The sequence below is a fragment of the Colius striatus genome, chromosome 16 (assembly GCF_028858725.1).
Source record: "Colius striatus isolate bColStr4 chromosome 16, bColStr4.1.hap1, whole genome shotgun sequence".
Classification (NCBI taxonomy): Eukaryota; Metazoa; Chordata; class Aves; order Coliiformes; family Coliidae; genus Colius; species Colius striatus.
In genome coordinates, this window is record NC_084774.1 from 5715248 (window position 1) to 5856899 (window position 141652).

Here is a 141652-nt window from a genome sequence, read left to right on the forward strand (position 1 = left end):
CAGGGGTGCCTTATGTGTTCCTATAACTGTTTACACACAGGGTTTGTTCTGTGTATGTTTTCGTGCTTTGTTAGGTTGTCCTGATATGTCATTAAACCAGATCTCAATAGCCTTGGGGGGAAAAAACCCCAAATCCTGGTGTTACTTTCAGTGTTGTATGAATTGTGTAATGCTGAATACATAATTAAGGCTAGAACACTTAACCTTGAGTCTGTTTATAATGTCAAGTAACTTTGACAACGGACTGAGCTCCTGGTGTCTCCTGATAGGTCTGTTGGTGTTGCTTAGTTCTTACTGTTCTTAATTGCTGATTATTTAAATGTTCATTTATGAATTTAAAGAGTAAAGGCAATGTATTCTCATTTGGAAACACTGGAGGGGGTGTGACAGGCTGGACTCTGTTACCTCTGAGAGCATAACCCTGGTTACCTGAGTGCTGCTGCACCAGTCTCTTGTATCCATGCGGTCACATCCCTATTAGAGCACCTGACCCATAAAGCCTCTCTTCCTATGGAGGGGAAACTCCTAAACGTGGAATACCTGTGTTTAAATCCCTAAGACCCAGTTGCTGATTCTCACAGCTGTATGTCTGAGGTGTAGCTTTCCTTGTATGTATCTGATTAGGTCCTGAGTCCAGTCCTGCTAAAATGGAGACTTTCATTAACCATAGAAACTAGATCTGGTGCTGAAAGATGGACAAAGGCTTCCAACACTCCAGCTCCTGCTGAGGCTTTTATGCCTTCAGCTATCAAATGTGTACTCTGCTGAGCAGCATCATTAAACATGCATGAACTGTCAGGATCTCTGTTTCCCAATGGGGTAGGCACGTGTGCTGCACAGGGCTCTGCGTCGTAGCTCCAGCAGTAAAAGTCTCCTTGAGCTCTTTTGCTTCACAGATGGTCCAGACCCGATGAACTCAAAGCATCTCTGAAGTCAAACCAGCCAGGTACAGTTATCTAGTACAGAGATATAAGGACTTTGCACCTTGAGAAAAATCTTTCCAATTAACCTTCCCAACCTGCTGTGAAGGAGGTAAGTAACAGGCACTAACTGCCATCCAAGGATTGCAGCAAAGAAACCCGATGCAGAGCTGAAGGTGAAGGATGAGGAGCTCACAGTTAATAATGGGACTACAGTTCACACTTGGTGCTGGGCAGGCAGCCAGCTCCTAACCACTGGGATTTTAACTTGTAATCTTGCAAGCCATGGATCTTGGCCCACCAGTTCCTTCCTGTCATGGCATGAAATCTTCCATAGGTCAGCTTGGTCCTGGCTCTTTATGTGTTTGGAGAGGTTTAGTCTCCAAGCCTGCTCCTGGCTTTTGTGTCTGCAAATGGCCCTTCTGGGAATGTCCTGGATCCTAACACTGCAGCATTGCTTTGGGTCAGTGCTGCTGCTGGAGCTGGTACTGAATGCTTTACTTGTAGAGAGCTGTGTCTACAGAAAACAGGAGGAATGAACACCAGCCTTTGACAAAGATGAGTTGTTCAAATATTGGGGGTTGACCATGTTTTTTCTTCTTTTGGTACATTTACAAGGTAAAAACTGCCATTGGTGCCATCTCAAGTCCTATTTTTTCTGTAGTGGTGAGGGTACCCTTGGACAACTTGTACTGTTGGGAAGTTATTGTGCCACTTTAGTGGTTCCTGCTCAGCTTGGTGTAAGCTTTCCTAGTGCAGATGGAGTAATGCTCCTCAACATCAGGGCCTCTCCTGTGAGCCTTTACAAAGCCATTTTTTTACTGATTTGATGCTCAAGAATGAAAGATGAATTACTTTTCACTTCTCTTGCTGCAGCACTTTTTTGTTCTGCTGTACCAGAAAAAACCCTCCTGGTTTGTTCTTCACCTAACCTTTGATTTCCTCTCATGGCCTTCTGCTGAAATCAGCATGAATATTCCTCTACCTCTTGTAGTCCAACATTTTGCTGCCACTTTCAGCTTTCCCTTGGTGTCCTCCTGTGCCTTCTCTTCTCTTAGCAATTTCCTTCCTTTCTTTTCCAGTCAGTCCCTGGTTATTCCATGTGCCATTCTATAAGACATTTGAGAGCCTTCCCATGACTTCAGCACTTTGAACTGTTGTTTGTTTGCTGCTTGTTTGCTTTCTACAGGGAATAACTAATGCCAGTGTTCTTCCTCATCTGTCTTTTTCTGTGATAGTATTTAATCACTGGTAACCCCTAGTTTGAGCATCATTTCCTTTTCTTGTCCCATGTTGCTTCCTTCTAGACAAAACTCACACCACACAGCTGAATCACTTCTCCTCTGCCACTACACCATGATTCCTCCTTTGCTGCACCACTCATTTCCTCCCCCTGTCTGTTTGAAACCTCTTGCCCTCAACGTGAAGACTGCAAGACTATGCAAGACTGTATTTCCTACTTTTTCCCCATCTCCATCATTCCCACCCTCATCTCCCTCACCTTCCCAATGCTCTCCATTCCTCCTCTGCACAGCTGGCTTTACCTCTTGCACTGAGCAAGCCTCAGTGCCCCAAGCAGCCCATGTTCACCAACCATGACCAACTTCTGCCTTTACTTCTTGTCTCACAGTTTGTTTCTTCCCCCCAACCTTTTCTGTGCTGCCAGGTGTCACCCAGGAGCGTTGCCCAGCAGTGCTGAGACATGGGAGCATAGGCTGCTGCTCTGCTTTGCTCATTCACACTAGGTTTAAGTATGGCCATTGTCTACTTGCTTACCATCAGCCTTGCTTCATAGTGACAGCAACTCTTGGCTGGAACAAAATACACTGGGAGACCTTAAAAGATCACAAGAAGAAAGCTTTGCCAGGGAATTAAAACTGTAGAGATAGAAGCATAAATTGGAAAGGGGAAAATGGGGCAGCACTTTCAGCTCGTGCACAGGGCTGCTGGCACAGCTGCTCCTCCAGCGCTCGGCCCCCGCTGCCGCCCGCCTGCGCTCAGCCGTTTTGACAAGTGTCACCATGCAGCAATCACAGGCACATGAGCTCTGTACGCCTGCAGAACAAGGATGGGAGTTTTACTGTCCCCTCCATTCTACGTTGTCAAACTCCCAGCACAGCCCAGGACTGGCAGCTCCTTCTGTGCATCCACATTACAGGGTCTGCTCACTGCCCTTCCATCACTGCAGCTTTTTACCTATTTAGTTCTAATCCAGTTTTAATTGGATGCCAGCATCTAGTCTGACTATACTTATGTATTGTAAAAGCACAAGAGAAAAATCCTGTTCATAGACCTGGGTGAAATCTTTCCAGCAAGTAGTAAATTTAATAAAGAAAGGAGTTTGAGGGGCCAAAACTACCTGTGAAATTGGACTGAATGCTGGGTGAGGAAGAAGATGCTAGGAACTGGGTCTATTTGAAAACAGTGGAGGTTTTAGTGGTGCTTTTTATGAAACTTTACTTTCAAAGTATGTTTTCCTTAACCTAGTCTCTGTAATCTTTTTGATTTGTACCCACCAAAAAAGAGAAAACTTGATGCAGTGAATTTTGACTCTATTAGAAAACAAACAAACTGTATTTCTGTTCTAGCTCCAAACTTTTGTATTGGCAACCGAAGCAAGAGCTTTGATTCACCAGCAAAAACGAGGATGATGCGGATGCCTGCAGGCTCTCTCTGATGTGCTCATCCTCATCTCACCCTCTGCCTTGAAGGTCTCCACCTTCTCCATTCCTGGGCACCACAAGAGCCTGCTGACCTAGTAGCTGTCCTTATCTTCACAATCACGGTGCTCATACCCAGATTTGAATTGAAGATGAGTTTTTTTTGCTTGTTTGAGGTTTTTTTGATCCTCTAACTGTTAAGATGCACTTCAGCTCTTTGCGCTGACTCACTGGCCTGGCACAGGGCCAGTTTATTTATGTGACTCCCCCATCATTACCATACGTGCCTCAGAAAGCAGCTGTGCTTACAACACATTTTCAATTAGCAGACGACTGAATTATGGACTTCAGAGACTGGTCCAAAGCTGTTGGCCCCTCCAGCACACCGGGATAAGGCTCCAGCTGCCAGACTCATGCTTTGGAAAGTTTCCTCCAGCCCTACACAGCCCAGGGCTACTAAGGTCTCCGGCTGGTGAGGATCCAAGTCTAGTCCTAGACCTGTCACTAACCTTCCACTTGGCTAAAAATCTTGCACTTACACCTCTGTGGATCCAGTGAGAAGGAGGACATGGATGTACTTTCTTCCCATCAGTTTTGTTTTCCAGATTTTTGCATATGCAAATGCAGCAATAAGAAAATTTGAACAATTAAGGCACATCTCCATGTGTCACTTGGTGACTCCTCAAAGACGGTCCTGCCATGCTCCAGACAGGGCTCCCAGACACTCCTAAGGGGAAACTCCCACCTGAATCAGACTTCAACACTCAGGATGCTCTCTCACACTCTGGTATGATTGCAAAGATCCAGGTTTATTAACCACAAATTGTCCTGCTCAAAGGAGGGAGTCACATTCCAAACCAAACAGCGTTTGTCGAGCCTGCATGTTCTAATGAACACCACCATGCTCTAATGAAACCCCCCAGCTCAATGGTCAGAGCTGTCTCCCCATTGACCTGTTAGGCCTGGAGAAATAAGTTGATGATGACTTATCCTCCAAGCCTTCTGAAACCTATTTCATCCCAGAAAAGGCACCCAGTCCCAGACACATCTGTCGGCAGCACAAGGAATCCTCTCTGCTCTGCTCCCTGGCCCTGCAGGAGCACCCAGGCTCCTGAGTGCCACTCCCTGGCCCAGGAGGCTTCTTGGCTTCGCTCCCAGCTCTGGTAACTGGCTTTGGCTCCTGGTGAAGCCTCTTATCCGTCTCTCTTCCTCAGTCTATAAAATGGGCATGAGGCATACTTCAGGAATGGCATTTTGTTTACATCGGTCACTGTGCTTTACAAGCCTGACATGAACGTCGTGTCAGGGGTAGCTTTTTGTTTCTCTTTTGGTTTTTTGTTTAAAAAAAGTGCTCTTTGTCCCTAGCATCTCCTTGCTCTGTGGCAAACAGGAACCTGCTCTCAGGCTCAGCTCGTTACACCTAAAAAAAGAGCAAAATGGTTTCTAACCCGGATATCCTCCCCAGACCTTTCAGATTCAGCGCAGGCGGCAGCATCCCACGCCTCGCACCCGGCCAGAACTCAGCGCGAAATCTTATCTGCAGCCACAGCCGCAGCTTCAGGAAGGCCGAGGCGCGGCTGCAGCGCTCCAACAAAGCCTGAAGACCTTTACAAGAATATGTATTTGCTTTAACCACCGCCCAGGCGACCGCAGCCGCCGCGCTTCCCCGGGCCCTCCCCGACGGACGGGCGGACAGACTCCCCTCGCCGCCGCTCCGGCTCCGCGCCTTCCACCTGCCGGGGCGGAGCGGCCGCGGCCGCGGCTCTCTCGTCTCTGGCCCCGCCTCGGGGCGGAGCGGCGGCCGCGGCCGGAGGCGGGCGGGGCCCGGGGCTGCGCGGCGCCGCTGCCGCTCGCCCGCTGGCCCGCCTGGCTGCCGGGGCGGCGGGAGCGCGCGGCCGGGCCGTCCGTGCCGCAGGGGCTGCCGCGGGTGAGTGCGGGGCCGGGGCCGGGGCAGCGCGGGGTAGGACTGACCGGACCCGGCGGCGCGGCGCGGGGCCAACCGCGGGGCTACCGCGCTCCTTCCCTCGGCGAGCGGGGGCCGTCGTGTCGCCCGTCGCCCCCCCGGGGCAGGGAGGGCCGCGGAGGGGGGTCCCGGCCGCGGGCAGGGCAGCGGCTGCAGTCACGCCGCGGAGTTTCGGCGACTCCAGCCCAGTGCAATGCTAGACCGGGCTGGCGAGAGTCACCGAAATAACGTATCCCGCTGCCTGCCCGGGTGGCACCGGGCACCCGCTAACCTTGCCTTGGACGCGACCAATGGTGAGCACGCATTTACCCCTTTGAGGCGATTTCTACTCCTTCGAACGATTGGTTTTGGTACTTAGGTCCACGCTTGTACCGTGGGTCATCGAGAAAAAGCAAGACGCTGAGCATGCGAATTTCTCGTGTGTTGGTGGATGGGTTTTCCTTATTGTATTTAGAAATCTTCTCCAATTGGTATGGTTGTGATGTGGAGGAAACGTTCTGGAGGCAGCGTGAGTGTAAGTGCCAGTGATTCCTGAAATGGCATCAGGATTGTGAGGGCTGGTTTGTGGGAGATGAAGGGCTTTCTCACAGAGTCTCCTTCAGATGCTGGCAGAGCAGGCAAACTTCAGCGTGAACTTCAGCCCCTTCTCCAGCTGCAGGGTCTAAGGTGCCAGTGTTGGGAGAGATGCTTTCCGTTGACAAGCTGACAATTTTGTGGTTGTGTCTTTGACTTACATATTGCAAAAGGATATTTTTCTGCACTGTGCTCGAGGAGGATGTTTCAAGTTATGATGGAATAGCAGAGAAAGTGGCCTCTCACAAATTGTCAAGGAAGCAGAGGGCTCCCAAACCCAGGGGGGAAAAAAGTCCCTTTTGGTTGGAGCTCTCTGTGCTCCCTAACAAATGCTCGGGGAACCTCGGGGGAAGTGACTGTCCTAGCTGTCACCTTGACCTAGCCTTTCTTGGCCTGGGTGTCCTGAGCCCTGCCATTACGGTTAAGTGCTTTTTCACAATTGGAAGAGACAAGCTCTGTGATGGCAGAAAGCAGAAGGGGTTTTTCTGGCTGCAGTTTTCACCTGGTGAGAGAATTGTGTTTCTTGTGGAAAATGTAATGTATTTACCTTTTCATTTAGGTTTTTTCCATTCATTTTTTAATCTCTATGCTATAGGTTGGACCAAAAACTGTGAATGATATTGAAAATGCTGGTATTACACTATTTTAATGGGTTTTGATTTGTGTCTTGAAATCTCTTATGAGTTTAAAAACCAGAAGTACTTATTTTCCTTCTGATTGGAAAACATAAGTGACTGTTTCATAAGGAAAAATAAAAGGTTTGATGTCTTGAACTTTGTGGTGGATGTGATGAAATGCTGAGATACTGCATCTTCTTTTTGCCATCAAAACCACGTGTCCAGGCTGCTCATTTCTAACAATGTCTTGTTGTTGAGTTCGTCATTGCAGGAAAGATGACTCTGTGAATGTGCTGGTACCAATTGTACCAGCTCCTTGGTGTTTCTGCATCACTTCTTTGGCCACTTTGTTAGAACCTTATTTTCTCTTGGTTTAATAATTTATAAAATGTCAGTTGCCTCTAGGCACATTTCATCCAGTAAGAAGAAAAACATCAACCAGTGTTTACTGGTTATGGAGCCTGAGGTTGACAAATAGTGAAACTTCTGTGGATGAGGGGATGTCTCATTTTTAATCTTGAATAAACTCACAAAAATGCCAGGTTTGTGCTAAAAGCCTTCTGGGAATGTTACATGTTACTCCTTTCTCTTATCTCCATCCTTAAAAAGGTCTCTTGCTTGCTGGTGACAAAGTAGGTTTTAACTGTGACCTTCCCTAACCTGTTTTGAGATCTGCTTCTCCTTTTTGCCCTTACCTATGTCTGTCTGAAGTTTTGCAGCTCTTGGGTATCTAATGGTTGTGAGTTAAGGGTAGCAAAATTGGGTCCTGTGTCTTCACAGCCTTTGTTTCTTTGACGTGAAAGAGGTCAGTCTCTTTTTGGGAAATAAATTGCCCTCTCAAATCCTCTGCCAGACACATACGAACCACTATCATTAACTGCATTTTGAGTCACTTCTTGAGCTGGAGGGGAAAAATTGGCCTGCTGTTTATCTTGTCTCCTTTGAAACTGCTAAATGATGATTCAGTGATCTTAGTGGGCAAATTATATCACCAGCTAATTGACCTAAGGAGGAAAACTTGTGTGCTGTCAAGCAAATGGCTGCTGCTGTTCTTCACTCTGAAACACTCAGCTCCCCAGCAGCTACTCGCAGTTTCAAATGGGGGTTTTGTTGAGGCACGGGAAAGGGGACAAGGGGAACCCTTCCTGTTAGCCATACCTGTGCACCGTGTTCACTTCTCTTCCAGCAGGTTTTGAAGGTACTGATTCTTAAAGTATAAGAATTGTAACATCTCAAGCTTGCTTCCCCTGTGGGTAACCCTCTCCTCTTCATCCTGGGAGGGTGAAACTGCTCACTAACATTTTGGGAGGACATGGCTTTGCCAAGGATCTCAGCAGAGCTGAGTTTGGGAAGGAGGCAAAGGCATGATGCAGGGACCCCCCTCATCACCTGCCTGTTCCTGTCTTTGCTTTGGCTAAGTCTTTTTCAGGAGTGATCTGCCCCTCTCCAGATGTGCATGGCAGCTTCATGGCCTGATGCCAGGCAGGTGGGTTGGGATTAGCGCTGTGGTCAGTGAAGTGTGTGCTGCGTGGCTGGCCAGGGCTGGGGAGAGCGAGCCCAGTGCTCTGCCAGCACCGAGGGTCGGCCTGACCTCACAGCTTGTTTGCTTGTTTAAAATAGTTCAGGGCTGGCCACCTCCCTGCAAGAAGGGCTTGTAATTGCAGGAGAGTACCAGTGTAGAAGCATCCAGGCATCGTGTTTTCAGATCTCTTTGCTTAAAGAGCTGCAGGAGTGAGCTGTGATGTGTGAAAGGGGTCAGCTGTTGGCTTTTTTCAAGGCTGTTAGTTGAGTTACACCACCTCCTAGGATGGCCTTGCCAGCTGGCTCATCCTTTAGGGAAGTTTAAAGAGGCTTAACACAATCTTACTAGAAATCTGTCGTCTTCTATTAATCTACTTGTCTCTCCTTGTCTGCTTTCCACGTGCTCCCTTGCTCATTCATCTCGACACCACTGTTCTGCCTGCATTGCTGTCGGTCGATATGAGCTGTGCCACTTGCCAAAGTCTGGTTCATTTTTAAGACAGCTGTCCAATGTGGGTTTTCCTTGTATATGCATATAGATACAACACTTCAGTATATTTTTTTTGAAGGTGGCATTTCTGAAAGGACAGCAGAGGCTGAGTGCTTTGCTGGCTGGGGTGGAGGTGCAGGAGAACCACAGTACCTGGGAGCAGTCAGACTCCAGCTCTGAGTAAGCCAAAGCCCCCTCCTATGCCAGGTCCCGCTCTGCATGTGGCACAGCTCACCTTGATGCTGGCAGCAGCACAAGGGACTGGTGATTGTGGGTATGAATCACTGTCTACCTGCACCTTCTCTTCTGAAATCAGAGTAGTTGCTGCTTTGGAGGGTAGTGCTGCTTGACTGGAGCGACAGCACAGATGAACAGCAACAGGAGGCTGGGAGGTGAGAGGGGTGACACCCTCGAGTGTCACAGCAAAGTGGGAAAGAGTTCTTCAGTGAGAACTGATGATGCTGGACTGAGTCTGAACTCAGCAGCACCCTTCAGCACCTCTGCTAGGGGAGGCAAATGTTGCTTTCAGAGTAATGCAGTTCTTCCTAATAGATCTTTTTCTTGCAGGTCTCACAGAAGCATGTCATTGCTGGGGTTAACAGCCATGTAGGCACTAGTGAGGAAGGCTAAACTTGAATACCCATAGAAAATAAACAGGTAGTATATTATGTGGTATGGATTAAGTGAGCTGCAAGATCTCTGGCTCTAGAGGCCCAGGTAGGAAATGCTTTTGACAAAGGTGACTTGGCCATCCCTGCTTTCAGGGAGAGCATCCACAAGCTGATGCAGGTACCAGTGCTGCCTTTCCCCTCAACTTTCACAGGGAGGCTCTTTTTCCTGCACAATATGTTTGCTATGCTTGAACATTGCTAGCTGACAGGGAAAGAGATCAGTGTGTTTTTTTTCCAGAATAGTCAGCTGATTTAATCCCATGGGAAGTGGTTGAAAAGCAGGAGACAGGTAGGTTGACATTCTTAGCTTTCAATAATTCCAATAGGAGAAGGATAAACTGAGATGTACAGTTGCTGGAGACTTTTTCTCTGTTTGCATTTGAAAGAGCTTGATAGGCTGTGATTAATGAAGCTCAATGGAAGCTTGATAAGTGATAAATTCAAATAAACCTGAAGCGAAAATGGCTTTATGAGAAGGCTTTTGGTTGCCTGTAAAGTGCAGGTAGTGGATTTTGCCTAGTGTTGTTCGCTTTGTGGTTGGCAGACTGCTATTCATGGGCTGTCCCCCTACTGAGGCCTGTCCCCAAATGGGCTGTGCCCTACTGAGGTGAGACCCCCAAACAAGCTGTCCCCAAAGGGGATGTCCCTGTGTGCCTTCTGCAGGCGTAGCTGCAGTGCCGTGGCTCCTGCCCAAGCCATGTCTGTGCAGACACTCCTGCAGGCAGTTGTTTCTTTCCTGGTTCAGATTAATAGAAAGTTTCCAAATTACGACTATTCAATTTGTGTCCTGGAACCCCCAGTGTCCCCATATCTAGGCTCCAATTAAGGGTGCTCTAAAAGCAGTAGGCCAGCTAGCAAGGCCTTGCAGATCAGAACCGTTGGCCTAATCTATTTTTGAAGTGAATTAAAAAGGTACTGCCACTCCAGAATAAGAAGTCACCTGGGGAGTTAACCCACAATAGTTGTTCTGCTTTGAATTCGCACCCTGTCTCACTTCAAAATAACTTTCCTTTCCATTTATGCAAGGTCTGTAAGCACAGGGCTTAGGCAAGGTCCCTCAGCAGAGCTAGGAAAACATCTTATTTTTCCTGAGTCTTCACTGCATCGCTTCCTGGTGATCTGCACATGCTCCTTAATTTAGGCATCCTTTTGTGTAATAAATCCACCCTGTTTCTTGCTCAGTCCCCTGCAGAGATCTGTGCTCCTTTTGCACCCTCACCTCTGTGGTTTGCTGTAGCACCCTGAGTGCCAGCTCCCTGCAGACACCTTTGCTCTCTTTCCCTCCCCTGGCTCTGGCTGTTGTGCTTGTTGTACGCAGTGAAATGAGCATCTCGACTGCTCATCTCCCCAGAGGTCCACGTCAAGATTGCGCCAAGAGCTTTTCTTAGGCTGGATGGGACCTTATCACCTTTCTTGGTGAGTCACTAGGTAAGAGACAGCATCAGGTGCCTTTTTCTGAGCTGTGGCTGATAACCTGAGCTGGGCAGAGGTGGCAGGCGTAAATTATTTGCAACAGTCGACCCAGGCACTGCTCTTGTGCTGCTCTCATCTTGCGTTGGCCGGGAGAAGGAGCGGGGATATCTGCTGGATGTTTGGAGTTGTACTGAGACGCTGTTGTTACACTGCTCCTTTGCATTTGTCGAGCTCAAGTTAAATGTATATAATTTTAATGTCTCATGATTCTTTGGGGGCTGAGTCATGGTTTTCTGGCCTGAATGAATCATACCTCTTGAACTCCATTGCTAAATTCATTCTGCAACAATTACAGGGTTGGAAATGCCACCCTAAGTGCACACAAACAAGCTGGCAGCAATTTTCTCACCCTGTGTTGCCAAGAGACCTCCCTTATAAGTTTGATCATTAGCTTTTGCCTTTGCTCTGTAGATGAGGGGCTGCTTGGCACACTATGTCTTGATGCCCTTGAGCTGGTAGGGAGGAAATTGCAGGTTGTGTATTTCTGGAAGAGGAGGGACAGCTTAAGAGAGAAGGCTGGAGATGTGCAGCTTCTGTACCAGTTTTTTTAGTGTTGGCCCAGCTTCTCCCTGTGATGTTATGGCGCATTGATGCCATCTCTAATGATTTGTATGGGAAACTCTCAAGTATGAGGCATTGCTCTAAAGTGGTGGCAATATTGGATGTCAGCAGCATTTCACGGTGCAAATTCTGCTTGATTACTTGCTCAGAGGAGAAGGACCAAGGAAGGTGTGACCCTCATGCTAGCTCTAAAGTGTCTGCTAGTACTGCCATAGTTTTCTCTACTTTGTGGTGCTAAGCTGAGATTTAGGGATTTGTGTAGGTCTTGGCTCTTTATTACTGAGGCCTCGAGCAAGAGTTCATCTCCTATGTGAAATTAAGAGGGGCTTTCTACTGAGTGGGCTTTGCCTGCTTATTTGCTTAACCCACCAAAGCAGCTGGTGGGAGCTGTGTCTATCAGTGGGATGCAGAAGGGCCATCTTCACCATCTGCAGGATCAGGTCTGATTTCTGGCTTTAAGATGCTCCTGATACCTGAATTTGACTTTTTGCTACCAGAACACTGATTCTTCTGCCATCCAAATAAAACTGCTTCTCAGAACAGATCCTCATTTGAGGTACATACTGAAGGACAGGGTGGGTACCTGTGCCCACGAAGCCTTCCACAAAGTCTCCTTTAAGAGCAGTCATTCTTTCCAGCTGAGTTCTGGCCCTAAATCTTGGAAAGAGTCTCTGTCCTGGACAGGTCTGGCTATTTGCATATCCAGGCATGGCTGCACATCGATACAGTAGAGAAGGATGGCTAGACCTTGTGCCATGGTTGTGAACAAGGATCTTGTTGTCTCTTTTTGTCCTGTGGCAGCAGAGCCCTGGTGTTTCTAATCCCAGAAATGGCAGCAGCAAATTAAGAACTAGACTGACGAAAAGGAGAGCAGTACCATCAGTTCTGGTGCCATGTTCATACTCAACCTAAAGTATCCAAAATTGTATACTCAGACTGAGAAGTGGTAAATATTTAATGAAACAATGTCAGAGGAGTGGTATTGTCAAAGCAGCAAGTCAAGCCTGTGCACCATGTCTGACTGGCCATGAGTAGATGCAGAAAACATAGAAAGTAGGGCACGTATGGTGACGTGCGGGTTGATAACTGCACCTAAAAATAAGGTATTTCTGGAACAGAAAATCTGCCTCGCAAGCAAGGCAGCAGCAAGCTGCTCTGAGTGACTGATTTAAGACTGGGACTGGTGATGTTGGTGCTGCTGAAAGCTGTACTGACGTTTTTCTAGCAAAACATTTTGTTTCCATCTCATGGTTTGCACCCAAGATAAGTTATTCTGGAGCTATGCTTGGGCAGAAGTGGGAGCGAGAGGCAGTGGTGGGGCTGTTGGCAGAGATGCTTTTCCTCAGCCAAGGCCTGCTGGCGGCAGCCTGCTTCCCGTGCAGGCTTTCTGCTGATCTGCATTTTAAGGAGCCTTTGCCCTCTTGCAGTATTACAGTTCAACTTTCTAGAAGATGCACTTAAAATATTCCTGCAGTCTTCAAGGGAAAACTGTCTTGCTGGCCCTGTAGTGACAATTTTCTGGTGGTACTGATCTTTGCTCCATTTGTGAATGGGCTGACAGTGGTACCCTATAGTGACTACACGATGCTGCTTGTTGGCGTGCTGCAGGGAAGCATGACCTGCTGTGCTGGAGATTTCTTTGTGTCAGATCAGCAGCCTCACAGCCCCCTTCTTGCAGGCTGGTGCCTGACCTTGACCTGCAAAGGCTAGGTGGAAAGGAAGATGAATATTTTGGAGTAGAGAGGTGACATGAGTGGTGTAGCAGTGGAATAAGTCAGCAATTGTGGAGTTCACCAAGGTATAAGGGTTGTGCCTTAGACAACAAATCCAGATGTTTGAGCAGTATGGAACAAAACATCCCACACTGTAGCACATGGAATTCTTTTTTCCCCAACGTGTCACCTCTTTACTCTCCCAGCAGAGCCCACAGGCACCCCACTGTTCCCTCCACAGCCGAGGCAGGTGGGCAACACCATCCTGAGTAGATGTACAGGCTCCCTGCCAGATGCAGGGTGGGTCAGAAGGCATCTTTTTGTTTTATGTGGTTAAGATCTTTTGAGGATTATTGTAATGATTGCAGATATGCTCAATAGTGTCTATAAGCACTACAGTTGAAAGCATTTTGTTAGCAATAATTAAATACAACTGCTATTTAAAAAAGGATAAATCAGATTGCTGGGAAGAGCATTATCTCTTAAATCTCCCACAAAATCAATATTCCTCCTGTCAGGTGTGTAGCAAACACTTTCAAATCCTGCCAGTTGTATCAAAGCACACCATAAAGCATCCTCCTGACAGCAACACTCCTTACCAGTCTCTCAAACCCTCTCTTCGTGCCGTGGTGGGCTGTTTGATGTGCTTGACTCTGGCACCTGGGTGCTGTGCGTTGGTGGTGATTGTGCCCAGCTGGTGACATCTGTCCCATGGCTAGTGCCAAGTAACTGGTACTACTGGCCTACATGATATTTGCTGCCGTGGTTTGGTCATCAGGGAACCTCTTCTACCTTCTGCACGATCTGATGTGTACCATTGGACTTGACCTTGGATTACTGTGTGGTGTGGTCTAGGTGTTCAGCTTGGTTCTTGGTGTCAATGTTGGTATAGTAAACTCCAGTAATGGATGTGCAGGGATAAGTCTTCTCTCATCCCTCAGCATTGTCCCTTCCTCTCATCTGGTGGTTGCTGTTGCGGTGGTTTTGGTGCCATATAGCTGTCAGAATTGCAGCTTTGCCTTGGAAAAAGAAGAGCAAGGCAGAGCTCTCTTCTGGTGGCCAAGAAAACATTAAAAATGGAGGAACATCGTCCCATTGGATGGTAACTCCTCGGGGTGATGCTGTGTCTCCCAGCCTGCTGCAGAAAGGCACAGCTATGGGGAGCTGTATAGCTGTACAGGGGCAAGTGGGATGCCTGCTCTTGCCATCACCTCCGTGTGATGCACCCCTCATGCAGAGATGACAGCAAGAGTGAGTATTCCCTGGGAAAGGTATGTCCCTGTCAACAGCTGAGAGCCTGCAAACGCCCTGCTGCTAAAACATCCCGTATTGGCACGGCTTGAGGTGCCTAGGAGCTGTATGTGGAAAATCCAGGCACTTATCCTGCAAATGCTGTTCCAGGATATATTTTTTTCCCGTGGGTCAAAATGTGTGTAAGTGCCTTTGAACAATGGAAGGATTTCTATTAAAAAGACTGGAGTGCAGGCGAATAGGACTTTAAGTTGTATCTTAAGGGAAGGGTGTGGGCTCATGCAGTGATGTTTTTGAGTTTGTTGGAAATGAGATGTGGTTTGTTTGTTGTTTTTCTTTCCCCCGTGCCTTGTTTTAAAGCCTGTTTTAGGCTTTAAAAAATGTTGCCATTTCTCAAATTCTGGATCTTTAAATGTGTAGTTAAAAGCATCAGGAAAAGGGGAGGCAGTCTTGGAAGACTCCACACATCTGTCTGTTGCAGGGCTGATGATAAATGGAAGCTTTAACCAGAAAAATAAAAGGAAGTAATATCACTGTCACAGATGGGTCGGGCTGCTTTCCCTGCAGGTGTCTGCATTGCAACCCACACTCACATATAATGTGCTGTGGAAAAAATAAATGGAGAGCTGAATCGGAGACTTATGCCCTCAATTAATTTTTGTTCCACATAATCAGAGCTGCTGCATGCCTTTCCTTCAATATTTAACTGCCTGGCTGAGAAGATGCATCTGCTCTGGTGCTATGGAAGTTGGGATTTGGTTCACGTTTACACAGAAATCCTGCTCTGATCTCCCTTTCTTTGCCTAAGGGCAGGGATCCTGCCGCTCCTCTGATCGTAGAGATACATTTTGTTAGCAGATACTTTTCTTTGGAAGAGCAAAAGGGAGAGGGGAGTGGTAGGTAATAAATTCTTGAAGGAATAAAATCGTGTATTCAGGCATCATATTCTCTGCAGTCTTACGGTGCTACCTTGGGTAGAGCTGGTGAGGAGCAGAGGTTGAAGTACACAGCCCTCATCTAAGGGAAAAAAAAGTCAAGGATTGGTACAGTTAGTGTGTCCACTGCAGATTTACAGGCTGTTGAATAGTTTTGTCTGTTGCACTAGGTTAAAAGGGAAGAGCTTGTTTTGGTGTGCAGTTTGAAATTGAGCCCTGAACTTAGTTTCAGATTTTTAACTTGATTGAAAATCACAGTTAAATTTTCAGGTTCAAATTAACTGAAATGTCCCTTTGCATGGCAAGCTGATGGCTAAGAGCCCAGGATATGTGCTTTTACTGATTCACTGATGGGCCTGAAAACAGGAGGTAAACCTGAGGTTTCACCTTTGAAAAGCAAAAGAAGGCTGAGCAGTTTCTGCAGCTCCAAGACATCCTCAAAGGTACAGCCAGCACCTGAACTGGAGCTCTGCTTCAACCTGGGGCTGAAAGAACCCTTGGTGTCTAGGGATATGGAGCTCAGCTGCTCACCTTGGGAGCTTGGGTGATCAGTAGCATGCTAGAGAATAAAAACTGAGAGGGAAGCAAAACCCCCAAACTTACAGTGAATGTGAAAAGTATCCACGTAAAAGTTCTGGCTGTGAAAATGCACCCAGGCAAGGACAGTTTAATGCAGGAAAGTGGCAGCCTTCAGAGAACTGTGTGGAGCAGATGTAGAAAACAGCATCTGCTCTACAGAGCTTCTAGATGAAGATTTTTCTGAACACCTCTGAGTCCTGATTTCTTACACTGAGAACTGGGTTTAGTGAGCTGCTTTGCACAGGAACCATGTGGAGAGAAGCAAACACAATGTTGGTCTAGCTTTAATGCTCTGCTTGGCTCCTAAATCACATGTATAAGCTGGGCTTGGGCTTGTGTTTCACTCAAGCAAAGCCCTCCTTGGCTGCAGCCTTGTCCAGTGAACCCAAAGACCCATCTCTCCAGCTGTAGATAGGAGCTTAATGGTTGGTGTATACACATCTGGGGACCACCGCTAGCCTTGTTTTGCTTGTCACTGAGATGCCATTGGAAAGAGCAGCGTGTTTCCAAGCACGCTGGTGTGGGGGAGGACTGCTTGGCAGAGAAGGCCTTTTTTCAAGGAAGCCCACGTTGCAATATTGGTAGTAAAAATAATGTCTCTTGTGCTGTGCTGAGTGTTTACACAAAATTTATAGTGAAAATACTGAAGGGCTTTCCTCAAACAACTGCCAATGTTGTTCAGAGTGAAACAGTTGGGAGGAGAAAAGAATGAGGCATTTAACATTTTATGTTACCAGCACTGGCTCCAAAGAGGTTTTTTCACTTGCTGTTTTGCTTTTTTCTTCTTACTCATATTTCATTCTGATTGCTAGGAAGGAGTTCATTGAAGAGGGACAGATTATCTGGAACTAGAGGTGGTCCCAACCAAAATGGTTTTAATACTCTGGGGAAGAATTTAGCTTTAAATTTTGAACTTGCCATTACGCCAGAAAAATAACTTGCATTGATGCACTTCCACTACCAAATTAATCTTTGCATCAAGCAGCAATGAAATAGTATCTTCACTTGAAGAAGGGAATTGGGGCACAGATTAAGTTACTTACTTTGCATGCAAGAAACCTGTGGGAAAGCCAAGAATCTCTCCCGAAACTCCTGATTTCTGATCAAGTCTTTCACCCAGAAGAGTTCTGTGCCAGTTCTATTCACCAGCCCTCCAGGGCAGACAACAGGAGTTGTGTACCCTAAGGGGTCTTGGCCTAGTTTTTGGGTTTTATTTTTATTCTTTTTTTTTTTAAGTGATGTTTCCTGACGCTCTCACCTTCATTCCTTCAGGAGGAACCATTCATTTGGTATTGCTGAGCATCTGCTGCTTAAAATGCCCTGAGAGGAAGGAGTTGTTTGCTTCTGAGATACCAGTGAAATTAAATCATGTAGCAACGATTTTCATAATTTTCACTCTCAATGTGGTTAACCTGAGGGTGCTGTGCGCTCACAGCACAGTGCAGGGAGAATCACATGGTGCATGCAAGAAGAATTTGCTACCAGAAGCAATAGTCAGAGTGCTGAAGGATGAGTAGGTTTTCAGCAGTACCTCCTGGCTGGAGCATGAGACTAGAAATAATAGTTCAGAGATTGGTGGTGTAGCTCTTGCAGTGAGTTTGTTACCTGCAGTCAGGCAAATGGCCTTGTTCTGCATTCATCAGTTCGTCAGTGAATGGTCTTGACCTCTGGAGAAGGATTTGTTGCATATTGTTTCGAAAACAGAGGCTTAGGTGTATGTCAAGCTGCTTTTTAATGTGCTGCCTTGGACTGTGTTCAGACTGCATGTGTTATCAGTGGCAAGTTTCTGACTTCAGCTTTGCCCTCAGCCCTGACATCCCAGAGGAGACGGTGGTCAGTGCCCATCTGCATTGCACTCGTTGCAGACAAGGGAGCTGATTCAACCTGGCTGTCAGGGTCTAGCAGGGTGTGATATTAGAGAAATACAAACTCCGGTTTTGGAAAAGAAAGGAAGCCCATCGGGAGGCTGGAGGTGCTGCATTTTGAATTGCTTACCTGTTCAGCCTTTCACCGTGGGCATTCTCTCCTCATCCCCTAGCCTTCAGAGGAAATGTGGCTGTGCTGTAGCATTGCAAGTGAAAACAAATGTTTTGGGGCTGTGATTCCAAAAGAGGGGCAGGCATGTGACTGTGATTTGAACTCCCCTTCCCAGTTTGCTGTATGGTCACTGTTGGTATCTGACTCTCTCTCTGCATTTGGAAGGCCCAGGGGCTGAGTCTGCTGTTACAGATGTGTGAGACTGTAGTGATTTAGATAGCTGGGTGGTGGTGCTGGATGTTGTATCCTTGATAATGATGCTCTAATGAACACCATTTTTTTCCAAAATGCAGGAGATGAGAGAAGCAGTTACAGAGGAAAATAAATCTGGTTCTAGGCTATGGTCTTCTTAGCACTAAAGACCCTCTTAACTGCTGCTCTGCCTTTCTCACTGTCAGTGTGGGCTGTGGTGAGGGAGGGAGGTAATGGACCTTGGCTCACTGTGTATGGTCAGCCCTGTGGTACATCCATGCTTTGGGCAGCCTGCCATGTCCCCTGCCTTGTTCTGCCTTGGGGAAAATCAAACTCCTGTGCTTTTCTCTCCTTGCTGCCCCTGCCTATCCCTCAGTCTGTCACCTCCTTCACTCAGTGGCTTTCTGGACATCTCTGGATGGTGTTCTGGCTGCTGGACTGCCAGTGAGCTCTTGCCCTCAACAGGGAGCAAGTGATGAAGAGCTGCTCTGCTGCCTCCTCTAGACTGTGGGGAGATCCTGGCCAACAGCAGTCTAGAACACGTCTTGGCCACTTTGTGTTGCCAACCAATGACAGTCCTAAAGGTGATGCCTGAAGGAGAAGCCTGTGAATTCTTCATTGGTGCTTATTGCCAGAGGATGGGTTCAGCAAAAGGGCTGCAATGGGCTGGTCATCTAGTATTTCATGGGGCAGGAGTAGCCACAGATTGGCCTTGGCCCTTGTAGGAGGCAGAAGGAGTAAATTTGGCAATTCCTCACCTTGTCGTGGTGCAGGAGTTGATTCTGCAGGCTGCTTACGTGCTCAGATCCCTGCTACAGGCTTTTGTACTTGATTTCCAATTCTAGCTGAGAGAAGATTAGCTTGGGGTGGGGAAGAGTGCTATTTCTGTCTTCATGCTACTGAATTGACTTTATGCTGCGAATGCAAATGCTTCACCTAATCGACTGGACCCAATCCTGCAGGTGCTTTCCCACAAGCAATGAAAGGAATGAAAATAATCTCCTTGACTTCAGAAGTGGCAGCTCACCTATCTGGGTCTTGAATTTTAAATTTGCCTGAAAGATGCACAACTTGGAATTCTCTAGTTGCTGAACTATTTAATTTCAAGGTGTCCTCTTCAAAGGCTGCTCCTCCATAGTTTGTGGTTTGGTTTTGTTTTAAAGTGGAATAAAACTGAAGTCAATTGATGACACTTAAGTGAAGGACTCTTGTGTTTGTTTTCTGCTTCAGTGTCGTGCTGTGCTTTAAGTAGTGCCTTGGGGAGATGTAACAGAGGATTTGCAAGTCTTAGCTCCAGCTTCATGTCTGGTGAGGCTATGAGGAGGCACTCCATTATCACACAGCAACATGTCTGTTTTAACAGATCCAGCTCCAACCTCAGCAATGTTATGCCAAAGTGTCTGCAAGTTAAATGCTCTGTAGGAAGGTCAAGGGGTGCAGCTCTGAGTGTTTACTGGAACAGGAATATAAGTACACTTGGCTTTCTCCTTTATGTGATGCAAGTGCCAGCCTCTAAATGTGAAATGGGAGGAAGTGTGTGTACAGGTGATGAAGGACCATTCCAGGCAGGGTTGTAACACAGGGTAGGCAGCTTGTTGCAACCAGTGACTCAGTAAATTCTCACTTCCCAGAATTGTCATCTCTTCTTGTATTGCAAGTGAGTAACCAGTACCCTGAAAGTCTTTTTGGACTTATTGACACAAATCTTGCACTAAGGTAAGATAAAACAGAAAATGCAACCTTTTTTGAAAAAGCAGCTGTGTTTGCCAACATTGTGTGCCCTTTGCAGGGACTGATCTCTGGCATGGTTGGAATGGATCTTCCTCTGCCATAGCACTAAGAGGTTAGTGCTGGTACAAGCACAGTACAATTGTGAGCATCTTGCCTTCCTTTGGGCCCCTGAAGCAGTTGTTTGTTGTCCCAGCAGGGCTGGGGCTGTCTGTGTGTGGCAGGATGTGCTCTGCACAGTGCAGGCAGATCTGCTGAGCTCATGGAAACTCAACTCAATCAAACACAAGGAAAGGCACTCTATTTCCACCCCCCCCCCCCCCCCCCCTTAAATAAAACAGAAACCAAAATTTGATGCCTCGCAAACCACAAACACCCACACAGGCAGCTTCTGTGTCACTTAGCAGGTAAACAAATGCTGGGACCTGCAACTATGCTATAGTTAGACTGACCAGTTTGTGCAACGAGAAGCCAATGTACCATTTTTTTTGGCACAGGGAAGAAACTAGGTCATTGGGAAGCAGGCAGACAGAGTGATGGTGTCAAGTATCTGGCTCTGGGGTCTGTGGAGGGTGCTAGGGGACTTGAACCTAAGTCTGGGAGGAGACGAACTGTGTCCCCTTCCTGTGTTCAGGAAGACATTTCAAGGTGACACACCTCTGCTCTTCCAGAGGTTCATTTGCTGGTAGGTTTGGGAAGACGCTGGTGTCTAGTACTTCAGGATGGCTCTTTGTGCATCTCCTCTCTCCATTTCATTCCCTTCTGTAGGCCACTCAGATCTCTCTTTTGTTTTGTTCTGAGAGCAGAGGAGCTCCTGGAGGATGAGATGTGTGCAGGGAAGCTGAAACATGGGCAAACAGAGCAAGCCATGCTTCTCTCCTTAAAAATCAATGTTCTGTTGCTCTTTCTGAGGTACAGTCCCAGTCCCACCACCAAAGCATCCAGCTTTTTTTTTGAGTAAACAGGGAAACGCTGCAATAAGTCTTCTTTACTTTAATAAACCTGCAGAATTAGATCCTCGTTTCTACTCCAGGTGTGTTTTGGAAAGTATTTGTTCATCTTTCAGCGAACAATAGCAGAAGTGGCCTGGAAAAGGAGCAGGGTGGGAGTGCCGTATGTGGTATGCCGAGAGGCATTTCCTGCCCTTATCTCCCCTCCTTCGAGGTATTGTAAACGGGGCTTCAGATCTGCAGCCTGTGTTACTGGAGCAGAGATTGCCAAAAAAGATACCTTCCCAGGAACGCCAGCAAGGAGCAGGAGCACAGGGTCATGAGAGGCGGTGAGGAGCTTTCCAGCCAAAAGCCTGTGCTTGGAGAATGTGTGTGCCCCAAAATAAAAGCTCTTTAGGAAAGTGTGCTGCATTTATGCTGCTCTTGTCAGCAGGGTTTGTGGGGACCATGGTGCCTCTCAGCTCATGGGGGCTGTGGGCAGGGGTCAGGGAGAGCTGTGATGGACTCTTGTGCCATGGAAGAGCCCCAGGATGCTTCTCTCACTTCCCAGGGGCATGCTAAAGTCATGAGCTGGTATTTTTCCCCGCAGGCAAGTGTTTTAATTTCTAGGTAGTATTTCTTTCATGAAAAGCTTTGTAAGGATTTGGGTTTGTCCCTGTGTGGAACTAAAGTTTTGGTTTTTTTTTTCAATCTTAAGATCTTTAGGCATGAAACAGGGATTTTTTTATTCAGGTCTGTCCTGAAACCCTCAAAATAAGGTTTGCAGGTGCTGCTGAAGCTGCCCTTGGCCTTCTGTTGTCCATTTGCTGGCTAAACATGAGACCTGCCTGTGTGCTCTGGCTGAGTGAGTTTGTTTTCAGTTCTAAACCCAATTATTTTGTGGAGGAAATGGCGTGCCTCTGTCAGTCAGCTGAGATATTTATAGGTGAGCTTAACCCCCTGTGGCAGGTCTGTAGCAATGTTTGGAAGGAGTACGTGTCTCAAGCTTGCGAAATTTGCTGGTCAATGTGTTGCATGGCATGGACATTTCTCTATAGCTCCTCAGAGTAATGCCTCCCCAGCTGGGCTGCTCTGCCCTGTGAAGAGGGATGAACAAAGTCTTTCCCTGGCCCGGCTGGATGATGTAAGGGTTGGTATCCTTACCATGTCTGTCACCTGGGTCTAGCTACCTCTCTTCTGCTGCTATTTTTCCCATGGATGCTTTGCATCCATTGCTTACAAACTGCTGCTTCCTCTGTTCTGGAGCATGAGAGTTGAGCGGGGAATGGCTTCAGCTGCTCTGTTGGGGCTTTCTCAGGCTCTTACAAGTTCTCCACAGTCTCTCTTCCCTATCATCTCCTTTTTTTCTTTTCTTTCTTTTCTTTTTCTCCAAGCTGTCTGAACCACACGAGCTCACATGTTGTGTGGTTGGTTACAGCTTACCTTGATTTGGCATGCTCACCTTATCATTCAACATACTTTGCGTGGCTCTGTTCGGAAAGAACTCTTTCCAAAGAGTTGTGGAAAGAACTCTTTGCTCGTGACATTGGCTTTATTTCAAATGCACTTTTTGCTGTGGAACTGCTCCTTACACGTGGGACGCATTTCCTCCTGGCAGCTGCCTGTGGGTCCCCCAGCTGATTACATCTCAGGTCTCTGGTGGTGTGGTCACACCAAGAGTGTGTGTGATTTAACAGCTCTTCTTGCTGCATGTGGTTAAGGACAAAACACGAAGGAAGAGAGAAATTAACACAAAGCCCCAGGTTTTTAAGTAGCTGAGACAGTTCAAGTGGTTAATAATACCTCCCTGGGAGCCCCGTCCTATCCATTTGCCCTCACCTAGGGCTAGGGTGAGAAGGCTTGGTAGAGGGGTGCAGATGATAGTACTTGGTGGACAGAGCTCCTCTGGGAAAACCTGCCTGGCCTTGGGGCACTGCGTGGGTAGCTCCATGCACCTACAGCCTATACCTTCTGGTGTTATTTTGGTGGGATGGCTTTGTCTGACATTTGTGGCTTCCTTGGGTTCTGCTGCTGTAGTCTTGGTCCCCTCTGCCTTGTGTCTGCTGCTCAGACAGAAATGCTTCTTGGAAGTGGCTGCTGGTGCACATCAATGCAGGACAGTCCTGGCTGTGGTGTTGGGGACACTCCTAACAAGGGGTGATGGTTACACTGGAAGGGGCCAGCTGGAGGGAAGGATTTATCTCAGTACTTGAACCTCTCCTGAGTTGTCTGAGGAATGATACCAAATACTATGGAAGATCTTTGCTTATTAAGGCTTTATTCTCCTTGTCAGAGAGGACTGCCTTGAACTGTAGACACGAGTGAATTGTGCAGTAAAACTACTTAATGAAGAGGGTTTTGTTTGGGTGTTTGTAGTGGGTGAAGAGTAGAATCACAAAGGCCAGTGAAAACAAACAAGCAATTAAAACACAATTAAGTGAGCTGCCTTTTGAGGTGCGAGTTGTTGCCTCTCCTATTTTCCAACAGTCTGGTCTTAGTTGCTTGTCAGCACAGGGTGATGAGATTTGGTCCCTGACATTTTCCTCCTCATTTCAGGTTTGTACCGTATTCTCCTCTGACACTGTGATGGACCCTTCCCAGCTCAGCCTCAAGATGCTGGTATAGCAGCAGGTGGCTGCGATCCAGAGGACTTGTGGTGGGACATAATTTCCCGCTGGGACATCCTTCACCCCCCTCTCTCTCGGCAGAAGTGATGGATGCCCACGTGGACCTCCTGACGGAGCTGCAGCTGCTGGATAAGGTGCCCACGCTGGAGAGGCTGCGGGCAGCCCAGAAGCGGAGGGCTCAGCAGCTGAAGAAATGGGCACAGTACGAGAAGGAGATGCAGCACAAGAAGCGGAAGCATGAAAAGAAGAGAAATGCTGTTAGCAGAAAGAAGGTGTCGTTTGAAGCCAGCGTTGCCCTGCTGGAGGCTTCTCTGAGGAATGACTTGGAGGAAGGTAAGGCACTGGTACATGGAGTTTCTTTGTCTGGTTATTGTGAGGACCATGTAGTGCTGTGATATGATGAGGCATCTCTGTTGACATCCATGGACTGGAATGCCCTTGAGGTGTTGTTTGTGTTGCCACCTTTGATATAGCTTTGGCATCCTGAAAGCACTGTGACACCAGTGTTACCTAGATTGACATCAGGAGTGGGCACATGAGTGCCAGGATAAGGCAGGAGCTGTGACAGAGAATTGCAGGAAGAGAGGTGGCTTTTGTCACTTCGTGTTTCACACTTTCTACTTACAGGAGGTGTGAAACACTTATTTTGCCTTCTGGATATGCCTCCTTCAGTGGTTTTATAGAAACCTGTCACAGGGATTTACGTGTCAGTGTAAATCTCTTCACCTTCCCTGGTTGGAGGGATGAATTGAGAGCTACATGGATATATGATTTTTTTTCCCTCTATTCAAAATACTGAAAAGCATGACTTTATTTAATGCTTTCTGTAGAAGAGAACTGCAAATTATTCAGGAATTGGTTTAATTGCACCATTTTAAAGTGGATGAAAGTGCTTTGCTTTTGCTTCAAAATCTGAAGGGAGGAAGAAAAAAAGTCAAAATTTCAATTTCCATTAGCCTCAGCATAGCACAGGGGAAAACCAGTACGGTATGGGCAGCTAGGGCTTACTTCTCTCCAGAGAAGTAAAAACATTTATTCAAGGAGACCTGGAGCAGCCTTTGGGGTTGCTGCTTTGGCAAGTAGTGAAATTGGTGTGATCTTTGTGATCTCTTGGCATGGTAGAGACAAGGGAGATGCTTAGGAAACCTGGCAGTTGAGCTGTATCTTTGCTAGTGAATGGTGCTCTAGCTTCCAGCATATTTTTCAAGAAGCAGTGTATACTTGTCCGATACGTGGGTGGAAGACAAGGACCTCATCTTATCTTGTGAGGAATCTCCCCAAAGTCACATCCTTGATTCTGAGAAGGTATTTTATGCACCATAACTTCTCCTTGTGTGCATGTTTTGCACCAATTTGGAAATGGAGAGCTTTGGTGTGGACAAGGATGTCTGCCTAGGCAGTGGGTTACAAGCATTTGTCAAGCTCTGCTGTGTGCCTGTGGACTTGTGTGCATGTGTGGCCTGACCCTGGAGAAGCAGATGTGATAATGCCCTGAAAGCTGCAGGTGCTATTATTTGTTTTGACCCTGCCTTAAAGGTTTAACAGTTACTTCCAGCACTTTGCCCCAATGAACCTGTCTCTCTGAGCTGTTGTAGGAGAGCCCAATAGTGAAGCCAGCCAGAGCCTTACTGTGACACTGTGTCTATTGACATTGCCTGAGGTGACAGATGTATGACTTGTATTGCTTCTGCCAGTGCTGGCAGCACTTGGCAAGGTATGGCATGGTTGGGTTTTGCAGACTTGTCATGGGCTGAGGGTAGTTGTGCACCCTGAGGGCAGTGAGCAGGCAGGGCCCAATCCTCAGGCAGCAGCAGTAACAGGCTGGTGCGGAGGTGCTGTGGGTGACACAGGCCTTGCACCACGTACTGTTGGGGTGCAGGAGTGGAGCTCTCAGTTCACAGCTTCACTCCTTTCCTCCTGTAAGGGAAAATCCAGTGCTGTGGTCTCCCTGAGCACTGGGCTCGTGTTGGCCTCTTTCTGTAGGTGAGCCCAGGCAGCTTTAACCATCGGTCGCTCTTTCCACTGCTGTGCTGGTTGCGCTGGGCTTGATAAAGGCACTTCCCTTGGAAAATCAACCCCTCCACCCACTGGAGAGGGCAGGGGCCATATCCCTGGTGCCACAGATGCTTCCCCTGTGTAGCTGGATTTTTCAGATGCGTCAAGTTTTAAAATTTGATTTGTTTTCTAGTCAATTAAGTTCTAAATGTAATGTGTGGGCAGGATTAGTCCCTGCTCTGCCCTCTCTGTGCTGTGGGACCAGCAAAAGGGGAGGGGAGGACAGAGTCAAACCCAGATGCCAAGCTGGGAAAATTCCTTATCAAGTGCCCTAGGTCAATGTGAGGGAATTGATGGGCTTATGGGAGTCCCAGGTGATTTATTTTGGTGTGTGAATCATTTTTTGTTTCCATGTGGGAAGTGGAGGGGGAGATGAAATACAAATGATTAAGAAGCTGAGAAGTTAGTGTGAGGCAGGCTAGAGCCGGGGGTGCAGCTGGCACGCCTCACACGGAGCGGCCTCGGAGCTGGTGTGCCGTTTGCATTCTTTGGTACTTTCCTGTACTTCTGTATTTAGTTTTAATGTTCTTGCTCCTGAAGTGGGAGAGGGGATGGTAATAGGCTCTGTGCAATGAAACTGGGGAGAAGAAGTCAGTTGACTCTGTATCTGGAAGGTGTCTTGTAGTGTCATGTAACCTCCTGAGGAAGCCAGTGAGTGCAAACCCCTTCCCTGCTCAGAGGAGCCCTATGTCCCTGGGAACCTCACTGTCCTTTGCCTGTTCCCTGCCCAGGTGTAATTGAAAGTGCAGTAGCAGTTTCACTCAGCTCCCCTGCACCTGTAGATATCTGCAGCTCCTTCCCCTGTCCCTGTTTCCTTTTGCCATCAGCGGCATGGTCGCTGGGCTGAGCCACCCAACATCCCACCTAGCCTGGAACCTCTCAGGCTCTGCAAATGTGACAGCCTCAGGGAAGTGGACTTATTTCCCATGTGAGAAATTCAGGTTCATCCACAGCTGAGTGCACGGGTGGCTAGGCATGTTGCAGAATTGCTGTATCTTCATGTGGCAGCCAAGCAGGGCTGAAAGCAAGGGCTCCTAGGGAGAGTCAGCCCTGGCGTGGGCAGAAGCTGCAGAGGGGTGATGGCTGCTCATTCCTCACATCTTTTGTGACAGCTCTGTCAAGATATCCCAGGTTTAACAAACAAGCTGCTATTAAAAGTTCCTTTGTGTCTCTGCTGACAGAACCAGGGTAGGGAGCACACCCCAGACATGGTGGTGGCAGATGTAAGCAGACAGTCACTCTGAGGAGAAGTAGGTGGTGGGCAGTGACGCCAGACCGAGGGCAACCCCTCGTCCCCCTGGACTGCAGTACACTGGCCAGGACCTTTGGTTTGGAAAGCTGAAACATCTACAGAGGATTCATGGGTGAGCTCTGAGGTGAGAGCAGAGCGCTCCTAGTTGCCACTCTGGACCTGCTCTGCTCTCCCCCGTGGAGAAGCAGGAAGGACAGGGGGTGCAGAGGCTCTGTGCACAATCACTGTTTGAAAGGGAATTATGTTCAAGCGCTCACGCAGCTTTAGGCTTGAGCCAAATGGGTTGCAGGGGGACAGTGCAGAGAACACTCAGTCCCTGCAGAGCTTTCAGGGAGTGGCCATGTTGTGTACAACCTCTGGGCTGTTCTAATGGCTGTGAAGGAGAGTTGCTTCATTATGCAATAAAGTAATGCTTTATAAGCTGCTGGGCTAATTGCAGAGAATTTGTGAGGGCTGCTGAAGGCAGTGTCCCTTCAAGGCTGTCCTGTAAGGCGATGGATTGAAACTGTGGGGAGGAAGCTGGTGCAGCCATTCCCAGGGCAGCATCTTGTCCCCGAAAGCAGCCCAGGCTGCTGCAGGGCTGTCACGTCCAGGTCCTTCTACATGACTGAGCTCCTCTAAAAGCAGCCCCAGAGTGCGGGGAGAGGAGCTGGCGTTGTGTAAATTGAAAAAAGAGATCCCAGAGGTGAGTAAAGTGGCTGCCTGTACAGATGTGTGGCATTTGCTGTCTGGAAGTCCCTTTGCACACCTGCCCTGTTTGTCGGGGGAGCTCGTGCTTGAATGGCAGAAGCTGGAGGTGTTTGTGTTAGCTGGGGAGGTGAGCTTCAGCGAACCAAAGGAGAAATGAAGTCCCCAAAGGACCAATTCACCTTCTGCCAGCACTGGAGGTGCCCTGGTTTCTCTGCTCTCAGATAAGACCTATCTCCCTGTAGGCACCAGCCCCACACTGGCCACGGCTCTGAGAAGCACTGCTGCAAAATCCTTCAGCTCCCACCTTCTAGCACTTCCTCCTGCAAGCAAAACTTTGTCAGAGCCACAGTGTTGCATAAACCAACATTTCTGTACAAATTTAACCATGCAGATCCTTAGAGTTGGTGAGCCAGAAAGTGGATGAAAACTCAGGTTTGACCTTGGACTTTGTTTCCAGCAAAGCAGTTGCCATTAGCAAAGAAGCAGGCACAGTCCTGGGTCCTGCACCACTGTGGAGATGATTTCCCTGGGAAGGGTTTAAGTATTGCACAGCTTATTCATACAAATACATCCCCCATGTTTCCCTTCATGCTGACCCTTAAATGTCCTGCAAACGTGTGGTAATGAGGAGCCATCCCAGGCAGCTCTTACTGCACTCCCTTCACACCTCTGGAATAAACCCAACTTTGTCATTTGCAAAGGCACTTTAAGAAGAGGCCCTAATTAGTGTCTATAAATTGCTTTCTTTAACCTTTCCAAGTTGGTGTGATTTGTTCCCTTGTTACTAAAAACCTTTTATGAGGTGCCTTAATTTTCCACCCACGTTATTAGTCTTTTGAAGCTTTTTACATGGGGTTCCTCTGTCCATGTCTCTGAGTAACTGCATTTATCTATCTGAGAAGACTTTTCTCCTGGGTTTTGTGCCCTTTGAAGGACTGTGAAGGAAGAAAAAAATGTCTTTCATCACCAGCAGTCTGAGTGTAAATGTGGGTATTTGGGGAATGACTCGAGACAGAAGTGAAAAGTCTCATCAATAACAAAGGCATTTCTTGAGTTTTAAACTCCATCGGTGTGGAAATGAAAGCTGTCCTCTTTGGGAAGTGTGTGGGAGCCCTTGGCAATGGTGGATTTTGTTAATGATTGTTGGTATGTCTTCCAAAAGCAGATTCATGTATTTGGCCACATTGAACTAGGCTTTTTCATGCAATCTGGAAGCAATGCCAACATGGGGTGGCTTGCAGATAACTGGATGGCATCTGGGAGCATGGCAATTATTGAATATGCAACTTTCTCTGTTGTCATAACAAAAAAAGAAGAAGAATTTTTGTTACTTCCTGGAATTTCAGTCAAGTGAGAAAATTATTTCTCTAAGAGCTTGACATAGCAACTTTTCTGCTTGGGAGTTAATACTGAAAGCCCGTTGCAGGTTTTCCTGGGATGCAGGCCTCTCCTTCCCCAGATCTCTAGTCGCCTGAAACATTTCTTTTAAATAAGAAAATGAGCTATTTCCTTAACTTCAGAGTGTGTTTTACACAATGTGACACCAGCTGTTGTGAAAAAGCTTTGGTTTCAGTGGGTCGAGCTTCATCTTAATCCCTTTCAGAAGGATTGGGGTGTGTGTTCTTGGCATGCTGGCTGTTGCGTGCACTGAGCATTGCTGCTCGCTGTTTCAAGATGTGTGAGTTGAGAAACAGACTCTTTCTATAGCTCCAGATGAGAAATTCTGCATCTTTTCAGTTTCCCGATTCACAGCAAGGCTCACAGCAGAAGCAGTTTCCCTCCTGCGCCCACACAGTGAGCAATTGCTTTTCTTGACTAAAACAAGAACTGAACATGTGCATGCGAATGTGCTCTGTCCTCACTAAGGAATGTTGATGCAGGGATGCTGGATGGAACTTTTTTCCATCAAAATTTAAAACACACACACACACAAATGCCCCCCCACCCACCTCCTTCTCCCCTCCAACCTCTTGCAGGCCCAGCTGCCCACCCCTGCCTCCATGGGCACATCTTTGTTCTGGCACCTTGTTTCAGCAGAGCACATGTTCTCGGTTGCGTCATGGCAGTGGGTTGGTTTCACATAATTTTGGTTTCTGGCTTTTATATCTGTGGCAGCTTCCACCATTTCTGGTACCACTGAAAAGATTTCTTAAGTGTCTTGTAATACTTGTATCTCATAATGAATAAACAATGGATTCAAACTACTCATCCCTCCAGTAAGGATGATCACTTTGGATTCAAGGTGTTCTAAATCAAACCAGGACTGGCCTATGACTGTTGTCAATCCCAGATTTCTTTCTTACTAGAAGTGGCACAAATCACTTAACCCCTAAAATTTGGTTACAGTGTGTTTTGGAGGAAAACTTGGAACCATTGCCTCCTTGATTGCATCTATCCCTAAATCAAACTGGGCATTTATTTGGCTTATTAATATTTTCAATGGTTGCTTCTTAATGCAAGCCTGAGTAAGGAGTATTTCCTTTTGAAAGGAGATCTGGGCAATGGGGAGTAACAGCTGAAACTCTGGGTTCATGCAAGATGCAGTAGGTAGGATATGTAAGGTCACCATCTGCTCTGCAAACCCTGCTCGGCCAAATCACGGCAGGGAGAGCTCAGGATGTGACGGCCGCCCTCGCCGGGAACGTCAGAACTTTTGTCACACCAAGGCAGATTATCAATGGGACCTTAATTCAATCAGGTGCCTGGGGATGTTCATGCATACAACCAAGTGCTAAATCACTGGTGTTTAACCTTTCACTTCCTTGTCCTGGATACTCAGCTTCCAGTGACATGGAAGCAGCTTTGAATAGCTGTTTATTTCCTGATATCTACAAGCTGCCAAATGTCAAAGCCACAACTTCCCAGTCTGGGTCTGGTAATACTTGCTGATATACCACTGGCTTTTTCTAACCAATAACTTCCTAGCTTGGTCATCTTTATGATTTCCCTGGGAGGACCACTGCCTGCCATCCTCACAAGGGGACTGAGGCATGGAAGTGCAGTGATGGCCATGGATTTGGGTCAGATCAAGCACTGAAAGCAGCAGATCTGGCTGCCTGCTTGGTGGGATAGCAGTGTAGGAGGGCTGACACTTCAGCCCAGCCAGCTTCTTGCTCTGAAGGGCTGTGACGTGGTGTTTCTTGCAAGCAATGTGTTTCTTGCCTGCCTGGCAGCATTCCAGGTGTGTGCTGTTTACTATGCTCTGATTAACTGTGTGTTTTGTCCCACTCCAATAAGGAGAAACCAGAGAGTGTAAATAGCAGCTCAGTCAGGGACCTCTGGTATCTTCTGTGTAATAAGCAGCAGCAACCTGGAGTGAAATATCGTCTATCTTCCCACCTTGGCCATGACCTCCGATAGCCAAGGCTCCATCTCACTACGGTGCTCTGTTGTGGTATCTAATGCAACTCTGCCAAAAGGATATAAGACATCACCCTGAGCTCACTGGTACCTGCCATTTTGCAGCATCGTTCTATTTTCAAGCATGTTTTGTCAAAAAAACATCCAAACCTGAACAACCCGTGACTGAAAGCACAGATCTACAGTCCAGCGTCTAATTCTTCTTTGCCAAGGAATATTGGTGGGGAAATGAATATTTCTGGAGGTGAAGCCTTCTTGCAGAGCTAAACCTCACATGGCTGGTTTACCCTGAAGCAGCTGGAAACGTGGTTGTTGGACATAGTTTCTGAACAGGCAGAACTTGGCTGTAAGCTGTGGCTGCAGGCTCTGCTTTCTGCCCCTTCTCTTGGTTGAGAAAAACTTGGAAAGTAGATGAAACCTGTTTTATTTCCCCCCCCTCCCCCAAATTTAGATTCCTGCCTTTCTGGATTGGTGCCAGCTCAGCTCAGCTGGTGTAGATTTCTTCCTCCTAGAATCATGGAAAATAGAGGATGAGAGGGCCTTGAGAGGTCATGTAATCCACCTCCTGCCCCAAGGCAGGACCAACTGTATCTAAAATGCTTGCTAATGAGGCTGGAGTTAGGTATCTTAGTTTATTTATAGGCATCTCTCCAAGACAAGAGCACATATACCTGTGCAAGCCGTCCTGCTTCTCATTCAGTTTCACATATTGGTCCCACTTGCTTATGTTTACCCTCCTTGCCTCCTTTATTTTGCTCTGTATCCCGTCCTTACTGATGGTGAGTTTTCCTGCTTCCATGAGGAATGCTCTAATTCTTTCTTTACTAGCAGTTGCTATGGCAGCTGGTTCAGGCGGTGCCTTATAACCTAGTGCAGAGCTGTTTTTACATACGCTTTCACTGCTTGGGGTTTTTTTTTTCCCCCTGAAGCCTGGCCAGATATTTTGGAAACTTGATCACTTGCTGCAAATGTCTTGATATAAAATAAAATAAAAATAATCTGATTCTGGCACTACAGTTACAAATGTTTCATGGGCCATGCCTGCCCTCTAACCCAGCACCCAAAGGATGCTAAATAGGCCAGGAAGAAAACTGTTCAATTCTGTCTGCTGATGCCTTTGTAATCAAGAGCCAACATGCAATCAAGCACCCTGAGCTCCTTTTGATATAGGGAACAAGAGCCCATGTGCAGCTAGTGCAAGCGGATGCAGTTTCCACTGAGGTCCCTGCAATTTGCAAGTGCTCATTGCTGAATTCAGCCTCTGCATTCCCTAGATAGAGTGAGGCAGACTGACTGTAAACATTACTCATGTAGGAAGCTGGCTTTAGTTGCTATGTTATGTTTCTTGTGCACCGTATACATTTGATAACAGTTTGCAGCAGTTTAGCCAAGGATTTCAAGATAGATGTAAATTCCCATTTTCCTGATGGTCTTACCCACCTTACCTGGCTTTGCTCTCAAAGTGGCACAGAGGAGTATCACTGCCTTAAGTGTAAGAGGACCAAGCTCTGAGCTGCAATGGGGAACTCCCGGAGTCCCGTTTATCTTTATGTGCCTGTACCTGAGAAATCCTTTTAGTAACAAAAACCAACAAAAAACCTCCAAGAAACCCATCCACCTCACAAAAACACCATACTTATTTTTTTCTCTTCTTCTAAAGACTAGTGCCATAGTGTTCACCTCTAAGAAGAGGAGACTAGAGCAGGAATTAACCTGAAAGTCATTCTCACACCATTCTCATTGGTTGCACCAGTCCTGTTTTAACTCAGCTGGCAGCTGATGGTTTCCACAGTAGAGATGTGTTATTTGCACACAACTTGTATTTTGTCCTGTGTTACACCCACATCTGTCTGGAAACATCTGTGTTTTGAGTGGGTGGGGGAGAATCTGGCAGCTTCAAGATATTTCCACTCTGGTCTGATTCAGAGCACCAAAGGTTGGAGATCAAGTGCTGATACTTGCACAGTTCCGATTGAAATGATAAGACTTGAACATAATGAGACAATGATGGCTTGATGTGTTAAAGGTCTTTCAATTTGTGACCTGATCTAGGTGAACCTGCTTGAGCAGGGAGGTTGGACTAGATGATCTCTAAAGCTCCCTTCCAACTCCTGCCTTTCTGTGGTTCTGTGAAATTCTCCAATCTGAAGGATTCTCTGTGTCAAAACTTTCCATTTCAATAAAAGGAAGATGTTACCAGTGGAATGTTATTGAATGAAAATCATGAGGTCCTTGCCCAGGAATGGAACAGCTCTGCTGCACTGAGGTTTAATTGCTGTAGGACATCTACAGTGTGCCCAATGACTTGGGACAAGCTGGAAATCCATACCAGATCTCAGCCTCTTGACCCTGCAGTAAAGGACAGCCATTTCACTTGTGGCAAGGACATGGAGAGAAGATCACTTTCTGCATCTGTCTAGCAGTTTTAATTCTCTCAGAGGAGACAGGAAAGATCTGAACTGGCCTGTTGTGATTACCTCTCTGGAGGGTCTGCCAACTCTAGGGAGACCAGGACCTGACTTAGAAGCCTGTGGCTGGGTGACATGCAGTGCTCCCACATAGAGCAAGTTTCAACCTACTTAGGAGCTCAGACTCTTTCTACGACTTTCGAACTTTGCAGACCTGGTTTATTTTTTTGCTTCAAATCTTCTCTCTTTTCTCTTTAATTAGCAAGGCTCCACAGCACCTTAAATGGGACTCTTAATTAAAATTTGGGGTTGGTAGCCTGAAATAGCAGTCATTAGAAAGAGCCAGAGCTCCAGCGAAGGAGGCCAGTCCCTGTGAATCTGCAGTGACATCCTCCTGGCTCTCAGGCCGTTACTTACAGGGCTTTTTTTCCTTGTAAAGCTCATGCTGTCAAAACAATGATAAAAGGACTGAATGTGATATATGAAGCTTCAGTCTAGACTGTAACCAGTCAACTTTCAACCTGCTGCTGGATGCCGTGCCAAGACCACAATATCTCTGGCTTGGGAGGTGACAGTAGGTCATGGAGAATTTTGCCACTGGGTTTAAAATTTCATCTTAAAGGGCAGAATTTGTGTTTTCAAAGTAAATTTATTCTTCTATAACTTTCATCATATGATTGTGAAATAGCTACAAATAAGCTGCTGCTCTGTTCCCAGACCCACATTATTCTCATCTGTGGCACTTTTTGATCACTCTTCAGAGCAAGGAAGACTGTCGTTTGGGTATTGGTCAGCACTGAATCTGTAGCCTGGATTCAAGATTAGGAGTGTCATTGCATCGTTACTACTCAGTGCTCTAAGATTTCCCATGTATTTAGTAATGGGAGTGTTTTTGGCATTGATCTGTCCAGTTGCTTGAAGGGAAGCAAGAGAAAAAGTAGTATTTCTTGCTCCACCTTCATTTAAAACCTTGTCTTCTAGCTGAAGAGTAGTATTCATTGACTGATTTCCTCCTTTGAAGTGGGACTGACAGCTTGAATTGCAGCTAGAGGTGGAAGGAGCCATGCCCAGAGCAGTGCAAGGGTGACAAGACAGAGGTTTGGCCATCTGGCTTTGCTTGATCCATCTATCAGCCTCTTGGGTTTGAAAGCTTCCAGAAACAAGTTATTCATTCAGCCTTCCTGGACTGAGGTCTAACAGGAGCACATTCAGCTGTCACTAACTGGAGCCTTCTTGTGAATCCCTAAGCATTTTGGCCCAGATCTCAGAAGATATTTGAATCTCATAACTTCCACTGAAGTCAATTTGTTTTGGTTACCTAATGTGTTTGTGCTTCTTGAGAATATAGAACGCTCTGAAGAATGCTCAACTCCTTTCTCTTGGATACCCCACTTAAGCACTTGTGTCCCCTGGTGTTTTTTGCCCCTGTTGTTCCCCCTTCCCTGGTCAGCTCTGGGAGTTCCCATCAGCGATGGAAACCTCCTATCTCTTTGCTGTGGGGAGGAGTGATTCCATGGGGCAGCTATTACCCAGTTCTGGAAACTGACCCCATTGCTGTGGGCTCCCCACCCTCCTTCCCCTCCCACAGGAAGAGCCTGTGGGTTTTCCAGCTGTGGAACAGGAAAGAAATGGGGATCCTGTTTACCTATCCACTGTGCTGCTTGTATCTATTTAAAACTCCTCCTTGTAACGTGTTGCTTATTGCTGTGACACCTTGTTTGCCAGCTGTCCTGTCCCTGCTGTGCTGTCTGGGAAGAGCTCCTCTATGTGCACCGTGTGTGGAGGCAATGGGATGCTGGAGAGAGCTGCAAAACCCAGCAGGCTTATTTGAGGGGTTAAGGCACCAGCATTGGTTTCTGTGTAACTGGGACATGAAAACAACTGTCACTCGCAGACCTTGGGGTGTTGAGACTAGGATATTTATTCACACTGTGGTGGCAAAGTTGGTCTTACAGTTTTGCCCAGTCCCAAAGTAGTTTCTGTGCTCAATAGCATCCAAGTCAATATCAACTCCTTTGAGACGTGTCAGTGTCTGACCCAAGCATGAACTTGGGGTTTGGTGAGATTCATGGACAGCCTTGGCCACGTTTGCTATTTCTTGCTAAAATATGAAAGGACATTGGGCACCAACTGTTTTGTTGTGGGCATCCCTTTGCTCTTATTGGGAAGTCTGAATTCTCCACAGCTGCAGTAGAGACCTGCAGCATGGGAGGCCACCTTCCTATGGAGAACAGGAGATGGCTCCAAAGAAGAACCAGGAGTGCCTCCAATGCACGAGACCTGGGAGGACTCCCATATGCTGCTGGTGCTATGGGAGAATCTTGCTTCTGCACAGGAGCAATTTTTCTCGTGGTTACAGCTCCAAAGGCTGTTAGCAAAGGCAAGCAGGGTGACAGAGCTGGGACTGGAAAGGGTTTGCTGACAGAAGTGCCTGTGGGGTAGGCAAAGGGAAGGCTGGAGACCTATTTACTGGAGCAGGACACACATGGTGCAGGAGCAGGGTGAGCAGTGCAGCCTGCCCTTGGCTCTGGACAAACCTGGAGCAATGGAAACTTCATTAGGTTTTTAACACAATTTGTGGTGTACAGAGTGATAATGTGAAATGCTGACTTGTAGGCTTAGGCATTTAACCTGAGCAAGAGGGTGGCAGGCTCGCTGGGGGATATTTATTTTGAAAAGAAAACGTGTACCTGTGCTCGTGCATCCCCTGGGATGTGCACAGCTCCAGAGAGCAATGGGACTGGCAGGAGCCTGGTAGGACATGGCCAGGGCAGCTTTCTCTGAGGCAGGGGGAGCTCTCTGTGCTATTATCACCCCTGAGGTTGTTCCCATAGGGCTAGGGGACAGCAGATCTCATGGGAACAGCTCATGGCAAAGGCAATTGTGCCGTCTGGCCCTGGGATCAGTGGGAAGCCTGGGAGCTGGGCTGGGTATGGCAGAGGGTTCTTGAGTAGTGGTTAATGAGTGGAGCAGGAGCCCAAGGACCCAGCAGGTCACTGAGTGGCTGCAGTTAAAATTTAGCCCCTTGTCAGCAGCAGTGGCATCTGTGCATAGTACTGCACTGATTTATGGGAGAGAGGATTTACTGAAGGAGATGATGGCAGGTACCAAGATCTGCATCAGGCCTTCCTTGGGATGGCTGGCACAGTGCCCCAGAGGTGTCCATGTGTCTTGTTCCTGCAAGACTCAGTGCTGCAAGCACCCCAAGAGAGCACCGATATGCTGAGTCTGAATGCCTGCTCCCATCAGGGCCCACATAACCACAGTGGCAGGATGCCTGGGGCCTGCACCTGGGCATGGCCAGTGCCTGAAACAAATTCTTCCCGTGTGGTAATTCCTGCTGGCTGAAATGGTCTGAGCAAGAGCCTTGGTCTGGCAGTGTGGCTTCAACTTGCCCGTAATGAAGACAAGCTGCCTGTTGCAAGGAGAATGGCACTGCCAACAGACAATGAGCATCACTCACTCTAATTAAATTGCGGGGGGGCTTTTTTTTACAGCCCTTTTTTTTTGTTTTGGACAGATGCTTAATTAGAAAAGTAAGCTGAGGGGAGGGTGACTGTCCTTATTTAAAAGAGTCTACCCTTAGCCTGTAAATCTGGGCCAAATCCACTGGTACATTATGGTTGCTTTGTGCAGCTCTGGTAAGGAAAGCAACCATGAATGTCACTTTACAGCTGTTCTGCTTTGCTCAGTGAATCTGGATCAGTGTCTCTCTCCCTTCTAATCAGGTTAGTTTTCTTTTGATCTACTCTTGTTAGAGGAAACCTAAACTGATTTAGCTATTCCTATCCATTTTCCATTTGCCTGATAGCTCTTTCCACAAGGCCATGTCAGCTCTACCTTAATTCCTGTTGAATTGTCTGATGCTGTAACAGATGAAACTCTGGTGTATAACTTTGTAAATCTTAGCCAATAGTCCTTGGGATTCTTTTTTCCAGATGTTTTGTTTCATTTTTGGACAGATTAGTTTTAAATTGGCAAATGAACTAGATTTAAGGAGAAGACAGTTGCTACTAGCTGTCAAAAAGAAAACACTAATTATCAATCATGTTTTATTGAGCCTCTGTTGAAGTGATTTGCCCTAGAAAACATCATTTTCTTGACTCTATCTTTAGGAAATCTAATTTCTGTGAGTTCTGCTCTCTCAGTAATAGTGATGTATGCTGGAGCATAGAAGAAAGGAAAAATTAGCTCAGGATTAAAATCTGTGACACCCTGGAATTCAAATGCCCTGTTTTCAGGAGCACAAACCCATTATTCATGCTGGTGTGCCATGAAGTCATGGCAGATGTGCATTCCTGGTCACTTCAGCACCTAAAGCCTCCCCGTGCACATGATTTACAGCTTTCCTGGACGCAGCAGGGTTTAGTGAAGGTGGTGGCTTGTTTGTTTGCTCTGAATAGGCTTTGGTTTTGAAAAAGAGCCTCGAGTTACTGTGTGACAAGATAAGAATAGTTGGGGGAAATCTCAGCATTCCTGCCTGGCTCCGGACCTTGGCTGCAGCCCTGCGCTTCCCGTGACTCAGAGCAGCACAAAGGCACCAATGTCCTCTGAAATCACCTGAGTTTTGCAAAGCTGCTGCTAGAGCTGTTAAGGAAATCGTGTTTTTAGTGAGTTATTCTCTGCTGCAGTTCTGTGTGATGTTCTACAATATATCTCACTCTGCTCCTGTTGTCTTTAGTGCACTCAAGTTGGCTGCCTGGCAAGGCAGGTGGAGAGACATATCCCACAGAGGCTCACATAGCCTCTTATGACTACAGACTGGTTTTGTTTTGTGATAAATTGAACAGGGTTCAGCACTTCTTATCAAGCTATTTTTTTTGTGAAAGGGAAGTGTTATCCCTGAGGGAAAATGCAGTAGTATGTGTGACATAGACAGGTGGGAGCTGAACCAGAAATGTGACCTTAGGTCCGCATAGCCTGGGCACTGTCTCTTGCTGCTGGTTTAGTCCTGGGGGTTCTGCTTCATCAACAGCAAATTTCTCCTTCAGAAGTATCAGAAAGGAAGAGATTGCCAGCCAAGAAGCTGAAGAAGCCTTGTCATTCGAATTTGATAAAATATTAGAAGAAATTCCTTGACTTAAATACGTTGGGATGGAGGAAGGAGGGACTAGATGGTGGCAAAGCATCCCAAAACTGTTGACAATATGAGGAGCTCTTTATAAGAGCTTCTGCTTCTCCCACAGTTCTTTGAAGAACCTCTCTTTGCATACCTTGCCTGTCAGCTGCTCTGGGGCTCAGGTCTGTCTGAATTCCCATCAGACTGGAGCTCTTGTGGCTGGTTCTGGGGTGCAGGAGGTGGCTTTGCTTTACACCTTGTTCCCTTCCTTTGGTGACTCTGTAGATTGCTGTTCCTCTCCACCTGCAGTGGGGATGGCCTTGCCTGAACCTTGCCTGTGTGCGCTGAACATTCATCTCTGCTTTTATGGGTGTGTTTTTCACTAGAAATGCCTGGTGTGTATGTTCTGGTTTTTAATCTCTTTGATGCTGTTGCATATTACTGAAACAAAACATCTCCAACCAATTTGGTTTATTAGGTCTGTCTAGAGAAACAGCCCTCTTGAGGAACAGCCCTGATGGGGAAGAAGGCTTCAGCAGTAAAGCGCTTAACATAGTCTCTCCCAAAAACTATCTGTGCCTCATGCCAAGCTTGATTGTCATCTTGCTCCTTTTAGTCCCTGCAATTGTTCTGTACCCAGAGTGTATGTGGCCATTTGATCAATGAGGACTGAACGCATGTTTGTTGTGAAAATATCCTTTCCTTCAGTGCCCTTGTAGGTGGAAGAGGGAGGTGGAAGAGCCTGCTGCTCTGTCCTCTCCTTCAACAGAAAGTATGTGGTGATATGTGGAGATCTTGGGCAGCAAAATGTGTTCCCCTAGAAACAGAATGCACAGATTATGCAACTTATGCAGCCAGAGCCCATTCTAACTCATTTTTTGCTGCCAATCCCCTTCTTCTCAAGTGTGCTGAGTAGAGGAAAGGTGATGGTCCTGGTGAGATGTGGAGGCAATCCAGAGGTTACAGCTGTAAGAGCTGACAGCAGCCAAGGCAGAATCATAGAATGGTAGGGGTTGGAAGGGATCTCTAGAGATCATTCAGTCTAACCCCTGCCTAAAGCAGGTCTGCCTAGATCAGGTCACACCAGAATGTGTCCAGGTGGGTTTTGAAAACCTACAGAGAAGGGGACCCACATCCTCCCTGGGCAACCTATGCCAGGGCTCCCTCAACAGAACTTTTTCCTTACATGTAAGTGGAAGTTTTTGTGTTCCAGCTTATGTCCATTACCCCTTGTCCTGTCACTGGTGACAACAGAGTAAAGTGTCACTCCATCCTCTTGACAAACACCTTCTAAATACTTATAAGTGATGATGAGGTCCCCCCTCAGTCTTCTCTTCTCGAGGCTGAACAGCCTCAGGTCCCACAGACTTTCCTTATAGGAAAGATGTTCCATTCACCTCATCATCTTGGTTTCCCTGCACTGGCCTTTCTCCAGCAGTTCCCTGTCCCTCTTGAGCTTGGGGAGCGCAGAACTGGACACAGGACTCCAGATGAGGCCTCACCAGGTCAGAGTAGTGGGGGAGTAGAACCTTCCTTGACATGCTGCCCACACTCTTCTTGATGCCCCCAGGATGCCATTGGCTTCTTGCCCATGAGGGCACATTGCTGCTCATATTTTGTTTGTTATTAGCCAGAACTCCCAGGTCCCTCTCCTGGAGCTGCTCTCCAGCAGGTCACCCCCAGCCTGTGCTGGTGCATGGGATTGTTCCTCCCCGGGTATAGGACTCTGCACTTGTCCTTGTTGAACCTCATGAGGTTCCTCTCTGCCCAACTCTCAAGCAGTGCAGCCTTCATACACTCTCTTTTCAAAGGGGAATAGCTAGAATTTGGTTCAAGATTTGTAGGTCAAGTTTTCATTACACAACTGTACCGATTTCAGCTTTTTCTGTGAGATCCAGGCTTCATTGGATGCTCCTGGTCTGGTGGCTTCCTTTCCTTGGGAATTCTTTATGATGAGATATACAGAAGCAAATGGGATTTCTGTGTTGTAGCACTAGCTGGGTGTTGTAGCAGAGGGTTGGGGTGGCATTTGTTTCAGTCTGTGAAATGTGGGAAACATCTTGGAAACATTTGTTGCAAACAACTGCTTGGAAAGAAAGCGACTTCTTTTAAGACTTTTTTTTCCAGGCAAAGGTAGGACCTAAAACAGTTGAGGCGGGTCTTACAATTTATCACAGACCTAGTAATGAGGATTAGATCTCCTCCAGCTCCCAAAACAAGTACAAGTGCTCTTGGCAGAAATTGCACTGACCGCATGGATCTCAATCCATGCTTGAAGGACAAGACTGCTCGTGAGAGGAAGATTATCCCCTTGGTTTAGTCAGCAAGAGCGCAACCCTCCCATTTCACAAGGGATAAACTGGTCTGTGGTGTCTCCAGGAGCCAGAGCACTTTAATTCCTGCCCTCACAGTGGTCTTTAAGGACCTGATCACCCTGGCTAGCCAGCCCCAGTTCTTGAAGGACTTGCTCTACAAAAGATTGTTGAGTAAGATGCTACAGGCCTCTTCTGGATGTTGGTCAGCAGAAACATAGGTTTTCTTTCATCAGAAACTGCCAAAGTTGCTCAGTTTTGCTTAGTGCTGGAGATACTGAATTTTGATTTTAGTAGCAGGAAGAAAATAGAGGAGTGCTGGATGCAGCCTAAGCAGTTACAACATGGGGCTGCCCAATGGCCTCCAGCTGACTCCTGGTTCCCTGCACTGTCACTGATCCACCTCTGCAACCTGTAATGAGTGCTGCCGGCAAAGCAATGTAAGCAGATGCTTAAGCATTAATTACTTCACTGAACTTACTAAGGTGGATTTAGCTACTAAAGCATTCTGTTATTCCTAGAAAGTTTTTAAGTAAAAATATTAGACTATAGAATCAATGGGAGATGACACAAAGCTTGTGCCTGGCTTTCCTCTTGTTTAGTGTTGGAGATGTGAGGTTTTTAGGTAATGCAATCATGCAGTCTCTTCTCCTCCATTACACGTCCAGCAGTGTGGCAGGAGAGCATAAGGAGGCTCTCTCCCCATTTGCTCATGTGTAAGTGATGCAGTGAGTACAGGGCAATCGGCTATTCAAGCTCAGAAGATGGATGTCACCTTTCTTGCATTGTGACAGCTAAAGGTGGCCCATGACACTTGGGTTCTTGTAGAGTTAAATATGTAATGACAAACTCCCCGATGTGAGGGATCTGCTGGGGAGGGAGCAAGCAGGATGGAATAAAATGGTTCATTAACAAAACTAGTTCTAATATAGAAGTAAGCAGAGTTTTCACCACTGTGGAGAAGAAAATGGTCCTGCCACTACTAATGGAAAAACTTAAATGGGGAATTTTAATGACTTAATTAATTTAAAACCAGCAGTTTTCTTGGGAAATGCAATATACTGTGGCAAACTGAAGCTTTTCTCCAGAAAAGGAAAAATTGTCACATCTGAGCTGACTCTGGCTGAAGACAGTATGGGAGGCGTTTGATTTGCAGTACTATGAAGGGAGAATTGGGAAGGGTCTTTCATCCCAGGACAGGAGACTTCTTGAAGTGACGAAGGGAGAAAAATGGGGTGTATTGCTCTCTACTCCCTGCTGTTGACTGCAACTCCTTGTTCCCAGCATTGAGGAGTTAGGTCTTCAATGTGCAGAGATATTGCTTTGATAAATGGGATGCATTAAACCTGCATAAGAACTGTAGGAATGATGTATTTTTTTATTTGGTGGTTTAAACTGTATATTTTGTTAGGATTATTAAGCTCAGCATGAAAATGAAAAGCAAAATACATTTTTTAAAAATCACTGTATGCACTGGGACTAAAGGGCTCATCTCAGAAACAGGATAAAGCATCAGTGACCTGGTCTGAAGCAGTAAGGCAAAGCACTTTCTGGAGGAGAATTGCAGCTCTTTTCCTCTTTACATCAAGAAAAAGACTTCAGGCTGACCCTGAAGGCTGCTAGAGAAGTCTTGTGTAAGTGTTGGGAGACCTGAGCTCACATCCCTAGTGTCAGCTGTACCTGTGGATTTGGACTCCAGTCCTCCCATCCCATGAGAGAGCATCCCTTTTCCTCTGCCACGATGTACACAACTCCTCAGCACTTTGTGAGAGGGAGATGGTTTTCTTTCTCCACTGAGCTCTGATCTGAAAGGTTTTGCCAAATTCAAACTGTGTTCTGCAGATGAAAGTTTTAAGATGACTGAGGTGGTTTTTGAAAGTGAAGGAGCCACTCACTAAAAAGGAAAGTGCTCCTGACCCTGTGTGCAGTTTCTTTCTTCACTGCATCAAAGTGGAGGAAGCTCAGCAGAGGAGGACTGGCAGCAAAGCTGCCGTGCTTTGAGTTTGCATGAGGGTGGCACTTTGGTGCCTGTGGATATGGCAGAGATCTCTCAAGCTGCTTCCCTGTGGGCTAACCGCTTGGCAACCACGATGCTGTATTGCATCACCCAGCCTGGGAACACTCATCTTTCTACCATTTGAGGTGGTGGGAAGCAGAAATCACATTGAAATTCTGACAGAAGTTTAAGAGCGTTTTCAACCTGTGTGATGAGGCAGATGAAATGACTAGGTGGTCTGTATGCTGAGCACTTGACAAGTTATAGATGAGCTCAGGCTGTATCACTGTGTGCCTACTTGTTTTGACACAATTTAAAGGCCTTTTGTGCAGTCTCTGAGGAGTCATAGAAGGGAATTTCAAGCCGAGCTAGTGTCCTCTGCACACAGCAGACATCACACAGATTTCTTTATGTACCTTCTGTCAGACCTTTCTCATTGATTATAAGTATTACTGTAGCTGTGTAAAACCAGCATTTCTGCCAAGCTAGGTGCTATCTTCTGATTCAACTGCTAAAATCATGAACTGGTTTCCATGCAGTGCTGAACACGTTTGATGGTGACGTACATGGAAAAATTCTTCTGGTTTCTCTGACAAGGATTTGTTGGTTGCCAAGGGCTGGGAGAGTGCAGCCCCTGTGGCTCTCTAATCTGTTTGATTATGTTGAAAAGAAAATTGCATCAGGAGAGCTTGGAAACATGCCTGCTTGGTATGTGTGCTACAAGGACCACCTGCATCCCCAGACCTGGTCCCACAGTGTGCCATTAGCTGTGGACCTTGTGCAGTGTTTGGTGGCCCAGGCCTGCTGCCCGCTGGCCTGCTGCTTGGGCCAGCACTGGGCTGTCACAGGCTTTGCAAGGCAGCAGCTAGGCAGGGGTGATGTTCCACATCAGGGGTTGCTTTGGAGTTGGAGCTGTTTGACCTGGAGAGCAAACTGAATGAGCTTTTCTGTTAGTACTAAGAAGTTCTGGACTGTGTGGTTTGTCTGTGTGAGATAAGTACTGAAATGAAGACTGAAAGAGAAATTGTTTGAAACTGTAGGGGAATAGTGGGATTTGATCAGCTCTGAAAACCTGCAAGCTTCTGGGATTTGGGCTTGTGAGAGGACAGATAAAAAAGAGGCTGCCCTGGCTGGGTGGCTAGAGAAGGTCAGGGATGGCTGTCAAATGTAGGCTTGGTGGCCACACATGCTTCATTCTCCACCTTGGTGACAGGATCATTCCTGATTGGTAAGGAAATGAAGCATGCTGCCCTTCAGATGTCCTTGCTCCACCACCTCTTGTGCCTTTTTCTCCTTACCCAGCCCAGGTCCTTAATGTGATCAGCAAACAAGTCTGAGACAAGCAATAGAGACCTTCCAAGGAACGATACCAGCTGAGTGCTGCTAGCAAGCCATGGCTTTGGTTTCTCTTTTTAAAATATCCATGGACAATATATATCCATTACCAAATTCTGTCGAATACAGGGTTCAGTTTGATCTCTGGCTGCCTTGAAGCTGTTAGCACTGAGACTTCAGCTGCTTTGCCCGATTGCTTTTGACTGAATAACCAAGAGGACAGGGGAGAGGAGAGTTTTCTTCTGCTTAAAGGTTAGAGCTGTGACCTGGGACTCAAGGGCAGTGTCACAGCTGTGCCTTGGACCATCACTGTGACCTTGGCAAAGAAAGCTGAGCCTCCAGAGTCTCGGTCTAACTCAGGCTGAGATGTCACATTTGTGAAATGAGGTGGATACTGATTGAAAAATCCCAGGAGACAACCCAGAGCTTGCTCTGCTAACTGCAGCAGTGCTTTTGGAGATCTCTGGATGAAAGGCTCTGTTGAAATTCAAATCTCTGAATTGTGTAAAATTTGCTGCTGAATAATTACAGGTTGCAACAACAGAAGGGCTGCTAAGGATAAGCCCACACTTCTCAGCAGTGAAGTTGCTGCTTCAGGTTGCTGCTAAACTTGTGTGAAAGTTTTCTTTCTGTAGAGTTTGCTTTTTAAAAGGAAACCCACAATCTCTCTTTATTTGACAAAAGAAAAAAAAAAAGGAGAGGACTTTTTGCTTTGGCAGGCATTTCCCTTCCAGCACTGCACAGAAATGCAGTAAGAAACCGTGCTGGTGGTGATGTAGCAGATGATACTGTAGCTCCTGACGTGCCTCTGCAGTCTCCCCTGTGGGGTGGTGGTGTGAGATACATCCAGGCTGGGTTCGAGCTGGGGCTGACACCAGCTCCCACTCTCCCCCTGTCACACAAGCCTGGTTTTGAGTGGGCTATTTGCAGTGTGTCCCAACACACACACTTCTTCCTTATGGTGATCAATGGGAGTAGACCAAAGGGTGTGATTTAGCCCTGTATGTCTTAAAGAGGTACAAAGGGAGACAACATGGGAGGGTGGTAAAAAAACCTCAAAAACAGAATGTGCTGATTAAGTGGATGCTGCTGAGGCTGGATAAGATACCACAACAGGCAGAGCAGTTGGAGCTTCTCTACAGAGCAGGACAAGGTTAGAAATACATAACAGAAGGAAAGAGTCTCTGAAGTGGGGCAGACAGAGGAGCAGAGAAGGGTCTGCTGCTGAGCCCCTGGGCTGTGGTCAGCAGGCTGTAGCTGTGGGGAATCATTTGGAATTAATTCAGGGCAACTTGAAAAGCAGTTGTGTATTTCCCCACCCCTCCACCAAAACCTCTTTTCCGTTACTCTAAATAGAAAGTTTCCTGTTTTATAATCGAGACTCTTCACAAACATTCATGTGGTTCAGGCCAACATACAGCTGCTTAGCTGGGGCCATAGGATGCCTGAAATACAAGCTGTGGCAGAGGCTGTTGATTCTGGAACCTAGTAACACTTTCAAATGGCAATATGAACTATTTCCTGCTACACTGAGCATATTAGAGTATCCTCTTGCAAATCCTGGGAGACTGACTCTGTGTGGAGCTTGGGGAGGGGTATTGCAATTCTGCCCCTGGGTCACCTGCTGTGTTATTGTGTTAATGTAACCTGGGAAACTCTTCACATACTGCTGCAAAGACAGCTGCAAAAGTTTACCTCCTGACACCATTGTTCCCTTTTATCTGAACACTTCTTAAGCTGAAATTTCTATTAAAGCAAATTCATTTTTTTGCTGCATTTCATTTTTTTGGTACCCTGAAAGATTTGTTTTCTAATAAGCTTAGTGTAGACATCACAGCTGATGCATGTCTTAGTAGATGGGTTTTGGTCCAATACATCAAAAGTAGTTTCTGAACAGTTATGTAAGTGGGATCCTCTGTGCTACTCAGATAAAGGGCTTTGATGTTGTGTTGTCTGAGTGGATTTGCATGTATTGCCATGAATTCCAAGGAGAGCTTTTTGTAGGAAGAAAGCTGGAAGTCCCACACCAATAGGAGAACTGGGAGGTCCTGGTGGAGCATTTAGTGGATCTGTAGATGCCCTTTGTCTCCGCCTGAAACACAAAAGGAAGTGAGATGTGCTGTTTCCCTGCTTGCACCCACCAGACCGAACATTTCAGGTGCAAGTTGAAGACATGAGGGATGCAGGTTCTCACTGAACCCTCTCCCCTCACTTTCTGATAGTGTTCCCTGCTCAGGCCACCAGCTCTGATGGTTCTGACTACAGCAGACCATTCCCTTTGCACATCATCGGTGCCTTCTGCTGAGCACCATCTCACCCTAAAAACCAGCTCATCACTACAGCTTCTGAGTTATCCTTGGGAAACTTGCCCTTGCTCTCCTTGACCTGTACCTCCATAAGTGTGACTGATGTAATTTTTTTTAGTACCCTTTAAATGGTCACCATTCAAATGCTGACTCCAAAATGCCACTCAGAGAGAAGAGGCTCTTTGGCAGCCCAGGTGTCACTGTCGCAATGGTGCTGGCAAATCTGTTTTCCTGGCTTCCTGCCCACAGAAATCCTGCTGAAGGCAGCTGAGCCCGAAGGTTATATAAAACACTCATCCCTTTTAAAGCCTCTCATCTGTTTAAAAACCATACCAAAATGATTTATTTATTCTTCCAACAACAGATGAATGGGAAAACAACAAAGTAAACCCTGACTTTAGTTTTCCTTTTTGTATTTGCTATCTCCTGTGTGGACCAATTTCACTGTTAGCCTGAACAGGAGAGGACGAGGGTGCTTTTGAATGGGATGCTACATCCACAGAAAGGCTTTGTTGGATGGCAGCATCCTCCGATGTTTATTTTCCCTGTTGAAAAGAATTTGGATTTTTCTGCTGCATCCTTTGAGCATTGCTGGTTGCAGATGGGTAACTTGCAGTTACTTGTCTGAGTAATCCCAGGTGGATGGCAGCTATTAAAGAAAGATGCCTTAGCATCACTAGCAGTAGGTGGATTATCAAAGCTTGAAGTCCTATAGATGCAGAGCAAGAAATATGTAAGATGCAGTAGGGTTTGGGCACCTGGCTGAGGCCCATTCATCCAAGGTGCAGCTGTAGGTGGCTGTCCCTGTACAATATACTTCTTGGTGCTCTGATACTCCAGTGATGAAAAGCAAAAATTCACTGAAATCAGTGCAAAGGCAGGGAGAAAGAATTGGACCCTGTATGTTAAATAATGTGTGATTTGTTGGCAACTCTCAGTTGCTGTTGGAATAAAACTGAACCAGGCCCCCAGCTGTGCAGGAAGAGCCTGCCCTGTGAAGCAGGCTCCTTGATGCTAAGGAAGGGTATGTCCTCTTAAGCAAGAAGCATGGGAATCATAGATTTTCCCTGAGAGAAATGTCACCTGGGCTGGGGGTAGCTGCATGAGTGTCTCTGCCTGTCTGAATATGCACAAAGCAGGTGGGGCTCTAAATAGGTGGCCTTGCTTGAAACTTCCCAGGTTCTCTGACTATATTGGAAGGAATGTGTGTTCCCAGCTATAACCTTGATGAGAAGTGTCTTAACAGGCTTTGAACCTTCCCAAGGAAGCTTGGTGATCAGTCATGATGGGACACCTCAGTTGCTGGCTCAGGAGGCAAACTGGGACATGCTTATATTTAGGTATACTAGATGTTTGAAGCAGCTTTGAGTGTGGGATCTTGTTTTCTGTGGAGTTTATGTCTTTGGGAAAGCTTTAGGGAGCTCCAGAGTTTCTCAGTGGATCAGGATGGGCATGTTGTGTGTTGGAGGGAGTGGAGGATAAGGCTGAGTAAGTTCATCCTGTTATTACTCAGAGTTTAGGTATGCTCTTAAATATGAATATCCATAGTATGCTGTGTCAGGAAGCTGGATGCTTTGCTGGCAGAACTTCAATGCTGTTGTCCTGGCAATGTTTCTCCTATGTAATAAATACCACTTCAAAACCTTAGCAGTAAAAATGCAGCTTTGAAGGAGCTAAACCCATCCATAGGGTCTGAGTTACAGTCTGACAAGCCGTGGATCAGTCTCTCCAGACCTTTGACAATACACCTCTGTGGCACAGACACTACCAGGTACTGCAAGTAATGCTGGGAGGAGTTTCTTCCATTATGCTAGATTTTGGACTAAAGCTACATCTGGATGGAATTGACTTGTAGCAATGTGTATCTTATTCCAAGTGAAACTTCATTTTATTCAGTGAAATCAGGTAGAAACTTTCAAGAATTGTTCTACTGCCATAGAACTCAGCACAACAGTAGCTTTGAAGGGTGGCCTGAGAGCTAGGAAGTGAACTAGAAGAGCTTAAATATGTTCCAAAATAAATCACTGAGGGCAAGGGATCAAGATAAACCTGGACTTTTGAAAACTGATGGTCAGTATGTGTATGTAAACTTGGAGCACATAGATAAACCTGCTTGCTAGAGTGGACAGTTTGGCACTACGTATTTTGGGGAGGAATGGGGGCCTCCTATCAGAAAGACGTTTGGATTTTCTTCTTTCCCTGGTGTCTGTATCAGTTTCAGTTGGCTTTTTCTCTTATGAGTTAATACCTGAGGTATGCAAATGCTGAGTATAGATGGAAGTGTAATAGTATACAGATTTTTATAGTGTAGCTTATTGACTTGGGGGAATTGCACTGACAAAGACATTTTTTTCTCCATGGAAAAGTATTCATCTGGTTTAGGAACTTTTCTGACAAAGCTGCTTGTAGTGTAAACTCAGAGGGAAGTAACATCAATGATAAACAACAGTGCTCTAATGTCTCTCCCTCCAGGTGAGAGAGCTGATTACCTTGACTGAATTTTCCTTAGGGCCTTTGCAGTAGGTTTTTTTGGTCTTCCCTCTGATTTATAGGTTTTAGGGAGAGTAAGTGAGGCTTGGACATGCTTGGGAGCAGAAAGAGTTCCTGAGAAGTGAGTTCATTGTGTTCAGAAAGAAGAATCTGTCTGAGGCTGTCCCAGGATGTGTGATGGAGGGTGACTTAAAACCTAGGATTATTTTCACAGCTGTTGTGGGAGCCTTTTCCATTTAACACAGCACAGATGTGAATGATAAAGTATAAATTGAAGATTAATGTACACCATCTTGGTGGGTGAGAGGTTCAATTATAGACTGAGCTAGCAGAATAATGGAAAATACATTTGAGTGATTGTTCAGTTAATACAATTTGCAATGAATTATTCACAACAATTTGTTCACCCAACTCTTATTGTAATAATTTTCCTTCCTTCATTTGCTATGCCTTTGAAACTGCTTCCCACAATTTTTGCTTGACATGTAATAAAGTATATCCACGCATCCAACCCCTTCTCCCCACCTGCTCCCCACCTACGTGCAGAGGGACACATTTTGAAGAGCTCAGCATTTTAGGCACTGAGCTTTCTTTAAGAGGTTAATCATTAAGTGTTGAAGTGGAGGCTGCTGAACCTGCTGGTGTGACCCATCAAAGCCCATTCTGTTGGGCTCAGAGTGACCTGAGCTCACAGCGGGGCTTGCAGAGGACCCTTTCCATGCTATGCTCTGTTCTTGTGGGGGAGAGCTTCCTCTGACAAGTGGGGTGCTGAGGTGTGAGCGTTGAGTCATTAACCTGCATCCTTGTCAGTTGGAGCATAGGCTTCCTACCTGTATGGCATCATTCATGCCTGGAGGTGGGAGAAGGTGTTGGGCTTTGTAGGGAGGTGTGTAGCAGTGACAGGCTTGAAGAGATGCACTTCACTTGCTCAGGTCCCCATCCTTTGTGTTGTGCATTAAACTGGTGAGTGGGTTGTAGGCAGTGTCACAGCCCAGCACTGCAAAGCATCACAGTTGTGCCCTCCCCTTCTCTATTCTTAAGGCACTGGAAAACCCACAAATGCACATTGCTCCAAAGTTTATCAGAAAGGAGGGCTTGTTCTTCCTGGCCATGTAGGAGGGGCTGTTCTTGGGCAGTGGGCATGGGGAAGATGTCCATGGCTTCCATGTCCCTCTGCAGGTCTGCTTGCAGGGAGCAGGGGGTGATGATGAAGCTGCTCTTTGCCACCCTATGCCCTGCTGCTGGGAGTGGTGGGTAGGAGCTAGGGCTATGTTCTGCTACGATCTTGGTGGGACACTGAGTATATCCCCTCACGCGTAAAGGGGGCATATGTGTAAAGGAAACAATATTTCTTGGAGACTTCTGCCCAGCTGTTGGGTTTTGTTTTCTAGAGCACAAGGAATACTGAAGGAAACATCCCTTTGACTTTAAAGAGCCAGGACTGATTACTGCCTGGCTCTGTGCTCTCCCTGACAAACCCCAAGGTGCAAATTCAACTTAGTACTGGTGAGAAGGGAGTTTGATCTCTTTTTCAAGCCACGTCTGCCTGGAATTATTGGTACTATGTCCATGCCTTCATTATCTGACTTTTCTGGTGTCTTGTGGTTGTCAGTCCTTGGTGTATTGGGAGATACTGGGAAGTGTTTTGAGGGCTGTGGTGGGCTGGTCCCATGAGCAGATGGAAGCCAAGAGGAGGTGGTCTGAGAGCACAAGGGCTGCTGCAGCAGTTGGTGGAGAATTCAAAGCTGCTTTAGGGTATGATAAATCCTTCTCTGAATCTTAACCCTTCAAAGACTCTTACAAGCTCTGTCAAGCCATGATCACAGAACCTTCAACACAAAACCTCATACTCCATAGCAAGCTGGGATTATGCTACTGCTCCTACCTGTGGAGGCACAGCACTTGTAAGGTTAATCTGCCAGCATCTACTTGCCTAAATCTCCATAATCAGGAAAAATATGATTATGGAGCTGCATGTTATTAGTACACAATGGCTCTTAAATGACCAAGATTTAATTAAAATCCTAACGGCAGAGCATCCAAAGTAAATAACAGACAACCAGATCCTCTGGTGAGTGACTTGCCTATCGCTCAGTTTGGATTAGGAGCTTGGGCCTGGCCAGAAATAGTAGAAGCACAGTCATTAAATTGGATATACTGGCTGGGCTTCAGTGCTGTTATTACTGTCAGGCATGCAAGTGTTAGGGACTGTGAGCTGAGTGTAGGCGTGGGCTTCTTGCACTGGCCTTCGAGCTGGAAAAACCTCAGACTCTTTGGACTTGTCATGGTGGGGGATGAGTTTTATTTTTTGTTGTGTTCTGCTTTTTTTTGGTATTAGTTTCCTTGAGTAGGTGTCAAGACCTTGCAATTATTTCCAGTAAATGTAAAGTCCAATATTCATTTCTGAGTTGAGTGAAACAATACTGTGATAGAAAGTGTTTTATTTCACTTCTATCCAGTTTTACTTTCAGAAAGTGTTTTATTTCACTTCTGTCCAGTTTTGCTTTCAGAAAGTGTTTTATTTCATTTCTGTCCAGTTTTGCCTTCCTTTTTGTACTGTCAGACCAGTGGCTTCCAATCAAAATGTCACTTTGGTTTTGATTTGCCTTGTGAGTGTGTTTTCCAGATCTTTTAAACAAAGCTTTATAAATCAACACTGATGTCATTGTGGACATATTTTCCATGTCCTGCTTTGGCTGCCAGAATTGCTCTATCCCCAGGGACAGCCCTGCAGCTGGGCTTCCCTGGGGATGTACTGGGGAAGGAGCTTCCTCTGACAGCAGGACAGGGATTGATGGAGAGCAGCAGAAGCAGAGGCTGCAGGATGCTTTGGGAATGACCATCCTCTAGGTTGTTTTGCTTGCCTGCTCTGAAGATGGTTATTGCCCTTTTAGCTTTGTTCATGGTCCTTATTTTGCAGCTCTGATTTCACTGAAGGGTTGCATCCTTGACAACAAATAAGATGAGACTTGAATATCTGCTGCTACCTTGGCCCCAGGGAGATATTATGAACCTCTGGCTTGTGCATGTGCTGTCAGTGACATGTGAGGTGGGAAAAGCATTAAGTAGTGACATCTCTGGAGATAAAGCAGATAATGTGCAAGTAAACAGCAGAAGATGGGTCTATCTAAATAAAGATCTGAGAGCAGTGTTAAATTTGAAGAGTTCTTGGTGTTGCTGTTAATTTATGTCCTATGTGACTCTTACTGCTATTACCCCATGCAAGATCTGTACGTCAGAGCAAACTTTGTTTCTCACCTAGGAGCTTTTCATGTGTCTCAGAAATTTGCATTTTAATTTAACAAATCTTATCTTTTCTCCCCAAAGTAGTGATTTAAAAATGAAGCTTCTGGGAAGCTTTCTTCAAGCACTCAACAGCTCATGTGAAGTGTCCAAAGCAACCCCAGTGTATTCTAGCTTGGGGAGGCCCCTGAACATATCTGGCTTCTCATCCCAGATTGATGACTTCTTGAGGCAAGACCTCATCCCTCTGAGCATAGTTGTAGGGACCTCAAAATGATGGATTGCCGTTGAGCTCTCGTGGACTGCAGCATGCAGAAGTTGCACTCAGATGCTGTAAAGCACAAGATAAAAATGTGAACTCTTCCAGCACAACCATACAAAAGTAATAACTGTACTCGCAGTCTACTTTGGAAGGAAGTTGTGGGGAAAGTTGTATGCTAGTGCTCTCTACTGGATAAAACCAAGGAGGCTCTTTGCAGCCAGTGCAGCACTGGTAGCACGTTGATGCCAGTGTTGGCTGTCCTGCAGCTCTGCTTGCATTGGAACACCCTGATGGTATGGATTGCCTTTGACTTGGCTGGCCAGGGCTAGCTGAGAGCAAGAAATGTGCTAGGATTCCTGATCTGACTCTCCTTTCCTCCTGTCTCCTTCCCTTACAGTGTGTTACTTGCTGAAGAGCAACATCAGCCCAGACCTGTGCAATGAAGATGGATTAACTGCACTGCATCAGGTGAGGTGCTGGGAGGAGGTCACAGCTCCCTGATGCTCTCACTGCCCTCTGAGCAGACCTGTTGGGTTGAAGACTGAACTCTTGTATTTCTTCTTTTTTTTGCTCAGTTTAGGTACTGACACTTTACCACACTGAGATAGCAATCCTGTTTTTGGAGACCAAACTGAGATCAACCCCTTCTCTTACATTATCCCAGACTTTGTTCAGTGATAATAAGAGTTCAGGAATCAGGGCTGGATTTCAGATGTGAACAACCTTTCTCCCACTCTTTAGTCTTTGCAGGACTGGACTGTAAACTCTTAAAGTAGATTCACTCCAGTTTAGAGACTTTGGCAACCCATGAGTATTGGAACTGACTTAAATAAGTGGTGCACAGGATGCTTGAAGAGCTTGCTGCTGCTCTCCTAGGCTCAGTGGCTTCCAAAATTCTGTAAGAGATGGCAGCAGCTGATTGCCAGTAAAATACAGACTTGCTGTAGTGATGTGTAAGCCTGTGTCCTTCCTCAGAGCCTCTCCACTGATGCCACAAGGGATTTTCTATTCTTCCTACGGTCCCTGTCGCTGCCCCTCCTCACAAACCCTGATTTTCAGTGTGAGAGCAGCAGGAGATGAGCCTGCAGAGGCCCGTGGGACTCGCCGTGCCTGGCAGCTGCTGCCCCCGCTGCCGCAGGGAACAGTGGCACAGTTGTCACACGCACCGAGGGCGGACGGGGACTCGCGGCCTTCTCGCTGTCACTGCCTGCTGTAAAATGCTCCCATTGACTTCGAATTCTGGATTCTTCTGCAAGTCACTTGCTCTCTGCAAAGATGGATGGGTGTTGGCTTAAAAATGCAAACTGGCTTCTAGAAGAGCAAAAGGTCCCCTGTCCCCACTCTCGCCCCAAGGAGAGGGTATTCTGCACACAGAGAAACACTGGCAGCCTCGTTGCTTTCCCCAGTAGTTACTGACACCATGGAGATTCCCACCTTCCCCACTGAAAGATCACTTACTGTAAAGGTGCATTTGGGAGTTGAGGTGGGAACTTTGCATCCACTAGAATTAATTGAATCCCTGAGCAGAGAGAAGCTCCTCAGTGAACAATGTTGCCCATTAGCAGTGGCTTCCAGTGAATATCACTTTGGTGGTAACTTGACTGTGTGACAGGCATGATTTTAACCTCAACTCCATATACAAATAGTGAACAGAAATAGAAATACATAAAGGGTCCATGTCACTCAGCTGCTAAAATGCATGTTGTAATTCAGCCCCATTACAAGCCCATACTACAGTGCTGAGCTGTAAGTCTCCTCTCTGGGCCCACAGTAATGTGTAGACCACAGACAGGCTTCTTGCACAAGATTTCATCTTATCTTAATGCCTTTATCATACACATATGTCAAGAAGTGAGCACAAAGTGGATCAAAGAGCAAATTCCACCTTCCCCAAATGAAAGAGGTTCCCTCTGGGACCATGGTGCAAATGCATCGAGGGTGCTGATTTTTTTCAGGAAATGAAAGGTGCCCTGTGAAGTATCTCATCATTCTGGGGATTCAGTTTGCATCTCTTCAGATAACTGTGGTAGGTAGTGTGAGCTGCTGAGAAGACTTTTGCTTGTCACATGCCAGTGTGTGGGATTTTCCCCAAGAAAAGGGAATGGCAGCTTGTCAGCTCATCCCTTGGTAATGTAGTTATACTGGTTACACTGAATTTCTGCTAGCTTTGCTCTTGAATATGGGAGACCCAATGGAACACAAGCTGTGCACATATTTGCTATTATTCTGTGCTGGTTCAGCACCTAAACCAGAAGGCCCTGTAAAACACCAGTGACCTTCAGTGTGCCCAGTGTAGATGTTCTGCATCTTGCCTTTCTGACCTGCTCGTGCTCAATGTGGTGTTTAACTCTGTTGGGGATGCTTGTTACCAAACAATGCAGGATAAAGCAGGTCTCCACATCCAGGTACTCTGGTATAACTGAGCAGATATAAGCCTTCATCTTCCCAAAGTTTAGAAAACCTAATCTGTCTGCATCCCTTCCTTACCAGTGCTGCATAGACAACTATGAAGAGATAGTCAAGCTTCTCCTCAACCACGGGGCCAACGTCAACGCGAAGGACAACGAGCTGTGGACTCCATTGCATGCAGCAGCTACATGTGGTCATATCAACCTGGTGAAGATCCTCATCCAGCAGTAGGTGGCTTTTTATGTCTCCCCCTTTCTGTAGATCTGATCTACCCAGAGCTTCTGTGGATGGAAACGGAGACTGTTTAGTACCTTGCGAGACTGCAGTGGTAGTGATTATGGCTGGGTTTCAGGCTGTTCAAGGGACTCCTTCCTGCTTGGGCGAGAAAGGGGTGGAGGAGGAAGAAGAGCAGAAAGGCTGAGGAGACTAAGTAAAACCATAGGTGACTTCACTCAGTTTCATGAAGCTTCTGGAGTCTGGGTTAAAACCGGCCACTTTTTGCCAGTGTTCTGGTGTGTACGTGTCTGTGTGTGCTTGTTGACCCTGAGTGGGCAGCAAGATAGAGGAGCAGCCAGCAGGATCCACCCTCAGCTCTTAAACATGATCACAGATCTTCCAGCCACAGTCAGACACACTAATGTAGGAGGACAGCAGCATGTTTGTATAGTTCAAATACCTGGGTGAACTTTGTGACCTGTCTTACTGGCTCTTAATTAATAACCAGTTAGCTTCCTGTAATGCCTTTGTTTCCCAGTGGGCTGACACAGAGTCCTTGCACTGACCCTTCCACTTGACTTTACCAAGGTCCTAAAGTTCAAGTCTTTTCTAGGCTTACCAGCAAGGAGGAGGAAGCAGGGTGTGTTTTGGGCTGTACTATGTGCAGCATTTAATGAGCACCTGCTGTGAATCCTTTCTGGAGCAGAGTCCTCTCCTCCATTTCTCCAAGTGACAGTGCAGAGAGCAAAGCATTTTGGGGGCATTAACATACTACTTCTCCCTCAGGGAAAGAGACTTCTCCCTGTGATGCTGTCAGCTGGGAGGCTAGCATTGAAAATTTGGCCCTTCTTCTTTGGCCATATAATGAAGGAAGTGGAGCAGAGGATGCAAACAATCATCCCTTGGAAGATGTTCCTACTTGGGTTAGGAAGTTTTTGGATGAGGGCCATAAAAATGGAGCAAACAAATGTGGAACAATATAGACCATTCCTGACTTTTAACTGGAGATAAGAGAGGGTCATGGGAACGGGTGGTGGCAAGGTGAGGAACTGGAGTTTGTGGTGGTGACTGTCATAGACTGCCCTATGTTAAGTCGTTGCCACCAAATTTGGACTCTTTTAGCCTAGTGCCATGATCCCATGATTGGAAACAGTCTTCCTCTGGACTGTTGAGGAATGGGGTGATATCATTTGTTTGCTACAATCAACCTTGTTCTTTACAGGAGGTGTCATGTGCCAAATGACTGGTTAAACACTGCCTTTCAAGGCAATGTCACTTGTGATGGGACCTGGAACCCCTGGAGACCATCAGAGGAAGTAGCCCACAAACAATGTCCAGTTACTTGCCTTTTTATTTGATGATTAAACTAGTGCTGGTACTTTGTAATGTGAATTTCAGTGTAGGTTGATCTGCTCAGGCAGAGGGGAAAAAATAAAGAAAGAGGAAGCTGAATGCAAATGGATACTGTCTACTGTCCTTCCATGGCTGGTAACTGTCAAGGTAGATAAGAATTCAACTGAAACTATTTAACAGCTAGCTAAAATGGCACAGTTCAGAAGATGCTGGAAATTTTGTACTGTGTGTGAATCTGTGGATAGTGCTGGTAATTATACTTCTAGATGGTGACTTCCTGGATAAAGCACTTAGAGGAGTGCTTTGGATGGTCAGAAAAAAAAAGTCACCAGTCAACAGGATATTTTTTTGTTACTGATTCTTGCCAACATGCCTTTGGCTAGATGAAAAACTCTCTCTGCTATTCAGTCCTGGGCCTTCCCAACTTTGCTGGTCTTTTTCATTGAAGGTGCTCAGATAACAAGCATGTGGTAGTTGCTTGGTGATGTTATCCAGAAATTCAGCAAATACATCACTTCTGTCACTGAGAGGCTGCCAGTCTGTCCAGTGCCAGGTTCAGGAGAGGACAGGAGTGGCTCAGTAGCTCCTGTGCCCCACAGCCCATGAAGGAGGAGCAGTGTGCTGCTTTTCCTCCCTTTCCTCCACTTCTGGAATCTGTCTTCCCCATTCATAGATCCATGGCTTTGCTGCAGATCTCTCTTATCTTACACAAATCTTGGTGACATTTGGGCTATTAACTATTAAACTCCTGTTAGTTTTTGATAAGCATTTGTTCCAGTGTTTGGCACTGTCTGCTGAGGTCCTTTCTTGTAACATCACTTTCTCCTTGCAGTGGAGCAGACTTGTTGGCAGTGAATGCAGATGGCAACATGCCATATGACCTCTGTGAAGATGAGCCAACTCTGGATGTCATTGAGACTTGCATGGCCTATCAAGGTAAGGAGACTGAGTTCATGTAATATACAAAAATGGGTCACAGAAGTATTAAAAATTACCCTGATTCTCAGCTCTTGATTTGCCTCTGGAGAAAAGCTGCTGCCTGGCATAGTTTCTTGAAACCTGACCATCTATTTCCTCTGATTTCTAAATAATTGTGAGTGTGAAGGGCAGCTGTCAGTCCCCTCAGCTACGCAGCCTCTGGAAAGGATGTAAGGTCATATCAACCAGGAATTATTAAGTCTAGTTTTACCCAACCAGAGGGGTTAAAGACCCTTTCCATCTGTTCTCTTTCTAACTGGAATTTTAACAGGAATTACACAGGAAAGGATCAATGAGATGAGGGCTGCTCCAGAGCAGGTCATGATCTGTGACATTCATGACATACTTGCGACTGGACAAGACCTGAACAGGACCGATGCCCAAGGCGCTACACTGGTGAGTGAAACTGCTGCGGCTTCCCTTTGTCCTTCCTTCAGCCTGTAGGTTATGAAACCTGCCCTGTGGCAGGAGTTACACAAAATGAACACATACAAGTCACTGAGAGGAGTGAGGAAGCTCTTTTTCCCTGTTTCAGTTTATTGTCACGTAGGAACAGGCTCTGTCTAAACCATGTCTAACCCAGTGCTTTTTGAAGCAAATCCCTTATTCCTCTGAGTGCTGTCAGTTGTCCAGCAGCTCACATCCTGCAGCAAGGCTGCTGAGCTCCAGGGTCCTGTCTGACAGTGGCTGGTACCAGCAGCTTCCAAAGAAATCCCACAGTGAGGTGTTGCAGAACATAGAACTTCTGCTGACCGCTGAGGAAGTGGGACTGAACATTCTTGTAGTCTGATCTGACCCCCATGGAGGAAACATGAGAGTCCTCTGGTTTTCATGGGAACACGATCTGGTGTTGGACACTCTGGAGACTTTCTGCCTTCTTTTCTTTCTTCTTTGCATAGCATCTGGCTCATACAGAGTCGATGGTGTGCTGTGCTTGTTCACATAGGATGACATCTGCCCTTGGGCAGAGGAGAGCACTGAGGGCAAATGTACAGCACAAAGCAAGCTGGCATCTGATTTGACTGGACAGGGGCTGAGGAGGCTAAACAGCCCTAGTCCTGTTTGTTTCTTTTTTTACCTGCAAACATGTCTCTTAAACCTTTGCTTACAGCAGTCCCAGCATGGGGATAGTTTGGTAATGTGTGAGGACTTTTCTTGCAACCTTGGTCCAGACATAACTGATACACAGGCCACTTGGTGTCATTTGTTTGATGACCAGACCATGGGCAGTGCATTCTGTGGTTTCTTAATCTAAGTTGTCACCTGTAGCGTATACCAGAAGCCTAAGGGGGAGGGCAAGCTTCCTCCAAGATAAACTTGGATGACTGAAGCTTTTATTGCAGCTTATTTTTGTAACATGTTTTTCCCTTTAACTAGGATTACATACATCTGTATAAGCAGATCTCTTCTCTTCCCTTTTTATATCACCCCCAAGTGATTCTTTGTTAATTCATGTGGCCTCTACAGTGTATGACCCAGTGTTATAAAACTTATGTAGAAATGAATTGAATTGCCAGAAAGCACCAGAATTCATTTCCAGATGAGAGTTTAACTTTGTGTGGTGAAATCCACGTGGAAATTTTTGGAAGCAAGCTTTTGTTCTCCTGTTCAGCACAGCTGAAATAGGATGAGCTCTGACTGGAATTCAGAGTACTGCAGAGGTCAATGTTCTGCTCACAGGTGCAACAGCAGACCGCAGTTATGAAAATCTTCAGAGACATGAAGTGTTGTGGAGAGACTGTTATTGATGTCTCCAAAGCTGGTGGTTGTAGCTGGAAGCCAATATCTGAAAATCTTATTCTCTTAACTAAAAGTAGACAAGGATTTAAATGTTTTTGAAAATCAAATGGTGAAAATGATTACAGTGTGAGTGAAAGTGCAGAAGCACAAAGTGAGTCCTGACTAAAGCAGGCTGAAAACTTGATCCAAAAAAATCACACCCACAGCACTTAAGTGTGGAAGAGGAGACATTCTTCTGGCATGAGGAACACAGAGTTTGCAGTGGATGATGTCTCCATTGCAGGCTTGCATTTTGATGGTGCTGCTTCCCCACAGATTGGGAAGCATTTAAGAGCACTTGATTTAAAAAGTGAAGACATTCTTTTTCTAACCTAGATATGTAAGTTATTTTAAGAAGTGTTAAGCAGTTTCCTTGCCAAAAAAGAATTTCATGCAGGCAATACTGAGTTTCAATAACAGGAACAACCATGCATTTGACCTGGTGGCATCTGCCAAATGTGAAATGTGCTGCCTGTCCAGATACAAGACTCAAGTGTCATGCAACAAATTCCACCAAACCGTTTATGGTCCTTGCAGTTGGCTCATGCTCTTTTCCTTATCTTCTAGCTGCATATAGCTGCAGCCAATGGCTATCTGCATGCTGCTGAGGTCCTTCTTGACCAAGGGGCAAGCCTGGATGTTAAGGACTGGGATGGCTGGGAACCTCTGCATGCTGCTGCTTTTTGGGGACAGGTAATGATTTTGTTGCAAATGTCATGTATGAAGGTGATATTTCTTTGTGCCTGGACAAATCCTAGAGTACTCTGCAAATGGAAAAATCTATACTAGGGCTGGACTGTGGACAGATTCAGATGAGGTTTTTGTGGCTTCAAAGAGAACCTATTGCTGAGAAAGTCTGGGGAGACTGCAGTTGAATGATAGGAGCAATGTTTAGCATCACACATGTACCAGAATAATCTGAGGTGAGTTAAGCATGGATGTCATTGCTTCCTATCTTACTCCAGCTTTTCAGCTTTGAGAAGGAAAGTGGTGGCCTAAAAGGAGGTAGTGCCTAGAAGTAAAGTAGTGCCTCTATCAATTTAGCATTCTTTCTCTTTCTTTAGATGCAGATGGCTGAGTTGCTTGTGTCCCATGGGGCTAGTTTGAGTGCCAGGACATCTTTGGATGAGATGCCAATAGGTAAGTTTACTAAGCTCAAAAAAACCAGAAATCCTTAGGAGCTTTTCCCCCTAAACATGCTGGAATTGACACATGATGCTTTCAGAAGCATTAATCTTAGTTTTCAGGTGTCTTTAGAAGCAAAGGCACAGTTTGTAACACGGTGTTAATGATATTAAACACATCTAAACACATCTGATTCATGGCTTGGTTTGTGTGTGCCATAGATCTGTGTGAAGAGGAGGAATTCAAAGTATTACTTCTGGAGTTGAAACACAAACATGATGTGATCATGAAGTCTCAGATGAGACATAAATCCTCCCTGAGCCGAAGGACGTCCAGCACTGGCAGCCGGGGGTAAGCACACTGGTCCCTGCGGGCCACGGGCACATTGGCAGTGTGCAGGGGTCGGCCCAGAGCACCCCTAGCTGGGAACAGCCCCTCTGTCCTTTCTGCAAGAACAACAGAAGCTGACTTTTGGTTGCTGAAAGCAGAGCTTCTTTGTAAGTGTGATTCTTTCACTAGAAAGAGATGGTGTTTCCTGGGAGGAAAAGGCTTTGTGCTGTTGTGGTTTAAGAACTGCTCTGCACAGAGGACCAAATGGTGAGAATTTACCCTGTTAAACCACTGATCCTGGTGCTGGAGAATCAGTGCTTCAAGTGGATTAACTTGAGTTTCTCAATAATATGTCTCATGGCCAAGATACTGTGCTCAAACACAGTTTGCATAGGTCTTTATAAGATGTTTACTAGAGACCAAAGCAGTCCTGCTGACCACAAAACTCCCTCCTAAACAGCCACTGCCTTGTTTCCCTCTATGTTTACTCTACTGGTTGCAGAGTAGATTCATTAGGTGAGCTGTAGGAGATGCAGATTTGCAGTACTACTTTAAAACTCCTTAAAATTCCTCCCACCTTTAATATTCACACTAGTGCCTTTTCTTTGTGTGGATGCCAAGAAGCTAAATTCATGTTCCATTCCAGTGGGAGAGGCTGTGAAGTGTGAGGAGGAGGTGAGAAGAGCTACAGAGTAAGAGGAAATGTCATGTCCTGCTCATGGCTTTGATGCCCCTTCTCCCTGTTCCACAGGAAGGTGGTGAGGAGGGCCAGCCTTTCGGACCGAACCAACCTTTACAGGAAGGAGTGTGAGAAGGAGGCCATTGTCTGGCAGCAACTGGGAGCAGCAGAAGAAGGAAGAAACTCGGGTCTTATTGGAGAAATTGGGGAGACCAGGTCTGACCAGGAGAATACAGACCCTGTAAGGAATCTCTTCTCTATCATAGGAGTCAGCACAGGTTCAGTAGCAGTGGGTGCCCTGGGATGGAAGAGGGATGAAACACTTACAAACCTCATCTCTCAGATGTAAGCAGAAGACCAAATTCTCATTTGGCATAAACTAGATATCCCACTCAAGTGGAAAGACTGGTTTGGATTTACAGCTGCATAGTTTTGAGATAAAGCCCCAGTGAACTGGGAAGTTCAGGCAAAAAAGCACGTGCCTTTCTCTTTACAGCTAACAAATTGGCAGTCACAGATCCCAGAAAGAACAGAACAACCCCAAAACTGTAGTCTTGCCTTGCCATTATTTGGTCTTAATTTAGTTATTGTCATGGTATATTAATATCCTTATCTATCTTTTGGGGGTTTTTTGCTAAGTCCTCTGAGTTACCATTCCATGCTCCTGGTTGGGAACCAGCTCCTGGTTGAGACTCGCAGTGTTATAGGGTGCTGTTAGGGGGTGAATTCACTGTGCTGCAGTACCTGTCTGATGGAAAGGCTGAGTGTGAGCAGGCTTAGGCAATTGTCACGGGGATGAATTGTGTTATGGGAGATGAGGGAATATTTAATTTCTTTTTGTTACAGAATTCAGTGCTGGAGAACTCTTCCCTTCTTCCAGAGTTAGCAAACAAAAGCACCCAGTGTGACTCTGAAATCCCCCTCCAGAATGGACTCATGGCATCTGCCAGCACTTACCAGTACACCTTTTCCAACGGGGACATTTGGAGCATGCACACCGACCCTGACAGCAACCCAGGCCACATGCTGCCCTACAGCAACCCAGGGCTCCCTGACCCACAGCAGTTCTGGGGTGCCTACAAGGAGCATAACCATCAAACACTCTCCGAACTGAAGCGGCAGCGGGCTGCAGCCAAGCTCCTCAATCACCCTTTCCTCAGTACCCACTTCAGCAGTGGCATGGGAGGAGTTGCTGAGAATGGGAGTGAGGCCAAGTCGCACCTAATTGGATCCAGGACTTCCCCCTACAGCTCCAATGGGACCTCAGTGTATTACACAGTGTCCAGTGGTGATCCACCCCTCTTGAAATTCAAAGCTCCCATGGAGGAAATGGAAGAGAAGGTGCATGGGTGCTGCAGAATTTCCTAGTCTCACCCCAGAGGGAACAAGACATGGGTGGGCTGGTTGGATCTGTCAGAGCAGCCAGGTTGTTTGCATTCCGAAGGCAGAATTTGGTTCTGACTATCCTGACTGTGGCAGCCTCGTTCATCTTGAATTGTACTTTATGCTGCCAGTTACTTCCATTGCAGTCCAATGAGTAATGCAGGTGCAGCAAAGCTCTTAGGAGACAAAGGGATACACATCAGTATGATACGAAAAGAGTTTTTCCTTGCTTTCTGGCGAAGAAGGTGAATGTGCACTGCCTCCCTTCTCCTTAAGAAGTCATGAGATGCCTTGGAACAAAGAAAGGAGCTGAATTAAAACCTTTGCACCTGAGCCTCTGCTATAAGTTACCAGGATTCTGGAACGTCACAATCCAGACCTGAATTTTCACTCCTGGGTTATGCATATATCCTGGAGGGGAGATCAACCCCCACAAAGGGTTTGCAAGAGTGGACAGAGCTGTTTTCCATACAGCTGCATCTAGCACTTACAGGGCCTGAGAACAAGCAAGCATGGACGTTGCACTTGCTTTAGCAGGTTTGCAAGGTATTGACTCCTTGCAGTTGACAGCTCACCATCAAAAACTCTGCACTGCTTGGGTCCTCTTCTGCTCCTGTAAACTCCCCACTGCAGGCTGCCGTCAGGTTTGAAGCAGAACTTTTCCTGGAGCAGGCTTCACTCAGTCAGCTTTAAAACTGATGTTGCAACAAGGGGCCCTGGCAATAGAATTTTACTGCAATAAAATACTGACAAAGGTCTATATTGGGATAAGTAACTTAAAAAACTTATTTGTACTATTTAGACTCTTAATTTGTTAAAACTGAAGAGACTTTTCCAGATCTCACTTTCCTATTGATTCTGTTTGTTTATATGCTCAGCACAGATCCTTGGGCACTATGCTTTGTGTCTGATGTTTTTCTGGGTTTCCAGAAGCACACAGGGCTGGGGAGGGATGAGGAGGAAAGGCTTGCAGACACTAATCTAGAAACACCATGAAAGCATTTCTAATCTCCCTACATGCTATGACACTTGCATTAACTGCAGTCTTTGGCTGATAAAAACAATATTGAATCATTGCTTTGGTAGATGAACATTGCAGCAGGACAGGAGAATTTTTTTGGTCTCTTTTCCAACTCCCATACTGAAGTCAGCAGTGGTTAGTAGCTATCAGAAGACTTAAATGCCTCGATGTATAAAGGAGTGACCTGCAGCCATGCAGTCCTTGGTGAGGCCTCCACTGTAGAGTTGTTGCCACACCAGAGTTGTGTTCTAGTGGAGTTCACATTAGCTCTGACAGACTACCCAAGAAACACTAGCACAGTCTAACCTGGTGGTTTGGCACCTGCTTATCAGCAAGTTAAGGCTTTGCATACCTGGGGAAGGTAAAAGGGGGGTACCCTATGAGAGACAGCTCTGAGGAACTGGACACAGTTGAGTGAACAACTTTTATCTACAAAAGTAACTCTCAATCTTCAACCCTTTTTCTGCACAAGGGGGCTGCTGCACGCAGAACTATTTGCCTGCATGAATATGTCGTCTTGGCCAGTTTTAAGTCCAAACTTTACACATAAGCCTGTTTGGGTCTCTGTAAGCCATCAATGGATTAAATCCAGCTCACTTAGGTGTGCTTCAGCCAAGCAGCAGCAAATGCAGCTTGCACCTATCTTCCTTTTATCTGGTGGCTGTTAGACATCAACATTGCATTTCCCTCCCCCGAGGGAATCCTCACAGCCTTCTCCTTTCTTACAGGCTATAAAAAGTTGACTGGGGCTCCCAGTGACTTAAGTTCTGCACTCTGCTCTCCATCAAATCTAGCACATCCAGGGCTCTGGGCTTCTCATTCTCAGCTCCTCCAGGCAGCAGAGGAGGCTGTGTATCACGACCACGTTGGGCAGGAAATATTTTTGGATCTGTGAGGTTATTAGCAGACTGAGAATTTACTGGTTTGAGCTCTGAAGATACAATTTTCTCCCCTCACCAGCTTTAGGAACAAATTAGGAAATGGTAGCAGTTGATCTCATTTTTTAAACCTGAGTTCAGTTCAAGGCAGGGAAAGTCCTTGTATGTTTTGAAACATTCAGAGAAGTTGGGCTTCCTCCATTAATGAAACACATACTACATGTAAGACTAGGGCTCAACCTTAAGAGATTGTAAAAGTCATTCTGTAGTAGAAAGGAGATGATTTGGTAACTGGACAGATTTTACTACATCTGTGTGTGGCTAACAGTAAGTCTTCTGATTACCTTGAGAAAAGTCTTCTGGGATAACACCAAGTGTAGCCTGGGTACTGCTGACCAGGGCAGATGATAGTTTGGAGGCCTCTCTTCTCCCATGGTGGTGAGATTTGTCTCTCCACATCCATTCTAATGAGAATTCTGGCCTTAGTGTAACAAATTTTGGTGCTGTATATGGTGCAAAATTCAGGCTCAGCAATGCCTTCCCTCCCCAGACCCTTTTCCTTCTTTTCCTTTTCAGAGCAATTTTGTGCTATCAAATGTATTGAATCTTACCTAAGTCCAAGAGAATGAAAAGGAGAGCACTGCAATAGTGTTAAGTAGGTTGAGGCTTGCTTTCAGTGAGAGCTGGTAATACATTAAAGCTGTAGGAAGCCAGTCCATTTTTGACAAACAGCTTTTAGTCCACAGCTATTTGACTTTGTTTATATGTAAAACTGAAGGAACTCATCACTGTAGCTGTATTCTTGAGCAAACTTATTATCAGGCAAAAGATATTACAGCTTCTAGATTACAAAACATCCTCCTAATTTGACTTTGCATTGTAACTGTGATTACAATTGTAATACAGCTCTCCTGGCTTCATCACTGTAAGTGAACATGCTTGCTGAAGTCTAGCGGTGCCTAATCCAGTGTAATCAATTATCATTCAGACACAGTCAGTGACTGAAAAGTCTAGGACGTGCTTCATAGCCATGCCAAATATCTACCACTGGTTTTGGGTTGAAGTTGGATCAGTGTGGAACTTGCAGAGGCTGTTGAAGAGTGACCTAGAACAGATTAATGCTTATGTGTTGGTGACATATTTGGGGTATAACGGTCCCTGCCTGTGGGGCATCAGTAAACACGCCCAGGGACGGAGCTGCAGTTCATACTGCACACAGACCTGTTGGTTGTAGGTCTGGGATGAGCAATTCTGTAAAGTGGATATTTAGCCTGCTTCTGGTCAACTATTTTGTTTTGGCACTGGGGGGAATAACATACACATAGATACTCTTGTATGTGCGTTGTAGGAGCCTACCTCCAGGAACAGGGCTTTTTATCAGGAAATGTAGCAGTGTAACATCAACAGTGGTTTTTCATAACTGTGTTTTAAAGGTCATCCCCGTGGAAAGCTCTGAGGTACATAGAGAAGGCACTTGACTATTTTATCAGTTCTTCTTATTGCTAAAAAGCTGTAGAAGCTGGAAATCATGTTGTGACTGGCATATCTGGTACTTGGCTTATTAGAGGAGGGTTTGGTGAGGGGTTTTTTTTATGCTATACAGAGTTTTCTTAGGCTCAAGGAACAGCTAGGTACAGATTCAAGGTCAGATTAGAATCCCACTTCTGTTAGCAGTAAGCCAAAGGCTGTAGTTGTTCATATGGACTACACAAAGATTTGGGAATGTGGATGCATTGAGAGGTCTGTTGTAGGCAGAGCTGCACAGGACATGAACCCTTCTGCTTGTAAAACCTTCCTGGATGCTGAAGTCATACTGCTTCTAGCAAACCAAGTGGTTGATGACAGCAGCTTTACTTTCCATGTTGAAGGACTTCTTTTAGATGGAAAGACTTCTTTTAGTGCATCTGCTTTACTAAGCTCAGCCAAGAAAGTCCCAGCACTGAAATGTTAGATAAAGGCTTAAGTACCATTGCTGGGATCTGACGTCAGATGTGGATCTGTATTTCACACATACCAAGGGATGTGATTTGAGCCCACTTAGTCTCACTTCTGTGGTGCTCTGGCATCTCAAAACCCTCCCAATTTTGAGAAGAACTGACTGTAGCTGATGTGATTCTGTACTATCCTGCAGGTGTATCTGAAGAACCACATGGATAAGGAATTCCTGACAGGGAAGGAAAAGAGCATGGCAGGGCAATAGCAATAATGAATTAGTGCAATAATCAGTAGAGGCAGTGAATTCTGGCAGTGAATTCTCTAGTTTATTGAGCAAGCTCTTATTTTGTGGGGCTGAAAGCACTTACAAACTCCCATATGCCATTGCAGCTTCTGTTTAGTGTCCTTTTGGTTTAATCTTGGAGCTCTGTGTACCCAGATTTTTTCTGCTGAACCTAAATCAGCAATACCATGAAATAAGAATATGTTAACTGAGAAGGCAATAGTACTGGTCTCCAGAAAGCCAAAGATGAGCCGTTGTCCATCTGCTGGAAAGTGTTCTCCCTACATCTGGATATTTCTGTGCCTTATCATACTTGCTAAAGGTAACGTGATAACTAGTCTCTGCAAGGCTTCTGGTGACTATACAATGCTGGTCTTAACTTGGAGACTGTTTTGCAAGGAGGTAACACTTCAGAGCAAACCACATTTTGAATTTTTTATTTGCTCTTTCAGATTCTCTCAAAAGGAAATACGCAGTGTCTTCATTCTAATGTAACAAATCACATTTGACCTGCTTTGTTACAGCAGTTCTCCACAGGCAGAATCCAGAGCATGTCTTAGTACAAAACACAGCTAATATTTACATTTTTTGTTTTGTTTTGCCAATGGCTGTACAACAGAATCTGTTGTTTCTGGTTGCTCTTCAGCTTTACTCTGCTGTTTTCACATTGACCATACTGGTAATGGACTTCTGAGTTCTCACACACAATTTGAGTACCACGGGGTTCTTTGGGCACCATCTGCTGTGTCACAGTTATGACCTACAATATTTTGCTATATATCCACCAGAGAAGCTGTAATAGAGGAGCCTCTGCTCAAGATACCTGTTCCCAAACCTAAGCCAATGCAGTTATCTCCACAGCTGGAGGGGAAGATACGGGTTCCTTAATGGTGCAGATGTGGCCTTAGCGTTGCCACTTCTACATCTTCAGCCTCTAGATTGCAGCGTGAAAGTGACTTCCAGGGTTGGCGGTAGCCCTGGTACAGCTCGGAGTGACTGCAGCGTGTACAGGACATTAATGGATGATGGAAAGCCTTCTGCAATAACTCCTTATTCCATCGATCAGTAGTAAATGATGTACAAATAAAACTTGATGAAATGTATTTTATGTGAAAAAAACCCAATGTAAGAACTGTATATTGTATTAGCAGCTTTGTGTATAAAATGGCATTTTGGCAATCAGAGTCTAATATATTTAAAACGTTTTTTTAAAAGGATATTTGATATTGTACGGAGCTGACTTTATTGCTACTGTATGAAGAGATGGTTTCTTAACTTGCAGCAATGCATAAAATCTAAAGTTGTCTGTAAAACTCATGCCAAAAGGGTATGTCTGACAGTATTAGCACCTGACTCAGCGTCTTTACTAGAGAGATTGACTTTTTTAATTTAAAAATGATATTAAAATGTCTTTTAATAATACAGAACTGCCGTCGGGTTTTATTCGGTTATTTACACCTTGGTACTCAGACGTCTCTGCCTTTCTCAAGTGCAGCCGTAACGGTTAACTGCCTTTCCTGGCTTCTCAGGGGGTTGGTTGGGGCTCACGCTCCAGCCGCCCCTGAGGGGACAGCGCGGGGTGAGGGACGGGGCCGCCGTGCGAGTGTGGCCGAGGCGCTGGTCCGCGTCAGGCCTTGAAGCCGCATGGAAGAGGCAGCGTGAAATTGCTGCCTCGCCCGGGAGCCCTCCGCGGCCCGGGGAAGGAAGCCGGGCACTGCCGGCGCGGCGGGTAACGGCCCCGGCACGGCCCCTGGCTCGGCCCCTGGCTCCGCGGCGCGCCGGGCTGGGCTGGGCTGGGCCGGGCCGGGCTGGGCCGGGGCGGGGCGGGGCTGGGCTGGGCTGGGCTGGGCTGGGCTGGGCCGGGGCGGGGCTGGGCTGGGCTGGGCTGGGCCGGGGCGGGGCTGAGGCGGAGCCGCCTCGGACGTAGCCAACCGGGTTGCGGGGCGGTGCGCGGCTGCCCCAGTGGCGGCGGCGCGCGGCGCTGTTTGGATTCAAAGCCGCTATAAAGGCGCGGCCGGGCCGCACCGCGCCGGGCCATGGCCAACGCGTCGCAGTGCCTGGAGGAGGGCGCCGGGCTCTGGCCGCCGCGGCCGCCCGGGCCGTACAGCGAGGCGCAGCGGCTGGCGCTGGAGGAGCTGGTGGCGGGCGGCCCCGAGGCGCTGCGGGCCTTCCTGCGGCGGGAGCAGCTGCCGCCGTTCCTGTCCGAGCCCGAGGTGCAGGCCATCGCGCGGGCCGCGCTGCCGCCCGCCGCCGCCCCGGAGCCCGCGGATGAGCCCTCGCTGGACGGCTCCTCGCTCACCTACTTCCCCGAGCGCTCGGACCTGGAGCCGCCGGCGCTGGAGCTGGGCTGGCCGGGCTTCGGCAGCGGGGCGTTCCGCGGGCTGACGCGGGTGGAGGCACACTTCCAGCCCGGCTGCGGGGACAGCATCTACGGCTGCAAGGAGGCGGTGCGGCGGCAGATCCGCTCCGCCCGGCAGGTGAGTGCGGATGCCCACAGCGCTCTGCCCGGGCCCGTCTCCGGCATCGATCGATGAGCGTGAGCTCCGTGTGACACCAAGCGAAGCTGAGAGGCTTTAGAACCTGTGTCGAGCAAAGTAAGCCTCGTCCGGAGGCTCGCCTTGTAACCGCACAGCGAGCGGCACTCTGGCAGTGCGCAGCTCTGTGGAGTCGCTTTCCCGGCTGTGCTGTCGCAGAGGCGCGGGGCCGAGAGTTCCCCATCCCGCAGCTCTGCTCGCAGAACGGCTGCTGGTCAGGGCTAATCCCCTCCCCGCTCTCCCAGGGCTGGTTTCGAGATGCACTTGTGTGTATTCAAAGTGGAAGGTTTCCAATTCCAGGTTCTTTACTGATGTGCTCTGCATGTCAGATTCGCTCGTAGAAGCCTCCTACTGTCCCGTAAAGGGCATGACACAAAAAAGGCCTCTATAAAAGAGGCTCTACACAAATAACTTTTATGGTTATAGCTCCCTTCTCTTCTTTGCCGTATTAGTTGCTCCTGAGTAATGTGTAGCAGGACTTCTATATGAGCAGAAGGCTTTGATCTGATGCAGAGAATGGTTTAAAAAACACTTGGCATAGTAACTTCTAACTGTTCAGTGTAACTCATTACATTACCGAGTTTATAGCTGCAACTGTCCTCTGCAGGAGGGAACCGCCCTTCTTGTTTGCAGCCATTCAATTGGCTTAGCTAAAATTTAAATGTATAGCTTCCTCTTCAGGTGGCGAGGTGAAGCAACCCCTGGCTCTTTGTGTAACATCTGCTTGCACATGGCACACCCTCAATCAACAGCTGAGCTTAGTCCCTGCCTGCTTGTTAGGGCAGGAGCTTAGGGTGTATGTGACAATGACATGAACGATGGGCTCCCTGCCAGAAACGGTCACAGAGGAAGCTCACTTCTCAAAGGATCCTTACAGGGTAGATGAGATCAGTCTGGCAACTTGAGTAAACTTCATAAAGATAATTATTTCTCCAAAAAGCTGTATTTGTTTGTAACTTTCTTCCTTGAAGCATCTTTTCAAATGCCTTTCCTAGCACCAAGCCAAGTGCCAAGCAAACTGTTCTGAGGCTGCTATGCACATGCCTGAACAGGGAGCGTTCCTGTGGACACAGAATGGATAGAAATTTCGACCCCCTGGAATTTCTATTGGATATTAGATGCTGTGTGATATTACTTGATCATGATTTGAAGTGATTTGAAGGCACCAGAGTTTCCAAAGAGTTTAGCATTAGTTGTTCAGTTTTCAGGTGTTCTTACTCATCTGGTTTTATCAAAAGCATCTTATTGTCTTTATCTTCCTTTGACACTTAGACAAGTGATTGGGTGGAGAAAAGTAAAGGAGACGCAAGAAGCTCAAGCATAAGCTAACTTTATGTAGAAATACTGATGTGCCTGTGTGTTACACCTAAGAACTCATCCATATGGAGCCAATCCCTTAGGGGATTCCTGGATGGGAATTCAAATCTTAGGCTGTTCTTGTGGGAAATGTTTTCTTTGAGCACAGGCGATGCCACACACGGAGCAACTGTTGTGTGTTTGTATGTGGTAGGTGTGTTGCAGCAATGTGGGGATTCCTTATCTATTGCATAAGGACAGGTGCCAGGTATTTGCAGTGGTTGTATAATTGTTGTCTTTGATATTGGTCTAATAAAAGATGAATACAAAAGTCATGAAGTCAAATTCTATGCCTTTGGATCCCCATATATATGATCTTGGTTTTTAAGGTTTAGAACGCCAGCACCTAAATAGCATGTGATTCTCCTTCAGGCAGTGGCTGTCTGTAGCAGGTATGCCATGGTGGGACAGCAGGAGCAGAAGTGGCTTGTCTGGATTCCTGATTCTGCTATGATAGCTTCCCTAGTGTTATCAAAAGGCCAGATTGCGGGAGAGTATGGAGAAAAGCTGGCTGGGACCAGCAGCAGACAGAAGGAAAAACCTCTTGTTTTGCATGCCAGGTGCAATGATTTTACAGAAACATTGTGGGAATACAGAAATCCTTTATAATTTGCAAGGGCCTGCACAGAAGGCCCAAGAAATGTGCATCTGGCCTTGGTGACAGCAGCAGGAGAAAATGGCTGGGGGAGACAAGTGTTCTGGCCATGTGTAGAATAAAGCCTTTGAACAAGTGTTGTGTCTTCTTGCAGGTGATTGCCCTTGTGATGGATTCCTTCACAGATATAGATATCTTCAGTGACCTTCGAGATGCCTATAACAACCGCAAAGTCCCTGTCTATATCCTTCTTGACCAGGACTTTTTACCCCATTTCTTGGAAATGTGCAAGAATTTGGGAGTTTGTCCTGAGCAGGAAAGTGTAAGTACTAAATGTGGGTGGGTATGGTTCATTTTTTATGGCACAGCTTATGGTTATAGATATTAAGACACCCTTCTATAAATCATCAGACTCCACTGAAAGATGAAAGCATTCTGTCTGTCTGATCACTGATATAAAAGGGTTTTTTTTCTGAAGTACTTCTCAGCTCTTGAAGATCAAGGCCCAATATCATATGGTTTCAGTACAGTCTCTAGTCCAACTTGTGAAACTGCTCACAAACTCAGTGAAAACCATGCAGAAAAGTTACCAGATCTGCTTAGTGGGAGGTACAGCCATGATGTGTGACAGCCCCGTGTGCTGGGTGGAGTGTGCACTGTGATCCATATCCTGAGGAAACAGCAATTTTCAGGCATTACTTTTGCAAGATCTAAGTAGCTTTATTGTTTGGCTCAAGGAACTGCTTGCTAAGGAAAAGAAGCCTGGGAATCTCAAGGGTGGTAATGCTCTGGTAACATTTCTTTCCTAATACATAGTTGCTTTTTTAAAAAAAGGGTTTGGATGATGTGACTTGGGTGATTTACTTAATTCCTCTGAACGTAAGCTGACATGACTCTGTTATGGCTTGGCTTGGACAGGCTTATTTTCACCTCAGTTACAGTTTCTCTGGATAGGGAAACACTTCTAGTTTTGTGGGCTATAATTAATGACACCTGTTTGTCCTTGCCACAGCCTCTCTTCAACACTGTCTAATAGCACAATGTAAGGAAGTTCATGTCATTCCCATCTTCCATAGACTGTGTAGCTGCTTTTAGGCAGAATTGCTAATCATAACATATCACAAATTAACTTCAATCTGATGTTACTCTCTCCCTTCTTTCTGAAACAGATGATGAGAGTTCGAACTCTCACAGGAAACATTTACTATCTGAGGTCAGGTGCCAAAATTGTTGGGAAAGTCCATGAGAAATTCATGTTAATTGATGGCATTAGAGTGACAACAGGCTCCTACAGGCAAGTATTTGGGTCTGCTGGTGCTTGATGAAACTATAGAAAGGGGGGAGTTTCTGCCAGAAGGAAATATTAACTTTTCTGTTTGCCTGGTATTGATGAATGCCAATGGCAAGTGGAGTAGCTGAGTTTAAGTAGGACTAACACAAAACTGAAAACAGCTTTGGAGAACTGATTTACACAGCTTGGTGTTAGCAAAGTGTTTGGCTGTGGACTTTATACCTTATGTACAGTATGTTGAAGCTAAACTTTGCTATCTGTAACTGTGTTGAAATGCACTGGAGGTTAACTGTACATCTTGGTTTGTTCTCAATAGTTTCACATGGTCTGATGGGAAGCTGAACAGCAGTAACTTACTGCTACTGTCTGGTCAAGTGGTTGAACACTTTGACCTCCAGTTCAGGATTCTTTATGCTCAGTCGATGCCCATCAGCCCTAAGTGGCCGTCCAGCTGCAGGAACAGTGGGATATTTGATCACCTGGTGAACAGAACAGAGTCTCCTAAAGAATATACTGTGGAAGGCAACTTGAGAGCAGAATTTGCCAGATTGTCTAGCACTCCAAAGAAACTGTTGAAAGAACTAGATCAGACTGAAGATCCTCCTGGAGGCAAACCTTGTAACTTGGGGCATTCTCGCCTCTCTGAAGAGGAATGGTTCAGTGATCAAGTGGCCAAGGTGGAAAGGAAAAGTGTATCGACCCAAACTGGCCCATGGGAGGAGAAGCCTGTAGCGACTGCCTGTAACACTGCCACACAAACCCATGCTGCCATGGCAGAAACTGCCACTCAGGCTTCTGTGGCTGCCAGAGCGACAGGCACTCAGACTTCAGTGTTGCTGAAGACTGCAGTGACACAAACAACAGAAGATGAGTACACTGAAACACCAGTGCTTGTCAGAAAGCTGTCAAAAGAAGGATGTTCTCTGTCTGGAAGGGCTGTATCAAGTTCTAGCCTGCGATCGCTGTCTTCCTCCTCCTCGCAGTGTTCTCTTGCAAGCTCCACAGCCTCGCTGTCCTCTCTGCGGTCCTTTGAATATCCCAGCAGTCACAGGGCAGCCTACTTCCAAAAACTGCATAAAGAGAGGCAGTTGCACTACTCCACTATCCGCTCAAAGCTCAGCCACATGGTGGGTATCCTGTCCCGGAGGGGACGTGTGCCCGACAGCTACCTGCCCCAATACCCGGGCACATGCAATCTGAAGGAGAGGCGTGACATCAGCGCCAGCCTGCGCAGCCTCCCTCAGGTTTCGCTCTTCTCTCTGAATAAGTGATTAGTGCACACAATGCAGGACAGAAAAGCTCCAGCCTCAAATTGCAGTCACTTTGTGCTTTCTTCCACTTCCTTCCAGCACTTTCACTTTTTAAATACACGTGTACATCACTCCGGCACTTTGCTTAAATTGCACACTACACTAAAACCAATGAAATAAGACCGGTTTATTTATACTCTAAGTACTTGCATGTTCCTCTTCTGTATTAGTGGTGAAGGTTCATTTTAATTCTGGATGTTTAACCTGAAAAATAACCTTATTACTGCTTTTCTCTGACTTGAATGTAAATTTGGAAAAAAATCTTGTGTTGGATCTGGCTCAGAGTGGCTTTGGAGATTTAACTCACAGCAAGGTGCATGCAAGTGTTTTTCTTTTTAATATTGGCTTTTAGTTCTGCTTTATCTTTGGCATAAGTGGAAACAGCTTCTAAAAGCTAACAAAGTGACTTCAACAGCCTATGTGTTACCCTTCCACTAAGGTTGTGAAGGGTCCATTGGAACAGTTGCAGATTCTTAACTGTATCCTTCCATTAAGGAAATGGACTGTGCTAACTAGCTCTTCAGTTTCCTCTGCTTGTGCCTTTGTCTAGATACATTTATGCATGTAAATGTATGTGTTTGTATGTATATGCACATCTTCAGAAGAGCATCTTTATAAAACCAAGACTAGGAAGCAGCAACTTAGCACTCTCAGATGGTTGTACCCATTTGAAGTACAGCCCTGATGTGAAAGTTTCCAGCATTCAGAACTAGAAATTTGATATATCAGGCCTGTTATGAATGGGAATGTATTGAAGTGCTTTGTACTTGTGAGTGGGAGTGTGGAGTTCAGCATCTCACTGTGGCATACACTCATCTAGTGTACTTCTCTCTTCAAACTTTCACTACAAAGAACTGTCTCTTGTGCAACTTGTTACACAGAATTGAGACTTTGTCCTGGCACTGTAAAATGAGTTTCCACTCCTGTCTGGATCTAGGAATATCTGAACCACCTTGCTTCTGTAAACAGCTTCCTTCTTTGGAGTGAACTCAGAGGGCACATGACAAAGCCCCTGTTCAAAAGTCAGCTGACAAATGCACTGTGGAACGTTAAGGGTTATCTTTGATAATATTATTGTACAAGTAAATGTAACAGTGAAAAAACATTTTAGATTGTTCTGTCTGAAATACTGTGTTTCCTGCTCTTTGAATCTTTTATCCCCTACTGACTTAGTTGGAGGAGTGGAAGTGCCACTCCAGTCTTTGAAAACACTACTTTTCAATATTAAGTGGGTCTGGGGTTCAGAGAGATGTTATCTAAAGATTTGGTAGCAATAGTCTGTGCATGTGTGTACATGTCTCTGCTTGCTGGAGCACTTCTCTGAGCAGCGCGGGGCTTCCCTCCCTGAGATCAGAGCTGTACTATCATTCTTTAGACCCTGCATCCCAGTACTTCTGTGCCCAACCAGGCTCAATTCTACCCAGTCAAGAGCATGGGTAATTGTATTTCCTTATTTACAGGGATGTGTGGCTGTTGTCTTCAGCATTCCCCTAAACTACAGTGAGTGAATGAACAGAAAAATATCCCAAATTCAACAATGCTGCCACTGAAGTGTAGGCAGCAGCACTTTTAATAACTCTGGCATTTCTATCTCTGAAATCTATATGGCCAAAGAGACTTTTATTGCTTGGGTTTTAAAACAGCCCGTCCTTCCCTAGTGCTGGTATGCAGATGTGCAATAGAAGGGCAGCTGGGGAATAAAAGCCCTGTCTGCACTTGTTTAAAATTATAAGATACTTTCCTTGCCTGCTTCCTGGAGCTAGAGCCCTGGGAGCGAAGCACGTTACAGAGAGGAAAATTAGATACATCTTCAACGCTCATCTTTAGGTGTATTTTTAAGAGCTCATGTTCAGCGATGCTTAGCTGTATGTAAAATCATCTTGTTCTCTGCTTTTAATATCTGGTTCACCTGTTGTGGTATTCTCAGAGGAACAAGGAACAGTTTACAAATAAATTCATTTGCCGTGGGGTTTTTCACCAGGTCCTTGCTGAGCTTTGTTTTCTATTTGTTTAGCAGTCTGGCTCTGGGTGGCTGATGCAGCACTTCCCCCGTGGGCAGCCTGGAAGGAGCCTGCCTGGCCAGGAGCGACGGCTGCCCTCGCTAACCTTAGAAGTAGCCTTTTGATCCGTGGCCGGGAAGCAGGGCCAGGGCTGTGCTCGCCCTCCCCGTTTAATTCAAAGCTGGCTTTTCAGCGGATGCTTCCCTGGGCGGGGGCGAGTGAGACATCGCTGCCCCCTCTCCCGCGGGCGCCGTTGCCCCATTGCTGCCGCTGGCTACGAGGCGGAGCGGGGGCTGCTCCCCGCCGAGCCACCGTCCCCACCGTCGCCGGCTGCCTCCCGCTGCCCTGGGGCCGGGCAGGAGGCGTGGAGCGGCCGCCCGCGCCCGGGCCGCGCCCGCGGAGCCGCTATAAAGGCGCGGCCGGGCCGCACCGCGCCGGGCCATGGCCAACGCGTCGCAGTGCCTGGAGGAGGGCGCCGGGCGCTGGCCGCCGCGGCCGCCCGGGCCGTACAGCGAGGCGCAGCGGCTGGCGCTGGAGGAGCTGGTGGCGGGCGGCCCCGAGGCGCTGCGGGCCTTCCTGCGGCGGGAGCAGCTGCCGCCGTTCCTGTCCGAGCCCGAGGTGCAGGCCATCGCGCGGGCCGCGCTGCCGCCCGCCGCCGCCCCGGAGCCCGCGGATGAGCCCTCGCTGGACGGCTCCTCGCTGGACGGCTCCTCGCTCACCTACTTCCCCGAGCGCTCGGACCTGGAGCCGCCGGCGCTGGAGCTGGGCTGGCCGGGCTTCGGCAGCGGGGCGTTCCGCGGGCTGACGCGGGTGGAGGCACACTTCCAGCCCGGCTGCGGGGACAGCATCTACGGCTGCAAGGAGGCGGTGCGGCGGCAGATCCGCTCCGCCCGGCAGGTGAGTGCGCGCCGGCCCGCTCTCGGTCCCCCGAAAGCCATCTCCCCGCTGCTGCCCGCTTCCCGAGGCCTGGCTCGGCTTTCCCTTGTCGTTTACTCTTAAATCAAACTCCCTAATTTACTTCCTGCGCTATTTTGCCATGACTTTATTTTTTCCCCCGTCATCTGTTGTATTTCTTTTTAAATAAGCTCGTTATTTGCAAGCTTGTTTTCACCCATGTGCTCCGGGCTTCCCTGAGCTCACTCAGGGAGTTGGCACCTGTGGGTGGTATGTCCTCAATGTACTGCTTCCCAGCTCATTTTGGTCGTTGCTGGTTTCAGGCTGGGGAGCTCCTGTCAGGGCTATGGTGCCTCTCAGGGAGGTTTTACCCCAGGAGCTTGGGCAAATGATCAGATCTTGGTTTGAAAGGCCACGAGCATCTAATAAGTTGAAAATAAACCTCATTTTTGTCTTTAATAGAGAGATGAGATGTAAAGAGCTGTCAGACACTGCTTTCTTATCATATTTGAAAAGTTTGGCAGACTCTGGAAAGCTTAAGCTCACTTTTTTATTCAGGCAGTGCTTTTGAGGAGGAGACCTCTGTTCTCAGGAATAAAAAGCTCTTGCCTAGGAGTCGGAGACCAAATTTGACTAACCTGGTCATGACCATGACTAACATGACCCCTGGTTTTGCCATATCTTAGGAAGAAACCTAAGGTGATACATTTATGTTGCCACTGTCTGGGTTCTTCAAGATACTCTCAGCAGCCCTAAATATCAACACTGTCAAGTCGGTGCTCCTGTCACACCAAAGTTACTGACATTGCTGAAGACAGCTGACAGCAGAATGTCTTTCTTTTGCTCATGCCAAACACTTTATCAGTTCACTTAGGTTTTAGGAGAGGTGTCACGTCCTCCTCTGCCTTTGTAGCTCTTGGCGCTGCTCTAGAGATGGGAGGAAAGGAGAAAATACTCAGATTTCTATGCTTTTTTCTTGAAGGTAAAGTTATATAGTAAAAAAGGGAAGCCTTTAGTACAGCCGTAATTAAAAAAGAGGAGCAACATGCTACTGAGTAGATGCAGTGGCTGTCATTGCTGCTAAATAGCAATGGACTCTGATTTTTAAATACAGAAAAGATGTCTTTCCACAACAGGCTTTCAGGCTGAATTATTAATATGTATTGAACTGAAAAGATACAGATCATGGCAAAAGAAACTTCAGTGTCTGCAGCTGAAATTATAGTAAAAAATGAAATTCTGCATTGCAATTATAAATGGTATACTAGCAGATACTAATGGTATCTGCTAAATCAGTCAAGTGACACAAAAGTGGGGACAGTAATCTTTAACAACAATTTCTGTGCATAAATTCAATATATTTATTTTCTCTCTGACTACACAGTGGCATAAGTGAGTGAACATAGTGGAGGGTGATGTATATTGTGTCTCCTGTACCTCACGGTACTGTAGTCAGTGACCATCTTTACCAAAATACCATTCTCTTCTCAGGTCTTTATTCTAATCAGGTATCTTTTCCTAAATGTTTCATTGCTGTCTATGAAAAACAGAAGAAAATATCATATGACAGAAAACTGCCCCAAGTTCCATGACCACCAGGGATAAAAAGAAGGGGAAGGAGGGAGGAATATTTAAAGTCAAGTTTCTCCTGTGCCTTGGGATGCTGTGGAAACAGGCTAATGATTCCTTCTGAAACTTGTTGCAGATGATTGCCCTGGTTATGGATTCCTTCACAGATACCGATATCTTCAGAGACCTCTTGGAGGCTTGTAGCCAGCGGCAAGTTAAAGCGTACATACTTCTAGATCAGTCTTCATTCTCCCACTTTCTCAAAATGTGCAAGGATCTGGGAGTTGACCTTGAACAGGAAAAGGTGAGCTTTGTCACGATGATAATTGTTATTAGAGTTGATCCTCTAAGGACTGTGATCTTCAAGCTTAAAAGGAGCTTTCTGTAGCTCTGCCTCTTTCTTGGATAATTTAACCATTCTTGCGTAAGGTGGCAATTAATGGAGAAACTTGAATCTTTGTAAGTGGATGTTACAGGGGATTTCTGAGCATATACACTAATAGAATATTCAGTGACATGCACGAGGAATGTCCAGTTCATAAAGCATGACTGGAGTTGCTCAAGCTTGCTGGGACTTTGAAGGCTGATGGAAAAGCACTATCTCTGGAGTCTGTGGAGTTCAGCTCCCTCTGAGATTAGGTGTCAGGAGTTTTTACAGTCACATTCTGCACAGTTTATGGGTCTGCCCTTTAACACCACCTCTTTGCCTACTAAAACAAGACAAAGCTACCATTTGCTTCCTAGAAGGTGAATCTCGTGCCAGTGCACAGCAACCTTTGCTGTTTCTTCAGTGATCGTTATTGTTGTCTGTTACTCCTTTAAATGCAGCTTGGAAATGTACATGATACTTGCCATATCTTTAACAGTTGATCAGGATTCGAAACATCACGGGGAGCACATACTGCACAAGGTCGGGTGCCAAGATTGTTGGAAAAGTCTGTGAAAAGTTCATGTTAATTGATGGCATTAGAGTGACAACAGGCTCCTACAGGCAAGTACCAATTTCCTTCTGTTGCTTAACATGATTTTTGTTTTTACATGGAAAGGAAAAGCAACTGTGTTTCAAAACTGCCTCCTTATCAGAGTGTGTGTAGCATTCGTCCTAAAAAGAACACACTGCTCATCATTTGGGTTATATGAATGATTTAACTGTGATGACAGGGAATTTTCAGTTAATTCTTTGTTCACTATTTATTTTGTATTAACTCTGAATTTTCTCATTCTTCCTTTGCTAGTTTTACCTGGACAGATGGGAAGCTCAATAGCAGTAACATTTTGATCCTGTCAGGCCCCGCAGTTGCAGACTTTGACCTGGAATTTCGGATTCTTTATGCACGGTCAAAACCTATCAACCTCAAAGAGTTATCCAGCTGCAAGAAGAATAAGGTGTTGGACCAGCTGGTCAGGATAACAGTGGCTTCCAGAGACTTAACCAGGGAAAACTTCCTGCGAATGGAGTGTTTGTATCTTAGAGCATTTGTAGGAAATCTAAAAAGGAAGCGAAGCTGGCTGCATGCTTCAAGGGAGGCAGTCTATGTGTCAAATAATGCAATGCATACCTCCCCTCCCCTGACTAAGAGCAATGGCTCTCTAGCTATGAGGCCACACTGGATCATAGAGAGATGAATTGCACATTCACTGCAAGCGAGCAGCAGAACCTCAGGAGCCATGTCCAGCCTGCCATGCCCAGTACTGTCCTTACAGTGTGTTCATGAGAGCAGCTGGGAAACAAACCTCAAACTGAAAGAGATACTGGAGTTGTGGCTTTTTTTGAAGACCACTATAATGCTGATGAACAGATACAGTGGTGATGTTGTGTTAGGCTGAGATGTGTATTTTAAAAATCCCCTCTAACACCTGGAAAGCCATTATTGACTGCTAGTAGTCTGTCAGATTTTCATATTTTAACCTATTCTTATATGTTTTAAGCTGCTGAGTTAGCAGTGTCTTAGCTCAGTAGCTCAACCCCCTGATTTTTTTTTTAAAGGACTCTAGGTATAGAAAATCATGTTGCTTAAAAGTCTTTCAAAGATGAACAGCATGAGTGCTGTATGCCAGTAGAGCCGAATGAGACCATTTTCTTGGCATTTCTGTATATATTTTTTTGGTTTCTTTATGGTTGCTACTGCTGTCTGATCTTATGGGAAGAGCTGTGTAGATCTGAAATGTGTGAAGCTGCTGCTACTTCTCAAAAGCCTGGCTTCCACCAGACATAGAAGAACACAAAAGTCAGAAATAGACCCAGTTTATTTTGGGGTTTCATGGCAAGCTTGATTAAAAAAAAAAAACAACAACAATCCAAACCCAAACGAACAAGCTGTGCTTCCACTGTTGTTCAGTTGTACACTGAGGCACTGAAATTCCAGCAGCTTCTCAGTGAAGCAACTCGTGTTAGTCCAGCCACAGCAGTGCTGGCCAAAGCAAAGGTGTATGGTTTCTCAGGTTGTTCTTGAGGCTTTCGCTACTACAAAACACTCAGATATATACTTGCCTAAGTGACTTGTGGGTTCTGGGCTTCACAGGGGAAGGTTAAAACTTAGCTGGGGAATTTCACATGGGTCTATGCTACACCCATATGTCAGCAGGACAACATTAAATTGGAAGTGTGGTGCATACAAACAAGGTCTTTATCGATGGTGTGATAATGTTCTGATTGGAATACAACTCATCTGTGTCCTTTGTCTTCTGTGCTTGTAATCATGGATGGAAATGTAATACTTCCAACTCTCCTAATCTGTAAATGTTCAGTAGTTGAATATTCTTAACTTGTATCCAGATGTAAAGAAGTTTGCAATACAGATTTTTATTCTTAGCTCTAGTTTCCATAAACACAATGTTGTACTCTGTGCAAAGTATTGTTTGTGCAGTCTTATTTTCATGAGAATATATTTTCTCAAATAAGCTTTTAACTTTGTTATTCATCTCGTTACTTTAATAAGCAACTTTTTCCACATGACAGCAGTAGGACTTTTCCCTCACAGTTGCTAGTTGTACTGATAAGAGTTGTGTTTATTTTTGATAGAGTGGACTTAATGTGAAAAGTACATTGAAACAGCTAGATTCTTAGGATTGTGTTTAATTATAACTGAATAGCCTTTTTTTTTTCAAGTGGTTACCTTGAACAAGTGTAACAAGTGGTCTTGGAGGTGCAGTGTTCTGAAGTGCACTCTGTGGGAATTGCCACAGTGCTAGCACGACATTATTGAAGAATGAACATTATAACATTATAATATAGCATTATAATATCATAATATAAACAATACAATTCTATATTATCTATATTATTATAGATATTATATATAATAATATAAAATTGATTAGAATTTTTTTCCCCTTGAGTTTTTGACAGCATCACTACAGTTTATTACTTTTTTATTTTATTCCAACCTGTGCTTAATTAACTCAAAGTCTATATTAAATCTGATTCATTAATAACTTTCATGGGCTGTAAGGAGCCTATGGTAGGGCACAGCTGAGTCTTTTAGCTGTTACTATATTGAGCCCTTGTCTGGTGTCTAGTACAACAGCCGTGGTGTGAGGGCACATGGCGTGAGGGCACATGGTGTGAGGGCACATGGCGTGAGGGAGGGCACATGGTGTGAGGGCACATGGCATGAGGGCACATGGCATGAGGGCATCCTTCCTGTGGGGCGAGGCTGAGAAGTGGTTAGCTTCACTTAATTAATTGAGATGAGGACATTTTGGAGTCAATCTTTCAATCCCATTAAGTCCAAGGTTCTCCCCCGGGTTATTACACTCTAGCTCAGTATACGGGGTGTTATAAACAGAGCCATTGTTGCGGTCAAGATGCAGGAATGGCCACGGCCTCGGCACCTCGCCTCGGGCACGGAGGTGGCCCCGGGCGCCATGGCAACGCGCGCCGCGTCACGTGCCGCGCCGCTTCCGCCTGCCCTCTCACCCCAAAATGGCGGCGCCCGTGGGACCGGTGAAGTTTTGGAAACCGGGTGAGGGGAGCGGCGTGTGCGGGGGCTGCGCGGGGGAGGGCTCCTTCCCGCGCGGGCTGTGGCGGGGGCCGGAGCGAAAGCCGCGGTAGGCTGCTGTAGGTGCAGCCGTGCTGTAGATGCAGCGGTGCTGCTCGTCCGCCGCGGGGCCCGGAGCGCGGCGCGATGTCGGTGACTGCAGCCGGGCGCTGCCCGGTGCCGGGGCGGCAGGGGAGGGACGGAGCCCGCCCGCTGGCCGCTGCGGTGCGGGTGGATGGGTCGGGTGGGCGTGCTGCCCTTCGGGGCCTCGGCTGGCTGCAGAAACGCGAACCCCGAGAAGTTTGTCGGAGGGCGACGCGAAGCGCTGTCCCCGAGGGGAATAACCGCGGGTGCTGCACACCGGGGAGAGCAGCTCAGCAAAGAGGCACCTTGGGATCCTGTGTGCAGCGCCTCGGCGCTTCATAAGCCTTGACAGACAAGGTCACCGACGTCGTGCGAGGAAGTGGTCCTTTGAACCCTCGAAAGGACAAGTCAGGGACGATCTGCGGGGTCCTCAGCACCAGGACATGAACTTAGCTGAAGGAGGTCCTCGAAGTGAAGGTCTACAAAGAGACTTGGGAGACTGAAGCACGTGATGTACCCGGGGAGGCTGAGAGAGCTGGGACTGTAGAGCCTGTAGGAGTCCCGGGATGTTTTTGATGTATATAAATACCTGATGGGGGTGTAAATGTGATGGAGTCAGGTGTTTGTTGGTAGTGCCTGTGAACAGTACAAGAGGCAGTGAGTGCAAGCTGAAACATGAAAAAGTCAGCTTAAGCATGAGAAAACACTTTCCCACTGTGGGGATGATCAGGTTCTGGAACAAGCAGTCCTGCAGGTTGTAGGGTCTCCAGCCAGACTGGAGGGAGCCTGAGCAGCCTGCTGTAAGTGACACCCTGCAAAACAAGGTGTTGGTCTAGAAGGTCTCCAGAGGTCCCTCCCTGCCTGCACTGTGCTGTGGCTCTGTGACTGTTCCCTCAGGGTTTGGGCAGTGTGCAACCTTCCTATTTGCCCACCCTAAAGTGGAGCTTGATGAGTCTCACAATTGTTAAGATGGTCACTGTGTTATGGTGTGCAGTGGTTTGTAAAACTATTCCAGAGTCAAGACCTAGCTTAGCAAACAACTTCTTAATCATTTGAATGTTATAATCCATGTGTATATATAACACATATGTATAGTAATATGTTGACACGATTTTACTACACTATGACTAGTGTATTAAAAAAAACATAGAACATGCTGTGAGAGAAAACCAATGGATGCAAGAAGCTGAATTTATTAACTTCATTAATTGGTCAAGATCCAGATATTCAAGTCCTTGTTTCTTAATATCTCCATCTAATCAGTCTTAAAATTGCATCAGTTTGCTGTAAAATTTGTTTGACAGCTTTGAATAAGGATTGTTTTTAAACAGTGGGAAAAGCCCAAACAAGCAACTCCTACAAAACAGACGAGTCCTTCCTTTACTGTCAGATTTTCCCAGTTGAATCTGCAGGTGCAGGTGACAGATTCAGTTACTGAGATGTGTTTTTGTTTCTGCTTGGCTTACACAATTCATGATTTTATGTTGTCAGTAGTTTTATTGGTAACCTACAGCAGGAATAAATCAATTACTTAACTTTCATAGCAACATAGAATCACAGAATGATTCTATGAAAGTTGTGTTGCATGTCTGACTGGCTGGCTTAAAAGCCACAGACATAGTTCTGAGAAGGGTGTTGAAGATATACCTGAACTATGGCATAGAATAAGAAGCAAGTTCCCAAGATCTTGCTGTATATTTTTCCAATGTGCTTTTTCCCCCCTCCTTTATCTTCTTTTAAACATTCAAATACTTATTCACAGTAGATTTTTGTTTTTCAACCAGCAGGAGACATAGATTTAGTTTGAGAGAATTTCTGCATGTTTACTGTTAATTAATGTTTTTGTTACTTTCATGGGAAAGTTATTCTGGTCCATGGTGCTGCCCATGATTTCTTCTTGTGAGGAACATGTTGATCTTTGTTGTGTTGTGATACACTTTTGCCTAGTGTATTCTGCCAGTTAATTTCAGCTTATGTCTTCTAGGCACGGAAGGTCCTGGTGTCAGTGTCTCGGAGGAGAGACAGAGTCCTGCTGAGAGTAGTGGTGTAACCATCATTTATAATCCTTATGCTTCCCTTTCTATCGAACAACAAAGACAAAAGCTGCCTGTTTTTAAGGTGCAGAATTTCTTTTTGTTGTATTAAATCTGTTGTATGATGCCTGGCTCTTATGTCCTTTTTTGAAAGAGCAGTATAGAATTGTTTTGCCGCATCAAATAATGGTTTTATGACCTTGCTCTCTCTATTTGTTGGAACTGATTGTCCTGTTTGACAACTGACAGTTGTATGGGCTTCCTAGACTTTTGTTATTTACTATGTGTTGTACATGTCAATTATAGATTTTAAAGAGCTTTTTAGCTTTTGTCAGTAAACTCCATGTGTTGGATGTATAAATATTGTCATTTTAATTATTTTCTCCTTTTGTACACATCTGGTTTTGATAATTAAATGTCATCTTCTCTTTCAGCTAAGAAATCACATACTTTATCTAGTGGAGAATTATCAGACTCTGGTGATTGTTGGGGAAACAGGTTGTGGGAAATCAACACAGATTCCACAAGTAAGTGTCTGTTTAACTTGGTAAAATCAAGGCATTTTATGTGAAAAGTTAAACCAGCAACCCAGAACTGCACTGTGAGAAAGGAGTCACAGAATCATAGGATTGTTATGGCTGTAAAAGACCTTTAAGATCATTGAGTCCAACCAGTCACCTCACACTGTCAAGCCCATCACTAAACTAAACCATAGCCCTCAACTCTTCATCTATATGTCTTTTAAATGAAGGATGGTGATTCACCTCTGTTCATGTGTGTGACCAAAAGGAGAGAACTATAAGGCTTCATATTAGTGTGAGCACAGGACTTGTGCTGCTTGGCTTTTTTTCTTAAAGGAAAGGAAAGGGATAAAAATTAAGTCCTTCAAAAATACTTGAGACCCAAGTAATTGCTTTTAGATGCTTTCTGAAAGGTTATGTACTGAGGAAGTAGGTACTGTACTGTATAATGGTGAGATTAGTAATGCACAAAATCCTTAAGTAACATATTTGCCTTGGGCATCAGTTGGTGTCACAACCAGGCAAAAGCATACAGAGCAGAGAACTAACACATTACTGTAATCACAACATGACCAGTTCATTTCTTATCCTCTATATTTGCTTGCAGTACCTAGCAGAAGCTGGCTGGACAGCTGAAGGGAGGGTTGTTGGAGTGACACAGCCTCGTCGGGTTGCTGCTGTTTCGGTGAGTTCCTCTGTGTCCAAATTTTCTGGGTTTGTGCTATTATAACCTCCAGTTTATTAGCAGGTTTTGCTGAATAGCAGCAATCACAACTGCTTAAGCTCCTGCATGAGTACATAGTTCTGCTTATCTCCCTCACAGAATTGCTAGCACTATACACTGAGCTCAACCTGATAAGTAGGTTCTTGCCAAAGATTCCAAGTCCAGAATTGCAGAGGTAAAAGCTTTGAAATAAAATTGAGTGGTATCAGCAGAACTGTGTGTGGAAGTGTGGTCTGTGCAGGGCTGAGCTATGAGTGACTGGTCCAGAACTGTGCTTGTGTGACCCTTAACTTCTTTCATGAATAACATAGTGATGTAAGTCTGTGTACAGTAACATAGAAAGAGGAAGAAAGAGGGGATTGTGTATCTCTTTCTAGCAATTCATACCTGGGAGTTTCTAAGCTTTGTTTTTTTCTTTTATTGTTGTTCTGGTTTGTTTGTTTATTTCCCCTCATAAAAGTGTCAGGAAACAGAAGAAACAGCTTTATTGTACGAAATCTTTTCATATATGTAATGTGTCCAGGACAGCATAATGTCAGCTAGATGTACTGTGAGAGGAAGAAGAGGAGATGCTGAGGGCAACAACTTGTACTCTTTGGTAACAGTCTGCACAGAAAGCGTCCAGTGCTCCTTGTCTTCATAACTGCTGCCAAACACTGGCTTGGTGGGCTGAAGTTTCTGCTGCAATGTTCTTTTTGTACAGAAAACTGAGGTGCTATTTTGTCACCCTTGTTTTGCCTGTTCTTTGTAATGTATTAAACTGTACCTGCAACAAATCAGCTTATGCCTTTGTTGAAAATGTTGTAATCTGAGTAACTATACAGTTTGCTGTTTTACCTCATCCAGTATTCTTTGACCAGATCCAACATGGTTAAAAGAACAATCTCTAGCAGCGATCTGCATCTTGTGCTTTGGGCAGACTGCCTGCAGTGTCCTCCCTTCTTTATAGGACATCCATCTGACAGCGCACAGTCTACAGGAGATGTTGTGTATACTGCAACGATTTCTCATGTCAGACTTTCTTCTCTTTTCCTTTTCATGTCTGAACACATTATTTTTAAGCCTAAAATTAAAAAAAAGCTCAATTAGGGCTAATATATAGATGCACTATGATTTTTCAAGAACGTTGTTGCAAACTGCCTCACTGTATGGCTTTTGCAGGAAGATGAGATACAGCTGATGATTTATTGCTTGGTCTTGAACTGAAAATGATCTTTTGTGTTAATAGGTGTGCTTATCTGCTTTTTCATCTAGAGTATGTGGGTTGTCAGAAGTCAAGGCAGGCAGGTGCATAAGGCATAGTGTAGAAATTCCTGACCTTCTACTTGCATTACCCAGACTGATGGTTATCCTAAATACTTGGGCTGAAAGGGATAGAGTGGTAAGATTCCAAGTGAAATCATGAATGCACTGCCTTTCAGTATGGTTTAGAATGTCACTCAAATGACTGAAAGGAGCTTGCTCTTGGAATTCTACTAGGACTAATGTATGTATTGTGGAGTCTTGCTGTGTCTTAAGCTATTAAGTGTCTTTGTAACTTGCTGAAACCATGGCTTGATAATACCTAATAATCTGTAGAATAAATCTGAATAACTCAAGGTTTTCAGCTAAAGGAGTTATTGCCTTAAAGCTGGCCCAGGGTAGTGCTGTTCCAAAACCTATTGCTTCTGTTAATTATTATGCCAACTCTCTCTCTTTTCTGCATAGAGGATTCTGTGTTATGAAAAGTACAGTGGCATCTTTATTCAAAAAATGAGGAAGTTCAGGGACAGATGTGGTTTTTTCTGCATGCCATATACCTGTACTCCTTCCCTTTTTGCATGTCAACTGTTCTTAAAGTGCACTCCCACAACTGCTGTTAGATGGTCCTTCCCCAGCATTGTGACAGACTGAGTGGCTGCCTTTGGAGATCTGTCAGAGTACTTACCTGTATCTTTGCTGGGTAGCAGCAGTGTGAAAGCATGAAACAAATTTGTTACACTTAAACACTTGTAAACATTTTGCCACTTGTACATTCAGTGTGAGCTGTTAACACAAAACTTACTGTTTCAACAAGAACAATTCCTTGAAAGCACTCTCTCTGTTCCTGTTTTGATGCCAGTTCTCTGTGGATAAAATAAAGATGCAAGGAGAAAGTGTGCTGTGAGCAGTCTCTTGTTTAAAAGAATCTTTATTCTCAGGTTGCAGGCCGAGTTGCTGATGAAAGAGGTGCAGTGTTGGGGCATGAAGTTGGGTATTGCATTCGGTTTGATGACTGCACGGATCCACAGGCTACAAGAATTAAGGTGAAACACAAACAGCATGTGGTTACTCTGAAAGGATTAGCTGAAACTCTTCAAGTACTTTTTCAAAATTAAAGAGAACCTTGGATGGCCAGTAAAGAGAGTAGAGAGCATTTTGGTTTTCCAGGCAGGTTCCCCCAAGTGTGCTTGAAATGGTTGTGGCTATCCAAACCTATTAAAACAAGTAGGTGTTCTGCTCTGCTAGTCTGGCAGCCACCATTTTAAAACTAAAGGAGATTTTCAAAGTAAGTATGGCCAGATGTTGGTACAGTGCTTGTGTGACCTGATACATCACTCAAAGTCATAGTGAAAAGCTGCAGTGAATCACAGCTAAAGTATCCTCACCACCCTAAAAATAAGTTTTGATTAGAAGTGCAGATAAAAATTAGGATGAATAGGCTAACTGAGAGTAATTTTGTGTGGATTACATAGCAAGCTTTGCAGCTGTGAGCAATATTAATGTTGCTTGTGTTGCTTTAGTTATGCTGGAATAGCAATGGTGATGAATGAGACAATTTACTTTCTGATTTCTTTTTCCTGGGGCTAGTAGCTCTTTTAAAGTGAAAGAAATGGAGATGTTTGTTCATTAAAAGCACCTGAAATAATATCTTAAATGATTTTGAGTGTGATGATTAAACATTTGGGCTTGGAAGTTGGAAGGCTTTTACCTTGCACACCAGTTCTAGCCTAGTTCAAGGCCACAGTTGGATTCCCAGGTCAAACAACTGTTTGGTGGCTGCATAAAGCTGATGGTTTTCCACTGGTTAGTAGGAAGAAAGTATTAAAGGAAAATGCTGCATTTCATTGAAATGTTAAGATTTATCTTCTGGATTAGAAGTGTGTGACAGGTATTAAGTAACCTGCCTTGAGAAGGTCAAGACTGGATTGTTGTGGTAGAGTAGATTTAGCCATGTTACAGAAGACAGCAAAGAAACTTCTATTGCCATGTTCCAGTGCTGCCAGTCTGTTGGGTTTTTTAAAATACAAAACTAAATAATTACAAAATATTCAATACTGATTAAAAAACAATCACTCTGGCTATATCTCAGCACTCAGAAACACATATTTGGCTTCTGTAGCTCAAAATAGATCGATTTAACAGATCATTAGAAAATTAAACGTGAGTGAAAATTCAGGCAAGACCTTAGAAAATTGTCTTTCCCAAACACCTGCGTAATCAAGACTGCCTGTTAAGCATTTTAGTTTACATTTTTCTTTGCATTCACTTTTAGTTTCTGACTGATGGTATGCTGGTGAGGGAGATGATGGCTGATCCTTTATTAACAAGATACAGGTAAGGAAACATGGAATGAATGCTTGCTGAAGTGTAATTTGGTAAATAAGTACATTTTTTAAGAGTGAGGTATTGTTATTCAAATGAAATACTAAAAGATGTGAAAACTATTTTAGGAGTTTGATTTCTTTAAAGACTGTTAGAAGATGGACTGATCATTGCAACAGCAGTAGGATTTGATGCTGTGGTTCTGGAACAAAAGCTAAATAAGCCTCATGGAATCAGAGTCATTTCATTTGCTAGCTTTAAATTAACTTCTTTATGATGCTAGTCAAAGGAAAAAAAAACAACAAACAGGCTATTCTGGTTTGAAAACCTATGCAGTACAGTAAAGATGGGTTTTATTGTTTTTCTTCCACCTCTTTCCAAATGGTAGCCTGAATAAAGAACAGTGTGCATGTACCTTGCAATATATCTACATTTTTCTCCCTAATACCTTGCTGTGCCTTTTGTTAACTACCACAATTTTCTGTGGAGGTGAACAGTCATAGTCAAGCAGCAGACTTCAAATGATATTTCTACAAGACAGGAAAATGTTGATTCTAGTGTCAACCCAAGTGTTTCTGGAATTGTGTCTTTCTGCTTTATTCACAGTGTCCTCATGCTGGATGAAGCCCATGAAAGGACTCTTTATACAGATATTGCCATTGGCTTACTAAAAAAGGTTTGGATTTCTTTTTAGTGTTCTCTTTAACCATTTTCATTCCTTTTGCTAAATCTCTGATTCTGATGGCTGATTAGTGAACTTATTTGAGAAAGGGTGATTTCTAGTTCCTTATTTGTCCTATTGTACCTACCCAACTATTTCTTTCAGGCATCTGACACTGAGGACCTTCTGTTTCCTTCCCCTGATGCTGAAATGTCTTCGTAGATAATATTAGCTGCTGATGGCATGAGGTGATCTGGTAGAGGTTGCTGTTGACTTTCAGTCTACTAAAGATCTGACTCCCACCAGAAGTTTAGAGTAAGCTATTATGATTACAGACTGAATGCTCTTAAAATGAATACATAAAACTCCAAACAGTCATCAGGTTGATCATAGATCAGTAGGTCTATGGGTTGAAATAGGTACTTTGGTTCATCAGCTATCTTGTAATTTAAAAAAGAGAAGTTATTGGTAATCTGGGTACTTTAGAACTTGGTTATCTCAGAAAACAGTTTTTCCTCTGGATGTTTTTTGTCTCTATCCTAGATTCAAAAGAAGCGTGGAGACCTTCGACTGATTGTGGCTTCAGCTACCTTGGATGCAGAGGTATAGCTCACAGATTTGGTTTGAAATGAAGGGACCTTAAGTGGCAGTTCCTCTTCTATTTATATGCAGCTTATCCTCTGTGCTGCTTGCTTCTTCTGAAGCATTATTGCTATTTGAGTGATGAAGAAGAGAGGCAGGAATGCAGTATAAAATCTGCTGCTTTCATTTTGTATTAACAAACATTTTTTGCAATGAATTTAAATATGAATCTGCTTTGCATATATTGATGCCTTTTTTCCTCTTCCTGGTATTGTTATATAAAAATGTTCTTTTGGCTTAATCTAGTCTAGTAAGAGACACTGCTTTAGATGTGTTTTGCTGGTAATCATTTGAGACAGCTGTAGACTAGTAAAAGTAAGTGATAAATGAGTAGATTTGATTTCAGTGAGTTCTTACTAGTTCCCTGTTTGACTTGTGACCTGTGGAAATTTACATAAAGTACTAGAAATGTTTTAAATTTAATTTTGAGTAGTAACAGAAGAAATCCCCTCCTAGATCACAGCAGTGTTTCATCCAGCCCAGTGTTCTGTCTGTAGCAGCAGCAGCCATAGGAAATGCCGTTTAGAGAGAGCAGATGAGCCTGTCCACCTGCTGTGGGTCTGTTCTCTTTGAGCTGCCTCAGCTACTGCCATGATTGTAACACAGATATTAGACAGTACATTCCTGCTGTGTCTTTCTAATATGTGTTTATGGACCTGCTGTTTGTTAATTTGTCTTTGAATCTGCTTGATGAAGCTGTAAGTCCCCAGGACATCATATGAGAGCAGTTTCCAGAAGTTTGCCACCTGCTGTAGAATGAAGTACTTTATTTAATTCCTTTTAAACCTGCTACTTTCATCAAGGGCCTCCTAGTTCTGCTGGGCTTTGGCTTTAAATCACCCCCCTCATCCCCAAACCAGTTTACATTTCTTTTATCTGTCACCTTTGATACTGTAAACCTCATCTGTGTGTCTTCACAACCCTCTGCACCCCAAGCAGAGCCCCATCCTTTTCAGGTTCTTGTAAAACTCCTCCATCCTCATTTACCACGTTCGTTGTTTTTCTGTGTCTGTGTCCATGAGGTAAGGTGGCTGTAGCTTGCATGTAGCACTAAAGATAGAGGTGTACTGAGATTTCCTTTAGTGGCAAATAGCATATGTGATAAATTTTGATAGTGTACTGTGCTTTGGTAGTGGTAGTACTTGCACTGCTATGTATTTTGTATGTTCTGTTAGATGACATTACAATACTTTGTCTTGAAATTTTAATATAGTAGTTAAAGCTGAAATTTTAACTACCAGAAATCCCACATTTCACATAGCTTGGAGTTAAGATAAAATGAGTTAATATGAGCAAAATTATTAGTATGACTATACATACATTTGACATATATATACACACATACAAAACGTTTATGGTATCTTTATAATGGTCATAAAAGTTGAGATAGGTTATTTGCATTCTTAACATTCATCCTTTTGCTGTTATGTGTTTAAAATACTTCATGGCAATAAATCTGACTTTATGAAGGTGTCTGGCAACATGTAAATCAAAAACTTACCAAAGTTAGCCTAACTTTGCTTTTACAAAGCAGAGATATTGATGTTAACTAAGAGCTGTAAAATTTACTTATTCATCCAAAAATGGATGAGAATATGGAAGCTGTGCCCACAACTTTCAGGTCATATAATTTCTAAGTTCTTCTTAGCTTTGAATTTGCTTCATTTATAGGCCCAATAAAATTTTATATGTTTACTTTTTCCAACTGTATCTGCTGATCTAATTAATTTTATTACCTCATTTTGATCTTTACTTCTCAAAGTAATGTAAATGCAAGACAGTGTATTTTTGCCTGAATCCCACACAGAACAGAAGGCAACGAAATCAAACATTAAAATGTTAACATTGGAACCTTAGCAAAATACTGTCAAATTTATGAAGAAAACATCCAAGTAGTAGTAATTTAACTTCTTCATATCTTTAGGTTTCTCTCTTAGTTCTTTGAAGTCTCACACTTAAAGTGTTTGTTTCTATTTTAATGTAGAAATTCAGGGATTTCTTTAATCAAAATGAGACCGGTGACCCCAGCAAAGATACCAGTGTGATCCTTACTGTTGAGGGGAGAACATTTCCAGTGGACATCTTTTACATACAGAGGTGTGTTCCTGTTTGATCTTATTGGTGGTGATTAGGAGGGTGTGCAACTGTGGTATCATTTTTTCTAAGTTGGAGCTCAGAAATTCCCAGACCAATGGTAAGGAGATGTAACATTCAGTTTGGGAAACATTTGGACATTGCTTATAGCAGCAGATGTGTTTCTGAGCTTACTGTAGTGTAAAGAAAACAAATTAATTGCTGAAGGCTGATTCCCAAGGATGCATTATGAACTAAATGTGGTATGGTTGATGCATAGTGCCCAACAGCAAGCTCTTATGGAAGAGAGGAGTCGGTACCTATTTTTCTGCTAATGTCTCTAATGTTTTCTTTCCCTGTAGTCCTGTTCCAGACTATATAAAATCAACAGTGGAAACTGCAATGAAAATTCACCAGATGGAGAATGATGGTGATATCCTGGCATTTTTAACTGGTCAGGTATAGACATGAGCATTTTTTGTTTCTTTACAGTGCTGTGTTATGGGCTTTGCAAAGCTGCCTCAGTCTCCTGCTTTTCTTAACTGTGCTTATCTTAATCTCATTAAAGATGACAGATATTTCTGCATGGATGGAGCAGAATTAGGCTAGCCTGAAAGACTTGTAGAAAATGTAATGATGATCTGAGGTCTGGATTTCTCAAAGCTAGTGATGGGTGATAGTTTTTTCTCATTTAATGCTATATGCTTTCAGCCTTGTTGATAAGTGGAACAGTGTATGTTTTGTGGTTCTAGTCACACCTACGAAGCTGACAGTGAGTCATTAATAGTTAAGGCAACTGGAATTTACATTTGTCAGCCTTAACATCTTGAAGTCTTTGACAGAAAAACAAATTGCTGAGAGACAAAAATTTGCTAGTCTCTTCTGCTCTATTTATGCCTGTCAGCTCAGGGAGAGTAAATGGGAGGTAGCTTATTTTTCCAGTGAGGAGCCACCTTGAAGAGTTTCAATAACTTGCATATTTTTCAGAATAAACTCTTCATACCCATTATAGATTTGACTTTGAAATAGCAAATTGAGTATCTGACAAGGCAATGTCTGAACATTTTGATGTCTGTGTTTTTTGAAGAGTGAGATGCCACAGTTATCTCTGAGATTAAATGTGCAGTTGAGCAATAAGTGTTGATGCTGGTACTGTGTCATGCCTGATAGAGACCCACAGCATTCTACACAGTCAGAATAGATTGGCCTCCCAATTTGCTCTCACAAATTGAGATAAAATTCCACTTGAACTTTCTTCAGTCCTTTGTGTCATTGTCTCAAATATGAAAATAACAAGGAACATAAATATTTACATACATGTATTTATTATGGATAGTAATTTATTAAAGAATATTGCAGAACTGAGGGAACAAGTCAGAAGATGATGGAGTTTGAACAACTAAAATGATACTGGGATTATTTTGATACCTTTTTTGTATATAGGTAACAGCTAAGTGAAACCTCTCTCATTCTGTCCCCTGTCTTGCTCTGGCTCTAGGAAGAAGTGGAGACTGTTGTTTCTATGCTCATAGAACAGGCTCGGGCCCTTTCTCGTGCTGGAATGAAAAAGCACCTCCGTGTTCTCCCCATGTATGCTGGGCTGCCTTCTCCTGATCAAATGAAAGTGTTTGAGAGAGTTTCTCACAGTGTCAGGAAGGTAAGGCTGTTGCATGTCTCAATTTCTTCCACCCAGAAGGTGTCTTTGTTACACAGGCTGTATGTATCAGGTTCACATAATGAGACTATTGCAAACACTTGCTGAGAGAGACTTTCTGCATTTCCTAACATTGCCTGTTAGTTTTCAGGATATGAACCAAGAACATGTTCTCTGGCTTCATTTTTTCTCTTTGATCAGTTTTAGACATGTCAGTTCTAACTCACCTGTATACCTAATCAACTTCCCAATTTTTAAGAGTCTTTGTACAGCCATGTATTTTTCTACATCCAGTTGCAGTTTCTTACACTCTGAAGTACTCTACTTTTAGCTGCTTTTATTTCTTTTTGTGGTCTATCTATGGCTGTTTTCCACTAGTAATGGAAAAATTATACACAGAGTAGGTAAATGCTGCATTTTCACTAAAGAAAGAAGTTAAACTTGCTTGGTTTTAGTAGAAAATGTTTTGTTTCAACTTTGCCTTGTTCAAGTGCTTGAAGTCTTGTAACTATATAATTGATCATGAGTCATTCTTTCAGCTTAGGCAGAGCCTGTGTTGGGATAGAGATAAGCTGACAGAATTATACAGTATGACTTGTAATTCTTGTGCCTGCTGGAGTCTAAGTGCAATTGTTCATCTGGTGCTGCAGGACATTGAGTATAAATACTTCATTGCTTTCCAGGATATGGCATTAGTCAGTTAACTTCCAAGATTTATTTGTCTAATTTCATATGAAATAAAGATTAAATTTCCCTCTACTGTCTTGGGAACAATTATTTTTCAGTATTTTAGGACACATAGAATCATAGAATGGTAGGGGTTGGATGTGTAAGTATCTCTGCAGGAATACCCAACATGGAACGCTTAATCAACTTTCTTCCCCTGCAGTCTCCTGCCTCATTCCAGTGTTAAAATTAACAATTCAATATAACTGAGAAACAGAAAGTATTTTTAGTTTTACTACATAAGAACATTTGCTTTATAATCAGTTAATGTTTTTCTCAGCAAACAGTGACAAAGAGTGGATGTCAGGAGGTTGGGACATCCCTTTTTTCTATAGTAGCTAGCAACAGGACAAGGGGTAATGGGGTGAAGCTGGAACACAAAAAGTTTCACTTAAATATAAGAAAAAAATATTTCACTGTGAGGTGAGGGAGCCATGGCACAGGCTGCCCAGGGAGGGTGTGGAGGCTCCTTCCTTGGAGGTCTTCAAGACCCTCCTGGACATGTTCCTATGTGACCTGATCTAGGTGAACCTGCTTCTGCAGGGGGGTTGGACTGGATGATCTCTAAAGGTCCCTTCCAACCCCTACCATTCTGTCATTCTATGATTCTTCTACTTATATGGAAAACAAATTTGAATAAGGAAATGACTGTGAAACTGACAAAAATGGGCTTATTTTAAGCTGACAAGCTCTTGCTGCTGCATTTGCTCTATCCTTTTATACTCTGGAGTGTGTTTACTGGAACTGTCATATCTGAGATCTTTCAAGTGGCTTGTATTGGAGTCCTGGTGCACTGATGCCAGGGCTTGATAGAGTAATTGAGATTGAGGAGCTCACAGTATCCTCTGTGTCTGTATCTGTAGGTGATAGTAGCCACCAACATTGCTGAGACCTCCATCACAATTCATGGAATTGCATTTGTAATTGATTGTGGTTTTGTGAAGCTTCGGGCCTACAACCCCAGAACAGCCATCGAATGCCTCGTGGTGGTACCAGTGTCCAAAGCCTCTGCTAATCAGAGGGCAGGGCGTGCGGGACGGAACCGCTCTGGGAAGTGTTACAGACTTTATACAGGTCAGTCATTTGATGTGTAGGGAGGGTGAACTTGCTGGTGTGACTGGCATTTTGTTTTGCAGTGGGTTTAGTATTAGATAAAGGAGGAAAAACCTTGTATTTTCTCTCAGTGGGAGAGAAGACATTTCCTTTGTTATTCCTCTGGCTTATTTAGAAATACATCATTCATACACACTAAGCATTGGACACCAAATCCTTTTATGAAACAGAAACAGCAGGGTATGTGCTATGAGATTGTCAGCAACTGCAAACTTGTAATGTTAGTGTAGCTCTGGTGAGTCTTCCAAGTTTATCTTTTTATAATCTTGGTTTATGAGCAGTTGCTTCAATTTATAATTTTCACCTATGCTGCTCTCTGCTTATCTGGACTCTGGAAATCCTTTATGTAACTGAGGGAAAATGTATTTGTGTCCCTTTTTTCATAGGAATAGGTGCCAACTCCAACTGCTTCTCTTAAATCAATGACTCTGGCACTGTGCAAAAATACACATAAATCTCTTGGCTACCTAGCAGTATTCAGAAAGCCTCAAACCAACTGTCTCTGTTCTTGTTTGTTTTAGTTCTTAGAAAAGGCATTGCAATTGAGCACTGGCATTGATTGTGTGCCTCAGGTTCTCTCTAGTTTTACTAGAGCTTTAAGACTTAGAGAGATGAAGCATATTCTTTTAAAATGTGTGTGTGCTTGCCAGCAGCTGCTACATTAAAGATGTGATTTGTTCTGTAAATTTGGATATCCAATAAGAATCAGGAGAGAATGTCTGCTGTGTAATACCAAGCTTACATAGCTTTTAAAGTATTTTACTGCTGAAACCATGACTATACTGAACTTATTTGTGTGCTCAAGAGCTGGCCTAATGAGTGCTTTAAGAAACATTTTAAAGGAGAAAAAAAAAGGAAGAGCACTGACTAGACAAATTAGAGAAAATGTACACTATCTTTGTCTTAGGAAAGGTCTGAGATAGACCAGAGGTAGAAGAGGGTTCTGTCTAAAAATGAAAATAATTCACGTGATGTAATGTATTGCTTGTCTTGATTTGGAACTTTAGATCAGCATAGGGTTGTATGTGCCTTTTACACCAGAAGAGTTGGTTAATGGAAGGCACTGGGTTTTTGACCTTATCTGAAGTGTTTTCTAGACTTAGACTTTCTAGTGAATGTGCCTTTAAAAAGGCATTGCTAAATAAAATGGTTTTGAATCTTTAGTTTTATTTTTAAATATGCTTTTTAAACCTCCTTTTGTTTGAATAGTGACTAAGAGTATTGTTCTTAGTAAAGAAAAGTAAAGAAAGCTTGAACCTTTTCATGTTTCTGCTTTTAAAACATGGGTTGTTTTTTTATAGTACTACACCCTGCCTTTTATTTTCTGATAAAAATCTTAAACAGAAGAGAAATAAAGCATTTCCATATTTCTGTGAGGAATTTATAACATTTCCAATTGAAGTATGAGTGTGTATTTGGCAACACCAGTGTAGCCAAAAAAATTGACATTCTATTTACAATATCTTAAAATATAGTAATTGGAGAAAGATCATCTTTGGTTAGAGTTCTTTTAAGACCTGTTAAATACTAATACTTGACAATTTTAACTTGAAATGGGTCTTGTTGACTGCTTAGAGTGCAAATTGAAGCCTGGTCTCAAAATGCTGTGTTTTGTCCCACAACAGAGGAGGACTTTGAGAAGTTGCCCAAGTCAACTGTTCCTGAGATGCAGCGCAGTAACCTCGCACCTGTCATCTTGCAGCTGAAGGCTTTGGGAATTGACAACGTGCTCAGGTTTCCCTTTCTTTCAGTGAGTGCTAGGCTTTAATATTTGTCATCTTTCCTTAGTGTGAAGAAAAAAAGTAGATGATTAGCTGATAACCCAACAGCCACAAGCTGGAACACAGGAAGTTCCCCTTGAGCATGAGGAAAAACTGCTGTGAAGGTTAAGGAGCCCTGGCCCAGGCTGCCCAGGGAGGGTGTGGAGGCTCCTTCTCTGGAGGTTTCCAAATCCACCTGGACATGATCCCGTGCCCCCTGATTGAGAAGAACCTGCTTTAGCAGGGAGTTGGGCTGGATGAGCTCTGCAGGGCCCAGAAAGGCCTAGAAAGACAAATTCTATGATTCTGCAAAACTAGCTGTAGTCTCTTTGCACTGAATTTATGAACAAAAAGGAGAAAAAAAAAGATTCCTACAGAACTAAACCAGTGCTTACAGTCTGTCCTGTTAACAAGAGCAGCACCGATTTTTAGATTTGCATTCTGTAAAGTTTCTAGCTACTCTTGTATTGATGTGAAAAACTAATGTGGTAGCAGTAGAAGAGAAAGGTAAGTAGTTGTTGTGATCACCATGGGCATTGCTGCTGGAGAAAGCCAGTATGCCTTCTGTAGCACAGCTCTTGCGAGTGATGATGCTGAGCCTGTTGAGATGGCTTTGACTTGCAGCACTGTGGTCAGTGGAAGGGTAATAGAAAGAGTCTGAGAGCTCTCTGAGTAGAAAGGTAGGTAGTTAGAATTTAAGGATTTAGGGAAAGAGGAAGATCTGGCACTTTCTTTGAAAACTCCTGTGTTCTGTCATGATAACTTTAAACAATACACGTTTTTTCTTTGCAGCCACCTCCTGCACAGTCAATGGTACAAGCTTTAGAACTGCTGTATGCTTTAGGAGGTGAGAATATTATGCTTTGCTTTATTTATAGTTATGTTACAGGAGCTGTGAAAACAATTGCTAATTTGGGTTTGGCAATTAGATGGATGTGAGTCAAACTTGTATTTGAGAATGGTGCTTTGAGAAAGAGAAAATGCAGCCTTGACTGGTGGAAGCTTGTTGTTTGTACGTTTTTAAAGTATACTTCAATGTTCTCTGAATTCACTTTCTTTTCCTCTGGTTATATCAGACAAGTAGGCAAGCAAAAGGCAGCCATAACTTTTTGGGAGGAACTAGAGATCTGTTGCATAGAGTATACAGTGGGACAAATGTGTCAATTAGGCAAATGCATATTTTATAGCTATCCTCTGTGTGTTTCCTTGTACCTCCATAGGAAGAACCAGCTATTTGTCCTTGCTAGGAACAGGGCTCTTAGCTGATGAGGGTGTTGGCTTGATTCTCTCAGGCACATGCTCTGTTTGTGTTTCTTCAGTCCTTACAGGGTGGTGTGAAGGTACAAATAGACTTCATACATTAATTAGACCAGTACATGAGTTAGACACTGAATTCTAGATTCAATTAGATAAATTGTTAGACTCTCAAGCTTTTGGTGTGGCAATCTTTCATTTTGTGTTACTGATGGAAACATGTGGCACTTCCAAGTATAAACAAAAAAAGTTGAAAGGAGAGGTTTGACGTCTCTTTCATGATCAGAATGATGGTAATAACCTGGAATTTAGCAAGCTTAATATAATTGCTAGTGTTTATTCCTTGGTCAGACCTTAAAAAGCATACTATATCTATTTCAGGTTCTTCTGTTAGCATGTTACATTCATTATCTGATACTGATGTGTGTGCAGAAACTCTGCCTAAGTATTTCAGGTAAAATCTGATGCTTGCATTTGGGAGAGGCCAGTCCCTGGAGGCTAGCATTAAACCTGATGGAGGGTGTGCTTCCTGATGGCTCAGCAAAGCAAGTGTCATATCTTAGTTTTCAGACTGTCCCACTGATATTATTTTGAAGATATGACTGACAAAAGTTATTCAGAGCTAATCTAGTTATAATCTGAAAAATGAATTCTAGTCTATATCTGTGCTCTGAATGCAGTGTGCCTAAAAGACTGTATGGACTGCAGTGACATTGATGTTGGTGTTGTGTTCTTGTACCTGAGACAAAGTTCAAACCTGGAGCAAGTCAAACTGTTCTGATTCTATCAGCTGTGAATACGTTACAACCACTAAAAAACCTTACTGATCATTCCCAATGCCAGCACATTTCCTCCTGTTTGAACTGGAACTTCATTTCTCGGTGTGTGTTTCAGTGCACAGCCTGCTTGCTTTTCATGCTTTTCAGTGCACAGGAGCTTGTTTGCATGCAGCTTGCAAAGAGAGTCTGCTCTGGTTTTAGTATTGAACTTTCTGGCTATGGGCAAATGAACAGACACACATAAACTTCTAATGACAAGAAGAAAAAGCTTGTCTAACAGTACCCTCAAAGTACTTTTCTACTATTTAACTACTTAATAGAATATATTTAAAAATTATGTTCTCTGAGTTACTACTCACATTTTGTTCTCAAATTCAGTAAAGAGTCTGAATAAGCTCTTATTCAGGTGGTTCAGTTCTAGGTAGTCCTGGGAGGAGTTGGAATTGATGAAGCTAATAGAGGGATCCTTCCAACTTGAGACACTCTGTGGTTCTAAGTGTGTTCATTTTGGTTTTTATTCTTCCCTGAGAAGGTTGTCAGCCCCTGTCCCAAGCTGCCCAGGGAGCTGAGGGAGTCCCATCCCTGGAGATATTTAAAAGCCATCTGCTGCGGGCCATGGGTTGGTGATGGGCTTGGCAGTGTGAGGGAAGGGGTTGGACTTGATGATCTTCAAGGTCTTTTCCAACCAGAACGATTGTATGATTCTATTCATTATGGTGCTCATGGATACCTAGAACACTCAAATTGTTTGGTAGTAATGTTTTTATACAAAGTTTTCAATTCCTTTTTGTTGCACTGAGTGGTATATATGCTGTCTAATTTTGTTTATAGGAAGACCTGTTCCATAGGTGTGACCTGATCTAGGTGAACCTGCTTCTGCAGGGGGGTTGGACTAGATGATCTCTAAAGGTCCTTTTCAACCCCTACCATTCTATGATAGTTGTTTTTCTGACCACTATTTAATCTTTTTGCATGCAGTAAACTTAAACATAACAGAAACTTGACACAAGAATAAGTAATTGAAATGACACTCTGTTTGACTTTAACTCAGTGTTCGTAATTGATTCAAAGTTAACAATATTTGTAATGTAACCACAAGGAAAAGGGCAGTGTAATGGAGATTGTGTAAGTTTTGGAAGCTTCCAGAGGTTTGTGGTTTATCATAGAATCATAGAATGGTTTGTGTTTACATCACTCAGAAATGCTGTGTTGTAACTTGTGTCAATCAGCTCTCTTATTCTCATGGAACTGTAGCTTTCTGCTTGGCTATGATTTTTCTCTGTACTGATTCATTTCCACCTTGCAAAGGAGGGTTTCACTTAAGGCACTTGCTTCTTGGCAGCTTTTTCAAGCTTGGAACAAGGACCTTCCCAGTGGCTCAGAGGCATGTTACAAGGATGAATTCACAGCCAAAACCACCTTGGGGAAATGAAGAGGAAAGGTCAATAAACCCACTGATTAGCTGTGTGATGGTTTGGCAAAAGTATTAAGCTCATGGTAGCTTCACAGAAAAGTGCAGAGCTGTTACTCTCTTGGCTGCCCAGCTTTTGCAGCAAAGCAGAGAAGTGCTGATGTTAGTCTTTAAGATGGAAAGAAATGTGTGTGCATGTGTGCAATACACAGATTCACTCTTCACTTTTTGCTGGTTTGAAGGTTTTAGATGGTTTATTATGGAGATTTTATGTAAGTTGTAGAGGTGAAGCTGCCCGAGCCGTTGCAGGTACAGTAAGGATTAAATTTCTATTATGCAAGTATGAACATGTATTTCATCATTTGCCTTGCAGTAGCATGCAAGTGCATGCAAGTGTGCAGTTTAGGGTCAGGATGCTGTTGTGCCAATGTGGTGCCGACAGAGGCTTGGGCAGAGCAGACGCTCTTAAGGTTGAGATAGCTCTGTTGAATAAACACTGGCATCGCTGCTTTTAGACCAATTGTTTCCACAGTGATGCAAACTGATTATATCAAGAATATCTCTTCTCAGCCTTCTCCTTTGATGCCCCTTTGAAAGTCTGAGTTGTTAGTTGGAGTTTTATTGCTTGTAAGCATAATTTGGGAGGGAAATAAGCAGGTATCTACTGCAAGCCTTTTGAGTATATTCAGGCCTGCTGCTGCAAAGATGGCTGTGCACAAGCCGTGTATATCTCCATGCAAAATTGCATTGAAATTTGTAGCATTTGTCAGAAACTAAAGGATTTTGGCTTGATGCGCTCCTAGAAAGTTAAAAAGATGGTAATTTCTCCTTTTGGCTATTTAGGAATGAAGTTATCTTCCTGTAGATGAAAGACAGTATATTCTAAGCTGTTAGTTGTGGTAGAACTTCTCATATTGCACTGGTCAAATGAAAGCTGTCATAATTTTTGCAATTTCTTTGAGTTTGCTTTAAAATGTATTACCTCATCACTTAACATAACCTGCCTTTTGTACCTGTTCCTGAGGAAAATATTGTGACCTGAGATGCCTATTTGGTTTGGTTGAACAGCTTAGGGATGTGGTGAGTGAATTGCTACATGTAAGTGAGGTGATAGTGTTATCAGCTAATAAAGGAAAATAAACACTTGGAGAGGTATCTGTGGTTTTAGACAGACTGGCATGAGTTACAGTAGATCTCTTTCCTTAACTTGATTTGTGGTTATGCTTTTCCTCTGTGAAACATAGCTGAGGTACAACTGTGGTTTTTTGCCACCACATAGTTCGACAAATAATATGTTTGTATAGTGTGTGGACAACAGTTGTACTTCCTCAGTCCACTCTTCTGTGGTTATTTATGCAATCTATGGGGCTCCTATTATTGGGCTTGTTTTAGTCTGTCCTGTAGCTTTTCTTTTGTGCTCTGATTCCTTGTAACTCATACAACTTGCCATACTTGCAGATTTCTCTTTCATTTCTCCCTCTTTGATGCCTTTTAGTGAGCTCTTTTCTTACTATTTCTTATTATCTTGCTATGTTTCCTGTGTCTGTATACTCTTTTAAAATTCTGTTTTCTGTGTCTTCCTGCAAAGGAAATGTTTTTCATTTAAATCATCCCCTGAAATTTTGGCATAATGATCTGGATTAGAGTAGGACCTGGTGTTTTGCATGGGTCAGCTTTACTGCAGGTATTTGGCTGTAGAAAGCCATACAACTGAAGTGGTAAACATTTAGGGTTGCTCAGTGATAACTGGGAATCAAAAAGCAAGCTGTCGTGCCTTCTACCATCTCCAGTAAGAAGGAACATGGCTGAGAGTTTAGTTATTGATGGATGAGGCAAACTAAACTGTAGAGAGTCTTCATCAGTGATACATCTCTAGCTTAGATTATATGAAATTAGTTTTCTCTGTGACCTAAGCAGATGTGTCTCAAAAATTACACCCTACCCCACCCCCCCAGCAGTGCTTCATGTTTGTACAGTTTTGTCTTCCCATAATGATGCCCTTTTTAAATTCTCATCAGGACTCCTACTGCTTCCCATCCTTGTGAGCAAAGATGCTGCTGAATACTTAAAAAGGAGGTGCATAAGTCTAACAGCTAATAGGCTCTCTGGCCATAGCATTGACTTTGATTGCAGGTTTTTTAAATCATTGACAGTAACAATGGAACTTGGTCAAAATACTGAAATGTTTGTGTGTGTGTAAAAAAAATACATATACCAGTGAGCTAGGGGAGAGTAAATAGATATTAAGGAGTGCCTTTGAACTTAGTTTAATATACATTCAGCAACTCTTAAGGAACATTTGCTATATTTTAGCTGATAGTTCTGCTCTTTAATACATATTACATTCTTAAGGAAGATTTACTGTGCAGTTTTGTCTGTATCACAGCTATGTTTATTAATCTGCTCCAGGTTTGGATATGCACTGCCATTTAACAGAGCCTCTTGGAATGAGAATAGCAGAGTTCCCTTTGAATCCTATGTTTGCAAAGATGCTTCTGGAATCAGGTAGGAGAAAAAAAGCCCAGATTTTCTTCATAGTCTTGTGATGAGTATAGGATGCTGCCTCTTGTAATTGTTGTGTAGTATTAGACAATTGCTAATCTTGAAACAAGCTCAGTGCTTCATCTTGCTATGGTGTTTAGTTAAAATAATTGACTCAACTCAGAGACTTCTCTAATAAAAAAATCTGACATTCTAGTAAGTCTAACACATTTGTCTTAAACTAGCAACAGGACAAGGGGTAATGAGATGAAACTGGAACACAAAAAGTTCCACTTAAACATAAGAAAAAACTATTTTACTGTTTCAGTGAGGGAGCCCTGGCACAGGCTGCCCAGGCAGGGTGTGGAGGTGCCTTCCTTGGAGGTCTTAAAGACCCTCCTGGACATGTTCCCATGCAACCTGATCTAGGTGAACCTGCTTCTCCAGAGGGGTTGGACTGGATGATCTCTAAAGGTCCCTTCCAACCCTGCCATTCTGTGATTCTAAGTTTTCCATTAAAAATATCAACTGTTATACTAAAACCATCCAAACATTTATGTATCTTGTTTTTATATACTATGAAAATATATTCTACTTCTTTTCCTTTTTATTATAAATGTGTTTAGTTGAATGGGAGATGATTTCCTTTACTGAATTTCTCCACTCACTCCTCAGGAAATTTTGGCTGCTCCCAAGAGATTTTAACAATTGCTGCCATGATGCAGATTCAGAACATTTTTGTGATCCCTCCAAATCAAAAAGCTCAGGCTGTAAGTTCCATTAATGTCTCATTTTCTTTTTGTTAGTTCCACATATCTGGAGTTCTGCCAAGTCTGCATTGATACCACTACAGACTGTATTTCATACAGATTGAATGACAATGAAGGAAGGTCTTGAACCATACCTGTTAGTAATAGGTTAAAGAAGAAACTGAGTGTGAACCTTGGAGTCTTTTGCTGGTGTTAAAAACCTCCTTTTGAGCACCAGAAACATGGAAACTTGTAAACCAATATAGGTCAGCATAAGAATTTGCCAAAAATACAAACCTCTCCAAACATAATTTCCTTTCAAGAAGAACAAAAAATAAAGTATTAGGATCTGGCAAATTCTTCATAGATAGCAGGAACTTAATTTTAATTAATCCATCTCTTGGATTTTGGGAGTTCATTTTCAGTTCAGTTTTAGAAGTGCTCCTGAATATAAGTGGGCAAGTAAAATATTGCAGTAACATATATGGGAAGAATTCTAATAATCATCAGGAAATATGGAGATGATGGAACAGAGTGTACTGGACATGATTTTTGCAGAAATCACTCTGTTTATAAAAATACATTTCTTCTTCTGCAGGCCAGGCAACACAGAAAGTTTGCTGTGGAAGAAGGTGATCACCTCACTATGCTTAATGTTTATGAAGCCTTTGTCAAAGTAAGTCAAGTATATGTTGCTTTGCAGGAATGGGAAACACTGAGGTCCTCAGTTCTGATTCTAGAAGTTCTGGATATAGCATCCTTAAAACTGAGGACTTTAAAAGTCTGCTTTCAGAGATATTCTGGTCATTTTTGCCACAGACCTTCAGTAGTCCTTCTGGATAGGGAATAGGAAGAATTTGGTTTGGGTGCAGCATGGAAGCGTTATGGGTAGACAAGTGTATTTTCAAGGAGACTGGGATTTTTGACCAGGCCTAGTTAAAACGGATATCCAAATTCCAAATGAAATTCCTATTCTCTCACCTTTTCTATAGATGTATCAGAGTTTCACAGAGTTTTAGATTACATCTAAATCTAGCAGTCTGTGTTTTAAATAATGCCTCATTGATCATCCTATCCTTTTTTTTAGTGACCTTTTCTCTTTGCCATAAGATTTAACACCAATTTTAATACTCCTCTGTAAGCTGAGGTTTTAGTTAAGAGTGTGGATGTGCTATACCTATTTGTGAGATGTGTATTTTGTTGGTATAAAGCTCTTGTGTAATATATTTGCAACAGTGTGAAGCTGAAGCAATGTAATTGCTCCAGTGTCTAAAATAAGAATTCCCTCTCCCCAATTCCAAAACAATGAGTCAGGCACTAGCTTGTAAATTTTATACCTGCCTGATTCTTTTAGAAACGGCCAAATGCAGAGTAAGTGGAGTAAGTGCTAGCTTCTGAAGAAGTAGGTCTTTGCATAGAGAAGACCAGTGAATACATTATACAGAAAAGAGATTGAAAACAGGCTGGTGTGTGACATGATGCTTTTGTGTGTGAGAATGGAATGACTGATGCTGTTCTGTTTCTCCACATATGAAGAGATGAAGCATATATGTATGAAAACACCCCATGGCATTTGTTCTGCTGCTATTTAGATGTTGCTTGAAACATGTTTTGTAGTCCATGGTGTTATGTACCCTTGTTAGTTGTTATGTAAATAGGTAATCTTCAGGGAAAACCACAATGAATGTTGCAGGAGACAGAAGAGAAACAGAACAGGGCTCCGTGATATGAGAGATTGGGTTTTGTTTTGCTGATGGTATTTCATTGTATTTTTCTCTATTCTTCTCACTGTATAGCACAGCAAGAGCTCTCAGTGGTGTCAGGAACACTTTCTGAACTACAAAGGGCTTGTTAGAGCTTCTGTTGTAAGAGAGCAGCTGAAGAAGCTCCTCGTCCGCTTTAAAGTGCCAAAGAAGTCCAGTGAAGGTGAAAATTACTTTTGAAACTTGTTGTCCAATGCATATTAAAGGTAGTCTCCAAATTGTCAGTCTGCTTCCTGCTTTTCATATACTCTTTGAAGTATTTTCTCCCTGCCCTAAAAATAATGTTAATAAAACCCATATTTCTTTCTATAAAATGGCTGCGAAGAGCTTTTTAGCCCATTTATACAATTCACATTTAGTCCAGTCTTTATTAGTTAAGTTTTCCAACAAGAGTTTATCATTACTGATCATATGTTTAATAGACAGACTTACAAGAAGAGTCATAAATAGGTCACCTTGTTCCCTCTTTTAACTTTTGAAAAAGCTATTTTCCTAGTATGTTTCCTAGATGCAACTTCTGGCTGTGCTGTGTGTGCAGGGTTGCCATAACTGCTCCTCAGCACTTGTCTCTTAACTGCTCTGAAAAATGGTGGCACTTCAGTGGTTACTTGTCACAGAGAGTTACTTTAAGGACCTTGGAACAATCTTCATGGAGTCACCAGTGGCAACAGTAGTTTTTTACACAGTGACTTTGATTTGCTATGAAATTGAAGTCAAAAGAAATTGTGGGATTTATCTGCCTTCAAACCTTTGCTGTCAAAGCCTGGTGTGGTGTGAAAAGGTGTTTGAGATGGTTAAATGGTATTTTAGGGATTTTCACCATTCCATCCATGCATTTTACATAATGATTTATTCTCTTCAGGTGATCCAGATCCAGTTTTGAGATGCATAGTTTCAGGATTCTTTGCTAATGCAGCTAAATTCCACTCCACTGGAGCTTACAGGTAAATATGTGTATCTTTATTACAGCTGTCACTTAGCTTAAAAGCTCCTTTGATTGGACACATCTAAGTATAATCAACTAACAGATGTTTCTGTAGACACCTACAGTAAGAAACACACAGCATTGGGTTTAATAAGTACTTGAAGTTTTGTATCTTCAAACTGCTTCAATGTTTCTCTCTTAAATATAAATAGTTATTGGGAAGCTGTTACTAACAGTAATTAGCATGTGTTAATACAAGCAAGTGCAGTGTGTTTGCTGTAGCACTCCCAGTGCACTGAATAAAAGCTTGAAAGGCTACTTTTTCATTTAGTTTAGACAGAACTCTTTTAAAACATTAAGTTATCATTTCTTCCTTTGGCCAAGGAAGAAATCCTGGTTTAATCTGAAAGCCTGTTTAATAAATACAAATATTTTTAGTTTACTCTAACTCTTTCATTGTTGCCTTTTATAACCATTCTTGCCGGAGATAATAGGAACCAAATGTTAAGCAATAAATAGTCCCAGGGTCTGAAATAGTATCTTGCTTTCAAGGACTATCCGTGATGACCATGAACTTCATATCCACCCCACTTCAGTGCTTTATGCAGAGAAGCCTCCACGCTGGTAAGTTAAAGCTGCTTTCACTTGCTTTGTGATCTTTACAAGATATTCTCAGCATCTAGACATTCTCATGAATGACTTTTTTCCATCAGTGGAGGAAAAGATGTAGAAGGTCATGGTTCCCACAGAGAGAATTCAATTGGTATTTTGTTTGCATCTTGTTGTAGGCAGCATCCAAATAAATCAGGGAAATAGTGATGTTTAACTCTCAAAAAACCCTGCAGAAACTGGAAAGCAGAGTCAGGTGACTCTTTTTTAGTAGGCACCATATTTTGCACTGCAAATTGCCCTGCAAGTTGTCTCTCGGTACCTAGATAGAACTAGGAATAATTTCCATTTATTAAGCCTATTAAGTAAATATCCTGTCAAATAGGTGCTGCAGTGATTGCAAATGGCTTGCTAGGAGAGGCCATACATGTCAAATACATGATGCAAAAGTCAGAGAGAGGTTATGGCTGTCTAGCAAATTGAAGAAAGAAGTCATCCTACTTGCATGTTAGCTGGGATATTACAGTTCCATTTGTGTGTCAAAGATGCTGACATAACAGTCAGAAATGTGTTTCTAACTATCAAGTCAATATGATCAACCTGAAGTATTGGGACTCTTGTCCTTCTTTGCCTGTTGCTGAGATTTTGAAGGATAAACTTGACCAGTGTCATCTATTGTCTTTGAATCTGGGCTTCTACACCTGTTGCATGGGGTTTGCAAAAATGGAGCTGATTGGAACTTGGCCATCAATGACACTGGCTCACAAAATACAAATGAGTCTGTACTAGTTCTTCAGGGCTGAGTTGAGCAGAGTGTAGCTAAAGTAAAGCTGCCTGATTCACTGCTGCTTTGCAGGCTTTTTTTAACCTCCCGTCACTGTTATGAAAAACAAAACACAGTTTGTTTGACATAGTAAAAACAACACTTTGCAGATGCACTTCTGAAATTTCCTAGCTTACAGTAGGTAACATCCTGAAAGAGCTTGGGTTATGGGAGAGCAACAGACAGTAAGAGGAATAAGTTGAGAAGAAATTAATCTGGAGAGAAAGTCCAGTGGTAGGAGAGTACTGGAAGAATTCGTTACTCCAGCACACACCTACTCCAGAGTTCAGCATGGAACTTGCATCCCAGGCTTAGGTGCTTCCAGGCATATGGAAAAGCAGAACTGCAGACAGCTACCTGGAAGTCTTAACTGGCAAAACCTTCAGACATCTCTTTCCTTCACAGCCTGTTTGGTGTTGATGGCAAGTGTTGCTGAGTTTTCAGGAATACTGATTCTGGGCTTAAATCTCTTTTTGAAGCCCTGTGTTGCAGAACAGGCACAGAGCTGTGTTCCAAGGCCACGTGGTACTGCTACTGCCAGCTAAGAGATGCCAGGCTTCTGTTCTCTGTCTGTTATAGGTGTATATAAAATGCATTCTCATTCTTGTTAGCTTTCCTCAGATTTCTCTCTAGTTGTATTAGTGTGTCTCAGGTTGCATTTGGCAGAAGAGAGAATTTTGGAGTCTTCTTTGCTTTTGAGAGCAAAATAACAATTAATGAGATAACAAACCTTGTGGGTTTGAAACTTATCCTGATTTCAGCTGGGATAGACTGCATTTTCTTCCTAGTAGTTGTTACAGAGGTATATTTTGGGTTTACACTTAAGAGAATGTTGATAACACAGGGATGTTTTGGTTATTGCTGAGCAGTGCTTGCACAGCATCAAGGCTGTTTCTGCTTCTCACCCTGCCCCACCAGCAAGTATACTGAGAGAGGGTGAAGGCTGGTGTGTGCAAGAAGCTGGGAGGGAGCATGGCCAGGACAGCTGACCCCAACTAGGGAAGGGCTGTTCCACACCATAAGATGTCATGCCCTGTATATAACCTGGGGGGGTTGGCCAGGAGAGACGGATCACTGCTTGGGCATCAGTCAGCAGATGGTGAGCAACTGCATTGGGCAGCACTTGTCTTTTGCTTGGGTTTTGTTTCTCTTAATTACTATTATTACACTTTATTCTTCTTACTGTTGTTATATTTTATTTCAGTTTAGTTATTACACTTGTTCTTATCTTAACCCATGAGTTTTGATTTTCTTTTCCAATTCCCTCTCCATCCTATGGGAGGTCTGAGGAGGGCAGTGAGTGGGTGACTGTGTGGGGCTTTGCTTCTGACTGGGCTGGAACCACAACAAAACTCTGCTGTGTGTGGAAGGCAGATAAGAACTTAAGGTTTTGGTGACTAACCCTTCAGTGCTTGGGTTTGTGCTTCCTCAAAGAAATGACTTTCCCTTCTGAAGGGTGATTTCAGAAATAGATTGTCCATGCTGGCAGCAGGGATTGAGTCCACAGTCTCTCACCAGGAGATGCTGTGTCAGTAGTTAAAGCTGATTTCTTCCTCTAATCCGTATCTCGCTTGTCTGCAGACAGGCACCAGAGATAGTCCTGCTATGATTTGTGCCCTACTTGTTGTGGGTCCAGGGTTTTGGTGCTTTTGACATTCTTCCTCATGACACCACAAAGTAACTAATGTTCTCTCTCCCAGAGCATCTGTTGTAAGTCCTTCTCAGCCCCGTTGTAACAAATATTCTTTCTTTTACACCTTGCATCAATATGTTGCAGTAGTATGTGAAGGTATTTTTAATGAAGTCTAAAGGTTATCTTAATATATTGTACTCTGAACAACTAGAGGGAAAAGAAGTAAGGGGCTGCATTATAGATTAAAGTCTCCCTTGTCACTCTCTTAAGTGCTACCTCTGGCAACACGTATGGGAAACTCTCTAAACATGAAGTTAATCATCTCCCTCCCTCATTGCTTTATAGCAAACACTATTTTTTTCTTTCATTCTCCTAGGGTAGTCTACAATGAAGTCATACAGACTGCTAAATATTACATGAGGGATGTGACTGCTGTTGAGTCTGCATGGCTCTTGGAACTGGCACCTCATTTCTACCAACAAGGAACGGTACGGAATCGGCATAAAGCCCAAACGGTACCATTGCTGTATTAGAAGCTCTTGTGTCTGAACTTCTTATGTGTTCATGTTTTGTTGTTGTCTATTTAATAGTACAAAAATGAATTTGGTTTTAATAGAAAGATCATTGATGCATGAAAGCCTTTTCCTTATTACCCAGTTAACAGATATGATCTCTAAGTTACAAAACAGTAAATGAGTCCTTCAACCATTTTACGCTTGGATATAAGCACTTGGTAGCACTTCTCTGAGCAGCACAATGATTTTAGAAGGATCTTTGCATTCTTTGTAAATGTCTGTGCAAATTCTTTGAGCATTAATTATGTTTAGTGCAAAAAAAAAACCCATCTCTGATCTGTTGAAACTTGAGATGGCAAAGAACAGCTGCTATAAATCCTGTTGTGTGGGATGTATGGATCTTTTCTTTACAAATTTCTGGTAATAGTTGTCACTGTTCTTTATCAACTCTGTCCATGTGAATGCACCAGTCTAGTTTTACTCATTGGTCATTCTAACAACTGGATTGGTATTAAAATTTTATCTAAATGTTAGTTATGCTGGAGCTGTTGATGCCACATTGCATGTGAATACTGTACAGGCAAGATTGCCAAATTGATCTTGCATGTGAATTTCCCATGGGAGATTAATAACTACTGAGCTTTTAATTCTGAATTAGTGAAATATTTCCAAAATACAGAGTGAAAAAAATTCATTTGCATATCAGGCCCATGCAAAACAAGAGATGTATTTGTTTCTGACCTATGTATCTGCTACACTGTTTGACTTTTTCTGAGAATCTAAAGTTTGTTTTCTTTCTTCTTCTGGAGTTTTTGGGAAAAAATATAAACACTTTGGTGCCTGGAGCACCTTAGAACACACCCCTGTAGTTATAATATACAGCAGCACTGGCATCTGTCCATGTAATTGGCTTGAGAGGGTTGGCCTTTTAATGTTGAGCTTGAGAAATCATCTGAGTTACCTCTACTTACTGTTTATAAATGCACTTATTAAGTACCTGAATGTTTTCTGCCTTTTTTTTTCTGTACACATTTTCCAAAGGCAGTAATGACCCCTGTGGCATAGACCCCTGAGTCTCTAGCTGCTCGTAGACATTCTGCAAGCATGGTGTAAAAAGGAGAGGAGCCAACATTTCAGTTGTACCAAATCTGCTCCTGGAATAATTGGTCATTTTGACTCACATACTTACATGTTGTAATTTCCCATACACCACATAACACCCCATTATGATATGACCTCTCCACAGGCTCAGTTTTGGGGTGAGGTTTTCTTTTAGGTAGGTGGTGTTGGGGAATGTGACTCAATGACTTGTTCAGACAAAACTCGAGTCGCCTTTTTTATGTGAAGAAGGGTTGCTTGAATTGTGCTACCTATCTGGCTGAGAGAATGTGTTTTTCAAGGTAGTACTACTACTGTGGTCAATATTTTATGAAATTACATCACAATCTCATTTTTACTATTGCCATCCTTTTGATAGAGATGAACTCAGGTTGCAGCATGACCTAAGTACTGCTTTGCTTTGAAAATAAATGGAAGCTCTGGAAGATAGTGCTGGTTCTGAGGAAAATGATCTTTTCCACTTTGGTTAGTTATCAGCCAAAAGGCTTGAGTGTCTTTCTCATTTTTAAGCATTTCATAAAAATTCTTGCTGTGTAAGGCTTTGTGAATTTTGAATAAGCAATCCATCACAAGACACATGAATTCATGCTAATTTATAGACATTCAGACCCCTTTTCTACTGAAGGATACATCTTTGTGCTAATAAGACATTCCTGAAATATGGGAATTTTTACTCCTCTATCAACATAAACCCAAATTACAACTGGATAGGATTTGGTGTGAAAGGAAGTTCTTGGTCATGGTCTTGGTCAATTATGTCTCATTCCAAATTTAGCAAGACTTTCTTCATGCTTTCATTCCATATTTCTGTAGGCCTTTTTGTTTAAGAGCATAGAGGTTCAAAGGTCCACACTGCACCTACACCTGCAGAGTTAATACATTAGTTAAAATCTTGTGCTTCATGTATGTACTGCTAGTGTTTATGTGATCCTGTTGTTGGGAGCACGTGCCCCTTTCTGTGTATTTTTACACATTGGCAACTTGTTTCCCATGGGAAGTTGTTCTTATGCTTGTACTTAGTACAGAAGTACTAGAAGTTGGGTTTTTTTATACTAAGCCTGTCTCATTGGGGTATGTGTGGGGGTTTTATTTCATAGGCTTATTTTAGCTGTATCAGCTACAAGCAGAGCTTGGGTAGGATATTCTTTGATATTTGTGTAAGAATTTATTAAGTTTGAGATTAAAGACTGACAGCATTGTAACTGAACATTTTTCTAATTGTCCATGTGCTAAGCAGTTTTTCTTTTCTTTTCTTGTCTTGCAGCATCTTTCCTTGAAAGCAAAAAGAGCTAAAGTAGATGACCAGTGATTTGACATGACTTAAGTCTTGTGCCATCAGATGCAGAACCTACCAGTGATTGCAAGCTGGCTACAGTCCATTCAGCAGTCAGTTCATTAGCAGTACATCAACTTAAATATTTAAATGCCTGACAGGATCTGTAGGGGTTTATGCATGACCAGCACACTGTAAACCTATGTAGAGCTTGCATTGTGACCATTTTATTCTTTGCCTACTTGACCACTGTTGTTAATCTGGGCATGTTGCTCCATAGAAATAGGTAGAGAAAAACAATTTTAAAAGTAAGAGGACATACAGGACCACAACAACCTGAAACCTTCAAGAAAGAACATGATTTCCTGGATTGGTATGTCTGCCTTAGAGAGTGGGGAATAGGGTACCCTGCCTCCTGTTACCTGGAGCACTGTGACTACTACCGGCCAAACTGAGACTGACTCCTGACAACAGGAGCTCAGGGCAATGAACATAGTCCTTGACATACAAGGGACTACCATGGAAACATTGATGTCATGTGGACCATCCCAGACTGGTGCAGCTCGTGCTCCCAAGTGGTGGAAGTCTCCTGCCTGAGGCTGAGCTGCCCCGGTCCCTGTGCTGTAACAGCCCTTCTGCAGGCAGCTTTGTATTAAAATGTCTTGTATCTGCACATGAGAGTTGCTGTTTGGGGAGGGGGAAGAAGAGTAGCTCAGTATTTTTTAAGGATTAGACTATATGTTCACAAACAATCAAATTCACTGATAGGGCTTTTCTTTCTTTCTATCTATTTTTTTCTTTTGGAACAAGAGAAAAGGTGTTTGCCTTTGACTGCTTGGAAATACCAGAAAATCTCAGCAGAGCTGTATCATGGAACACTGTTTTTTAGCCTCTGTCATTCTGCAAAGATGGAAATGTTCTGTACTTTCCTATAAGGAACATAGTCCTATATATTTCATTTATGAATAGTCTATTCTTTGCTTCTTGAGACTCTTCTTGTGTTACTGTTAAAAGAAGACTGCTCTGAAGAGTTGCTGCTTTGGTTTGGATTCCGTGGCTCCTCTTCAGTAAGGAACTACACCTTTGTGTGTTTTAACAAGATAGTCTGGATACATGTATTTATTTTTTCCAACCCTAAGGATATTTATTTTCAAAACACATTGTTTGAAGCTTTTATTTTTGTAAGGCAACTGACTTGGTGCATGTGTTTGTGTCATGATTTGATGAATGTGTTTGTCGTAATGACTGGGATTTTGGTTTCTGTTTTTAAAGAAAGGATGTATATAGGCAAAAATTTCTACATAGAACAAATGCCTTCCTCATCACAGGACTGCCTTGAGAACTTTCCTCAGAGTTTCTTTACCTTCTCCCTTCCAAACACCTGCAGAGAGAACATGTTGTGTCATGTGCACTGTGTGGTCTGTTCAGTGTCTGTGTACTGATTGCCAGCACAACAAGATGTCCCAGTCTCTGTGTGTGGCACCAGCAGCATGACAAATCATGTCACTCTCCTTGGCATTGCCCCTGTGAACCTCACCTTTGTATTACTCGTTATCTCAGAGTCTCTCTTAGAGTGGAAGCTCTTTGGGGCAGGGACTGTCTCCCAGCGTAGCTGAGAGCAGTGTGGGCACTTACTAAAAGGATTCATTTTGCAGTGTTTTTTCTCTTTAAAGGATCAGAGAAAGAACTTGAATATGAAGAAATGTAAAATGTCTGTGTCTCTCTGTCCTCTGGAAGTATTCAAATGAAAAATAAACCCATTGAATCAAGGAAGCTTGAGAATGCATCACTTCAGCCTGGGCACGGGGTGATTTCCCAGCGTGCTGGGTGGTTGTACTGTGCTGGTCTGGGCTGTGATGGGCTATCACTGGATGTCCACTTGCTTTGCCAGTTCTGAGAATTCTGTGTGGTTCTGGAGAAATCTTTTCTCCAGATGTTCTTTTGCTGGGCTGTACAGCTGCAAAATTTTCTCTTGGAATTGTTGTGACTCCTGCTGAGTTCATCACACAGGGATGTACAGGCTTTGGAACATCGTGCAAGCAGTTGTACTTTTATATGAATGTGTGTGATAGGTCTTTGTAAACAAAACCAGAAAGTTAAGACTTGTCTTTTTAGCACTTTGGTCAACTATTGAGGTATTGCTGGAGCTGCAGACATAGAACAAACAGACTGTATGAGAGATGAAGGCTGAGACTAAGTGCTTTTATTATAGGCATTAAGGCTACCTCTAGAGAGAAAGCACCATGTGCATCAGAAATGTGGTCCCTTAGAGGATGTTTGGATAGAGACACAAAACTCAAAAGACCTGAAAATCTCTTTGTGAAATTTTAGGCCCCAGCTCTCTGCTAGGTTTGTAGCTAGCATCATGCTTTAACTAACTTTGATTAAGGAGATAAATGGCTGTGCCTTGTTGGCTCTTTGCTGCGTAAACAGTCTGTGTGCTGTTGTGTGGGTGAGTCATTTGGAGATGGTTGTCAGGAGTTTATGAAACAGTTCAAGGATTTTACACCTGGCTCTTGGAGAATGAGGTTAAAATATTAGGCTCTTGAATCAAAATGCTTCTTGAAATAGAAGTTATGCCACCACTGGCAAGGAGACAGTTGCTTTTATTTTTTTAAAAGTAAATTTGCAATCCATTAATGTCAAATTACTATGAAGGGAAAAAAAGCAGCTGTGCTAGAGTCCATTAGATTGTGCTCTCAGGGTTTCTACTCGACTTCAGTATTGTCAGTTATAGGGTAAGATGAAGCTAAATTGGAGTAAAAGTTCAGCCAAGACAATATTAAAATGCTTTTCATCTTGTAGATTAAAAATAGTGCTGATAAACTGATGGGAAGACAGTTGCTGCTCCTCCTGGTTAATCTGAAGAAAAATACAAGTAATTAAAAGACTAAAATTAAACAGGGGAAATAAATAAGGGAAAGGTAAATGGCATTTCTTTTCGGAGCTTTATGATGAAAATGCCTGGATAAAAGGATATAGAGTTGAGCCATGCACACAGCAGTGTTCTCTAAAGAAACATCAGAGTAACCTGATGTAGCTTAGTTTTAAGCTGAGTTAATTTCACTTATGTGTTACAATAGGCACATTGCAGAGGCCATCAGACTTGTGCCTCAGCCCCTTCTCCAGCTCTGGTGCCCATCTCTGGACATGCTCCAGCACCTCAGTGTCTTTCTTGCAGTGAAGGGCCCAACACTGAACACAATAGTTGAGGTCCTAAGACGGGGAGAACATTGAAGTAGCATTTCTATGTGAGGGCTGCAGGGCACTAGGAGAGTGTCAGTAATTCCATCTGCCTGCTGCAGACATCACCAACTGCAAGGGAGTGACAGGCAGATCTGGCTCTGTTGGAAGGGAGAGGAAAGAGCAGAGAAACAGAGAGGACAAGATGGGAAGGTGCAAATAGGAGCAGGATTTCTTCATTGTCTGTTCACATGGTGACTCAGGGCAGTGCATTACTTCTTGGCTTCTCTGATGAGCAGGTGGTTACTGAGCTACTGGCTTGGTTGGTGAGTAACTGAACTTCCAGAAGCTGACTGGGTATTAATTAGCTGAGCTAGTACTGCTTGGCTTGTCTCCTTTGTGTGACTTTTGTGATAAAACTCCCAGATCATGAGTCCTGGAGTGAAGGCTGATACAGGAGCACACAGGCATGGTGACAGTGCCATGCTAGAGGGCTGCACTTCCTGGACCAGACAGGCACCATCTTTGGATTTGAAAGACAGTTATATTGTGAAATGCAGTTGCCACATTCATCCCTTATGTTTCATTTGCTTTCTCTACCAAGAAAATTGGCTGTATGTGTTTTCCCCACTAGCCCTTCAGAAGCCCCTTGTTTGGGAGCATCAAAGTACATCGGTCACTGTTGTCTTCTGCTCATTCTGATTCACCTACTGGGCTGATCATCTCATTTGAGCAATTCCATCGAAGGTAACCTGCAGCCTGTGCTTACTACTGTGATTTCATAACTTTATATTATTCTCTGTCAAGTGGCCATGCTGTCAGCAGTTGGCAAAGAAAGTCAACGACACAACTCAGCATTTAGTGTAAGTTCCTCTATTGGAACCTAAAACAAACAGTTTCCCAGGTGAACGTAAGTGGCATATGAAAAAATTGTCCTCATATATAGTTTCTGGTCTGTTCTCAGACTTGCAGAGCTTTTGTCCTCGAGAGCTTGTGTGGGATTTTTCTTCTTTATTAACTTCCTCTTTTTCTGGAAGCTTTCTCTGAGACGGGCACTTTTGGCTTAAAACTGGCTGCATTTTGAGAAAGGTGCCAGTAGATGGCAGGCATCGGTTTCAAGTAGTAGGATCTTCGGGAAACAACTGATTGGCTAAGTCTTAAGTGTTTTTCTTATTCCTCAGTTTTAACATTAAATCAGTTTAGTGATAAATGGGATGAGAAAGGGTAAAGGAAAAAGCAGTCGGTGGCAGTGGGGGAAAGTCAACATTTGACTTGCAGGGATTAGTGGAAAAGCCTAGCATGCTGTGTGCCCCACTGGTTTAAAAACAACCAACATGCACCAAAACCCCCCAAATCCCAACCAATAAATTCTATAGCAATTCTTTCAATTGCACACTGAGCCATCAAAATGGCACCTTTACTGTAAACCGCAGATGGAGATATGGCAGAGAGTGCTGGGTGGGAGGGTGCTCAAAGAGATCAACAGCATTTGTTATGGGCTTTTATACTTGGCTTATCCAAGTGACCAACCATTGCTGCAATGAAAAGAGGAGTTTTTTTCACCTTTTCCTCTTGCTTCCAGCTGCAGCTCTCAATTTTCCAACAAACTAAATTTTGCAGCCTTCTTGGCTAATAGAAATACTTTTGCAATAAGAAAAGGAAGAGTTAATAGAATCTTTCACATTCAAAATTCTTACACATGGGCTCTGTACATGCAGAGCTCCTCCTGTGGCATCAAAGCTTAAGGCTGGAGCAATGGGCTCAGCCAACAAAAGCAGTTTGCTGGGGTTTTATCAGTCTTCTGAATGACTTAAACCCTTCTTTCCCCACACCAGTGTTCTTTTTGTATCTCACTTTGTAACTAAGTTAGGTGCACTAAAATGCCCTTATAATGTTTAGTTGGTGAAGCTGTCTTAGTTGAAAGTCAGCATTAAGCATGAGTTTTCCTCTGTGGAATACTGCTAAACCAGCAAATGGCCTCCTTCCAGCAAAATCTTGTCATATTGAAAACCCTGGAGGGAAGCCACCCATGCACCAGGACCAGTTCTGCTTTGAGTACATGGTGAGCTCTGGAGACATCAACAAGGCCCAGAGCAGCAGAAAGACCAGCAGTCCAGGGCCTGTACTTTGAAACCATCAGTCCAAAACGGGGTCAGCCCAGTGGGGTGTCTGAAGGGACACACACCTTGGGTAGGGATGTGCTGCATTTCTCTCTGTGAACATCTGCTGCTGGTTCTGCTCAGCCGGGGTGAGGGCTGCCAGGTGCTGTGGTGTGGCAGCTCTTCACAGGGGGTTTCCCTGCTCGTAGGTGGATCCAGACCACCCTCCCACTTGGCTTTTCTCTCCTTCCCAGTTTGTCCATCCTTCAGAGCAGCAGCTGTCATAGTCACTACAAAGAAATTTCTTACCTGTGTTGGACTCTAGCTGGTGTTGTAATAATCTGACAATCTTAGGGGCAAAGAAAGTCCTGTTCTATTCATGGTAGATGTGATTTCTCTCACGGGATGCAAAAATGGCTGCATACTCCATTCCAAATTGTCTTTAGCAAGGCTGCAGTTTCTGTGAGATGCAGAGGTTATATATAGCTGTGTTGGCAGTTATGCAACATCAAAAATTGCCTGGAAAAACTCTCCTTTTCCTCCATTCTAGAATCACAAGTATATATTGCTTTAAAATACATATTTAATTTGTCATTCAACTTTATTTGAAGTCTCCATAGCAGTTCCTGGAGTACAGAGCAGCACAAGGAGCATCATGTGAGGAAAGTCCCAATTGCTCTTTAGGGTACAAACGCAGGAGATGGTTTCAGCTGGTTGCAGCTGCAGATCTCACCCTCGCGGCTTCCATGGTGGCTCCCAGGTCCAAGGCCTGCTCCCTGTCCTCTCCTCCAGGCAGGAGGAGAAAAGGGCTCAGGTAGAAGAGCTTTGCAAGTGGAAGAAGTCAGAAGAGGATGTTTCCTGTGCCTGGAGTGAGTGACGGACAGCACAGTTTCCCATCACCTCTCACAGATGCCCTGGAAGTGGGCAGGTTTCCCTGCAGTGCAGAGGCACGAGTCCTGCTTTACGTGTGCAGCCACTGCCTGCAAGTATCCCTGCAAGGTCAGTGGCTCTCAGACCTGACCAAGGGATCACTCACTGACTCTCTGTAGACTTCCCATCCCATACTAATTTGTTGGGCAAAGTGAAAACTTACAGGAGAAAGAGCAGAGAACAACAACAACAAAGCAACAGCTTCTTGCCTTCCTTCAGGCCAAGGTCGTTTTTGTCAACTGCCTGTTGGCAGAAAGATAATCACATTGGACAGGGAATGGTTTGATACCAGGAAACATCTTCTGTGAGCCAGAAGTCCTGCTGTTCTCTTTTTGGTGTCCGGTGTGGTACCAGTGTGTCATAAATGACCCATGAGCTGTGTGACAGACCTGCTGAAGCAAGAGTGGGAAAAGGAACCCTTTCAGATGAGTTACACCCTGAAAGAGCTGGGCTCATGTTCAGTCCTGCTACTCAGAGGAGGATCTGTTTGTAAGGCAGAGTTAATCCTTCCTCCTTCCCATTCTTCCCCTTGCCCATTAATGTTTTGGGAAGCCAAAGGCTGTTTCCAAGTGTGTGGGTATGCACACAGGTGTTCAGTATCTGGGGCAACAGAGTACAAACCTTAGCAGATGGCTTCAGGCAGTGCATGTTGGGGCTTGGAAGGAGAGCAGAGAAGCAAGAGATGCACTTTATCTAGAAAAAGAAAAGATCAGCAAAACTGTGCCCTAAAAGGTGCTTGTCACCAAGGGGAACCTTTCCTCTGCTGGAGCCCAGACAGCCGCGGTGATTTCGGCGATGGCTGTTAGCTGGCTGGAGGAAGGGGGGCGGGAGGAGGGTCCCACGCAGAGAACAGCTCGTCTGAGGCACAGCCTGGGGCAGTGCTTGTGCGAGCCGCTGATCACAGCAGCCTCCGAGTGTAAATACAGGCTGAGACAGTATGAAATACCGATGGCCATTAAGAGCTGTCAGACCAGTTAGGATGCCAAAAAGGGCTCTTTGCAGCTCCCTGGGGCGTGCTGGCAGCCCAGCATATCACAGTGAAGTTCAGAGCTGAGCAAGGTGCCTTGTCCTTCTCAAAAGCTTTAGTTTCTTGGAAATTGCAGCTGATGCTCATTTAACCCTTTACACTGCAGGAAGAGACACTGACAAGAAAGCAATGTGTTACAGTGGCAAGGGATCAATTAGAGAAGACTTAAAAGCTTCACATTTCACATGGAGCAGCAGACAGCAATTCCTTGTGCAGCTGCATGCGTGGGACCTCCTGCCCCAAAGTGTTTCCAGAGGGTCTGTTACAAAATCTCCTTTCACAACTGGCTTGTCTGTCTGACCACTCACATGACAGAGTCAGCCTGGGGTTTGGACACATGACCTAGCCTATGGGGCTCACCAAGCAGTGATGGAGCCTGTCCTAGAGCTTGTGTATATGCTTCTTGTTTGCAGCAGTGCACATCCCTCTTGGTGAGAGCAAACAGGCTGTTATTCCCCTTCCATTTTGCTAAGGATACTCACATGTCCACAGTGAAGTTGTAAGGCATTCATGTCCCCTGTCTTTGAGTGCAGATGACTTGGATCATTTTCCATGCAGCTGTCCAGAGTCACATATGTTCAGGTGCTCACCCTGTCAAGAAAGCCTCTATGGAAAAAGCTGATTTAAAGTTGTGGTTTAGGCACATCTAGGAACAAAAGACCATTCTCCTTTGCACCTTTCAATTTAAGTGCCATTTGAGTGCTTCCTGAGGATGTGCTGTACCACAAAGAAGATTTGTGGAGATGAGGGAGAAGGTCCAAGTAGAAAACATTCATCATTAAGTAAAGAATGAAGGCAGCAATGGTAAGAGGAGATCTGCAGATCCAGGGTTGCTAAGAACAGATGCAGCTCTGGATCTGCTGTATGTTCTGCTGCTGCTCTCCACCTGAAAGCTTTTTATAGATGCCTCTTAAGTCTTGTGCTTCTGTCACCAAGTACTTTTTAGTCTATTGAAGTGTTGTCAGTGTGAGGAGTGGAATATGGAGGCAAGATGCATTGTAGGAGGAGATCCCAGGGACTAGGAAAGCAGAAATATATGTGAATTCACTACTCAGTCATTTGAGTGAAATTCCCATTAGAGATTGGAAGGTTTCCAGCAGCAAGTAATAATTTCTAGCAAGACAGGTGTTTTAGGCTTTACTGGAATCCCTGCATCAGGTACAGTGAAAGAAGAGTTGAGCTGAACAGAGCTGTAACCAGGGCAAAGCCACACCAATGGCAGCAGCCACAGCACAGCCCCTGTCATCACCACCACGGGACTGCCTGAGGTGGGTTCTCCTGGAGAAACACCTTCAAGAGGCCCAGAGGCAGTACAGATTGCTTTGGAGTGGGCTGGTTTGTGTATTTCACAGGAGGTAGGAGATAAACATTGTGCATCTACTTCCTCCCTCCAGAATTTTATTCTGGAACAGGTTTTTGGTTGGAGACAGAAAGAGCTGGAACATCTGATTTTTGATGTTGACTTTGTCTCTCACTTGGTAAATTCGCTTGTAGTTCATTTTACTGACATGTAAATACAGATGAAAGTTTATATCCTACAGCAGCAGGAGACTGTAACGTCTGTCAGATATATTGACACCCACAGACACGATGCTTTCTGGAAGGCAAAAGTGTTTTTGGCAAGAGGGTTTGTGTGTTTGGATTTTTCTCACCAAAGCTAGCTGAAACATTTTGAGAGAAAACTTCTTTCTAAAAGTGGGATTAGCAGATTGCTGACATCTGATATTTCTCAGTGCTGACTGATCTTGAAATGCTATGCTTGATTTGAGTTGCTTTTTTCCCCTCACTTCAATTTCTCTTTTAGATTTTTGGATTTATTTATGTCACTTGTCTCCCTTTAATTCCTCTTCTGTGTCATTGGAAGAAATGCAGCAGAGAAAGTGAGCTTCTGTTTCTCCCTTCTCCTGACATAGCTGTGTCAGGAGGTGGTTTGCCACATATCTCCCCTCCCCATGCTCTTCCACTGCAGAAGGATGCAGACTTGCAAGTGAGAGTTCCCCTCTCCCCTTTTCTATTCCAAAACCCCATCCCACAACAGAAGTAGGGTGAAGCTTCAAGCCATGGGTAAAGTTTTGGAATCTTCCTTGGAAAGAAAGATCAATCCATTTTTAATCTAAAGTTTAATGGAAAACCCCACTTAGGGTTGTGGCCCACTCTGCAACTGCACAGCTATTTAGGCTTGTCTCCAAGCTGTGCTCTGCACACACATGTGCACACCCACAGGCCCTCCACAAAATGGGCTTTTATAATGAAATGAAAGTGCCATTCTTGAGACTTGTGACATTTCTTGTTTGCTTCTATGTGTCTGTATCATTTTGGCTGAAGTGTTGGGATGAAGCAATCAAAGTGGGAAGTATTGAGAAAGCTCCTGCTATTAGAATCTTGGTGCTTATGTGATGCTGAATAGGCAATATGAAACTCCTGAGTGTAGCAACACATGGCAAATACGTCATGAGAAATGGAAAGTGTATCAAAATTAATGATTATAAGGTGTAGCTTCCCTAGGCAGCTTCTTGTCTGAGTAGCAAATATGAATCAGTGGTTTGGAAGCTCTTTTAACATCTTTAAAGATTAAATCCCTCTATCACTGTAGTGTAAACTTGTATTAGTTATTTACAGCTACACGCATGAAAGGGCTTTTGGTGTGAGTCAGGGACCTGAGAGGTCTTACCCCTGGACATCTGACTCCTGCAGTGGACACCACAGCCTGTGTAGATGTCTAATCTTCCATGCAATGCAAAAGGGACTGTCGATGCCAAAGGATAAAGTTCACAGCTTTCAGTTTGCTCAGTGGGAATCTCACCTAACATAGCCAGGGAAAAGTGAATTTGAGGTCGCAGTCCTCAGCTCTTTGGAGTACTCATGGAACTGAGAATCTAAAAACCTCCCACAAGGTGCTGTTGGCATATGTGAACCAGTTCCAAAACTTGAAACCCAGAACTCAGACACCAATGGGATGCTCATGGTCAGCAGTGACTCAGCTGAGCATGAGTTACGTACCCTTCTGAGCCAGGTGGGCAGTTACACCATTTCATTTGGCCTTTGTTAACAAGTGTGCAAAGAGCTGTAAGGATGTTGAATTCCTGACTTTAGCTCTTGGGACTTAACATCAGACTCTGCTGCAAAACAGTCAAAATTATAAATATAGGATGGGATAGAGAAGTGGTAAATTCCTGCTCTGTGTGATGGCTGAGTGAGACCATGATGGGGCTTCTAAGTCCTCTTCCGCCAGAGGTGTTAAAACTCACGGCCTCCAGGAGACAGAGAGTGAAGAGGGACACACTGCACCCTGAGTACAGATCAGCTGCCTCTCATGAAAGGTAACCAGCATTGCATTGGCCTGGGGGAAGGAGTGTGGCTGCAGCTCTGCCAAAGCAGCTCCCCAGGGAGCAGAGAGACCCAAATCCTTGTACAGGTACTGTTTGTGTGTTTGGTGTGAGATGGACATTGGGCAGAATGCCTCGCTGGGGGCTTTGGGAGGTGGCAGCGGCAGGGGCTGGAGAGCCTATCCCACAAGCCAGGCAGAAGGGGCAGTGCCACAGCCCTGGGCCAGACCTGGGGAGCCCAGCCCAGTCAGTTGGGTTAATGGTGAGGGCCGGGGAGCCTGCGATGCTGACGCCAGGGACAGCCGGGCTCGGAGGCACTCAAGTAACAAATTGAACGGTGAATATCTTAAGATGACTTTGGTTTATTGTCCAGATCAGGTCAGTGGAAAAAATATTGGGAGACTGAACAAAGAGACAGGCTGCTTTAGCAGATAAATGGACTGATCATTTCGTATTGAGGAACAATCTCTAAAACATAGTTTACTGCGCAGCTGAGGGCTGAAGCATTTGCTGATGCCAAGAGCTCCTTCTTTGACCCTAGGCACGCGTGGAATTAAATGGCGCGCTGTTTTTTGATGGTTAAACTCCTCGAAGAAGACACTCCATTTGTTACCAGGGCTCTGATGAAGTAAAGTGTGGTTTATATGTACAAGGCCGGCCTTCAACTCATCTCAGAATGAATGGAGAGGTAAAATTGAATTTTACACTCCTGCTGCTATGATTAATGTACGGCCTCTCCCGTGCGGCAGCGGGCCGCGGGAGGGCAATGCAGGCTCGCTCTGCGGGCTGCCCAGAGCTGGGCTGCCTGCCTCCACTTATGCACAGGGATGCCAAAGAGAGGGGAGTCTGCATAAATGAATAGCTGTTGTAAGAATAAACCTGTTATCGCAATAAATTCCCTGCGTATCCATCTTAGCGCAGCGCTCTGATATGAGGCTGCACCTGGCAAAGGAATAAACTTGTTAGATGAATAAAAGAGCACAGACACATTAAATCAGAGTCTAATGCCAGGAGATTGAGAGAGGGTTACGCAGTGCTGGCCATGCAACGTTCCTGCTGCACCTCCCTGAGGAACTGGAAAATGGGTAAAGCTGCTTTTGAGGGAAACACTCAGTATCTGACAGGAATGTGCAGGGCTGCATCTGGCAGCCCTTCAGCCCCATTGCCCCATCCTCTAGGATTGTTTGGAGGAAGGCATAGTAAGACCTAGGGGTTCTGAAAGCTTCTCACAGGCAGGAGAGGGACAAGCTACCCAGCAGCCTTAGAAATGTATGTTGTCCAGGAGCAAAGGAGTGGATGAGACTGGTTCATAGCTTCATTTGGGACTCAGTGGCTTCGGCAGAAGCAGGCTGGGAAGCCAGGATCCATGAAGCATCCTTCTATTGAGAAGTACTCTCTGCAGCACTTGCTGTTATACTCTTCTTCCACTCCCTGGAGCTCTGGTTTTGCTGCTAGGCAGAGATGATTGTTTACCTCTGATTCCTTTCCCACTAATCCTGGTGAAAAACAAGTCTCTGTGAAACCCTTCAATGTTAACAATTGTTCCTTGTCCATCCTGCATGTTTGCTGTTCTGGGAAAAGCCCTCCTGCTTCACCTACAAAGTAGTCATTACCTCCTTCACCTTGTCCTCCAACATTCTTGGTGAGAGCTCAACTGGAAGGTTACTGTTAGTGAGGAAGACAGACTTTCTGCTTATGAGCCTTATTGCTTAAGTAGTGGGCAGGTGTGTGACTTTAAGGGACAGAGTTTGCATAGAGGGATCTTTTGAGAAGGTTTTGGTGACAGGAAGAATCTACGAGGAAATGATTCTTTCTTAGTGGTGTAAAACCTGCAGCTCTTGTTTCTCTAATCTTTCACCCAACGGAGCTGAAATGTAGGGGTGGGATGTCTAGTCCATTTATAGCCCTTTCCACTGGCCAAGGCATCTGTATCTGATATGATTGAGTTAGGACCAGCAGTATTAAAACTACCACTCCACCATAAGTGGAGCTTTTAGTAGCCATTGGTCACGTCTCTAGTGTCAAGAGGTGCAAAGTACAAGTTGCTTTCCAGAGCCTGCAACTGTTGCTTGCTCCAAAACCAGGCTGATATTAACTCTATGGCAGCTTGGAGGGCTGAGGGTTCCTGTTATCTGGCCACATTACTCCCATAGTAAATCTGAGCCCATCCATGCTGGGTAGGGTGGTACAGCTATGGGGCAGGTGGCTTTTGAACATCTGCTTCAACTTAGCTCCTCTCCTCCACCCATGGTAGAGTGGAGCGGTGGCTGCTGTGAAGTGCTGACAAACAATAAAAGGCTGAAGGATAACAATGAGTCAGGTGGAAAAAGGAAATTGTTTTTTTGACAATCTGCTGTTGGGGGATGAGGGGGGATGGCAAAAGACCCTGTAAGAATGAGGAGCCTAGGAGAAAGGGGATAAGTTAACAGTAAATGGGCATGTGGTGACAGGGGGGGAAATGGTGGGACAGCTGGAAATGCAGCAGGAGTCTGGAGAAAATCGATACAAGATAAGCATTCCAGGGGTAGTGCTGTTCATCAGGTGACAAAGTTAAAGGCAGCAAGACACTAAAAGTGAGAAAATATCACTGACCCCCTGCAGTATTGATCAAACAGCTGAGACACTCAAGGCCAAAGTCACTAATAAAGTGAGACGTATCAGCAGAAGCCCATGAGAGCAGATGAGCTGGCTTCCGAAGGGCTGACAAATAAAAATCAAACGTATCTACAAAAGTTCTTGTTAACCACCTTCTTTGTCTCTTTAAGTGCAAAGAGGATAAAGCAGCTCTGTGGAGAGGCACAGCCAGAGAACTGAGATGCAGGAAGGTTTGTCGTGTTGTCAAAAAGGGGCTTGAAAACTGAGTGGATTTTGTTGTGGAGAGGAGAAAGCAGCTCCTAATGCTGGGAAGGGTCAGCAGTTCTGGAGGCTGCTGCTGACACCTGTGGGAGCCAGCCTAAGCTCTGCTCAGGAATGAGCCAAAACTCAGGCTGCAAAGCTAAAGATGTACTCCTGTCTCAGGCTGTCAGTCTGAACTCCTGCAGTGATACCATCACATGTCTGCCAGGGCTGTCCCCCAAAGCTGCAGCCTTAAATTTGGCCTTGAATCAGATTATGTAGGGAAGATGGGGTATTTGTATAGCTTGATTTCCTCTAATTGCACATGGCTGAGGGATGCAGGTCTCTGACAAGACTCAGGCATTTTAAATGGGACCAGTAATTAAATTAACAGATGTTTATTTCCTGTCTCCTTCTCCTTGAGTTGAACCTGAAGGATTGTACCTGGAGGATTTGTTTCTACTGCTCTTTGAAATAGGCTCAGGTCAGTTTGGTATGTTGGTGTAGCCCCAACCCTCAACTACCCTTGACTATTGTGTGTACCAAAAGTTCCTCCAGTGCTGGAGGAACTCCATCCCTGTTCCCCCTCCCAAAGCAAAGAAGCCACCACCTCATTTGCTGCTAACATGGAGGTTTTCCTCATGAGAAACACCGGTTCCTCCTGATTTAAACTGATGGGGACAAGGCCCTGGACAGTGCCTCGTGGCTCAGCCAGGCCAGCCTGAGCAGGGGATAACGGATGATGTGCCAGTGCAGAGCAGCTCCGAGCGCCGTTAGTCCCACCCGTCGGTATGGCAACGGCCCCTTAGTTAGTGGAAGGCACTGTCCATAGCACTGCCCAGCTATTTGTACTTGTCTAATTATTATTGCTCTTTGCATTTTCTTCCAGTGGATGAGAAATGGAAGGGGGTTAGAGGGAAGGGAAGGTGCAGAGTGAAGAGAGCAGTGATTTGTGAGATGGGTATCTTATCTCAGAGAGGAGGACATTCATCTCTCTGAGCATCCCTGGGCAGCCTTAGCTGCTGGCGTGGGGCATTCACAGGCGAGTGCCTGCGTGGGTGTCAGCCCGCAGTGACTGACGAGGCTTGGGTGGGGACTGTAGTGTTATACAAAGTTGTTTTCTTCTGTGAGCACCAGTTATTCATGTTTTGAGTTCTAAATATTCACCAAAAAGGCAGTTGTTTTGAAAGTGAGCCATCTCCTGATGAGACCTGAAGAGATATAGAGAAGACTGTTTAGATCTCGATCCAAGCTGTTGTGCACATCCTTGATTAGAACTAAAGTCTCCTGCTTGCATAAGAGTTTGTTTAATGAATTAAAGTGGATTAAACAGTCACTTTCTCTTCCTATAGCCAAAGGAAATTCTAACTTTGTCGGGGCAAAAATCTTTATCCAATCTGGGGCAGCAGATGGAGCTTTATGAAGAGCCCTCCTTTGGTTGAGCGTGTTGGTGACTACAGTAAGGTATAGTTATCCCTCAGGGCACAATGGCTTTTTTAGGGCATTTATGGACTTGTTTAGGTATAAATGAAGTGTTAGTATATATTTAGTATAATGAAGTATATATTTAGTATAATGAAGTGGGAGATAGCCCCTGATGCATCTTTTTGTTGTACATGTCTGTATGCATTTACCTGCCTCCTGATGCTCTTGTTTTTTTTTCCTCTTGACCTAGAAGTTCCCAGAATAGTACTGCTGACCTCCCAGAGAGATCCTCTCTATGTTTCTGTGGTTTAATTTGGGGTCAGTTATTCTGTTTTGGTGAAGTATAAAGTATTTTGGCCTCCTGGAGGTTTAAAGGGGTGGGGAGAGAACAGAATGTTTTGTGGGTGGTGGAGAGTGAGGTACCGATTCCTACTTCATTAAGAAATGCACAAATGAGAGATCTGGATGTGTCAAAGTAGAAGATACAGCCCAGTATCAGCACAACTAAGCTTTTGTTAAATAAACATTTCAATTTTCATTTTGCACAGATCATCTGTGATGTCTTTAAACCCTGCACACCTGCAGCAATTGCTCTAAATCACCTTGTCGATAAGTGGCTCGATTTCTTTGGCCACAGCCGTGTAGCAGAGAGCTCCTTGTACTCTCTGCAGTAGAGATTGTATTTGACACAAAAAAGCCCCTCCCCTTGCTTTGAGCAATACTTAAACATCTAGAACCAAGAAAGCTCAACAAAGTATTGTCTGGCTCTTGTTGTCTCACAGGTGTGAGTTACACATGGAACATTTATAGATGCGATAAAAGAATCTGATGGAATATTTATGGAAGCAGGGCAGGAATTTAATCAAGGGTTACTTTTATTCCATGGAGCATATGCTTTCATGCAGCTATTCAGAGAGCTCTATGCTGTGGCTTTCTTGTTTGTTTGGTCTTTTAAACTTGTGTATCTGGTTTTTTGCCAACTGATTCCTGAGAGGAAGTTTCCTGAAACCTGCACAAACGCACATCATGCCCCAGTCTGTGATTACAGAGAATGTCATGCTTCTTTTGCTCTGTGTGGATGTGAGAGATCTTTGGGCTGTTCTGACAGCAGAGGCTTCCACTGTTCTGCTGTAGAGTTCAGCAAGGTGAGGCCTTTGCAACGTGATCAAACACTTCTGACTGTTTCGGAGAGGGCAGGGGGTAAAACCTGCAGCTGATGTGTTGCTGTTCATCGTGTTCTCAGGTTCTGTGAAAAAGCACTAAGTACCTCCTTTCAGTAAACAAACAGTTGCATGAGAAGGAAGATATTGGGCCTGGATTGAAAATAGAGGGGTCCCTACCCAGGGGTAACACCAGTATTCTGTTTGTACTGATGGTATCTCATTAAGGCACTTTGAAAGATATTTGGAAACCAATACAGCTAAAATGCAATGTGACCAAAGACAGACTTTGCAAAGGTGAAAACAAAACTCTTCAAAGACCTTTTCCTGCCTTCCTGTTCTCCTGGAGGTGTGCACTGTATTCCCTGCAACACTCTGCTTGCTTGGGACTCTAAATCCACCCGGGAGAAGCTCACTGAGGCATTGCCCTGGGAATTTGCTGGTGTGGGGATGGGAAGCAGTTTTGTTCTTTGTCCTTTGATAGAATAGTCCAAAATTATTGAAATTCATTCTGGGTAGGTACCAAATGAGGTTTGTTTGAGCAGTCTATTCTGTTATTTGGTAATAGTTTTTTAAACCAAAGCCATCCTTTCTTTTGTGGATAGGAAGAGTTTTAAAACTCCAGAATAGTAAAGGTATATTGTCTCTCACAATCAATATGCTTGGCCATAAGATGTGCTCATGCTTGAATGTTTCTTGGTAAATGAATTGGAAGATGCTTGTTGTCTGATTTTTTTTCCCAGCAGTTTCAGCTCATGACTGAGATTTCCTGTCCTCTCCTTGCACTAGTGTGCAGGCAGGGTCTGATTCAGAGAACACTGGGGCCACATTTAACCTGCCCCTTCGGTTATGTGATCTGGGAGGGGAAGAAACAAGAGACTGTGGCTATAAAAGGCCCAAGCACAAGCCAATCTGAGGGCACGTGGTGGTAACGGCCAATTATGATGGTATTATAAAAGATGGCATTACAGCACTGGAAGTATTGATTGAATTTTTAGCCATTGCAGACACTGAAAGAGAAAGAAAGAATGAATGTGAGATCAATATATGCATCTTTAGACCTATTTATCTCTGGGTGATTTTTCCATTCCCCTTCCTGTTCGATATGGCATAATTTACCTTCATAAAGTGTTCAGCGTCAGGGGTCCATTATCAGAGTAATCAGTTTTGATTAGTAGAGAAAGGGTACAAAATTGTTTAGCCTCTAGATAGAACTGTGAAGAGTGAGTAAACTATGCTTGACAGCACCTAATGCAGTTAGAATGTAGACTTAATTTGATTCCAATTCTTTATGGCTTTCCGTGATTTCAAGCATCTATTGGTTTGTTAGAAAAATATAATAGGAAATGGGCCATGGCAAGTGGGTGGGGAGAGGGAGGAGAGAGATAATTTAAGTTTGCAGGATGTAATTTTCCTCAATATAAGCATTCTAATGCAATTTGATGCCTGTTGTGTTTTGGTGCACCAGGAGGGAGCTTTTATTTTTCAGATTTATTTTTAGCACTTTGAGTATATCCAGGGGGTCACCCAAGCTGGGTGGTTGGCTGTATATTCCCAATGCCACGAGCTGAGCTTCAGGAATTCTGACATGCAGTATGAAGCTGAGAGTCAAGGCTCTTCTCTTTCCTTCCCAGCACTTTCCCTCGTGCCACGCTACAGTGTTAGCATCTCCTTCACTGTTTTTGCTCTTTTTAAAATGGAGTGGAGAATCATGTGAAATCATTATTGGTGACAGAGCTCTTGGAGGTGCTCTAGTGAAGTAAGTGTCCTGCTTTGAAATCAATCATCAATCAGGATGTGATTAATGCTACTGACTATACCATCAGTTTAAAAGAAAAGCCAATTAAGATTTTACTAGGCAATGACTTCACTCTGCTCTGACTGTCAGGACTAGCAGAGCAGCAGTATGGTAGCTGGAAAGCATTAGCTGATTTTCCTAACTTCCATCATTAGTTGGTTTGAATCCTCAGCCCCATCTCAGTTATGCCTATGGCAGCCTCTTCTCAAGTAACATCTCTACCTCTCCCAGCTGGAAACTGAGGTCAGTCAACAACATGACTCACTTTTTCCCATCTCTGATTTAGCTTAATGAGGTTTGAGGAAGGACTGTGAATCTGCAGCCTGCATTACTCTTTGTGAACTGAGAATACTGATGTTACAACTTCAGTTAACCCCACTACAAACGTGGGCATTGTTACTCAAAGGCTTTGCTCAAGGAAGGGATGTACCTCGGTGTTAATGTTTGTAAAATTAACAAGTATTACTAGTAATTAAATGGAATATTTCTGTGTATCTGTAAGGTGAGGAAGGGACTTCTGTGTAGTACTGCAGATTTGGGACCGTGGGGAGGGAGGTTTGTATTCTTTTGAGATGCTAAAGACAGGAGACTAGACTTTACAGACACACCTTTGATACATTGAGATAAAAGGACTTTACCCTTTATTTATCTAATCTGGTAGATTGTGTAGGAACATCTCTTATCTCCTGCTTGTTTTGTTGCTCTGTCTTTACTGGACAAATTTAAGTGGCACACTGTTTAAATGCAGGAAGAGATGAGATGAAAGTAGAAAAGCCTCTGACTTGTGCAATGTGTTTCTTCATCTACCTCAGTTTAAAGAGATGTAGTGCTCCTGGCCAGAACTCTTCTCCCATCTCTGCAGCTGTAGGAGATGGATATCATCTGAGTGCCACCCTACCCCACCTATCTCATTCCATGCTCCATCATCCTCTCTCATCCTGGACCCTCCAATCTTTCATGTTTTTTCCCTTAAAGCATACTGAAGGGCATATTGCAAGGAGAGTTCCCTCTCCTACAGCTGGGCATACAAAATATCAGGGAAGGGGTGAAAGCTGTGTGAGCATCTGTGTGGTATTTTTTCAGTGTATTGTGGCAGTTTTGGGAGCTAAAAGATTTAAGATTAACCCTCTCAAAAAAACAAAAGGGATCAACATTCTTGGCTAAACTGGACAGAAGAACAGTTTATTTTTGACCATTTAAAAACCTCACTATCTGAAGTAATCTTCAAAATATGTTGTAATTTCACATGAAAATATTCTGTTCTAAGAGGAAACTTTGTTCTGCTGCCCCCCCAAATTTACTGGTAGGATTATGACTGAAACAACAAAGATAAACTAGTATGACTTCACAAAACACATTGCTTGAACTGAGTTTGTGTTTATGAAAAAAAAACCAACCCAAAAAAGAGAGGAAAAACCAGAAGAGGTTTGGTTCCTTCTCTTCTTTTCCCTCTCTGTGTAAGCCCATTCCTCCAGCGCTCTGCCCTTGCTGCCGGTGTAACAGCTCCTCTCAGTTTTCTCCTGTTCTCAGGAGTTTCTTCCCCAAGCAGGTAACTTGATTGGGCGCTACAGCTTTCAGCACCTCCCAAAACTCCCCTTTCGCACTACTGTTTCTCAAGCTTTGCTCAAATGCAGCAGGAGAGGGTCCCGAGGCAGCGGAGCAGCCCCGCACACGGCTCCCTCCCGGCGCATCGCTGCGTGCGGCGGGACGCGATGGCAGCGGCCGTTACCGGTCGTGTCAGGGTTCAGGGATCTGGAACGTGCCAAACGGGGAAATCCACACTTTGTTAGACGTGTTCCGGCCCCTGCCGCCCCTCACTCTCTTCTCACAGTAAATTGACACGAGGATTTAATGTCAGCCTCGCATTAGATCAACACTGAGCTGGGGAGCGGGGCTGGAGGAGCGCTGCGGGGCGGCGCCGGCACACGGCGGCAGCGGCCGCCAGACCCTCTGAAGGCAAACTCACACTACAGTCTGAGTGTGCCAACCCCCATTGTGTTTACCTGAAGCACTTAAACCCTTCTCAGATACCCATATTGTTTTAAAGCCTTTTCCTTTATTTTTTCCCCTCTTTTTTCTTTTTCCCCTCTCTGTCTCCCCCTTTTAGCCTTCCAAGCAAAGCTGAGTACTTAGAGGAAAACCAGACAGGTTTCTTTCATCTGCTCATTAAAGTCCAGCGAGGGACCTGCCTATATCTTGCATCCACAAAACCAAGCTGAGCTGCTGGAGCTTGGACCAAGCTGGCACACAGTGTTTGGTATTGCATCTGTCTCTGGCCCCCAATATGAGGGTTACTTGCCCCTTGTGAATCAGTCAATAACCTTTTACATGCCATATTTAGAGCTTTACTTAGAAAATTAGAGCTGGGCAAAGAAATTTGTGTAATAGGATCTCTAGTCACAGATCCTTTAGTATTTGGTTTATAGTGACCAGAGCTTTTACTACCTTTTAATACTTTGGAATGGAGGCAGTGTTGCCTGTTCTTGTGCTTTGGTTGAGTCTTGAGATACTTGTTCTTGTGTTTATAGTCTCAGCTCCTGGAGGCAAATGTCTGCAGGAGGATCCTGACTTTTGTTTTAAAGCATTTCTAGTAATTGTGGTTTGAGAGAATGGCTTTAAGATGTGATCTGGCTCCACTGCAAAGACTCAGGAACGAGAAGGCAAATAAAAATTTAAGTTAACAAAAACACAACATTTATTTTTTTTTAAGCTACTTTTGCTTTCTTTTGAGGGTGGAGAACTTACACTCCTGATACATGTCTATATATCTATCTGGAGATGTTAATTTGTATCACTAGGAATCTCAGGTCTAAGTAAGGAATTGGCAAGCAGCTACCATCAGCTACAACAAAAATATTTGAAACTGCTCTCCTCCTCCTGTGTTACTTCACTTTTTGCAAATCCAATGCAAGCCAAAGCCTCAGAACTGTGGAAATGGCTTTTCATAGTGAATTTATTTCCTCTCTGAAAAGCTGGAAGTGGCTGTAGGAACTTCTGTGACTGGAATCAAGGAAATGCACTTCAGGCTCTATAGAGGTGAACAAGAGGTGATGTGATGATTTGGATGATGGTGATGGTTTAGTGATCAAAAAACACAGGGAAGTGACTGTCATCTGAGTTTTAACTGGCTCTGTGGTGTATTTTTTTTTTAAAAGCATTTAAAGTGTATATTTTTTGTTTCTGTTTTTTTTTGGTCAAGCCAACACGTTACATTTCTTACAGACAATCAGAGCTAGATGAAGATTTACTGTGTGTCAGAGTAGCCTGCTGGACTGTAAACTCTCATGAAGAAAATAGAATTGATGCAATTAACTGTTCACAGGAACTTCTCTGGGAACTTTTTTCTGTTCATGACAGTGCCATTGTCCTCTTTCACTCAGTGAGAAAGCTGCAGTGCCTGCTCTCCCACGCCGTGCACACACAAGCATCACTGCTGCTCTCGCTCCACCTCAGGAGTCTGAGCTATCTCTTCAAACTAGTATGTTGAACGCAAGTTTTGATCTCTAAAGTATTATTTTTGATTTCTGAAGAGAAACAGGCTGAATTAGTGAGGTATTGCTGAAACAGGACGTTTCACACCACCTTTTGTCTGATAGCAGCCAGCCCTGACTGACAATGCAAATGGAAGGAGAGTTTTGCAGTGGACATTAGCGACTTTGACACAGATCTGCTTGAAACTGCAGCCTGCATGTGCAAGTATGAAACCAAAATTCCAGAGTGAATAAGAAGAATTTCTGTGACTATATTTTTGGTTCATAGCCCAGCAGAACTCTTAAACACATGTGCAACCTTAAGGAAGTGTGAAACATCTTAAGTGAATTTGTTTCAGCTGTGTTCACGCCTTTTTGTCAAGTACTTCCCATGAAAATTTGGACTATAAAAGCCTGCTCTTATGAAAGCTTTTTCTTTCCCTTATAAAGTTTGAAGTTGTATGCAGCAGTATTCCACATCCCAAACTAATAGTTTGCATGTGTGAATTAAAGTATTAAGTTCACAGATTTTCCTGACACAACCAGTGTGTCTCTTACCTGTTTAATCATGAAGTTGCTTTATGTGTTGTGGGAGTATGGTCTGTAAAGTAGTGAGACTTGCTGCTGGGAAGAGGTTAAATTAATGAAATAGTTTGTCTGTGATAAATGGTTTGCAAATATATATATGTTTTTTTAACCAAAACGAGGTGATGTCAGAAGGGATGGCTTGCTTATCTCCAAAGCCACGTGCATGTAGTGCTGGTCATTTAGGACATTCATTTCCAGCACAAAAATTCACAGATTTCCTTTCTTTATACTAGGATAACTCAGATTTCTGGACATGAAAGCAATTTCAGACAAAGTCTAAGAAAATGGATCCTGGTCAGTATCTGAAGGTCATCAGCTGTGTTGGGGAGAGTCACCACATTTTCTGTCAGCAGTTACCAGATTTTGAGCAGCTACATATATCTGGGACTGAATGATTTAAAGAGGTAACATTTTTCAGCAGTTAAAAGATGACAGTTTAGTAATTAAGCCCAGACCACCATGTATGAGTTCTCCTGCTTCCCAAAGTTCATTAGTGATAATGAGACTCTTGGCATTTGAACAGTAAATCCATGATCTAAGGGCTGTTGTAAGCAGATTGAGGAACTCAGATGGTGACATTAATGGTGCAAATAACATTTGAAAAGAAACTTCTTGGAGGGAAGAAGAAAGGGCAGCCAGGACACGGGCAGAACTTCATCATAACCCTCCCTGCAGAGTTCATCCACCATCTTTCTGCCACATGCTGCTTGTATTTTCCACATCAGTTCTTTGAAGCAGCATTGTGAAGAGTGTATATGAGATAGTAAGAGTAAGAAATGGGTATGTTACTTGCCTGAACTGGTTTGTCTGGTCACATCAGTTACAGCAATCAAGTTACATGGGCTGAATGAGTTTCTTGCTGTCAGACAAGCCTCAGCAGCTGCATCTGGATAACCGTGCTTGGTTCTTCTACCTTTTTGTGTCTCACTGCAATGATTTGCTTTGCAGTGAACTACCTGTGTGCATGTTTGGATTGTGTGAATATATCCCAAATCCCATGGAAAATAACAATCTGTGCTAAAACTTCCAGAAAAACAGTTGTAGCATTGAGGTATTCTGGACCACACCAAATCAGGGGCTGTTTGTGATTTTTGGCAATAAAACTGCTTTTCTTTGCTATATTATTAATTACCAGCTCTTTCATCAGGTATAGAAACTGTGTGTGTCTACTGCTCTGTTGGTCTGATAACATCTGGCTTTCCACCAGCCTTCTCCTTGGTCAGTCATGCAAAACAAAGGCAATTTGAAGCAGCCCCCTTTTAAGGTTGCTTTTGTTCCATAAACTGCCACACAGCCTGAAGCAGCAGGAGAAGGAAGAGAATGGCAAGTGGGCTGAGCAGCAGCACGTTGGGGCTGCTGAGCAAGGGGGGCAGATGCTGCTGCCCCAGACAGCCCTGCCAGGCCTCCTCTACAGGTCAGTGCTCTGGGTTTACAGACAGCTCTCCTGGCTTTGCTGAGAGTTGTGTAAACAACCTTAGACTTTTATTTGAGTGCTAGTACAGACCAACTTGTTTTTAGCAATGAGAAGTAGTGAATTTGCTTCTAAAATGCTCCAGATCCAAGACATTTACCTCAGGTAAATGTTAATTGCTTGAATGCTTCATACTCTTGTAGAAGGACCTTCATTGGGCTTCAGCTGTAATTTAGATACTGTGGTTTGTTTGGGTTTTTTCCTTTAAATCTTCAATCCAAAATCAAAACCATCGTAATATTTTCATGGGAAAAAGCAGAACAATGTATGACTAAATCTCTCCTTTGCTTCCAAATAGTAACAAAATTGTTCCTGTATTTCTGCTAGGTAGATAAGGATTTTACCTTAGTAGGATTGAAAGCAGCTTGGTTTGCTAGAGACAAAGTAGACACTTTTAGATGCTTTTAGTAATTGCCCTGGAGTGTTTGCAGAGTACCTGGAAGGATACCAACTTTACCCAGACACATTTTTCTGTGGGTAATGATCCCATTTCTGACTCTTGTTTTCTTGTTTTCCTCCCCAGATTTTAAGCCAAGTGTAAATAAGCAGTGTGTGTGGCAGTTAATACACAAACTAATCCTGTTGGCCTTCTCCTCTAGTTTATAAGTTGCTTCTGTCAACAGCAAACCATGTCAAATGTGAACTGCTCTCTGATCAAGTTACAGCCTAGGAAAGAGCCTGATTTTTTTTTTCTCTCATAGGAGTATGGTGGAAAATAGAATAAAAATTAGCAGATAAATGAATAAAATCTCAAGGACAATAACTGAATAAACATGTCTGCTAAGCAATTTTCTAACAGGAAAATCTGGCATCTCTCACTTAAGGAGAAATAGAGGAAAGCATGTGTGGAGACTGAGCAAGCAGAGAGATAGGAGCTGGTTTGCAATGTCAAACGTCAGGTTCTTGGTGTAAGTAATCTGAAACTTTGCACAACAGAATGTATTTTTTCTCAAGCTGGTATGACTGATTCACCTCTGCCATCTCCCTCTGCCCTCTGACCTCAATGAAGTTTCTTGTAATGCTCTACTGCCCATGACAACGTTGAAATTACCAACCTGAGTCAAAAAATCCCATAGCTTAAGAGACAAGGTAAGTGCAGTGCACTTGATGAGATGGCAGAAGATGCACTCCTCCTGCCCTCAGTCATTTAAAATGGAAATTGAAATAGCATTTAAAAGTGTACAATAATACTTAAAGTTTAAGAATAGTATGTGTGCAGGGCCTTTTGCAAAGGCTGTGGTATTTTCTTAGGTTATGATCACACATTTCGAGTTATCCCCAGACCATCAGCCTGCAAGTCAGCCCACATTCTGAAACAGTGCAGGAGCTCTCAGCAGGCTTCGGTGGGACCCAGGAGGACTTATGGTATTACAGGTCAGGAGCAAATGGCAGCATGTGCCCTATATTTTTGGGGACTGAGGAGAGTAAGGGGGCTCATAAAAAGCCCCCATAATAGCACAGAATGAAACAACAAATTGAAATTGTGCTGAAATTCAATTCTGGGGTTTTATAATCCACAGAAACTTATTAACTTCAGAGATCTGTGCAAGCTGGGAAAAAAAGCTTTTCATTCCATTCTCAAAACACAGAGAATTTAGAGCATTTTTATGGTGCATTTTAGGACAATGACCTGGGCAATGTGCTTAGCTGCTTCACTTGCCTCATAAAACCCAGTTTATACAGTCCTGGAATGAATCCTGTTCTGTTTGGGGCTTTCCAGAGCAGGGCCTGCCAGTGGGAGCATTTTATGATATAGAGCTGATGTGTCAAAGGGACATAGACCAGAACTATTGCGTTCACCTCTGTGGTCAATAGGAAGCAGAAGTTTAGACATAAATAACCCTTGCTGTGGGACAGGAAGAACCTCACTGCTGTCCAAAACTTGAGGGCATTTGTCTGTTCTCCAGGACCTGATCCTTTGAGTTTATTTATACTACATAGGACAACTTGAGCAAGAGAGTCACTAAAATACCCCCCAAGAAAGGAATTTGGAGTTGACGTGCCTGGTTCAGCTGACTTGATTGTGCCAGGGATCACCACTTTCTGATGATGAGTTTTGTGTTTTAGTTTGAATTTTGTGGTGTACCAATGTCCCAAACCCCATTTAATTTGGAAATATTAAATGCATCTTTCCATTGCTTTATAGTTACAACAGTTTCAGATGTATAACTTCATTTTTTCAGGGAATAACCTATCCCACATCCTCCCATATCCAGATCTAATTCTGAATCTGTGTTTCAACTCTGTTTTTCAGCTCCCTATGCAGAGTGTGCAGCTGGATCAAAAAGGGTCAGGCTGTCCAAATGCTGAAGGGTGGGAACGTGCTGAGTATTGCACACCTGGAAGTGTATCCTCACGGATCCCCAAGCCAGATCACTCACTCCAGCTTGTGTCTTTACTCTGGACCTTTGGTTTCTTTGAAGTCTGGTTTGTTTCCCATGAGTTTTTGGAGAAGCCTAAGGAGGAAAACATCTGGGACATGGGAATGCGGGGACTGACTTCAAGAGAAAAGAAAATCAGTTTAGGAGAGTTAACTCTTTTTCACCCACCCAAATAGATGGATTTCTGGATCAACACTTGAATGCCTACTTATTTTAGCCAAAGGTGTTTGCTTGTAGTTAATTCTTCTGTACTTTTGCAATTATTTTGCTCTATATAGAGCAACTATTATTGCTGTTTCTTCTTGCACTGATGTGGTAACTTGCAGTGCAGCCACAGCTGTCCCTCCAGGCGAGCACATTGCTACCCTGCCACAGCAGAGGCAAAGGAGAAAAATCGGAATTCAAGCCCTGTCTGAAAAGTAAAAGGGACAAATTAGTTTCTTGTCACTGCGCTGCAATAAATACATTGTCATTTTTATACCCCAGTGAATCATATTCTCCATTTCCCCCGTAACTATTATACAGTCTGCTGGCAGTACATCATTTTTTGGTAATTTTATTTTCACCAATTGTTTTATGAAATTTTTGAGTTTTATGGACACTAAAACAAATCTAGCCTGCGAGTATTATAGCCCTTTAAATCACCGGCAGGAAATCTCAAGGTTCCTCCAGACTGTGAGAGAAGGAAGCTTTAGGAAAGAAAGATTGCTCCTAGCTTATAAACTGAGCAAAAACCCAGAGATAAGTTTGTAAAAGGGACATACATCATCACTGGCAAAAACCAGGACGTAAAACAACATCTCTCCGCTCAACTCCCTTAAGAATAAAAATGGATTTTTATTTAGCAGAAACAGTAAAGTAGTTGAGGAAAGGAACACACAAGCTTTTCCATGCTTTCTTAACCATAATAGTCCTTGTTTCCTTCAGAGCCACGATGTCAGGCACTGCCTTGGCTAAATTGCAGTTAGTTGCACTCCCAAAACAGTGGGAACCTGGCAGAAACCCCTAATTTTAATCTGAATGCACATGGTGATTGGCTGAATTTGGTCCTAATGATGCTGAGGAAGTGGTGGCACCTGGGCATGTGGGAAGGGATGAGCCAAGTTCTTCCATCTTGTCTGTAACCTTTGCTGATGCTTTCCATTGTTAATCTGTCTGGACTTTTTTTTTAGAAGGCTTTGCCAGTTGCACAAAGTTTCAGACAGCAAACAGGAGGCAGAGACTGGCACAGCCACCCTGCTCACAATTGGCTTGGTGTGAACTCCCAGCCCAAGAAAGCAGACACCTGGGGAGGCTGCCAGAGTTCAAACTCTACCTAACATCAGCAGATATCTCTGTTCTTACTGAAAATTTCCTTGGCTTTCTGAGGAGCAGAGGGTAACAGTTCCCACAACTTAAAACTGAGTCATGGTATGATAAAAGCTGATTATTTGTAAGTAAGGTCTTTGTTCTTGATAGATTGCTTGATGTATTTTGCATATCTCTCAATATAAAACCCTAAAGGTAGGTGGGATGATCTTGCTTAGGTGGAAACTTAGAACAAGATCTTTCTTAACTGTAAATCCAACAGGTGGAGATGGACAAGTTCTCATCCCAGTTCTGACATGGACTTTGCAGTCTTGAATGGACTTTTTACTTTTCCTGTTTTTATTCCCATCTTAATCTTTTTAAAGACTCTAAAGATGTTTAGATTGAATATTTGTTTTGCCAAATGGATGAAACGCTGTTTTTAGACCAATTGAATTGCTTTTGTTTCTGAGAAATTCTTTTAAAAGATAATGGAAATAAGGAATTAGACAAATTATGTGAAGAAGTCTGCTCTGTATCAGACCTGTGGTCCACTGTGGCCACCAGTGGAACAGAATAAATGTATGTGCATATAATATTTCTTTCAGGATACTCTTCCAGCAATCTATTATGTAGGAAGTTGTGAGCCAAAGGGAACACATTTGTTAATGACCTTTGATGGATTTTTCCTCTGTGAATTTATTGAGTTGAACATATGTACATTCATGATTTCCACAGTCTAACATGGGAATTAGTTCCACTCTGTAACATGTTGTGTGATGGGGGGAAAAAAACAGAGAGCACCTCACTTTTTCTACTTTTAAGCACCCTGCTTGACTTTCTTTACATCTGATGCCCCACTTTTTACTTTGCAGGAAGCTGTGCACTGTCACTGCTCATTTACCTGCCTGGTGATGCCCGTGAACTTAAAGATACCTACTCTTGGCTTATCTGGCCATTCTTTTCCCAAGCTGAGAAGCCTAGATTGGATTCTACTTTTTGGACAAAAAAATCCCAAAACCCTTCCTATGGGAATGCAGGTGCTGCTTCCAGAGGGGAGATTGGCTTTACACACGGTGGATTTGGGAGGATGTAACAGTAACTGTTGTGTGTTGGCTAAAAATCAAGAGTGGATTGAGGTCCACTTCAACTTTTTCCAATCAAAAGAAGTCCTAAAGAATTTGTTGTAAAAAGAAACTTCCTGAAAAGTAAGTACAAGCTAAAAAAGAAAAAAATCTCTATTTGTTAAGTTATTATCCCCAGACTATGGCCTTCAGATTCTATATTCTGAATAAATCAGTGAAAAATAAACACCAGCCTAATTTTCCAGATCTATTTTCATATTACCAGACAAGAAAGTTCTATAGGTTTGAAAGCAAGCTGCAGCCTTGCAGCCCTGGTTTTAGGAGCTGCTGTGCATTTGGTCTGTTCAGGGCAGTACTGCTCTGTGTTTCTGACATGTCACTGTTTGTGTGTTTCAGGGGAACTTATCTTGAACAATCTGCAGATTACCCCCAGCCCACATGGATGATGATTTTTCTCCCAACTCCAACATGAGAGCATCTTCCATCCTGAGGATATGTAACTGGTTTCTATTCTAATAGCAGACAAATGAGTCATAGAGGTGAAGCACTTTTCAATCTGAATAGTGTGAAGAGAAGCAGGAAGGAGAGCAAGG

At 44.1% G+C, this 141652-nt stretch overlaps 4 protein-coding genes across 7 annotated transcripts; all 4 read left to right on the plus strand.

The window, feature by feature from the left end:
* Nucleotides 1-5431: 5431 nt before the first annotated feature.
* On the plus strand, nt 5432-67964 carry PPP1R16B (protein phosphatase 1 regulatory subunit 16B). Of its 3 annotated transcripts, none has more exons than XM_062009130.1 (11): nt 5432-5507; nt 23369-23772; nt 52605-52675; nt 54698-54843; nt 57018-57121; nt 57435-57559; nt 59510-59635; nt 60007-60082; nt 60289-60418; nt 61149-61317; nt 61923-67964. In XM_062009130.1, the coding sequence occupies exons 2-11, from the start codon at nt 23526-23528 to the stop codon at nt 62442-62444; spliced, it is 1716 nt and encodes a 571-aa protein (XP_061865114.1). In that variant the 5' UTR covers nt 5432-5507; nt 23369-23525; the 3' UTR covers nt 62445-67964. The 3 variants fall into 3 exon arrangements, with proteins under 3 accessions (XP_061865114.1, XP_061865115.1, XP_061865113.1); XM_062009131.1 differs by lacking the exon at nt 5432-5507 and adding an exon at nt 5575-5836 and having other exon boundaries at nt 60013-60082; XM_062009129.1 differs by lacking the exon at nt 5432-5507 and adding an exon at nt 5576-5836.
* Nucleotides 67965-68597: 633 nt separating this feature from the next.
* On the plus strand, nt 68598-73812 carry LOC104551791 (protein FAM83D-A). The gene is made up of 4 exons (XM_010198761.2): nt 68598-69053; nt 71216-71383; nt 72231-72355; nt 72669-73812. The coding sequence occupies exons 1-4, from the start codon at nt 68613-68615 to the stop codon at nt 73621-73623; spliced, it is 1689 nt and encodes a 562-aa protein (XP_010197063.2). The 5' UTR covers nt 68598-68612; the 3' UTR covers nt 73624-73812.
* A 2282-nt stretch (nt 73813-76094) lies between these two features.
* LOC133626944 (protein FAM83D-B-like) lies at nt 76095-80441 on the plus strand. Its single transcript, XM_062009234.1, has 4 exons — nt 76095-76559; nt 78262-78429; nt 78992-79116; nt 79361-80441. Exons 1-4 carry the CDS (start codon nt 76104-76106, stop codon nt 79749-79751), a joined length of 1140 nt encoding a protein of 379 aa, XP_061865218.1. The 5' UTR covers nt 76095-76103; the 3' UTR covers nt 79752-80441.
* Nucleotides 80442-82040: 1599 nt separating this feature from the next.
* DHX35 (DEAH-box helicase 35) lies at nt 82041-114767 on the plus strand. Of its 2 annotated transcripts, none has more exons than XM_062008920.1 (22): nt 82041-82090; nt 84174-84307; nt 84657-84749; nt 85351-85428; nt 87648-87752; nt 88982-89043; nt 89638-89707; nt 90236-90295; nt 92319-92431; nt 92770-92866; nt 93906-94064; nt 95651-95861; nt 97526-97650; nt 98453-98507; nt 103514-103609; nt 104261-104355; nt 104933-105010; nt 106131-106260; nt 106960-107041; nt 107575-107646; nt 110464-110602; nt 112986-114767. In XM_062008920.1, exons 1-22 carry the CDS (start codon nt 82051-82053, stop codon nt 113028-113030), a joined length of 2139 nt encoding a protein of 712 aa, XP_061864904.1. In that variant the 5' UTR covers nt 82041-82050; the 3' UTR covers nt 113031-114767. The 2 variants fall into 2 exon arrangements, with proteins under 2 accessions (XP_061864904.1, XP_061864905.1); XM_062008921.1 differs by having other exon boundaries at nt 110464-110575.
* The last annotated feature ends 26885 nt before the right edge of the window (nt 114768-141652 follow it).

What these genes read in the sequence shown, in the direction of transcription:
- PPP1R16B (XM_062009130.1), top strand. Translation starts at nt 23,526, where the DNA reads ATGGATGCCCACGTGGACCTCCTGACGGAGCTGCAGCTGCTGGATAAG. An exon ending in GTGAAGATCCTCATCCAGCA is followed by an intron (nt 54,844 to 57,017) that starts GTAGGTGGCTTT and finishes TTCTCCTTGCAG; the next exon opens with TGGAGCAGACTTGTTGGCAG. An exon ending in CTGCTGCTTTTTGGGGACAG is followed by an intron (nt 59,636 to 60,006) that starts GTAATGATTTTG and finishes CTCTTTCTTTAG; the next exon opens with ATGCAGATGGCTGAGTTGCT.
- LOC104551791 (XM_010198761.2), top strand. Translation starts at nt 68,613, where the DNA reads ATGGCCAACGCGTCGCAGTGCCTGGAGGAGGGCGCCGGGCTCTGGCCG. An exon ending in TTTGTCCTGAGCAGGAAAGT is followed by an intron (nt 71,384 to 72,230) that starts GTAAGTACTAAA and finishes TTTCTGAAACAG; the next exon opens with ATGATGAGAGTTCGAACTCT. An exon ending in GTGACAACAGGCTCCTACAG is followed by an intron (nt 72,356 to 72,668) that starts GCAAGTATTTGG and finishes TGTTCTCAATAG; the next exon opens with TTTCACATGGTCTGATGGGA.
- LOC133626944 (XM_062009234.1), top strand. Translation starts at nt 76,104, where the DNA reads ATGGCCAACGCGTCGCAGTGCCTGGAGGAGGGCGCCGGGCGCTGGCCG. An exon ending in TTGACCTTGAACAGGAAAAG is followed by an intron (nt 78,430 to 78,991) that starts GTGAGCTTTGTC and finishes TATCTTTAACAG; the next exon opens with TTGATCAGGATTCGAAACAT. An exon ending in GTGACAACAGGCTCCTACAG is followed by an intron (nt 79,117 to 79,360) that starts GCAAGTACCAAT and finishes TTCCTTTGCTAG; the next exon opens with TTTTACCTGGACAGATGGGA.
- DHX35 (XM_062008920.1), top strand. Translation starts at nt 82,051, where the DNA reads ATGGCGGCGCCCGTGGGACCGGTGAAGTTTTGGAAACCGG. An exon ending in GTCGGGTTGCTGCTGTTTCG is followed by an intron (nt 85,429 to 87,647) that starts GTGAGTTCCTCT and finishes CTTTATTCTCAG; the next exon opens with GTTGCAGGCCGAGTTGCTGA. An exon ending in CACTCCACTGGAGCTTACAG is followed by an intron (nt 107,042 to 107,574) that starts GTAAATATGTGT and finishes CTTGCTTTCAAG; the next exon opens with GACTATCCGTGATGACCATG.